This window comes from Bufo gargarizans, chromosome 4, assembly GCF_014858855.1.
Source record: "Bufo gargarizans isolate SCDJY-AF-19 chromosome 4, ASM1485885v1, whole genome shotgun sequence".
Lineage (NCBI taxonomy): Eukaryota > Metazoa > Chordata > Amphibia > Anura > Bufonidae > Bufo > Bufo gargarizans.
The window spans coordinates 225,746,283-225,890,461 of NC_058083.1; the positions used below are offsets into that span (position 1 = coordinate 225,746,283).

Below are 144,179 nucleotides of genomic sequence, written 5' to 3' on the forward strand. Positions count from 1 at the left end.
GTGCGCAGGTCACAGCACATCACCGACATAGGAAGACCAGGGAGCGCTGAGTACAGACAGCATTAGGAGCGCTGTATTCACCACTTCCCAGTCCCATTGCCCTATAAGTCATACTGACATTTTCCCCCCACTTTTGGGGAGGAAAAAGTGGGTCTTATAGGGTGAAAAATACAGTCGTTTTTTTTTTTTTTTTTAAGCCAAAGCCAGGAGTGGAATCAAAAAGAGAAGACTCAGTCTTTCCGTTATATGTGTCCTCAGGTTATGATCTGTTCCTGGCTTCACAAAACAGCATAAAAATACCTGAACTTAGAAACCTTGCCATAGAGTTTGGATTTGAAAATTTAAATAGCAGTTTTGACCATGGAACACCTTACACTTCTATACGACCTTAAAGGTGTTCTCCGGGAATTAAGAAAATGAAAATACAGTCCTGATATAAAGTTTAAGACCAGTTGAAAAATGGCAAAAAATCTTATTTTACATTGTTGGATCTTAACAAGGTTCCAAGTAGAGCTTCAACATGCAACAAGAAGAAATGAGAGTGAGACAAAACATTTTTGGAGCATTCAATTAATTGAAAATAACGATTAAACTGAAACAGGCTGTTTTTCAGCTGATCCAAATTTTAGGACCACATGCCTTTAAAAGGCCAAATCTGTGCAAATATGTGGATTCACTGTCATTTTCTGTCAGGTAGTCACATGTTGTGACGGCAAAGGCAAAAAAACTCTCCCTTTTTGAACGTGGTGGGGATGTTAAACTGCATAAGCAGGGTCTCTCACAGCGTGCCATCGCTGCTGAGGTGGGACGCAGTAAGACAGTCATTTGGAATTTCTTAAATTAACCTGAGGGTTATGGAACAAAAAAGTCAAGTGGAAGACGCCCAAAAATGTAATCAGCACTGATTCGGAGGATTCAATTGGCTGTCCGTCAAGACACTGAACGATCCTCGACCCAAATTAGGCCCTTACTGGTGCTGACTGCAGCCCCATAACCATCAGACGGCATCTGAGACTGAAGGGCTTCAAAAACAAAAAAACGTCTTCAAAGACCTCATCTCCTTGAACGCCACAGAACTGCTCATTTGGACTTTGCAAGAGAGCACCAAATATGGGACATTCAAAAGGTGGAAGAAAGTTTTATTCTCTGATGAGAAAAAATTTAACCTTGATGGTCCTGATGGTTTCCAACGTTACTGGTATGACAAGCAGATCCCACCTGAGATGTTTTCTACGCGCCACAGTGGAGGGGGCGCCATAATGGTCTGGGGTGCTTTTTCCTTCAGTGGAACAATGGAGCTTTAGGAAGTGCAGGGGCGTCAAACGGCCGCTGGCTATGTCCAGATGTTGCAGAGAGCATTCCTCATGACTGAGGGCCCTCGTCTGTGTGGTAACGATTGGGTTTTTCAACAGGACAACGCTACAGTACACAATGCCCGCAGGAGAAGGGACTTCTTCCAGGAGAATAACATCACTCTTTTGGCCCATCCTGCGTGTTCCCCTGATCTAAATCCAATTGAGAACCTTTGGGGATGGATGGCAAGGGAAGTTTACAAAAATGGACAACAGTTCCAGACAGTAGATGGCCTTCGTGCGGCCGTCTTCACCACTTGGAGAAATGTTCCCACTCACCTCATGAAAACGCTTGCATCAAGCATGCCAAAACGAATTTTTGTAGTGATAAACAATAACAGCGGAGCTACTCATTACTGAGTTCATGTTTGGAAGTTGGATTTCTGTTTAGTTTTGTTTTTTTGAGGTGTGGTCCTAAACTTTTGATCAGCTGAAAAACAGCCTGTTTCAGTTTATTCGTTGTTTTCATTAAATTGAATTCTCAAAAAATGTTTTGTCTCACTCCCATTTCTTCTTGTTGCATGTTGAAGCTCTACTTGGAACCTTGTTAAGATCCAGCCATGCTAAATATGATTTTTTGCAATTTTTCAAGTGGTCTTAAACTTTTGATCAGGTCTGTACTTTATTATAAATATATTCCCAAATACCTTTCATTAGTTATAATGGCTCTTTGTGTCTAGGGAGCAATCATTAGGAGAAACAAAATGGCTGCGGTCCTATTACTACACCAAAAACCTGTCCTAATAACACAGCAGCACAAGTTACTTCACAACACTGAGGTAAAGAGCTGCCTTATCCTCCTCTCTGCTCTGATTGTCAAGGATTATGACCCTGAATACAGTTTAACCACTTCATGACCGCCAATAGACTATAAACATCCTATGGGCGGTTGTTTATCTCTGATCGGACGTTTTAGAACATCTTTTCAGAGATGGCAGCTGCACGCTAATCATGCAGCTGCAGAGCAGAGAGAAGGCAGGGACAGTTCCCAGCGCTATGCGCTTCCTGTCCCGGCCCAGTGATCATGTGACAGCCGGGGCCGGGAGAGTGCAGGAGCTGTCAGGTCTTCCACAGACCTCGATCAGCTCTGCACTGAGGCTGTACAGCGTTGTATTCTGCTGTACAGCCTTTCTGGGGGCTGTATTTCCCCTGTAACTGGGGCTACTATGTCAGCCCCAGTTACAGGAGAAATCAATAGTGGGGAAAAAAAAGTGAAGTTAAATGTCCCCCAGAGGTCTTGTATGACCTTATGGGGGACACAAAGTATAAAATAAAAAATAAAAAAATAAAGTGTTTTATAAAAAAAAAAATATAAAAAGGTTTCACATGTAAAAAACAAATCCCCAATTAAGTAATAAAAAAATGATAAAAATAAATAAATAAAATAGACATATTTGGTATTGCCGCATCCGTAACAGCCAGCTCTATAAATATATCACAGGATCCACCCCGTCCAATAAACACCATAAAAAATAAAATAAAATAAAGCTGTGTCAAAAAAGCCATTCTTGTCACCTTACGTCACAAAAAAAGTGCAACACCAAGTAATCAAAAAGGCATATTTCCCACAAAATGGTACCAATAAAACCGGCACATCACCCCGCAAAAAATGAGACCCTACATAAGAAAATCGCTCTCAGAACATGGAGACATTAAAACATCCTTTTTTAGTTTCAAAAATGCTATTATTGTGTTAAAGTAAAATAAAAAAATAGTAGACATATTAGGTATTTCCGCGTCCGTAACAACCTGCTCTATAAAAATATCACATGACCTAACCTCTCAGGTGAACACCGTAAAAAATAAAAACAGTGCCAAAAAAGCTATTTTTTGTCACCTAACATAACATAAAGTGCAACACCAAGCGATCAAAAAGGTGTATTCCCCCCAAAATAGTACTAAACTGTCACCTCATCCCGCAAAAAATGAGATATATAATAAAATCACCCACTTCCACCATATTAAAAATAAAAAAGCAATAACAAAATCATAGGATTTTTAAGATCATAGGCATTGCTATAGCCTAGAAATTCCTGTACCAAAAGGAAAAAAATCTAAATGGCCGATTTGCAATTTTTTTTGTTGCTTCTAAAAAAACATTAATAAAAAGTGATCGAAAAATCCTACCACAAAATAGTGACAATAAAAACTAAAGATTGCCCCGCAAAAAAAGGGCCTTAACACAGCTTCGTAGACGCAACTATAAAAAATTTTATGAGGGTCAGAATATGGTGATGCAAAGAAAAAAATTATTTTCTTCTATAGTTTTTTTTTTCAGTATTAAAACACAAGAAAAATGTATTTAAAACTAATCTAAATGTAGTATCTCTGTAATTGTACTGACCTGGAGAATAAGGTTGGCATGTCAGTTTTACCGCATAGGGAACGCCATAAAAACATAACTCATAAAACTGGCGTAATTGCATTTTTTTTACTAGTCCACTCAATTTGGAAATTTTTTCCAGCTTCCCACTACATCCTTCGGCAGCGCACTGGGAAAACAAAGACCATTGTAAAAAACTGGTCTTTAAGTGACAATTGGGGGCTCACAGCTAGTTCTCATCAAAGTTGATCCATTCCAGTTATTACTTTAGTCACCCTCCTCTGAACCCTCTCCAGCTCTGCTATGTCTGCTTTGTTCACAGGAGCCCAGAACTGTACACAGTACTCCATGTGTGGTCTGACTAGTCATTTGTAAAGTGGCAGGACTATGTTCTCATCACGGGCATCTATGCACCTTTTGATGCAACCCATTACCTTATTGGGAATTGGCAGCAGCTGCCTGTCACTGATTTCTACAGCTTAGTTTGCTGTTCACCAAAATTCCTAGGTCCTTTTCCATGTCAGTCTTACCCAGTGCTTTACCATTTAGTATGTACTGGGGACTTGCATTATTCCTTCCCATGTGCATAACCTTACATTTGTCAGTGTTAAACCTCATCTGCCTAAGCCTCCAATCTATCCAGATCCCTCTGTAGCAGTATACTGTCCTCCTCCGTGTTAATTACTTTACACAGTTTAGTGTAATCTGCAAAAAAATATATTTTACTGTGCAAGCCTTCTACAAGATCATTAATAAATGAAGTAAAGGATTGCCTCATGAAATGAAGGCCTATGAAGGCCAAGAGTTACCTTAGCTGCAGAGGTTAAGTTCATTAGAGTAACCAACCTCAGAAGCTGCTAATTAACAGCACCTCAAATTAGAGCCTACATAATTGCTTTACAGAGATCAAGTACCAGACACATCATAACATCAACTGTTCAGAGAAGAGTGTCAGGCGTTTATGGTCAAATTGCTGCAAAGAAGCCACTACTGAGGAACAAAAAGAATAAGAGAATTATTTGGCCCAAGAAACACAAGGAATTGACATTAGACCAGTGGAAGTCTGTAATTTGTTCTGATGAGTCAAAATTTTAGATTTTTGCTTCCAACTGCCATGTCTTTGTGAGATCAACACCTATAACAACCTCATAATTCACTACCAACACCCAAAGATCATAGATGATAAACTCCACCACTAAGAATGGATCAATGGGACTAATATTATAGAAAATATAGAAATCTTTATTAATCAAAAAACATATAATTAATCGAGCCTACAAGAGAAGAAAACGACACGATGGTGATTGATGTACGTGTGTGCCTAATTTATACTCGTATCTGTTTATACATCTTTGAGATACTGAGGTGTTATTATCCTATTTATTGTGTATACATTTTGTCTTCGGGCGCACATATACATCATCTTGGGAATATCTTGATAGCCTCTTTGATTTGTGGCACTGCCCATTGATACCACTATTTGATGACATATCTTTATAGGAGTGTACCCTCTCATAGTTATATGTGATATTGCAGCAACTGTCATTATGGACACTGCCTGGTAATGGACCCCATGTCAATTTTCTGTATCAAATCACCATTGTGTAATTTTTTCTCTTGTATGCTCGATTAATTATATGTATTTTGATTAATAAAAATTTCTATATTTTTTTTATAACATTAGTCCCATTGATCCATTTTTAGTGGTGATGTCTTTGTGAGATGCAGAAAAGGTGAGTAGATGGTTTCTACATGAATGGTTCCCATTGTGAAGCATAAAGGAGAAGGTGTTATGGTGTTGAGGTATTTTGCAGATGACGTTGTTGGTGATTTATTCAAAACTTAAGGCACACTTAACCAAGATGGCTACCACTGCATTCTGCGGCGACATGCCATCTCCTCTGGTTTGCGCTTAGTGGGACCATTATTTCCTTTTCAACAGGATAATGAACCCAAACACACCTCCATGTAATGCAAGGGTTATATGAGAAAGGAGAGTGTGGAAATCCTGTGTTAGATCACATGGTCTCCACAATCACCCAACCTTAAGCCAATTAAGGTGGTTAAGCATGAGTTGGACTGCAGAGTGAAGAAAAAGCAGCCAGCAAGTGCTCAGAGCCTCTGGGAACTTCATCAAGACTGAAGGAAAACCTACTTCATGAAGGTGACTGAGAGAATGTCAAGAGTGTGCAAAGCTGTCATCAAAGCAAAGGGACCATTTTGAAGAATCTAAAATATAAAAGATATTCTGACTTAACACTTTTCTGTTCACTACTTAAATCCATGTGCATCCCTTCCTTATTTTCATGTCTTCAATATGAACCTACAATTTGAAGAATAAAAAAAGACAAGAAAAACATATAATGAAAAGGTTTGTCCAATTTTTTGACTGGTACCTGTATATCTATTATTTCTTTATTTTTTGCAATACAGGTTAAAAAGTGTATTTAAACTAAGTAATAATGGGTCCAATGAAATTACCAATTACACACAGTCAAACACAGAAGTAATTTGGCCTTGTCTCTAATAGTAATCAATGGTAATGACATAGAAGCACAGTACACACTTCAATAATGTTTCCAAGTAATTGTGTTTTGGAAAAACAAACAACAAAAATTGTTTTCTGCAAAAGTACGTAATTCACTGTTAATCGAGTAACCTTTAAATGAACAGAAGAAGAATAGATAAAACAGCTATTCACTTCAAACATTACTCTGAGACACAGGCAATGGCAGTATATTCACTCTACTCTGCAGGAACCTAGAGGGAAATGCTATTAGTTCCTTAAAGGACAACTGTCAACAGAATTGTACCTCTGAAACTGGCTGACCTGTTTCATGTGTGCTTGGCAGCTGATAGCATCTGTGTGGATCCCACATATTAACAGGGACCAACACAGATGCCTTCAGCTGCCAGGCGCAATGGAACAGGTCAGCCAGTTTCATAGTATCAAATCTGCTAACTTAGGGCAATATGTGAAGATTGCCATAAATTAACAAGATAGGTAGTTAATATGATTGAAGGTAGCTGTCACTCGACATTGGTGCCAGGAATTAACCTTGTTTTCTTTCGTTTAAAAGGTGGATCAGGTATAAGCAAGTCAAAGTACGAGTGTCCCCATTCCACTGTCCCGATCCGACATACAAGGATTAGCTGAAAAATGCCTGCTCAGCAAATCACTTGCTAAGGTGGGTCACCACTGTGGTCTATAATTTGTTAAGTAGGCAATTCCACTAATTTCCTTTGTATCAAGCCTGCTACAAGAAGTGGGAAGCAGCTGGGACCGAAGCAGTGTTGGAACAGCATTGGCCAGGGATAATTGAGGGTGAGTAATGATTCTTTTTTATTTTTTATTTCTCATGGACAATTTAGAAAAACTAGCAGGACCAACTAACTCTCCCCCAATGGCAGATATCTTTGAAGATAAGCATTTGGCACGATTTGAACATGCATGTATATAAAGGGGGGGGGGGGGTCAGGGGGGTAGTTGGGAGAGAGGTATTCAGCAAACGAGCATTCAACCGTCAGGTATCTTAATTGTATGCCCAGCCTTACTCTCTAAAACTTTGGGGACAAAAAAAAAAAAAGAAATAAATATAAAAAAAATGGTGGGTTGAAATCTACTTAGCATAATCCAAAACTTTCCATAACCATCATCCAGTGCTCTCACCATTATTACTGTGCTAGGACCATTATTACCTATTTGTAAGTTCCTTCTTTCTTTACCACTGCATGACTATGGATTGAATAAAAGCAGAGTATTCCTAGGAAACACTAAACAAATGGAGAAGCTCATAAGTATTCTTTTCTAAGGATTCTTAGATGACAATACAGAATGTGTCAAGATAGAAGGATACTTACTGTGTTTGTTCTTTTTTTTCTATAATTCTCAAAACTACTTCAAATAGGTTTTTATGACAAAGAAAATATATGCTTCCTGCACTGTTACTAAAGAGACAGAATATGATGGACATCTAGTTTATGCAGAAAGACTACGTCAGTACAAGGACAAAGGACGTGACTCTGAAAGGATTTTATCGTTCTCATATACCCTTGTGTTTACTTATAGGCCTACTGGGATATGAAGAAATGTAAGTTCCTGAGAACATAGCACTGCCTGCGAGAAAGCCCAGACGTCTGTCGGAATGAAAGGGTTAGTGAGGTGTCAGGCAATTCGATTACTTAAATTATACACTGTATGTAGCATGGGAAAATTACTCAAACACTCCTGAAGCATTTACATTTCCACATACACTATGTTAATTCTGAATCTACACTGCCACCTGGATTTAACTAAGCAAATAGGTATGACCTCCTATTGGATAATTACTGCATGGGCGATTATCTTTCAGCTGGCAACAAGTTATTTAACCCCAACTGGTGCAATGAGTTGCTTCTCATTTCTTAAACAACCATGTCGAAACATCTACGGAGATTGCAGAAACTACTAAAATTGGGTTAAGAACTGTCCAACTCATTATTAAAGGGCTTCTGTCACCCCACTAAACCTTTTTTTTTTTTTTTTTGCTTGCTTATAATCCCTACACTGCGATTTATGGCTACATGATCTAATTAATCATTTTGGTCCTGTAGATTTTGTTAAAAAACATGCTTTTAAAATATGCAAATTACCTTGCTACCAGCAAGTAGGGCGGCTACTTGCTGGTAGCAGCCGCATCCTCTGATCCTAAAGACGCCCCCTCCTCATTGTGATTGACAGGGCCAGGGAACGGAACCATTCTCTGCTGGCCCTGCCTGTTTGCATTCAAAATCTGGTGCCTGCGCCGCGGCCGTACCTGTCTTCAATCGGCGCAGGTGGACTGAGAGGCGGCCGCTCTATCCTCAATGCGCCTGCGCTGATGACGTCGCATGTACACCCGGCGCAGGCGCATTGAGGATGGAGCGGCCGAGCGAGCGGCCGCCTCTCAGAAGCCCTTTAAAAACTAGAAGGATAGTGGGGACCCATCGTATTCAAGGAAAAAATGTGGCGGGAAAAAAATCCTGATTGATCGTGATCGGTGATCTCTTAAATGTTTGGTGAAATCAAATCGAAGAAAAACAACAGTAGAACTCAGGGCTATGTTTATTAGTGAAAGTAAGAGCATTTCCACACGCACAATGTGAAGGGAACTCAAGGGATTGGGACTGAACAGCTGTGTAGCCGTAAGAAAACCACTAATCAGTGAGGTACAGCAGAAAAAAAAGGCTTTAATTTGCTAGGGAGCATAAAGATTAAACTTTTGAGCAATGGAAGAAGGTCATGTGGTCTGAGTCAAGATTTACCCTGTTCCAGAGTGATGGGCGCATCAGGGTAAGAAGAGAGGCAGAGGAAGTGATGCACCCATCATGCCTAGTGCCTACTGTACAAGCCTGTGGGGGCAGTGCTATGTTCTGGGGTTGCTGCAGTTGGTCAGGTCTAGGTTCAGCAACAGTATGTGCTCCAAGAATGAGGTCAGCTGACTACCTGAACATACTGAATGGTTATTCCATCAATTGATTTTTTCTTCCCTGATCAGTACAGTGCACATGCCCTAAGGACAGAGGAGGGAGAGACCTTGACAGCAGAAGAAGGCCACGGCCTGCAGAAAGACAGAGCAACTGGGGACTGGTGGGTCCAGAGCCTGGAGACCCCAACAGCAGCAGCATCTCCAGAAGGGTGAGAGATTTGGACAGCAGGATGGCGGTGGACATCTCTTTATCTGTCTCATACCTATCTCTCTATCTATCGATCTATACACTACTGGTTTTACCCTTTCCTTGCAGATTTTGCTGTGGATCCATGGCAAAGTCCATGGTTGAAATTATCCTGTATAAAATCTGCCTTGTGTGGCCATATCCTAAAGGCTGTAAGTAAATGCAAAAAGGGGTTTTCTGTACTGAAAAATTGGAGCAGTGGAACATTTTAAATATATCAGGAAACTCCCCTGATCAAAATAAACAATTGGCTTAAAAGTCTGACTATATTATTACTTAAAGGGGTTGTGCACGTTTGGAGGGCTTGGTAAACCCCTTGCCTCTCCTGAGCCGACCTGCTTCTCAGTGCTGGTTTCCGGGCCCTTCGCTCCAAGGCCTCGGCTGTTTTGCTGGTGTAGGGAACTGCTAATACTGCTGAGATATAGTGTATCTAGCCTCTTTTCCCCTGCTGCTTTTCTTCAGAAACCCCAGAGATTCAGTGCAAGGTTTGTTTTGTAAACACAGTAAGTCAGAGCCATGAGGGACAGAGCTGCAGGAAGGAGACATCTTATGTCTCCAGAAGTCTAAGGCAAGTGGCATGTGTGATCTTATAACTAGGAGGAATAGATAAGCAGGGCTATATCCTTAAGATCAGCTAGTGAGGCTGGAGTATATAGGAATAGATTGCCACCTGCTCCTCTTTATCTCTCTCACACATAGCTAGTTCTGCTCTGTGTTACTTATATATTCACAGAATCTAGCTAGTTATTGTAGTTAGGGATCAGCATATAGTTCAGGGTAGTGATAGGTTAGGCTTCCGACAGCCAACTAGATAGTTAGAGACCCGGTTGCACTGGCAGATTAGTTGGCAGATTAAGGACTCAGTGTTAGGGTAGTCAGGCCTGCATCTACTACTCTTGCTGCCTGGAAGAAATCCTTTCATCATCGGTCGTCTTCTTCTGATGGGCTGTCTGTCATCTGAAAGAGTCCTGGATCTACAGTCATCCACAGGGGCCCCCTGCACCTGGAACATCTCTTCTGTTGTCTGGATGTATCATGCACAGGACTCTTTCTTTATATATATACCCGGGTATATAACTTAAAGAGGACCTTTCATTACAATAAAAAATCTAAACTAAGTATGCTGACATGAAGAGCGGCTGGATTTCCCTGCACTTACTATTATCCCTGGGCGCCGCTACGTTCTACCGGTATAGGCTCCGGTATCTTCAGATTTTCGGCTCAACTGGGAGGAGCCTGCTCTTGTTCTCCTAGGAGAAAAAAACCTCTGAGGCTATGAGCTGAGCGCTGCAATTGGCCAGCGCTACAGCCTGGGAGAAGGAGACGCCGGCAGGCTCCTCCCGGTTGAGCTGAAAATTTGAAGATACCGGAGCCTATACCAGGAGTACCAAGCGGCGCCCAGGGATAATAGTAGGTGCAGGGAGATGCCTGGGAGCCGCTCTCCAGGTCTGTATACTTAGTTTAGATTTTTTATCGTAATGAAAGGTCCTTTTTAAGATTGTTGCAGGATCTCTGGTTACTGCAATACTGCTGCGTTCTCAGTACACTGCATGTATGTACTATTATCATTCTTACCCTTCTAAAGTTACTGTTATAACCTTATGTGGTATCTATATGTATTATTCACACTGTGAGATTAGTACAGTAATCCTTGTTTAGGCTGCTAACTATACTTCATATGTAAGTCCCAGGAAGAGATCCTCCCTGTACCAGAGGCTCTAACCTGGGTAGAGGGACTGATATACTTTACTTATGTTCCCACTCTTCCATTCAGCGAAGGCTCTAGGTCCCATTTAACACACAGGTCAGCGCCAGAGTCTGTGGTGGGAGGGATATTACTTATACCCCCCCCCCCCCCCCAAATAGGGCTACGCTGGGTTGCTTGGATGTAAACTACCTGTTTGACGCCAATTCTGCAGCCAATCGCTGGACGCAGCAGTGATCTGCATCACATGACCATTTGTCAGGACACAAGGGAAGCAGGTCACCTTCGCGCTCAGTATCAAAGAGGAAGCTTATGTCCAGGAAGCCCAGCGGAGCAGCCAGGGCCATGGAGCGGAGGAACTTTAAAGCTGGTAACTATGCTTCCCTTTGCAGGTCTGATGAGGAGGGTAGGGGAGGTTGCCAAAAACCCTTCCAAAGGTACACATCCCCTTTAAATAAAAGTCTCACAATATCTGAGACTCAGAATCACACATCTTCTGAGGGGTGATACATATCCATATGGCATGTTCTTTCTATAGTATACATCTCTGACCTTCCCTCCCTAATATTTTCTCCTTTTCACGTAACACGTCGCGACCTCCGAGTGACATAAGCACATCTTCAGCTATGTTTGGCTTATCTGGAACGGTGCCTGTCTTCTTTCCCTTACAGAACTTACCAACAGTTAATAAGTGCACATCACGGCTCCTCTATAGTCTGTGCTAATAATGGATAGATAATATTTAGATGTTCAGCTTTGTAATAATCTGTCCAGCCTTCCTCCAGTTAATAAATCATTATCAGTTAGGCAAACAAATCAAAGATGGAAAATATCACGCGGTACCAGGAAATGTATTTAGTCTGGCAACTATTGGTACAGATTCCTTTAAATACAAAACATTTATTTAGGTTTTTTTTATGACAGGAGCAAGATGCAGCAAAAGGGGAAAATCTGTATATGAAACACCAGTCTTAATAAATTCCCCTATCAGCAGGATCAGCCCTATTAAGCCAGGTATACTGGTATCCTGGTGGCTAAAATGCTTCCCTTTCGTCCTAACCAGCAGCACAAGTGGGGTATTCGCCCCTGTGAAGCTGGTCAGGACAGGCGGAATTTTTGCTGAATAAAATTCTGCATCCCTAGTAATTAATTAATTAATTAACTCCCCCCTCCTTATATAGGCCACCCTCCACAGGGCTAGTTGCTTTTATTTTGTCCTGTGTGTTGGTCTGACAGGCAATACAGTTCAGAATACCTGGAAGCCTCAGGAGAGACTCCTGTCGTCCAATCTGAGGGAGCTAAGGGCGGTGAGGTTAGCTCTCAATCACTTCTCACCTCTCATTCAGGGTCAAGCCGTGAGAGTACGGACCGACAACACGACTGTGGTGGCTTATTTAAACAGACAGGGAGGTACGAGATCCCGGACCCTCCTGAGGGAGGTGGGATTGATTTTATCTTGGTCAGAGAGCAATCTATCTCATCTAGTGGCAGTTCACATCAGAGGGGATCTCAATATAGTAGCAGATGGTCTAAGTCGGGGCCTTCCGGTACCAGGAGAATGGTCCCTGAACGACAACATCTTCTCCAGGATAGTCCAACGCTGGGGGACTCCAGAGATCGATTTGATGGCAACCCGTCTGAACGCCAAAGTAAGCAAATTCTGCTCCTTGTACAAGGAGGACAATCCGGTAGCGATAGATGCTCTGTCCATAACATGGAGGTTCAGGCTGGCCTATATATTCCCTCCAATTTCCATGATACCAAGGGTATTGATGAAGATCAAGCAAGACCAGCAGTGGCGTACACACATTCCATGGGGCCCCGGTGCGAAATTGATCAATGGGCCCCCCCCCAACCCGCCGCCGCACCTACCCCCCACTACCGCCCCTACCATTCACCCAACATGCCCCAGGACCCCACTGCTGCAGGTCATTGTTCTCAGCAGCAGGCCAGCTGCTTTACAGAGTCTGACTACTTAAGTAGGGGGCCCTGGCCTGCTGCTGAGAACAATGACCTGCAGCAGTGGGGCCCTGGGGCAGCCTGAATTTATTGATGGGATTGCCAGATTAGGGCCTGGGCTGATCTGATCATCTGAGGGGGTCTTTGAAAGCAAAGACCGTCTTTGCTTTCAAAGACCCCCTCAGATGATCAGATCAGCCCAGGCCCCAATCTGGCAATCCCATCAAATCAAGGGCGCAGATGGCCCCTGGCAGATGACTGGTGGGGAGTAGGGTTTACAGTCACTGGCACTCGTCTCTGGCAGGAAAAGCCTGCAGCAACAGGGCACACTGAGGCCCCCAGCCTCCCAGGCATCCCCCCTGGCAGATAACCGGGGGGGGGGGTTTACAGACTACAGTCACTGGCACTCGTTTCTGGCAGGAAAAGCCCGCAACAGGGCACACTGAGGCCCCCAGGCAGATGACAGGGGGAGGGTTTACAGTCAGACTCAGTGTGCCCTGTTGCGGGCTTTTCCTGCCAGAGACGAGTGCCAGTGACTGTATACCCCCCCCCCCCCCCGTCATCTGCCAGGGGGGATGCCTGGGGGCCTAGTGTGCCCTGTTGCTGCGGGCTTTTCCTGCCAGAAATTGCTGCTACACCCCCCCCCGGGTCATCTGCCAGGGGGGATGCCTGGCGGCCTAGTGTGCCCTGTTGCTGCAGCCCTGCAGGCTTTTCCTGCCTTTGGGCCAGCTGCCCGCAACCAATCCCCCCTGGTCATCTGCCAGGCCCAGGGTGGTGCCTGGGGCCGTAGTGTGCGCCCTGCCATTGCCCACACCCTGGTGGTCATCTGCCAGGGGGGGGCTGCGGGCCTAGTGTCCCCTGCTGCTGCGGCCCTGCTGGCTTTTCCTGCCTTTGGGCCCGCAACCATTCCCCCTCTGGTCATCTGCCAGGCCCAGGGGGGGGCAGGGGTGCCTGGGGGCCTAGTGTGCCCTGTGCGGGCTTTTCCTGCCACTGCCAGAGTGAGAGACGACGGGTAGTGCCAGCACTGCCAGCTGAGCCCAGGGTCCGGTCCGGTCCGCTCCCCACCCCCCAGCTTTTATGTACTTACCGGCTAGCAGGGCAGGGGAACTTGTCTTCAGTTCTTCTGTTCTTCCGGTCGGCGCCTCGGTTCACTTCAGGCGCATGTTCCCGCGAGACCTGCACTGCACAGGAGTTCAGCCAGGTCTCGCGGGAGTTCACGGGCCCGGCGCCGGAGGAGGAGGGAGGAGGCAGGAGGCAGGAGGCAGGAGGGAGGAGCCAGAGGGAGGAGCCGGAGACTGTCATCATGATTCATGTGTCATGAATCGGACAGTCATTGCCACTGCCAGAGTGTCCGCAGCTGCAGCAGGGGGCGGGGCCAGGGGTCCGCAGGCGGCCGGGCCCCCTGGGGTGCCGGGCCCGGTCGCAACTGCGACCCCTGCGACCCCTATATGTACGCCACTGAAGACCAGACCTCAGTGATAGCCATCATCCCATTCTGGCCGAAGAGGTCTTGGTTCACCCAGCTCATGCAGATGAGTCAGGGCAATTATTGGAGACTTCCCCTAATACAGAACCTAGTGTACCAGAACACAGGTCCCTGTCTAGATCTGAGGAGGCTCAGTCTGACAGCCTGGAGACTGACCGGTCCCTTCTAGAAGCTAGAGGGCTTTCGGTGGAGGTCCTGAGAACAATCTCTCACTCCAGAATCAGAAATATTCCCGCATATTCAGAATATTTATGCGATGGTGCACGGATAGAGAGGTAGTTTCCTCAGATCCTCCTCTCTCGGAGAGTCTTCAATTCCTGCAAGATGGTCTAGACAAGGGTCTAAGCCCATCTACATTGAAAGCTCACGTTGCTGCCTTGTCAGCATGCCTTGGTAAGCCAATTTCTCAGGACCCCCTAATTAAGAGGTTCCTTAAGGGTGCTCAGAGGCTTAGGCCCAGCATCCAGAGACCAATCCCTGAGTGGGAGCTGCCAGTGGTCCTAAGGGGGTTGTGCTCCCCCCCCTTCGAGCCTTTGGAACAGGTAGACTTAAAGTACCTTTCCCTCAAGGTTACCTTTCTCTTGGCCATAACCTCAGCCAAGAGGGTTGGGGAGCTCCAGGCTCTGGGGGCAGCGGAACCATACTTAAGTTTTCTGCAGGACAAGGTCCTGTTAAGATTTCTGCCTACCTTTCTACCAAAGGTTCCTTCATTTGCGAACACCAACCAGTCAATAACACTGCCGGTGTTGTCTCCTACCTCTAACTCTCCTGAGGAGGAGAGATTACTTTCCTTGGACATCCCAAGAGTCCTTAGAATTTATTTGAATAGAACGGAAGAGTTCAGGAGATCAGAAAATCTGCTGATCTCTTATTCGGGGAACAATAAAGGGCTCAAGGTCTCCAAGCCCACCTTGAGCAGATGGATTAAGGACGCTATTAAGCTGGCATTTACATCCCAAGACTTACCACCGCCATCCTTCTTATCTGCCCATTCTACAAGGGCAGTTTCTACGTCATAAGCGGAAAGGAAACTAATCCCCTTAGAGCAAATTTGTGCGGCTGCCTCGTGGAGCACGCAAAACACCTTTATTGCCCATTACCGCCTGGAGAATAGGCGTTCTGAGGGAACAGCCTTTGGACGGTCCGTGTTAGATGCTGCTCATCCATAGGTCAGCTCTCTAACTCCTGTGGGATAGTTCAGCTACTTAGTAGTAGTCCTTTAGCCCTCCCAAGATTTGTGCGAGGTTCCTTGCTACTTCCCCACTTGTGCTGCTGGTTAGGACGAAAGGGAAGCGTCAATTTTGACGTAAATTTGTTTTCCCTTAGTCCTAACAGCAGCACACAAATATCCCTCCCTCTATGCTGTTATGATTACTTGTTAAAAAAAGCAACTAGCCCTGTGGAGGGCAGCCTATATAAGGAGGGGGGAGTTAATTAATTAATTAATTACTAGGGATGCAGAATTTTATTCAGCAAAAATTCCGCCTGTCCTGACCAGCTTCACAGGGGCGAATACCCCACTTGTGCTGCTGTTAGGACTAAGGGAAAACAAATTTACGTCAAAATTGACGCTTCCTGTCTTGTGAAAAATGGCTGTGATGTTCCCAATGGAAAAAAAACTGTTCTGCATGTAAATGAAGGCTTCAGTGCATCGAGGGGTGTGACCAGAAGTGCAAAGCTGAGGAGCTGCAGTGCACCAGGGGGCTAGGCCTTGCCATTGAAGCAGTCACTTACATAAAGGCCTGGAATCCTGCTGAGAGTAGGAGCGCACGGCATCATTGGTTGCTATGGCGCCTTGCAGTTCGTGCTGCCGCCGCAGTACGGTAATTCACTGGTATGGATCATACCACTGTATTACTGTACTGCGGCAGCAGCAGGAAGCGCACAGCGTCATAGCAATCAATGACGCCGTGTTCTCCTGCTCTCAGCAGGAATCCAGCCCGTGTTACCACGGACCGCTCTCGGCCGCGGAACACGGCCGTGTGCATTCGGCCAAAGAATGAAAAGTCTTTTTTCTCAGGAACACCACAACCGATTTTCACAAGACAGATATTTTAATCAGCAGGATTAGTCCTACCAGATAGTATGTTTGGTTTAATAGGGTTGATACTGCTCTGTATTGCTTTTCATGTGGGCAGACGCACAGGCAGGCAATGAACCGAATGCTCCCAAAAATGTACTGACTGAGCGGAGGTGAGAGGTGCAATCACTTCTGCTTTTTGGGGGGTAGCATTAGCGCTTGCTTGTCCCCATGCAGATTCACTGTTTCTCAGCAGCAGATCTGCTGCCCAGAAACTATGATTTTGGGTGCTGCATCAAGGATTTCACCCGATCCGGTGATTGGTAATACATGTACAAGGGACAAGTATCAGGAACGAGCGTTCGTACGAATGTTTCTTCCTGATTACTGCCCATAATCTGTGTGTAAAAGGGCCTTTAGGGTACTTTCACACTAGCGTTTATGTTTTCCGGTATTGAGTTCCATTCTAGGAGCTCAATACTGGAAAAGAACTGATCAGTTTTATCCTAATGCATTCTGAATGGAGAGCTTTCCGTTCAGGATGCATCAGTTCAGTCCCTCTTACGTTTTTTGGATGAAGAAAATACCGCAGCATGCAGTTCTCTCCGGCCAAAAATACTAAACACTTGCCAGAATGCCGGATCCGGCATTAATTTACATTGAAGTGTATAAGTGCCAGATCCGGCATTAGGTGTTACGGCAAAACGGATCCGGTCTGTGCATGTGCAGACCTTTAAAAATGCAATAAAAAATGTATACCTGATCTGTTCTTCCGGATGACACCGGAGAGACGGATCAGGTATTGCAATGCCATCAGTATGTGTCCGGATTGCCTAATCCGGCAGGCAGTTTCGGCGACGGAACTGCCTGCTGGAATCCTCTGCCACAAGTGTGAAAGTACCTGTGCATAAAAAGACTCTTATAACTCCCGGTACAGAGGAGCTATGTCCCGATCTCTGGCAGCTGTCCCTGCTTCAATAGGACGCAGAGACAGCTGCCTGTAATGATGAAGCAGAGAGCCATCCATCGGCTCCCTGCTCCATCATTCCTCCCTCTGTCGGCGCTCCGCACTGCTGGTCTGGGCCGGCCGGGAGTCATTTGTGCTCCTTCTACACAGACCAGCAGCTTCGAGTGTAGGGAACGAGGCGAGTATGTGGAGTTTATTTTTATTATTTTTTTACTGCCTGTAAAGGGGGTCACAATCCTGGGCATATTACTGTGAGGGGCACAGCTGGGCACATTACTGTGAGGGGGCACAGCTGGGCACATTACTGTGAGTGGGCACCACTGGGCACATTACTGTGAGGAGGCACCACTGGGCACATTACTGTGAGAGGGCACAGCTGGGCATATTACTGTGAGGGAGCACAGCTGGGCACATTACTGTGAGGGGGCACCACTGGGCACATTACTGTGAGGGGGCACCACTGGGCACATTACTGTGAGGGGGCACCACTGGGCACACAACTGTGAGGGGGCACAGCTGGGCATATTACTGTGAGAGGGCACAGCTGGGCATATTACTGTGAGGGGGTAACAGCTGGGCATACTTATGTGAGGGGGGACATATCGGGGCATAACTACTGTGAGGGGGCACATATCAAGGCATTGCTACTGTGAGGGAGCACATATCTGGGCATCGCGACTGTGAGGGGCGCACAATGCTGGAAAAACTACTGTGTGGTCTCCCTCTTCCTTCTTTTTTAAAGTTGGGAGGTATGCACAGGACACAATTGTAATGATATGGCTGTTGCCCTTTACCTCCTGGTGTTTTTAGAAGGATGATAAATGGACACCTAAGGATCTGCATATTATAAAACATCTAAGCATGAACTGTTAGCAGACCTTAGGGATCAATATTCCCTACTTATTAATGTCTGAATTTACCTTTGCAACTACTTGGCTTTGTGTTATCTGGTATATACAGATATCTCTGCCTTTGAGACCATTAGTGAATGCATCTTCACACACTTTAGGCAATTGTCACCCTGTGCCACTTAAAGACTAAAGCAGATTATTCCTGGCATCTCTTTTATTATCTCCTAATTCAGTAGGCCTGACATTCCATTTAGATTGGTTATTCTGGGGATAAAATATTACTTCTAACCTTAAAAGCTGCAAAATGAATTTAGTGTTCTTGGCACTTTATTACTAAAGCAACAGGCTCATGCATTTTGAAGGTAATTATCAGCTGAGTGTAATGTTCAATCTGTGAAAATGCAAAGTATCGCTGTAATTCTTACTGAGAGCTGGATGATCACTAGATACCGAGGTATGCTAATATATGAGAGTTCTTCGAAGTAATGCAGGAAGTAATGTTACATAATAATATATGCATTGGACCTCACCCATTAAACCTATGCTTACTCTGGATTCACAAAAGAGTGTCTCAGACATACTATCCATCCGTATTACTCACATTGGTCATGACCCAAATGAGGATTTAACTGGATTAGGTGCAATCTGGAGGCAGATCGTTAACACTTGGGGTCATTTATCAAGATTAGTATAGATATCCCACTGCGGCACTGGAGGATGCGCTTAATTTATGACGAGGCACACACCTCACCATAAGTTACCAGTAAGTCCAACTTCTTGCAGTCTGTCCACCTAGAATGATATCTAGAAAAATAACTGAAATAAAGTGGCCTAAATGAGTGATTTCACTATGGAGGTATGTGGGAGCTTGGCTGTGAGTTGTATCTTAGCACCTCTCAGACCGTGTTCACACACCATAGGTAGTCTAGTGGTAGGAACCCATGCCACGCTGAGATACCTTGACGGTGGTGCAAAAGGGCTCCGATGTGTTCCTGACAGGAATAGATTGACTAAAGTCTCAGTTCTTAACATCAGCTTGAGGGCTTAACCAGTGTTGTCAGTTGCATATCAATGTGGTGCACCTTTCACAGTGATTTATAGAATGATATCTATGCCAGCTTGTACCTAGAGTAGATTACAGTCTTCGTTTATGCCAAAAGACTAGCATAAATTATGAAAAATTGACCACTGTCCATGTACCCGCCAACATCACGCCTCTTTTTGTAAAGTGCCAAAAGCTGCAAAAAGCGGCAATTTGCACAAAAGCGTTTACACTAATGGAATTGAAAAAGTTGCAAACACAAGAAAAACTAGCATGAGGGATTGATAAATTATGCCCCAGTCTATAGAGTTTACAGAGAATGGTGGGTAAAACAAGAGTAATGGCTAGAATAAAAATGTCAGAATAAAAAAAAAACTAATGCAAAAGTAGAATGCAAGAGGTGTGCTGTCCCAAGCTATGGCTTCAGAACTAGAATTCATTATTGTATTTAATTATGTATTTTAACCACTTACATAGTGTACTTTGCTGCCGTCTGGTGGCCACTGTTATATTTGTTTTATGTAAGTTATCTATACTCTAATTTCCATGTCATTTATACTGTAACTCCCCCTCACATGCTGTGTCTTTTCCTGTTTGACAGACATGCATCACAGAGCTGGACAGAGGATTTTCCTTTTACCTTTATCCTCATTTCTCAAGGTACATTCAATAAATTACCTAAAGGCATATATATTGCATCTCCCTCACTGGAATTCCACATACAACTGGTGTAACTAGGGGAATGATTATAGCAAGTTCACTATCTTCCATTGCTTGTACAAGAGGTTGCCACTCACACTCATCCGAGACTTCTCTCATGTACATCGGTGGCAGAATAGTAGGAATGGCATCACTAGCAATGGGCTTCAGGGGAACATGTCTTGAGCCTTTTGCCCACTGCCTCCAGTATCCTACTTTCTATTGTATCCTCGTTCATAGTATTGTGGCTGGTATATGGGGCACTGATGGCAATGTGGCTGTTATGGGAGCATTGTGGCTGTCACTGAGGGACAATCTGCGACTGTCACTGAGGGACAATCTGCGACTGTCACTGAAGATATATGGTATAAAATTGTGAGGTATTTCCAGTAAGCCATGGTTATAAAAAGCCTGTGTGCCAGGCTGTGCATGATGGAAAAGGCAGGGAAACTGAATGACTAAAATAAGAGATTGTGCATGGTCATTACTGTATTCACCTGTCCAGTGTATAGTGATAGTAACTGACCATGTTGCAGTGGTGCTGTTTATGTTTAGAGGTATGCTATATGTACTTAGTTATTTAAAGTTGTAACTAAACCAGGAAGCATGCTTATAGAGAAAAATGTTGCTGAGCGCAGGTACTTCAGGAGGTGTAGTGCTCATTACTGGCTCACCAGAGTACCAGATGATACTCCTGTGGGCCTAGACTCTGAAACCATCTTAGCCCCAAAGGTCCAGGACAAAAAATACTTGGAGCGGTCTTTTGGGCCATAAATTTGCCACTAAGGTCTATTTCTTTGAATCAAAATCTATTAGAATGTATTGATAATATAGGGGTTGGGGCCCAATAATAATTTCAGCCCATGAACCCCAGTCTGATCCTGGCAAAAAGTATATCTATGATTTCTTTGTATTTAATTTTTACTAGCTTTAATTTAAGCAGAATTCTTTATGGTGGCTAGAACTGTTTTTTCTGCTATATATTGTCTGTAATACACCTATTTTCTTGCACATCTGAATAAATTACAAAATGATGCCTGTCTGCAGATGTCACTAAAGGGAGCTCAATGTATAGGAAGTAAAATAACTCCCAACCACCTCAATAATAAATTGGTATTCAGTGTGCTCCCCCTAGTGGCAGAAGAAAACATTTGACAATTTAGCTAGATGTTTTCTCTAGCACTCTAGAACCTGTCCTCTGCAACCTGGAAGCACCATGATATAAAGCAGAAGAAGCTGAGAGGATTGGTATATATTTTTGTGGAAAAAGGTTCAGTAAAACCTGTAATTTATACATTTATATCTTTGCTTTTTCCCACTTCCTGTGAATACCTATCGGTACAGGAGTGAGGTGTTATCAGTGACTGACAGCTATCTCTTACGCACACCTAGAGTTGTTTCACACGAGCATCTGCAGTCCGGAAATCACGCTTCATGTGTGAGCGTGATCCTTTGTGCTGGACACTGCTTGTCTTGCAGGAGCGCATGGCAGTATAGTGATTTATAATGCTATGTGCCCCTGCATTGCTGCGGGATCATAGTGACACCTTTATGTTAGTATATTTCTGTAGGTCAGTTGTGGCCAATAGATTACATACTTGTATGCTACTGTAAAGCTATATAGTGGCATATGTAAAAGCTTTCCATCAGAGGTATATGCTGGGGAATACTTCTTCTTTGTAAGGCTCTGATGAGCTGTGAACAGAGCCTCAACGGTATGGCAGACATGCTGCTCACCTAGCCTAACATATGTACAACTTTGATCTTTTTACCCATTGCATGTTTATAGATTTTTATTATTTCACAACTATATATTTTGATTATAGGGAGAATTCATTCCAATAACATCCATCCAAATAGCTACATTATCAGTTCCATCTGACCGTCTTTGATCGTCCGCACAAAGCTTCATTTATGAGTGTTCTGCTTAGACACCTTTTGCTGCACGGCCACTTAAGAATATACAATTTAAGTAATCTATGCCTCTTAACTGACGTAATGTTTGAACGGAAAATCTTTGCCTATATGTGGGAAGCTAAAACAGTCACTATGGTAATCAGAATAACCTAAGTACATTTGATTGCTTTTATGTAGTTATGCTGGATGGAACTGTATGCTGAATCATTTCTGATTTATAGATATCAAACTTATAATAAAACTTGGCACTTGGTCTTTTTTTTTTCCCAGCGCATCCAGCCTGCACTATCCCATTGAAATGAATTGAAGGCAGCAAAAACATACCCTAAATTCAAACTTTAAAGAACTATATAGGCATCTGAAACATTGCTGCAGGGAAGTCCAGGTCACAGCCCCAGGAGTAGTCTTCATTAGCAACCGCTGCTGTTAATCTGGGCAAGCAGCATCAGGACACAGTACCATGTCAGTGGTCAAGTATACAGAGATCAGAGCTGGTAGAGTACAATCGAACGACAGGTAGAGGTGAGGGCTGACAGAGTTCTGGCACTACAGTAGACAGGCAGAAGTTCAGGGTAGACTTCAGATGGTAAAAATGATTAAACACAAGCCGGTTCAATTTTAGGATAACAGGATGGAAGAACACCTTAGCACAGTTCTGGAACCTAACAGGTCCCATTGCTTATGCATAGAAAATGGGGAAGTCAAATTATAAAGCCTATGATAACTGGGTGTTGGCCAGAGGGAAAGTGCATAGCCCTTGCTGGCCATTTAAGAAACTGAGGGTCAGCATTTGTGCATGGAAGGCAGTAGCACAGGATCAAGAGGAAGAAGGGGAGGCGGGATGGAGGTTGGCAGGCACAAGAGAATGAGACTGCGGGTACCAAGACAGATGACTGCACCATAGAGTGGGACATTGGCCACAGCTGCCCAAAGATGTGACTATTACAATGAAAGGTGAAATAAAGGTTAAAGCAATCTGTCACTAGTGACCTCCATATCCAATGAAGGGCATAGACACATAGCTGTCAAAAAGTATCATAATTCTGGGCGTTGCTTGACGTGCTGGCTGCCGGACGCACCTAGAGAGAGCTCTGCCTGAGGCGCTCGTACCAGAGGGAAGGAATACTTTAAATATGGACAAATCAAGGCAAAAGAAAGCCCCAGAGTCCACCAACCACCCAGCCATCTTCTCAGACGATTTCAATGTTTTTTTCACCCGATGCTGTCATGAGGTGAAATGCTGCCATTTTGCAGTCTTCCTCCGATGCCCATGCCGCCTGAGACAGGCGTGCTGCCCCTGCCAATCTGACCCCCAGACTCTCCGGTCCCAGACCCGCTGAGTAAAGTGCAGAAAAACCCTGGCCCCTGATCGCCTGGTTCCGATGGGAGACAGCCACAATCCTTGGTTGCAGCCATGTGTCTGGGACCTACATCTATGACATCCAGCCCTGGCTCACACCAGAGATGCCCTGGGACGCTACGGGGGATTATGCCTCAGGTACTTCCTAGCCATGTGGAGCCTCCAGCCTTTGAGACAGAGGGCCCAGATCCGCCTCCTAAAAGGGCCCATTTGACTCAGCCTGTAGACAGAGATGGCAGCTACTTTCCCTCCCGCTCGGGTCTCGGACCCCGCCAGAGCCCACATTGGAGCTGATCGCTCCCTGTTTCCTCACGCTGTCTATGGTGACCCTCTCACCTCGAGTCCTTTCACGGGACCGATTCCTAGTCCGGTTCTCCCACCTCCTAAGGAAGCAGTGAGACTACTAGATGGTAGTACAAATCTTGTGTTTACAGGAGACCCACTTTCAATTGCACAAAATGCCACCATTGAAAAACAGATACTACACTGTCTGGTACTATAGCAGCAACACCTTGAACAAAACAAAGGGTGTCTCTATTTTGTTCCATAAATCCATAGTACCCAATATAATAGACACCTACGTAGACCCTGATGCCCGGTTTCTTTTTTATCAATTGTGAGATTCACCACCAACTCTAAACTATAGCCTGTGTGTATTCCCCCAATCATGACCAGACGACCTTTCTTGTCAACACACTGCATAAACTCTCACAGTTTGGGAAGGATTCCCTGATCCTGTGTGGCGATTTTAACCCTTTCATGACCGGGCCCAAAAAGGCCTGAATGTCCAGGCAACTTTTAGTGATTTTGTGCACGTGGTGGTTTAGTGACCGTAGCTTTTTTATTTGTTTGACTACCAAAATAATTTTAGCCATTTTTTTTTTTACTTGACTTTTTATTAGAAGGTTTTGTTGTTTTTTTTTTTTTAGGTATAATTTGGAGGAAAACCGTGAATAATTATTAAACAGTAATTTTTTTTAAATTATAGCTTTTTAATTCTTAAATATTAAAACTGACACAAAAATTAATTAAGGGTTCCCAATTTTGTGATGATTGTTTTCATATATAACAGGGCAACCATTTTATTAAATTTTTTTACTTGGCACATAATATGTCCCCCAGGAAGTCATTAAAAGAACCCTGGAGGACACAGATTTTTTTTTTGATTTTTTTTTTGATTTTTTTTCCCACCATTTCCACTGTAACTGGGGCACCCACATGAGCCCCAGTTACAGGAAAAACAGCTCCCTGTGGGGGCATGACACACAGTCAGAGCTGATCAGGTCTCCTGCCCGTGCTCCAGACACCCCCGGCTCTGCCGCTTCCTGCTCCCCCCACCATGCACTCGTACAGCGCTCTCCTGCCGGCACACAAGAAGGCAGAAGCGGTAATAAACCACTCCTGTCTTCTCTTCAGGGTCCCTGTGTCTGTCAGCCGGGAACCGACCTGCTCCTGCTACATTGCAGGAGCTTTAATCCCAGCGCTGATCAGCACATGTATATACGTGCTATCTGCACAGGGCATGTGCAGATAGCACGTATATATACAGTGGGCAGTCAGGAAGGGGTTAATATTGCTATCCTCCCTTCTCTTAACTCGTCCGGGAGGTAAGAGCCCAGGCACAGATGGCTATACGGCCAAATTTTATAAAATAATGCAACCTGAACCGGCCCCCATTATGAAAGACACATTTAATAGTGTTTCAAAGACTCAGAATTTCCCCCCTTCCTTTCTACATGCACACGTGGTAGTGATTCCCAAGGAGAGAAAAGACCCCCAGCTATGCTCTAGTTAAAGACCGATATCTCTTATCCATGTTGATGCTAAGATATACGCCAATGTCCTGGCATGCCATTTGGGGTACCTCCTGGGTTCCTTGGTCCACCCGGATCAGGTGGGCTTTGTTCTGGGCAGGGAGGCTCGTGACAATACATTGAAAACATTCTCGGTTATCCACCATGCCCAAAAATGGCGTATACCTCTTATGTTACTGTCTCTTGATGCCGAAAAGGCTTTTGACCGGGTGGACTGGGGATTCCTATGGGCTACCCTGAAACAACTTAGGATTGGGCCAGTGTCGGACTGGGATACCTAAGGCCCACCAGTAAAATGTTTTTAGGGGGCCCACCTTATGGATACATTCAAATATAATAAATAATCTAACACATTTTTTATATATGAACATAGGCTGGTTGAGGTGCTATATATTGAATATATGTATGTAGTGCAGTCTAATCTGTCATGTGCCACATGTTCAGGGGGTGGAAGACTAAGGGACCACCTTGCTCAGGGGCCCACTGGGGAATTACCCTGTACCCCCGTGGGCTAGTCTGAACCTGGATGGAGCAGAATATGCTCAGTAGAATACAGGCACTGTATCACTCTTCCCGAGCTCAGATATGGGTTAATGGATCATTATTGGACCCCTTTACTATTTGCAATGGTACCAGACAGGGCTGTCATTTGCCCCCTCTGCTGTATGTCCTCACGATGGAGCATCTCCTTGTGGCTGTATGCTTACATGAAGTTATGTAGGGCTTCCGTCATGCAGGTCTTCATTTTAAATGCTCAGCCTTCGCTGATGATCTTTTGGTTTACATCTCCCAGCCACGACAATGCCTTGCAGTGCTCATTTTGATATTCCGAGAGCTCAGTTCCTATTCCAGCTACAAAATTAACTTAACTAAGAGCATGGTGTTGAATGTTATGCTAAATGATTTTACAGTCCGAGCCTTACGCTCTCAGTTTGCTTTCTCATGGAAACAGCAAGCATTCAAGTATCTAGAGATATTTATCCCGAAAGTCCCCTCATGACATCTTTAAATTGAATTATGAACCCCTACTCCATCGCCTTAAAGATGACCTCACTAAATGGTATAGACTGTATTTTTCGTAGCTGGGTAGGATCAACATTTTAAAAATGAATATCCTTCCACGCTTACTGTACCTCTTCCAGACCATCTCTATTTGTTTACCTAAAACCTTCTTTCTCCGATTGTCCAGATTGTTCTCTTCTTATATCTGGGTGTCTTGCTCTCCCAGAGTGGCTAGATCCACTCTCATAAGAATGAAACAACAAGGAGGCTTAGGTCTTCCAGACTGTCGTTCTTATTTTATAGCCTCCGCAATGGCTAGGGTGTTGGATTGGTTTCACCATGCGGGGAATAAGCTCTGGGTAAAAATGATTACTCTCCCTTTCTCCTACCCCGCTGATGGCTGTTCCATTGATATGCACCTCTACTTGGACGCCATCTTGCACAGGCTCTTTTGTCATTTGTCACCAAACACTTGACACAAATATGCATGCTTTACCTGCCTGCCTCCCCACTGTTTATGAGAGATGGACCACTGACTCCCCTCCTAGGTCATTTTGATTTCATTCCGGCCCTGTCCTCCCCCTCCTTCCTTACATTTAATAGAAGCAAAACAGCTCCCATTGGGACAGTGCTGGGTGGCGCCTCTTTGCTGATGTACAAAAGCCTACTTCCAGAACCTCAGAAATCTCCCAGAATGTCTTTTGAATACCATCAACTATATTAAACAAGTCTTGCCTTGCTCTCCACAGACCTTTGACTCCCTTCAAGGAACTTTGTGTCGCTAAGAACCCTCCTCTGCGGGTGATCTCCCCTCTTTTACAGTGGGCTGTGAGAAAGAACTTCATCAAGCTTTCCCAACAACAGCATGGCACAAGGCCTTCATTCTCTGTCATACAGTATCCATATCCATTTGCATCGCCTCTTCCCAGCCGTCTCAGACCGCTTCTGGCACTGTGGACTGGAGGAGGGGACTATGTCCCATATCTGGTGGAAGTGTCCTGTTCTCCAACCTTTTTGATGTAAACTGATATCCCTCATTCAGAAAATCACTGTGATAGTGATTGAAAATGACCCTTCCCCCTTATTGTTATGTATGCTCCCTGGAACTATAGATCATCGAACTAGGGATCTAATCAGATTCCTGGTTCTGGCAGGCAAAACCGTAATCCTTCGCATATGGAAGAATGTCCGACCTCCATCCATTTTGGAGTGGTTTCAGGATATTTTCCATCTGCAGAGGATGGAAGAGCTGACAGCGGACTCTCATTCCTCCTTTGAAACCTATAATACTACCTGGAAACCGTGGATGGATTTCCTGGCTTCCCCGGACTATCTTTCCTACACATAAATCTGGGACCCTAATTTTACGCATGGTGATAGACCTCCCCTTCAGAGGCTTGGCTGAGGAGCTGTGGGAGTCTGACCTTTTCTCGGGAACAAAACTTTATGATTACAGGGGTGGAGGCACACCACATCTTGCCATGTTCTCTGTAGAGCTAAAGCCGTACTTATCTAGCCTCTCTAGACTAATCCTCTCTTTGTCTTACCTCTAGACCCAGAATTGGAGAGATTAGGAGCTATTTATTGTTAATTTTTCGTATTTTATTTCTTTGTTTTTCCTTTAATTGTCCTCTTGCTTTGAGGTTCTCCTTGTTATGGAAAATTATTGTTCGCCGTGTGGTCGCCATCTATCCTATGGAGATGCGCAGATTTGTTCGCGTTCGCATCGCGCAGAAACATTTGCACGATGGTCTGGTCGTTCCGACCTGTAGCTGATTTGTGCCCGGCCTGGTATTACTGCAGGATACCAGTGTCATGGTGCTGGCTGAGGCGGGAGGAATGGGGACCGTCGAACAAAGGTTTCATCATCCGCGAAGGTAAGCGCGGCAACGAAAAAGGCGCGAATAAGTGTGTGAACGAGTAAAACATAAGTTTGCTTATTGCTTAATGCTTATTATTTGATCCTACTTGAGAACGTTTCTGTGATGTTATTTTGGAGGAATTGCGCACATATCGACGCACACTACACCAAGGATTTCCCGATTGTACTTCTGGCGGTTGTTTTCAGTTGTGAGAACGCGACAATGGAGCAAACGGCGATAGCAGTTGGCAAGCACAGTTAGGGAGTAGGGTTGAGCGAACCCGAACTGTAAAGTTCGGGTTCACACCGAACTTTACGGTGTTCGGCACCTGGAACCGAACCCGAACATTTCAGTAAAAGTTCGGGTTCGGGTTCGGTGTTCGGGTAATATTAATATACCATCGGATCGGAGTTTTCTCCAATCCTATGGTATATTTTAACTTGAAGCATCCCCATCACCATGGGAACGCCTCTATGTTAGACTATAACATCGGATTTGAGTTAGATCGTGAAAACTCAGATCCAACAGTATATTCTAACACAGAGGCGTTCCCATAGTGATGGGGATGCTTCAAGTTATAATATATTGAGAACCTTGATCTCACCTGATCTCTTACAGGGGGCTGTGATCCGCACAATTAACCCCGCACCTGAGGGGTTAATTGTGCGGATCACAGCCCCCTGTAAGAGATCAGGTGCTGCCAAGCAGCAGGGGGCCAGTCATGCTATAGGCATACCATCTCGTTGCTTAACCATCTGGCATCCACTGGGAATAAGGCTGGCAAAGAGAAATTTCAGTTTTGTATGGAGGTTTCTTTTCTAGGTCATTGTATCTCAAAAGGAACCAGACATTTGACAATGCAACGGATACAGACTCTCAAAGACTTTACTCGACCTCGTAATGCCCGACAGTTGAGAGCCCTTCTAGGTCTAATCAATTATAGCAGAGATTGGATCCCTAACATCTCATCCAAACTGGGTCCTCTCTGTACTCTTCCGTCACAAACACCATTTCAATTAACTGATGAAAACTGGTCAACTCTCCAGGATCTTATCCAGGAACTTTCTAGAGCCCCAGCACCAGGTATTCCCAACTACAACCTACCCCTTTCCCTTTTCTGTCAGGAAAGTAAAGGGCATGCCTCTGGGGTACTGACCCAATTACACACATCCAGGTATAGACCCATCATGTACATTTCAACTGAACTGGATCCGGTCATCAAAGGCTCACCTGGGTGCGCCCGAGCTGTAGCCGTCTGAGCTGTACTATTGCACAAAGTAGGTGATATAGGTTTAGATTCCCCTTTGACTCTTTTCACCCCACACTCTGTCCAAGAGATCCTTAACCAGGTCCAAACCAAACATCTTTCGGCCACCCAATTGACCAAATATGAAGTGGCTCTCCTCACCCCTACCAACCTTACACTAAGACGATGTACCATCCTCAATCCTGCATCTCTTCTCCCGACCCAATCAGACTCGGAAGAAGAGAGGTGGGACGAAAGGATTGCAACCGATGCTAATGAATCTATTCCTGATCCAGAATCTATAACTTTGCATTCCATACAACCAGGCAATTGGGTGGTCGTTAAAAAACATCAGCGCCAGGGACTGGAGGCGAGATATACCGGGCCGTACTAGGTTCTACTTACAACACCAACCTCCCTCAAGGTTAAGGAACGTGACGGGTGGATCCACGGCAGCCATTGCAAGAAGCTACTGGACCACAAAGCGCAATGATCAGGTACCTTGTATTCTTTTATTCTTTCTGTCTAATGCACTTTGGAAAATGATATGAGGAGCCACATCCGAATTTGTTATTCAGAATGCATTTGCAGTTAGCAAAGACGGCAAATGGATCCAACTGCTGGGTGTGATCCAAACCACCTCCAGGTCAGAGCCTCCCGGCCATGGCGGCAGTTCATGCCCTTTATGAAATCAGGCTGGGCATGAGGAAAATCAACCATTTAGGTAAATCTGTGGAGCGTCACCTATCCATAGCGTTCAACCATACATTCTTAGATGGTAACGTCACTTATAGTCTTGATTTCAGCCCTGAGACTTGTAGTAGGCTTAGTAGACCCGTGTGGGTATCCGGTCAATTAAGGCAACCCAGATTTGTTTTAATATCAGCTTTGGATTTGGAGCTAAGTCCATGGGTCGGACCGAATGCCCATCTGGGATCACTGTCCAGATTGACTATAGAATCCCTGACCTGCTGGGGGGGAGGGTGTGACATTCAGGACGGTGCGGCAATCCCTTTATCCATCCAGCTGTTGCTCAACTCCCGTAACCGGAACCCTAATGACCTTTGTGTCTCTTTAACTGGGCCCTATTGCTTCTTCTTTTTTTATCTTTTTTTTTATTAAACATTTTATTTATTTTGGTACAAAACAAAATGTGTATCACAGTACATTCTTATCAGGAATGAACACTATTAAAAGTATTACAGTGTTAACATGGCATCCATATAGCCAATTGGCAACACAGAATATTGTATAGTAACAATTTACCATTCTAGCCCCATTAAGTTATTTCCTAACCTTATTTCAACTCCTTAGTAGGTTAGTCCCAGCCTCCTACATTGCTGATGGTCACGAGGATCTGATGGTGCAGAGGAGGGTGAGTATGGGAAGAAGGACTAGGAGGGAGCTGTTCTCTGCAGGGAACCGTGCTTGGACATGGTTTCCGGCATGGACCAGATGGGGTATAGAACTTATGAAGCGGCTGAACAAATTTTCTACCATAGTGGATGAGATGTTCAACGAGACAGTCGAAGCCATGAGAGAAGTTTTCTTCCGAACAGCGACAGTTAAAAACTCTTCTCCTCCAGGAGAAGATGTCTCTCGACTATCTTTTAGCTGAAAAGGGGGGTTTCTGTGAATTCATAGGGGAGGATTGTTGCACCTGGGTGGAAGATACTGGTGACAAGGTTCAGGCCCATCTAGATAGAGTTAAGGCGTTACAGGGGAAAGCACGTGTGATTCCAGATGAAGGTTGGAACCCCTTTAAAGGTCTGGGGGGCTTTGGTGATATGTTGTTTTCTATAGGATCGTGGCTTAAGGAATTAGGAGTGTATGTCCTGTTACTGCTGTGCTTTCTATTTCTTTTCTATGTGAGGGTGAGAATGATCTGCTGCTTGATCAATCGAGTCGCGAGGAGCCGTTCAGAGGACCACGTTATGATCGCAGGGAACCATCGCCCGGACCAGATTCTTACACCAGGAGGACCAACCCAAGAAGAACCACCACATTTTAAGGAACCGTCATGGAGATTCACCCTTCCTTTTGAAGGCATTTCTTTATTAGAGACACTTTAGAGACTTTTCATTGTCACCACCCTTGCTGGACGTCACGGTCAAATTATTGTTTGCCGTATGGTCGGCATCTATCCTATGGAGATGTGCAGATTCGTTCGCGTTCGCATCATGCAGAAACTTTCGCACAATGGTCTGGTCGTCCCAACCTGTAGCTGATTTGTGCCCGGCCTGGTATTACTGCAGGATACCAGTGTCATGGCGCCGGCTGAGGCAGGAGGGATGGGGACCGTCGAACAAAGGTTTCTTCATCCGCGAGGATAAGCTCGGCAACGAAAAGGGCGCGAATAAGTGTGTAAACAAGCGAAACATAAGTTTGCGTGATCAATCACATCTTTGCCAGCCACTCACTTCATACCATAACCTGTCTCCCCATTGGTCATGATTGTAAGACCGCCTTCCAGCCAATCACCTGTCTCTCCATTGGTCATGATTGTAAGACCGCCTTCCATCTTCTGGTATAAATAAACCTCGCCTAGCTGTTGGGAGCCGGCACATTAATGGATCCTACTTGAGAACGTTTCTGTGACGTTATTTTGGAGGAATTGCGCACATATCAACGCACACTACACCAAGGATTTCCCGATTGTACTTATGGCGGTTGTTTTCGGTTGAACGAGACAAAGGAGTAAACGGCGATATCATCCTCATCCCTATTTATGATACCTGGCCAACAGGTCATTGACATAACACTGTATCCAAGGATTACCAGTATTTTGATATTGCAAGTATGTACAGTATACATTGGACATTGTTTCTGTTTTGATACCTTACATTGTATACCCCTGTACCTGCTGTACTGTTCTTAATACATTTTTAAAGAGAAAAAGGAAAAAAATAAAATAAAAGTTGTCTCATAATTCATGAATGCAGCCTCAGATCAAGAAAAAACTGGCTTAGGGTGGGTTCACATCTGCGTTCTGGATTTCGTTATGGCTTTCTGTTATAAAATGGTTATAACAGAAAATAACGGAATCCATAAGACGGAAGGACGGATCCATTATGCTGCCCATAGTCTTGTATTATGACGGAATGCAAAATGGAAGCCTTTAAAAAGGCATTCCGTTTTGCTTTCCGTCTTAATAGAAGTCTATGGGAAAGTATAACTGATCCGTCTGGTTTCCGTTATGCAGTACGGAGAAAAAAGTCCTGTCGACGGATCTGTTATGATTTCCCATAGACTTCTATTAAGACGGATCAAAATGGAATGCCCCTAAAGGATTCCGTTTTGACTTCCATATTATGGATTCCGTTATTTTTCGTTATAACCATTTATAACAGAAAGCCATAACGGAATCCAGAACGCAGATGTGAACCCACCCTAAGGCTACTTTCACACTAGCGGCACGGACCTCCGGCAGGCTGTTCCGTCGGGTGAACAGCCTGTCGGATCCATCCTGCCACTAGTAAACGTGTGCCCCCGGACTGCTGCTCTGTCCTCATTAACTATAATTGGGGCGGGGAGGAGTTCCGGCGGAGGCACGGCAAGAGGCTTCCGGAATAAATGTTGGACATGTCGTAGTTTTATTCTGGCAGCCTCTCGCCATTCGCTGCCGTGCCTCCGCCACCATTATAGTTAATAATAAATAAGTAAATAATAATAAAACTACGACATGTCCGACATTTATTCCGGCAGCCTCTTGCCGTGCCTCCGCTGGAACTCCCCCCCGCCCCAATTATAGTTAATGAGGACGGAGCGGCAGTCCTGGGGCACACATTCACTAGTGGCAGGACGGATCCGACAGTCTGTTCCCCCGACGGAACAGCCTGCCGGAGGTCCATGCCGCTAGTGTGAAAGTAGCCTTAGTTGTCCATAGCAACTAATCAGATTCCACCTTTTATTTTTTAGCGCTCCTTTGGAAAATGCAAGGTAGAATCTGATTTGTTGCTATGGGCAACAAAGCCAGTTTTTCTTTACACCAGTTTTGATAACTCTTCCCCATATGTGTCTATGCCCTTAGTTGGATAGGGAGGTTGCTAGTGCCAGACCGCTTTTAAAGGGGTAGTCGGTTTTCAAAGTACCCGCCCCCCGGCAGCGCTATAGACCTCTCATTGGTGCCGATGACGTTACTGGACTTACTGCTAGGCAGAAGTCTCTGCCTAGCATAGTGATTTGAAGCCCTCTCTGTGTCCCCATAACAGTAGTTATGCCCTCTCTGTGCCCCTTCACAGTAGTTATGCCCCTTCTTTGCCCCTTCACAGTAGTTTAGCCTTCATTGTGCCCCCCTCACAATCGTTATGCCCTTTGTGTTAATTAAAAAAACAAAAAACAAAAGAAAAACAGTAACTACTCACCTTGTCCCATAATCACCAAAAAATGAAACTCACTTTCGTATATATGAAAATCCAAAATACTTTATTATAAATATATATAAACAATACATACATGCATGATAAAAGAAGGCAGCACAAGGCAGGACACACAGATGAGGAGCAGGACCCAAGGAGAGGCCGGGAGATCAGTGCACGTAAATAACAACAGGGAAAAAAGAATGCTAGCTAAAAAAGCATACCTCAAAACCTCATGACAGCAACGCCCCAAACAAAGTGCAAAGGAGGCAATTGTAGAGATTGAGGTTAAAGTACAAGGACAAGATTACACATACCCTGAGTGGTGCAAAGATCTCTCGGCCGACTCCTAACCCAACGCCGTTTCGTCAGTAAACCTGGCTTCTTCCGGGGATTGTCCCATTCCTGATGATCAGATCCAGCTCTCCCTTGCAGGCAGCCAGGCACAGATCACGCTGCTGCACTGTGTGGGAGAAGCACAGACAGATTCCCACGCTCCTCCCACACAGCTCGGCAGCATGATCTGTGCCTGCAGGGTTGAGTGTGAAGCAGTCGGCCTGGAGGTGGGGAGGAGCGCAGGAAGGTGAGCGGTCAGTAACTGAAAGGACTACAGCTCAGGACTCCAGAAATGAGCGCTTCCAACTGTATTGATGGAAGCACTCATTGCATCCGGCACCCCCCTGAGAGCTGGAACCTGGGGCAGACACCCCCCACCTTGGCTTACCACTGACACTGCTGCATGCACAAAGACACATGTAAACATTGAAAACATGAAAAAAAAATGTAAATTGCATTACTATCACGATCGGCGTTACTGTCACATACGTGACACGGAGGGAGGAAAAGAGGGAGGCCCTGCCCTAGTGAGAGGGAAGGTGGTGACCCCTGACTCACCTTGCGACTGGCGCCTGGCTGCCCTGTCGTCCCTAGACGGGTTCCTCACCCGTACGTCGATCACGTGCCTAAAACCCTGGCTTTCCCTAGGATGAGCCCTAGATAGTGAACAGGGCGGTGGGAACACTAGTCCGCACCACTAGCTCTAAAGGAAAACACCAAGGGGAGGACAGACAATACAAACTAAACATATAATCCCAGGAGGGCAACAACAGGAGACAACAAAAGCCCAACAGGGATCCGGAGGGTAGCACTCTGGAACAACAACCAGATTCTCAGCTCCAGTGGGTCAGCATAGATGTCCAGGCAGGAAGCTCTATAACTGGCAACAAGAGAAGTGTGAGAGGAGAATATAAGGAGTTTGGGAGTGGCAGACAAGAAACAGCTGAGGAGGAGAAGCTACGGATCCCTGAGTGAGACAAAAAGGATAGCAAGGCAAACACAGAAAACAAACACTAAGAAACACCGTGATCTTTAGACATAGAGCGCGCAGCCATCCGCTGCGACTTCCTGACCCCGGGTATAACGGAGTCAGACGTGGCTCTTGACACCCTCGTGACAATTACTGTTATACCTACTGTATGAAAATTGGAAGCTCTTTGCGTACCTTTTTGATCAACAACATGTCGGACCCATCTACTAGCGACAAGGTGGCTTCTATCAGATGGGACCTACTGTAACAGTCTTGTCCTATTTATATTTAGTGCACTTCCGCCCCTTCTGCCTGGTGTATTTAATTAGAGTATAACATAGCTGGATTCTACATTGCCCCGAAATTTGGGGGCCAAAAGCCCAATAGAGGCAAGTCTGATGGTGTACAGTAGGTCCTGTCTGATAGAAGCCACCTTGTCGCTAGTGGATGGGCCCAACATATTCTTGATCAAAAATATGCGCAAAAAGCTTCTAATTTTCATACAGTAAGTATAGCAGTGATGCAGTTTACACTTATTCATGTTTTCAATTTTTGCATGTATCTGTGCATTAAGCAGTGTGCTGCTACTTGTAGTCCTTGTTTGCTTTTGCATTGCAGCCATGGTAGTGTGCACCTGAACTCCCCTTATACATAGTTTGGAGGTGCTGGTCTAACTCTCTTTTGCATTGTACATTTGAGGGACTGGCTTCCCTATTTAGATTGTGCACTCTAGCCCACCTGCCTAGTGCTTTTAATCAGAGTATCACTCTATATTCCCCTGAATTTTGTAGGCCAAAATCCCAAGAGAGGCAAGTCTTTTAGTGCAAGTCCTGGCTGATAGAAGCCACCTTGCCGCTGGTAGATGGGCCCGACACAATTGTGATAAAAAACGTGCACAAAGAGTTTCTAATATTCATATAGTAAGTACAGCAGTGATACAGTTTACATTTAGGGGCGTAACTACCATAGCAGCAGACCATGCGACTGCTATAGGGCCAAAGGCAAGAGAGTGCCCAGTCTTGTTTGGGATTATCTACTCTTCTACTGGAGGTGAAAACTTGATCAGGACTCTACCCACTAAAGAAACAACTTTTAGCAAATGAAGCAGTGGAAAAATGGCCCAAGGGTCATTGAAAAGGGTTCAGGCAGAAACCCTTCTGTATTGTCTAGGGGGCCTGGTTTGATCCTTGCTATGGGGCCCTTACTTCTCTGTTTACATTTATTCATGTTTTTAATATTTGCATGTGCCTTTGTGCATAAAGCAGTGTGCTGTTACTTGTAGTACTTGTTTGCTTTTCCCTTGCGTTCAGGGGTCCTGCTGCTATCTACGCTGAGCACTTCCCCAGCTCATCCTCTCTGCTCTGAGTAATCGCTCTATCAGTCTGATTGGATGCTACAGCTGTCACTCAGAACAGAGAGGAGGGGTTGGGGAAGTGTTCAGTGCAGAGGGCTCTTAACATAAAGGGACTGCTTCCCCTGCATTTTGGCACGGCTGGGAAGGTATTATGGTGCCCTAGGAAAAGTAAACAAATTGCGCCCACCACCACTCCCTCCCAAATCAATCTGAAGTGACTATAATTTCTAACTAGATGGTTTCGTTTCTGAAGAAACCACTGGATGTTGGCTTGAAAACGCTAGAGATATAAGCAAAGTCTGTTTAACCTAGTTTATAAAAATTTTAACCCAAGTCACCCAATGACTGACTGACTGACAATTTTGAGGACCCTGCCATTAACAGAGTGGCTGCAATTTACATTTTCCCATATAAAACGAATGGCTGAAATGTGATTGGCCTCCGGCTTTAAACCTGTGAGAATGGCAGTATATAAGGTTTGGGAATTATGGCATTTACCGTGTAAAAATGGCAGCAGTTTTATTTTTTTCTATTGAAAATCAATGAATGAAATTTGATTGGTTGTTGGTGGCTCCGCCCACTTTTTTTTACCTTGAAGTGGAAACACCCAATGACCACATTTGTGATATTTGAGGTCCATGACATCAATAATGTGACAATGGCAGCATTTTTACTTTTTCCCATTTAAATCAATCAAAGAAATCTGATGGGTTGTTTTTGGTCCCGCCAAATTTTCTGAATTTTAATCCCAGTCCTCCAGTGACCAACTGAGCCAAGTTTGAGGACCCTGCCATTAACAGTCTGAGAACAGCGGCAGTTTTAAATTTTCCCATTTAAACAAATGGCTGAAATTTGATTGGCCATTGTAGACCCCGCTAACTTTTTATAAATTTTAACCCCAGTCACCCAGTGACCCACGGTGCCAAGTTTGGGTACTCTGGCTTAAGTACTGTGAGAATGTCAGCTTTTTAAATTTTCTCATTGAAGTCAATAGGGAAAATCTAATTGTTTTTTTGTGGCTCCGCTCACTTTTTAGAGTCCCCGCAACCTATTCGGGTATGTGCCGAACAAGTGTGCAAAGTTTTGTAATTGTACTCCTAAAACTGTGGGAGGAGTAGCGTATAGAAAATAGCTACATTTTCATTGGCCGTTGCTAGCTCTGCCCACTTTTTCGTGTCCTCCCAAAATTCGCATTTTTATTTGGGTTGACACTAACAATATGTGGTCCAAGTTTGGGGAGAGTAGATTCAAAACTGTGCGAGTGGGAGCAATTTGAAAATTCAAAGTCAATGGCAAAAAAGGGGTCAAAAGGGTAGGATTGCTTATTAACCGCTTTAAGTCCGCCCATAGGATATAAACGTCCTATGGGTGGACCTCTATTTCTGAAAGCACGTTTTAAAACGTCCTTTCAGAAATAGCAGCTGCACGCTAATCGTGCAGCTGCTGATCGGGTTGCCCGCTGTCAGTGACAGCAGGGCAACCCGGAGATAAGGCAGGGACAGTGCCCAGGTGTCCCTGCCTTCTAGATCGCTGCAGACACAGCGCTCACCGAGCGCTGTGTCTGCAGAGCAGGAAGCGCTGTGCGCTTCCTGTTCCGGCCCGGCGGTCATGTGACCGCCGGGACCGGAGCGTGCAGGAGCTGTGTGAGGTCTCTCAGAGACCTCGATCAGCCCTGCTATGAGGCTGTACAGCGCCGAATCATGCTGTACAGCCTCTCTGGGGGGTGCATTTCCACTGTAACTGGGGCTACTATGTCAGCCCCAGTTACAGGAGAAATCAACAGTGAAAAAAAAAGAAAAAGTGAAGCAAATGTCCCCCAGAGGTCTTGTATGACCTTATGGGGGACGGAAAGTGTAAAAAAAAAATAAAGGGTTGAAAAAAATAAAATAAAAAAAGTTTCACATGTAAAAAAAAAAGGTCCCCAAGTAAGGAATAAAAAAAAAATTAAAAATAGAAAAAATAAAATAGACATATTTGGTATTGCCACGTCCGTAAAAACCAGCTCTATAAAAATATCACATGAGCTAACCCCTCGGGTGAACACGGTAAAAAAAAAAAAAAAAACTGTGTCAAAACAAGCAATTTTTGTCACCTTGCATCACAAAAGGTGCAACACCAAGTGATCAAAAATGCGTATGTCCCACATAATGGTACCAATAAAACCGTCACCTCATCCCGCAAAAAATGAGCCCCTAATATAAGAAAATCTCTCAAAAAATAAAAAAAACTATAGCTCTTAGAACATGGAGACACTAAAACATCATTTTTTGGTTTCAAAAATGCTATTATTGTGTTAAAGTGAAACAAATAAAAAAAGTATACATATTAGGTATTGCCGCGTCCGTAAAAACCAGCTCTATAAAAATATCACATGAGTTAACCCCTCAGATGAACACCGTAAAAAATAAAAAATAAAAACTGTGTCAAAACAAGCAATTTTTTTCACCTTGCATCACAAAAGGTGCAACACCAAGTGATCAAAAACGCGTATGTCCCACAAAATGGTACCAATAAAACCGTCACCTCATCCCGCAAAAAATGAGCCCCTACATAAGAAAATCTCTCAAAAAATAAAAAAAAACTATAGCTATCAGAACATGGACACATTAAAACATAATTTTTTTGTTTCAAAAATGCTATTATTGTGTAAAACTTTAATAAATTAGAAAAAGTATACATATTAGGTATCGCCACGTCCGTAACAATCTGCTCTATAAAAATGTCACTTGACTGAACCCCTCAGGTGAACGCTGTAAAAATAAATAAATAGAAACTGTGCTAAAACAACCAATTTTTTGGTCACCTTGCCCCATAAAGTGTTATAATGAATGATCAAAAAATCATATGTACCCAAAAATAGTACTAATAAAACTGGCACCTTATCCCCTAATTTCCAAAATGGGGTCACTTCTTGGGAGTTTCTACTGTAAGGGTGCATCAGGGGGCTTCAAATGGGACATGGCATCTAAAAACCATGTGGAGTTCCTTTTCTTCTGCGCCCTGCCGTGTGCCCATACAGCAGTTTACGACCACATGTGGGGTGTTTCTGTAAACCGCAGAATCTGGGTAATAAATATTGAGTTTTGTTTGGCTGTTAACCATCGATGTGTTAAAGAAAAAATTGGATTAAAATGGAAAATCTGCCCAAAAAGTGAAATTTAAAAATTTGATCTCCATTTTCCTTTAATTCTTGTGGAACGCATAAAGGGTTAACAAAGTTTGTAAAATCAGTTTTGAGTAACTTGAGGGGTGTAGTTTCTACAATGGGGTCATTTATGGGGGTATCCACTATGTAGGCCCCACAAAGTGACTTCAGACCTAAACTGGTCCTTATAAAGTGGGTTTTGGCAATTTTCTTAAAAATTTGAAGAATTTCTTCTAAACTTCTAAGCCTTCTAACGTCCTAAAAAAATAAAATGACATTTCCAAAATGATGCCAACATAAAGTAGACATATGGGAAATGTTAAATAATAAATATTTTATGAGGTATCACTTTCTGTTTTAAAAGCAGAGAAATTGAAATTTAGAAAATTGCGAATTTGTCACATTTTTGGGTAAATTTGGGATGTTTTCATAAATAAAGGTGAAATATTTTGACTCAAATTTATGACGATCATGAAGTACAATGTGTCACGAGAAAACAATCTCTGAATGACTTGGATAAATAAAGGCGTTCCAAAGTTATTACCACATAAAGTGAGATATGTCAGTTTTGCAAAATTAGGCCTGGTCAGGAAGGGGGCAAATGGCCCAGATGGGAAGTGGTTAAAGCACAAGCAACTTACTTCGCTATAGGTCGAAGAAGTGTGGAAAGTGTGGCGTATGCACCCCCAAAACTGTAGGAGGAGTAGCGTATAGAAAAAGGGGGTCGGGCGGAGAAGAATAATAAAACGGAATAATAAGCTGAAACAATCGAATGACAGTATGTTGGCTTTTTCAAGCCAACATAACTAGATGGTGTCGTTTCTGAAGAAACCACAGGATGTTGTTTGTGGCCCCACCCACTTTTTAAAATTTTAACCCAAGTCACCCAATGATGGACTGTGCCAAATTTGAGGACCCTGCAATTAACAGTCAAAGAGCGACAATAATTAAGTGACCCATGGTGCCAGTTTGAGGACTCTGGCTTTCATATTGTAAGAATAACAGCTTTTAACATTTTCTCATTGAAGTCATAAGGGTAAATCTGATTAGTTGTTTGTAGCTCCGCCCACTTTTTTCAATTTCCTGTCACCCAGTAACCGAATGTACCAAGTTTAAAGACCCTGCCGTTAACAGTGTAAGAATGGCAGCAATTTAAATATTCCCATTGTATAGCACTAGGTTATATTTGATTGGCTGTTTTAAGCTCTGCCCAGTTTTCTGAATTTTAAGCCCAGTCGCCCAGTCATGTTTTTTTGCCAAGATTGGGGCCTCTGGCTTTAAAACTGTGAGAATGGCAGTATTTTAAAGTTTTACATTGAAGTCAATAGGTGAAATCTGATTGGCTGTTTTAGGCTCCACCCACTTTTCCTAAATTTTGACCGCAGTCACCCAGTGAGTAATTGTGCTAAGTTTGGGAAACTTGGCATTTAAACTGTGATAATAGCAGCAGTTTATCTGCTTTTCATTAAGGTCAAAGGCTGAAATCTGATTGGCTGTTGTTGCCCCGCCCCTTTTTTTTTCCTAATTGTGAACCACAGTCATCCAGTGACTAACCCTTTAAGGTTTGGGAATTATGGCATTTAGCGTGTAAAAATGGCAGCAGTTTTATTGTTTTCTATTGAAAATCAATTAGTGAAATTTGATTGGTTGTTGGTGGCTTTTTCTATCTTTGAAGTGGAAACAACCAATGACCACATTTGTGATATTTGAGGCCCATGACATCAATAATGTGAGAATGGCAGCATTTTTTGTTTTTCCCACTTTTCTGGATTTTAATCTCAGTCCTTCAGTGACCAAATTGTTCCACGTTTGAGGACCCTGCCTTTAACAGTCTAAGAACAGCGGCAGTTTTACATTTTCCCATTTAAACAAATGGCTGAAATTTGATTGGCTGTTGTAGACTCCGCCTACTTTTTTATATAAATTTTAACCCCAGTCACCCAGTGACCAACGGTGCCAAGTTTGGGTATTTTGGCTTACATACTGTGAGAATGAGAGCAATTCAAATTTTCTCATTGAAGTCAATAGGGAAAATTTGGTTGTTTGTGGATCCGCCCACTTTTTAGAGTCCCCGAAATGTGACAGAAATTTTCAGGTTGACCCCATGACTAAGTGATTCAAGTTTGGTGAGTTTAACTTCAAAGCGAGTGGCAAAAGTTTACAATTTTCCAATGAAAGTCTATGACAAAAAGTGGGGTCTTTGGGGGGGGCGGCTCCAGGGGCCCGAAGCGTGGGATTGGTTAACAAAGCACAAGCAACCTATTCGGGTATGTGCTGAACAAGTGTTCAAAGTTTGGTAATTGTACTCCTAAAACTGTGGGAGGAGTAGCGTATGGAAAAAAGCTAAATTTTCATTGCCCGTTGCTAGCTCCGCCCACTTTGGTGTGTCCCCTCAAAATGTATCATTTCATTCGGGTTGACGCCAACAATGTGTGCTCCGAGTTTGGGGAGTGTAGCTACAAAACTGTGCGAGTGGGAGCAATTTGAAAAATTTCCCCCAAAAAGGGGTCTTCGGTGGTCAGCCGCAGAGGCAGGGAGGGTGGGATCGCTTATTAAGGCCTCGTTCACATCACCGTTTCTCCTTTCCGTTACCAGGCTCCGTTGAGGAGCAGGAGAACGGAAAGGACGGATTCTGCAGATAACTGAGACCTAACTAAGTGTAACAGAGCCTAAAGGCCCCATAGACTATAATGGGGTCTGGTCGGTGTCCGCTGAGAACATGATTTTTGAGCGGAGACGAAAGTCCTGCTTTTTAGTTTTAGTGCACTTTTGCACCTGCATTTTTGTTTTTGTGTGGAAACCATGCTCCATGTATGAGCGTGATTGCCCATTATGGACATAGGCTGGTTTAGCAGGAGCGCAAGGCATTATGCGTATTTATAATGCTGCGTGTCTCTGCGTGACCTTTATTTATGGAATTGTACTGACAGCATTATGTTTTTTTTCTGGCATTTTTGTTGTCGTTCCGGCTTTATTTTATGTACACATGCTGGAGCTCTTGGCGTCTTTTCATGGCATTTTCACATCACCTTCTCTATAGGGGAAAAATGCCATGAAGAAAACACTATTGTCAAGGCTGTTGCAGCCTGTGATTGTGGAAGGGGCGTAGGCTTTATAAGCCCCCCTCCCACGGTCATCTGGCGTCATTTCGTCCATCCCACTGCGTTTCGCCAGTCCCGCATGAACAAGGCTCCGGCCAGGTAAGTATGTACGGCCTCCTCCACGCCGCTTCCTCGCCATCGCGCCTGATCCTGTAGGCCGTCCAGCCTCAAGTGAATCACGTTCCCATGTTCTCCACAACATTGCCGGCAGCTTCGGCTACCTCCAGCCACGGCACCCGCTGGCCAGGCTCGGCGTCTCAACCCCAATACCTCGTTCACAGCCCCGTCCCGGTTGCCACGGTCGCTCCACTGTTGCCAAGGGGAGGGTGGTCCGGCACCAGCCTCCGCGTCCCGCCTACCACCCGCCCACCACGACCGTCATTTACGTCTCACACCTGTTTTCATTATTCAGGCTACGTCTGTCTACGCTCCACGCCGGTTCACGTAAAAAAATAAAAAAAATTAAACATTTTTCCCATGCCTGTCCACATCATTCAGCCCTCATCTGTCTTCCATGTCTCACGTCCGTCCGTCATGTATCACGCTTGTTTCGTCATTTAACCACAACCGTCATTCACGTCTTTTGCCTGTTTTCATTATTCAGGCCTCGTCTGTCATTACGTTTCACGCCTGTTTTCGTTATTCAGGCCACGTCTGTCATTTACGTCTCACGCCTGTTTTCGTTATTCAGGCCACGTCTGTCATTTACGTCTAGCGCCTGTTTTCGTCATTCTGGCCATGTCTGTCATTTACGTCTCACGCCTGTTTGCGTTATTCAGGCCATGTCTCGTCTTCTCACGTCCCCCTCTGTTTTTGTCTCTAGCCACATCTCAGCTCATTCCATCCATGCATTTCATCCTCATTTTCCATCAGGCCATTCCGTTCCACGCACGCCCTGGTTTCAATATTCTGGTCACACCCCAGTCACCAGTGATTTCTCACCTGCCACGTCAGGCAGGTCATTTCGGTCCCTCATCCATGTTCGTCCGGCAGCCTACCCAGGCATCAGGTTATTTCATTCAAAATCTTGTTCACTGGCCATTGGCCCTCCGCTAAAACTTTTAGTTTTATCTCAGTCAAAGACCCGATTTCGTCTACACCGCCACGAATCACCAGGACCTGAGGCCTCGGTAGACCAGGTGGAATTTCAAGGTAACGTAATTATTTATATTTATCCGGGTACAAACATCGTCACGTTTTCTTCAGGTAGCTCCAAACGTCCAGCCGGGGGCAGCAAACGCAACGCACCTCCGGGCCCTAACGTTTCAGAGACTACTTCTCGGCCCAAAAAATAAAAAAATTTTTTTTTAAACCTTGTCCTCTCTTTTAGCTTCAAAACATGTCACATCGTTCCGAATTAGACAACTCCGCATCCCTTCCGGATTCCCTGGCTTCCAGCCATGCCAGCGTGGGGTCACTCCGGAGCTGGACGATCCCCAAAATTATAGCCGAATTAACCAAACGAGGGATTCGTTACCCAGCTTCGGCCAGGAAGGCGGAGCTTTATCGACTCCTAGTGTCCGATTCGTCCCACTCCGAAGACCAGGTGTCAATGTCAACTATCCAGTTGTCATTGACCCAGCTGCACGCCACCATCAACACCCTAGCCACCTTCGTATTGGACATTCAGACCAGGCTGTCGGCAGTAGAGTCCAGAGACCCGTCTCCCAGCATCCCCGTCCCTCCTCTCCCGGTCGCTTCCACTTCCCAATCCACATGCTCAGGTAGGGTCCCCGCCTTGTCTGAGGTAGCCCCGTCCCATTTCGTGACTGACACCCTCAAACGAGACTGTCACAACCAGACAGCTGAGAAGCTCTGACAGAGGCCTTTCAGAACCTCCTCCTGGATGCACACGCGATGGCGGATCTAGCCATGTGGAATTCCTTCCTGACCCGCTGGAATGGGATCTCCCTATTCATCCCTCAATGGTGTCCCTCTTCTCCCACGATTTTTTCTGACGCCGCTGCCTCCAGGGGTTTCGTGGCCATCTACAACACCCAGTGGTTCGCGGGCCACTGGCCCCCCCGAGACCTCTTCGCTCAGCGAGTACCTCAGATCCTCCCACCTCCTAGAGATCTGCCCAATTGTAGCGGCTGCAAAGGTTTGGGGCAGGCAGCGGGCAAACTCCCCGGTGACATTCATTACGGACAATCAGTCGGTAGTGGATATCATTACCGAAGGTAGGTCCAAATCCGCCACATCATGTCTTTCGTCCGCAAATTTGTTTGGTTCTCCCAACAGCACAACTTTCAAATTTCATGCAGACACATCCACGGTGTCCAGAACTCCGCAGCTGACGCACTGTCACGCTTTCATTTCAACCGTTTCTTCCAGGTCATGCCAGAGGCGGATCCAGCAGGATTGTCCCCTCCGGAGTTCAACACACTACGCATGAACTAGCGCAAATCATTTCATCCGCCAAATCCCTCATACAAAAATCACTATCAGCCAACACAACTAGAAACTATAAAACCGGTTGGAACAGCTTCCAAAAATTTTCACGTCTCCATCCTAGGAGCGGCAAAGACAGGACCACCTATTTGATGGCCTTTTTAGCTTATTGCCACCATCACCTCAAACTTGGCTACAATTCCATCAGATTGTACATGGCAGGGGTGCAATACTATTCCACCCTCAAACATCCCGGTAGTAAGGCAATATTCGCATCCTCCTCCATCAGGGCTGTCCTTAGGGGAATTTAAAAAAAACTGTCTGCCATGCACTCCCACCAGGCAACCAGTCTCAGGGGATCTGTTCAGGAAGCTTTCCAATTCCCTAGACAGCAACCCTTCAGGCTCAATCCCAGCACCATCATTAAAGCAGCCATGTATTTACGTTTCTATGGGTTTTTGCGCCTAGGGGAATTCACAGGTTTCTCCCCAAAATCCAAGGGTCTGACCAAGAGCCAGTTAACTTGGAGTCACAACCATTTCGACCTGCTATTACCTTCCACCAAAACGTCACAAGCAGGGCCCCCAGTCCCAGTCAAGTACTTCAGGTCCTTCAACAAATGGTGCCCAGTCCAGGTGTTCAACCAATTAATCAGCTCCTTTAGTCATTCCTCCCCAGACAGTCCGCTGCTACCCTTCAAATCCAAGCCCCTCACGACCGCTCAATTCATTTCCCACATTCGCCTTCTAGTCGCCGGCCTAGGTGTCGATCCCAAAACCATTTCAGGTCACTCGTTTCAGATCGGGACGGCTTCCGCAGCCTCCAAGCATAACGTTCCCAGTCATATCATTCGGAAGATGGGACGTTGGGAGTCATCTTGCTTTACCAGGTACATTCCCAATCCGCATCAGGAAATATCAGACGTTTTCCGCAAACTGGCATTGTAATTCATGTACCCTTCAATAAATACAAAAAAAATCTACCTTTTGCCTTGCTTTTTGGCCCCTTATAGGCTACCCACGTTTCATGGCTATGGGCGCAATCCAGGCCTACTTAGTATATGATACGTTCAGGTTTCCTGAGTTCACTACGATAGCTCCAGTATCCGTAACCACGACCATAATTGTCAAGGCTGTTGCAGCCTGTGATTGTGGGAGGGGTGTAGGCTTTATAAGCCCCCCTCCCACGGTCATCCGACGCTGGCGTCATTTCGTGCCCCACTCTCCCTCCCCTTTTCAAGGGCTTCCTCAGGGTATGCCCCCTTATAGGCTACCCACGTTTCACGGCTATGGGCACAATCAAGGCCTACTTAGTATATGATACGTTCAGGTTTCCTGGGTTCACTACGATAGCTCCAGTATCCGTAGCCATGACCATAATTGGGCAAATGCAAGGGGGTCATTTATCAAACGCCAGCGTTTTTACACCGATTGCTCTGAATTTATGCCAGTGCACGCACTTAGATTGAAATATACTCCAGGCCCTAGGTGGAGTAGATTTCAACCGTCATATTAGTGAGGCCTCCTGCACATGACCGTATGTATTTAGCGGTCCGCAAAAAATACGGATGGCATCCGTGTGCATTCCGGATTTTGCTAAACGGAACAGTGGGCCCTTCAGAGAACACTACTATCCTTGTCCGTAATGGGGACAATAATAGGACATGTTCGAATTTTTTGCGGAACGGAAATACGGAAACGGAATGCACACAGAGTACCTTCTATTTTTTGGGCAGATCCATTAAAATGAATGGTTCCATATATGCTCCGCAAAAAAACCTGAACGGATACAGAATGAAAATATGTTTGTGTGCAAGAGGCCTGACTTGATTGTTAGTGAACATGCCTTGCCTCTGGCACTCCCCAGTGGGTTGTGCAACTTTTTTGACTCCTGTTTCTGATGTAGTAGATCGTAATAAATGACCCGCACTGTTTATTAAACAAAAAAAAGCCTGAAAATGTCACAAAAAACTTATAGTATATACTTATGGTATAAAAACACCAATAAACCGATGGCCGCATGAGAACAATGGGAGGTGGATTCCGATGTCAAAAGCTGCTGAGTTAATGGGCCTCAAGTGAGCACTTTTGCAGAATCCAAAGTCTCTAAGGGCTCGTTCACACAACCGTGTGAAGTCCGTGCTCATGCTGTGGATTGCAAATTGCGGTCCCCAATGCACGGGCACCTTCCGTGGGGCAGGCGCATGGGGATCGCAGACCCATTCACTTGAGCATGTTCTATCTTTTTGCGGTGCGGAGGCACGGAACAGAACCCCAGAAAGCTCTCGGTAGTGTTCCGTTCTGCATCTCCCGATTTGCTGACCCATTTAAATGAATGGGTCCGCATCCGTGATGATGAATGACAACGGAACAGTGCCCGTGTATTGCGGATCCGCAAATGTGGTCTGCAATGCGGGAACGGGACTCCCAACGGACGTGTGAACGAGCCCTAATCCTGTGATCAGCAATCTCCTGCACTCCAACTGTTGGTAAACTACTCCCAGCATCCTCCATGCATTTATATGGGAGATGTAAGAACAGATGAGCGAGTGTGCATGGTGCTCGGTCCTCTGAACACTTTGCAAAATGCAAACTTCACTACTGCAATACTACATGACGCCACAAGATGGCGCTGTACACTAACAAAATGGGCCCAAAAAATATACGATCTGACAATTTCTAAAAGTTTTATATTTTTGTTAAAATGGAGACTAATTGTATCAGTAATGGCATAAAGTGTGGCAGTATTCGGGCTGTATCCACATACTGTTACTACGAGCAGCTGCGGGCAGACAACCAACACCTCCTTGAGTCACAGGTGAAAGGTTACTAGCAGCTGGAGGCGGCACCGGGCTGAGGTAGGTCTGGCTCCTGGCCGCATTGATACATTGCGTTATATTATAACTTGTTGGAGGCAGGCAGGGCTGCGTGCGGTTCTTATATATAGACTAGTGCAATGACTTTGTATGTCCCTCATTTTTCCAGACATAGCTACTTCCTCCCTGGGGGTTACATGAGGGAGTGCCGTGGCTGACAGTCGGTAACAGAGAAGCACGGTCCGGAGTTCATGAGGAACACAGCAGCCCCTCATTAGAATCGCCGGGGACTTTACGTTACATGGGTTTTCTGGAGGAATGGCGGTACAAGGACAAGTGAACTAGCTCTAGAACTATTAGCTGCTTACGGGATCCAATAAGGGAGCTGCTTTTATCTGCAAAGGGCCTGCACAAAATGAGAGCTGGAAGCTGATTGGTCTCAGCAGCTGCTCCACTTCAACTTGTGTTGATCACTCTCCCCCATGGTTTTTGGCCCCAGCTCCATATTTCTGAAGCCTCTGGGCCATTAAAAAAAGGAAGTAGCTTCACAGTTGCAATCCATGCGCCGTGTTTAGGCTGTATTCCAAATGTGCCCCTGGCGTATAATATTACGCTGCCCTTTTGGTGTATGTTTTGTCAGCAAACCTGTATTGAAAAGCTACTGTTTTTAATACAAAGTCTCAGAAAACTAGAACTCTCCACAAGGGTAATCCTCATACCAATGCTCCCTAGCGCCAGGGCAGTGATAGGAGGGCATACCCTGATGTGTGGCTGCTGCCTGGTGATAGTTGGGGTGCCCTTGGTATTGTGGGTTTGGTGTGGGTGGCATATGGTGCTGGAGTCAGTAACCAGGCCAGTTGTAGAAGATACATGTCTCTCATTACTAAGGTGTAGAATGGGAGTTGTAGTACATCCAACAGTATCAAAACACAATTACCAAACAATTGACAGTGCAATTGTTCCCATATAGTAATGTATCGCTATAGGCCATGATGGGGGTTGTAGTACTCCTTCCCTCTATCTCTCTCTGCATTATCTAGGGCTGACAAAATTACTCTTACAATGGTGGTAGTAATTCCCAGCTGAGGAGTAACTGGTTAAAGGGATTCTGTCATCAGATTTAACCCCTCTTACCTAAACATATGCTCATGTCCAGACTAAGGCCGAATGCACACGGCCGTGAGCGGTCCGTGGAACCGCGGCCTGGATTCCTGCTGAGTGCAGGAGCGCACGGCGTCATGGGTTGCTATGACGCCGTGCGCTCCCTGCTGCCGCCGCAGTACAGTAATACACTGGTATAGATCATACCAGTGTATTACTGTACTGTGGTGGCAGCAGGGAGCGCACGGCATTATAGCAACCCATGACGCCGTGCGCTCCTGCACTCAGCAGGAATCCAGGCCGCGGTTCCACGGCCGTTTGCATTCGGCCTAATAAGAAGAATCCTAAGCTGGCCTTATTAAACCTCACTGTGGCTCTATTTGCCCCAAAAAAATGGTTTTTATAACCTGTCAATCACTTACTTAAGGTGCCCAAGGGGAGGTCCGTTAATACAGGGTGCCCGGCCGCACCCCTCGCCGTCCGGTGCCCAGCGCCGCCTTCTACAGCTCAGCGCCGCCTGCGCAATCCTCTCCTGCCAGATCCCGCGCCTGAGCACTAGGCCGGCACATGCGCACTTCGCTCAACGAAGCCACTGCCAGGAGTCCGCACGGGCGCATCAGGCTGAGCCTAGTGCGCAGGCACGGGATCTGGCAGAGGGACGGGGAGGATTGTGGATCCGCAAAACATGGATGCCGGTTGTGTGCGTTCTGAATTTTGCAGAATGGCCAGCCCCTAATAGAACAGTCCTATTCTTGTCTGTGATGCGGACAATAATTAGACATGTTCCTTTTTTTTTTTCTTTTGCGGAAACGCCATGCAGACGTATGGACACTGAATGCTCATTTCCATTTTTTTGCAGCCCCGTTGAAGTAAATGGTTCTGCATACGGGCCACAAAAAAAAAATGTTCATGTGATTGAGCCCTAAGGGTGTAGTCACATGACCGTATGTATTTTGTGGTCTGCAAAATGCGAATCCACAAATAATACAGATGACACCCGTGTTGCATCCATTTTTATTGAGGACAATTGTAATAATGCCTATCCTTGTCTGCAACACGTGCCCCATAGAAATGAATTAGCCTGCGTGCAATCCACAAAAAATGTGGATCGGATGCGGACCAAAAATACGGTCATGTGAAAGGGGCCTTAGGCCTATTGCACACGGCCGTTTTTTTTTCCCGTTTACTGGCCGTTTTTTTGTGTTCCGTATACGGTCCGTATACGGAACCATTCATTTCAATGGTTCCGCAAAAAAAACGGAATGTACTCCGTATGCATTCCGTTTCCGTATTTCCGTTTTTCCGTTCCGTTTTAACATAGAACATGTCCTATTATTGTCCGCAAATCACAGTCCGTGGCTCCATTCAAGTCAATGGATCCGCAAAAAAAACGGAACACATACGGAAATGCATCCGTATGTCTTCCGTTTCCGTTCCGTTTTTTCTGAACCATCTATTGAAAATGTTATGCCCAGCCCAATTTTTTCTATGTAATTACTGTATACTGTATATGCCATACGGAAAAACGGAACGGAAAAACGGAACAGAAACGGAAACACAACGGAAACAAAAAACGGAACAACGGATCCATGAAAAACGGACCGCAAAACACTGAAAAAGCCATACGGTCGTGTGCAATAGGCCTTAAACAGCAAATGCCTTACTGACTTCATTGCTCAACCTTGCAGATTGTGGACCTTCTAGTTCTTTCTGAAGTACTGTGTAGTTGAGCTGGTTTTGGGTCCATTCACACGTCCGTAAGTGTTTTGCGGATCTGCAAAATGCGGATCCGCAAAACACGCACACTGGTAATGTGCATTCTGCAATTTGCGGACCGCACATCGCCGGAACTATAATAGAAAATGGCTAATCTTGTCCGTAATTGCGGACAAGAATAGGACATGTTCAATTTTTTTGCGGAAACGGAAGCACAGATGCAAATGTGGATGCGGATCCGCAAATGCAGATGCGGACAGCACATTCCGGCCCCATTGAAAATGAATGGGTCTGCACCCGTTCCACAAAATTGCGGAACGGATGCTGACCCATTTTGCAAACGTGTGAATGGACCCTTTCTCTGAGGAGTGAGCACATGTAGCTTCCTCCCAATTCTAGCACTAGGTTGAGCTAGGGGCGGATCTAAATCCAACATCTACAGGGGCAGAGTCAGGGCTGTTAAAGGGGATTGTCCGCTATTTCCTATATCTTCAGCATAGGCCATCAATATCAGATTGGCGGGAGCCCGACTGCTGGCACCCCACCGATCAGCTGTATAAAAGAAGCGTGGCACCCCTCTTCACTATTTGCCTGCACGCCATCAACATTGCAACGGAAAGCCGCCTAATTACAGCATGGCTGTCACATTCACTTGAACAGGAAGGAGCTGTCCCATTGAAGTGAATGGGATGGCTGGGCTGTAATTACACCTGGTAACTGCTGTGGTTGCAACAGTAGTGCCCGCAAGAGCGCTGCGTTCTCTTCAGCCGATTAGCGGGGTGTCGGCAGTCGGGCTCCCGCCGATCTGATATCGATGACCTATCCTGAGGATAGGTTATCAGTATAGGAAAAGTGCACAATCTCTTTAACCCGACTGATCCATATAGAGATATGCTGGTACATCACAAGGCACGACAAGAACAATTTGCAAGTGCCCTATTCAGGGAAACTCCAGACACTTAACACATTAAAGGGGTTATCCAGTATCTAAAACAGCCCCCCCCCCCCCCCCCCCCCCCCCCCCCATGGGAATATACTTACCCCGCACCGCCGCTGCTGCTTCTCCCTGTACCCGGATGAAAACATCCCTTGTCAGGTGGGGAGGAGCGAATGGCAGACGGGGACGATGCTCTCCGCGGTGCTAGGGAGCATCGTCCCCGTCTCCCATCACAGGATGTCCTCCATAATGCTGTGAGCACAGTTCAGTACAGCCGCAGTCAGATTGCAATTCCCAGCATTATAAATGATTAAAATACCGGGACTCAATGGGTCCATGGACCGGATTTTGCGGACATATCTTTTTGTGGAACACACATACGGTTGTAGAAAGCACATAGATGATCCATGTTCATTCTGCAAAAGAGATAGAACATGTCATATACTTGTCCACAAAATGCGGATCACGGACTGGTTGAATTCAATAGGTTTGCATAAAATACAGATGCAATATGACTGGTGTCCGTATTTTGCAGATCCACAATACCTTAGTCAGACTTGTGTGCCGCCATTATCAGTACTGTACCGTACCCTGATCAGACATGCTGTACTTGTGGCCGACTCTCTAACATTCATGTCTTCTTATCTTACCAGAATCATGGCTATAGATTGGATCGGTTTTGCATATGCAGCCCTGTTGGTTTTTGGGGGTTTTATGGGATTTTCCCGTAGAGGTAAGACCAATATCAGTGGAAATGTATGATGTTGAATAATCTGCAGTGGGACTGGCCATAATTAATATCCATAGCAACTTGTGCAGATTTTGATGCAGAAATGCCGCAGATTCTGTGCAAATTTCACCCTGTGCATTGCAAAGGTTGAACTTTGTGTCAGATGTCCGCATATGGAAATTGCGTGCTGCAGATTTATAATCCGCATGTGAAATTATCCGCGGAGTTCGGTACGGATGAGATTTTTTCGAAATGTCATCCTCTTCACTGCTACTGTAAATGAGGAATTATATGTAGGGACAGATTGGCCATAAACACTACAGGAAAATTTCCCGGTGGGCCGATGCCTAGGGGGGCGGCCATGCCCTCCTCATGGGTGCCAGCTGCAGCATCAGGCTGGTGGCCACAGGTGCCCTCATGCATTTAGCCATAAGTCCTCAGGACAGTGAATATTGCAGCAGGGGTGGCAGTATTTTGTGCCGCTCTGTGGTATTTGGTTCTGCTGGGCCTTCACATTGTGCTGCACTATGGTATTGCTGGCCCCAACTACTTCTGTTGCCCCTGCCTATTTGTGTTGCCCCATCTTCTATCACTTTAGACCTTCCTACAACGTGGGGCCTCTTTTATTTTTTTCCAGGGCCACTTTAAGTTCCCAGTCCGCCCCAGATTATACTTCTTCTTCCTGCTGGATCCACTTCTGGCTATAGCTCAGATAAAATGCACGTGTGATTCCAGCCCTAGGCCCCTTTCACACGAGCGAGTTTTCCTCACGGGTGCAATGCGTGACGTGAACGCATAGAACCCCCACTGAATCCGTACCCATTAATTTCAATGAGTCTGTGTACAGTTCTGCGTTGTGTGAAAAACGCAGCATGTTCTATATTCTCACGCAGCCCTGGCCCCATAGAAGTGAATGGGGCTTCAGTGATGGTTGATAAGAGATGTTTGTAAACCTTCAGTATTTTATCGCGCGCATGAAAAACGCATCAAAACGCATTACACCCGCGCGGAAAAAGCTGAACGCAATCGCAGACAAAACTGACTGAACTTGCTTGCAAAATGGTGCGAGTTTCCCAGAACGCACCCTGAATGCATCCAGAGCCAATCCGGACCTAATCCGTCACTCTCGTGTGAAAGAGGCCTTATACACATTAGACTCCTGTTGTCAGATCCCAATGATATTCTAATGTGTCTTAAAGTTATTGTATCATCTCAGACATTGGGGGCATACCGTTAGGATATGGTCCCAATGTCACTCCTCTGGCTGAGCTGCTTGTTCCCTTATTGCAGGCATCTCAAACTGCGGCCCTCCAGCTGTTGTAAAACTACAACTCCCATAATGCCCTGCTGTAGGCTGATACCTGTAGGCTGTCCGGGCATGCTGGGAGTTGTATTTTTGCAACAGCTGGAGGGCCGCAGTTTGAGATGCCTGCATTGTCAAGGAAAGTCACGTGAGGCAGATTTTCTGCAGCAGATCCGGCTGCGTTTCGTCAGTGGAGTGGTTTCCATAGCTTATTTCTTGCTCGGCATCTGGATGTGATCTGTTTAAATCTCATCCACTTTCCTGCTACTGTAAATCGCTGGGAAGATACTAGCGGAAAATCCACAACATTTATTCCACATGTGGCCATACCGTTAAAGGGGTATTCCGTTTCTGACCAGTTATCCCCTATCCGCAGGTAAGAGATAACTATTAGATTGTGGGGTGTGCTACCACTAGGACCCCTACCATTGACTAGCATGTGGACCCTATACCCCTCAGGGCCCCTTAAAATGAAATGAGCCTCAGATCAGTCTTGTATAATGTCGCTGTATTCACCCCTATGGGCGTTCTGGAGACAGCTGAGTGCAGCGCTCAGCTATTTATGAAACTCCCATAGAGATGAATGGAGCAGTAATGTGCATGCTTGACCTGCTGCTGCATTCATTTTGGGGGTCCCAAAGGATACTGGGTCCCTGCTCACATGATCAGTGGGAGTCCCAGTGGTAGGACCCCCACTCATCCAATAGTTACCCCATAGGGGATAACTTGTCATAACTGGCTTTGAATACTAAGGGGATCTTGTCACCTATAATATGCTGTCCTAGCCTTGGTCCAACGATAGCAGCCAGGGATTCCATCTTTCATATTCCAAAGGACCTCTGGAAAATGAAAGGTGGAATCTTTGAGCAACTAACCCAGTTTTCCTTTACATCTTTTTGATAAATCTCCCCCCATTGTGTCTGGTTTAACAGTGAGCCCCTTTAACATGTTGACTGTTGCTTTACCTTGCAGGCAGTATTGTATCCCTTGCTGCCGGTCTCCTCTTTGGATTGCTCGCAGCTTATGGGGCCCTTCGTGTTTCATACAATCCATTGGATATCAAGATATCACTAAGTAAGTAAAATTATACTATTAGGCCCCTTTAAAGGGGTTGTCCAGGTTCAGAGCTGAACCTGGACATCCCTCCATTTTCACCCAGGCAGCCCCCCTGACACGAGCATCGGAGCAGTTCATGCTCCGATGCTCTCCTTTGCCCTGCGCTAAATCGCGCAGGGCAAAGGCATTTTTCTGAGTTCCGGTGACGTACCGGGGCTCTCTATGGGGCTGACAGGAACCCCGGTGACGTCACCGGCACTGATGGGCGGGATTTGGCTCTGCCCTAGCCAGTAAAACGGCTAGGGCAGAGCTAAAGCCCGCCCCTCAGAGCCGGTGACGTCACCGAACACACTGCTGGGCGGAAGTTACCGCCCGGCAGTGTGTTATTGTAAACACAAGAGCCTGTGCCCTGCGCGATGTAGCGCAGGGCACGGGAGCGCATCGGAGCATGAGATGCTCCGATGCCAGGCTCAGGAGGGCTGCCGGGGTGAAAATAAGGGTATGTCCGGGTTCAGCTCTGAACCCGGACAACCCCTTTAAGACAAGCGGGTATCAGGCTGCCGACTCGCAGCGCAGCACCCTGCCTGGACTTCCAGCACTGCCGGGGTCGCATAGCATTATATTGATTTATCATGCTATGTAACCCTTAGGGCTGTTTCACACGAGCGGATGCCATGCGTGACATCCGCTCCGTGAATGACAGCCAAGACCCGATGCGGACTGCAGAAGCACGGAGCATTAACATGACTGATAATGCTCCGTGCCTCTCTGTGATCTCTTTACTACGAAATCACAGTGAGATAAAGTTGTCACCGTGATTTCGTAGTAAAGAGGTCACAGAGAGGCACAGAGCATTATCAATCATGTTAATGCTCCGTGCTTCTGCTGTCCGCATCAGGTCTTGGCTATCATTCACGGAGCGGATGTCACGCACGGCATCCGCTCGTGTGAAACAGCCCTTACAGTTCTGGAATGTATTGGAAAACACTGTGATAATGCTGGGTTATATAGCATCATAAATCAGTATAATGTTATGTGACCCCAGCAGTGCTGGAAGTTCAGGCCGGGTGCTGCGCTGTGAGTCTGCAGCGTGACACCCGCTCATCTGAAAGGGGCCTTACAGCTGACCCCAGCTTACAATATTAGGCTACTTTCACACTTGCGTTAGGTGCGGATCCGTCTGGTATCTGCACAGACGGATCCACACCTATAATGCAAACGATGGTATCCGTTCAGAACGGATCTGTCTGCATTATATTTCTGAAAAAAAAATCTAAGTCTAATTGTTAGTCAGACTGATCCGTCCTGACTTTGCATTGAAAGTCAATGGGGGACGGATCCGTTTGAAATTGCACCATATTGTGTCAACGTCAAACTAATCCATCCCCATTGACTTACATTGTAAGTCTGGACGGATCCGTTTGGCTCCGCACGGCCAGGCGGACACCAAAACGCTGCAAGCAGCGTTTGGGTGTCCGCCTCCTGAGCGGAATGGAGGCGGAACAGAGCCATACTGATGCATTCTGAGCGGATTCTTATCCACTCAGAATGCATTAGTGCTGGACGGATCCGTTCGGGGCCGCTTGTGAGAGCCTTCAAACGGAACTCACAAGCGGAACCCCGAACGCAAGTGTGAAAGTAGCCTTACATAATGATACCATACATTTGGAATATGCTGTAAAGACGCACACTCCTGGGTGTCATCTATAGTGATTTCACAGGACTCCACTGTCCACTCGCTCTACCCATGTGAAAACATGGTCACCTCACCTCTGGAAGTGACAGCTCTATGAACAATAAGTCATTAGGACTATAAGATTTACATACTTTTGGTTACTACATAGCAATGGCATAGGACATTTTCATAATTGGTCCTTTTTAATCTGATCCTTAGTTAAATGCCTCATGCACACGACTGTGCTATGTTTTGCGGTCCACAAATTGCTGTCCGCATCTTTTGCGGCCCCATTGAAGTGAATGGGTCCGCATCCGAGCCTAAAAAAATGCAGCTTAAATGCGGACCAAAACCACATTCATGTGCATGAGGCCTAAAGGAAACCTGTCCTCAGTCTTATACTGCCCTCTCTGAGTGGTGACAGACAAGCTGATTTTGGTGGTCTGCCACTCATGAGCCACAAGTCATGGCTATTCATGAGCTCCTGCTCTGCCCACCTGCTGCTGACAGCTTTGTCACTGCTGATAGAAATGAGGGCAGCATAAAATTGATGACAGGTTCCCTTTAAAGGCATGGAGTGGTCAGTAAACTTTAAAAAAGGGACAGAATAGCTTAAAAAAAGTCATACTCCCATCACCAAAATCCCTGCTACTCCAACACTTCCTAGGTCTCCTGCCGATCTCCATTTCCTGGTCCCTCTGGCTGAGCGGTCTCATTCCCATTTCCAATCACTGACTGAGGCAGGTAACCACTGTGTTTAATGATAAGCGGTCACAGAGCAGGTCACTAATAAAGGCGCGGCCGCTGTAGAGGTCACTGTTCAGGGGACAGGATGCTGTGGAGGTCACTGTTAAAGGGGCGGGCGCTGTAGAGGTCTCTGTTAAGGGGGCAGGGAATGGTGGAGGTGACAGTTAAGGGGACTGTCCACTATGGAGGTCAGTGTTAAAGGGGCGGGGTGCTGTAGACATCACTGTTCTGGGGGTGGGTTGTTATGGAAGTCACATTTTAAGGGAACGGAGTTCTGTGGAGGTCACTGTTAAGGGGGTGGGTTATTGTGTAAATCACTGTTAAGGGGACATTGTACTGTGGAAGTCACTAATACAGGGGTGGCCGCTGTGGAGTTCACAGTTAAAGGGGAGGGTGCTGTGGATGTTACTGTTAAGGGGGCAGGCCACTGTGGAGGTCAATGTTAAAGGGGCGGACACTGTGGAGGTCACTGTTAAGGGAGGAGGGGACTGTGGAGGCCACTATTAAGGGGGCAGCGGGGTACTGTGAGGTCACTGTTAAGGGAGCAGGATACTGTGGCACTGTTAAGGGGGCTGGGAATGGTGGCGATCTCAGTTAAGGGGACTGTAACCTATGGTCAGTGTTAAGGGGTGGGTGCTGTAGAGGTTACTGTTAAGGGGGCGGGCCCCTGTGGAGGTCACTGTCAAGGGGGTGGGGTGCTGTGGAACTCACTATTAAAGGGGCAGGCTGCTGCTGAGGTCACTGTTAAGGGGCAGGCTACTGTAGATGTCACTGTTATAGTGGATACTGTCAATATCCTTTAATGACATACACAAACATTAAATCAAATAGATAAATATACCTGTGCAAAGCCGGTTCCTTCAGCTAGTTGTAAGATAAAGATAAAAAACATTGCCGCTGCAGTGCATTTGGGAGCCACAAATACATTATGTTCATGCTTGGGCACAGAGACGTGTATTGCGCAAATCCCTAGGGTCCGATTATCAAAATCTCAATGGGAAGATATACTCCCTACCTAACATACAGAGCAGAGAGCCTAACACGGTGCAAGCCATCAGTAAAGTGCCATGCCGAACAGCACCGCAGCCACAACATAGGTTTCACTAACTAGCGTCTTCGGGGGGGAAAAAATGTGCCATGTGTGACCCTAGTCGTGGCATCCCTTAAAACCATGTTATTTTGAATCAGTGATTTCATTATTACTATTAGCAATGTGTTTTTTTCCACAGTTGCTGCAGGCTGTCTCTCTGTAGTAATGGGGATGAGGTACCTTCGCAGTAAGAAAATCATGCCTGCTGGAATTGTAGCAGTAATCAGGTGAGTTTATGCCCTTTTCTGGCTGCCAGGTAAGGCTTACCCACTGAAAGTGTGCCCACGTGTAATGAATATGTGTATAGTGTACACTGAGTCATGCATCACCGCGGAGCAAAAAGGAGAGTTGCTTGGCAGCCTAAAGAAACCTTCATATACACTGAACAAAAATATAAACGCAACACTGTCGGTTTTGCTCCCATTAGGCATGAGCTGAACTCAAAGAGCTGAAACATTTTCTACATACACAAAAGACCCATTACTCTAAAATATTCTTCATAAATCTGTGTTAGTGAGCACTTCTCCTTTGCCGAGATAATCCATCCCACCTCACAGTTGTGGAATATCAAGGTGCTGATTAGACAGCATGAATATTGCACAGGTGTGCCTTAGACTGCCCACAAAAAAAGGGCCACTCTGAAATGTGCACAGTTTTGCCTTAATAAAGGGGGGGAAGGGGGGGGGGGGGGACAGAAAACCAGTCAGTATCTGGTGTGGCCACTATTTGCCTCATGCAGTGCAACACATCTCCGTCGCATAGAGTTGATCAGGTTGTTGATTGTGGAATGTTGGTCCACTCCTCTTCAATAGCTGTGCGAAGTTGCAGAATATTGGCAGGAACTGGAACACGCTGTCGTATACGCCGGTGAGTGTCCGGTGAGTATGCTGGCCGTGCAAGAACTGGGATGTTTTCAGCTTCCAGGAATTGTGTACAGATCCTCACAATATGGGGCCATGCATTATCCTGCTGCAACATGAGGTGATGGTCGTGAATGAATGGCACAACAATGGGCCTCAGGATCTCCTCACGGTATCTCTGTGCATTCAAAAGGCCATCAATAAAATGCACCTGTGTTCGTGTCCATAACATATGCCTGCCCATACCATAACCCCACCGCCGCCATGGGCCACTCGATCCACAACATTGACATCAGCATACCGCTCACCCACATAATGCCACACACGCTGTCTGCCATCTGCTCTGAACAGTGAGAACCGGGACTCATCCATGACCAGAACACTTCTCCAACGTGCCAGACGCCATGGAATGTGAGCATTTGCCCATTCAAGTCGGTTACGACGACAAACTGCAGTCAGGTCCAGACCCCGAAGAGGACGACGAGCATGCAGATGAGGTTCCCTGAGCCTGTTTCCGACAGTTTGTGCAGAAATTCTTTGGTTATGCAAACCAATTGTTGCTGCAGCTGTCCGGGTGACTGGTCTCAGACTATCATGGAGGTGAACATGCTGGATGTGGAGGTCCTGGGCTGGTGTGGTTACATGTGGTCTGCGGTTGTGAGGCCGGTTGGATGTACTGGCAAATTCTCTGAAACGCCTTTGGGAGACTGCTTATGGTAGAGAAATGAACATTCATTGTACAGGCAACAGCTCTAGTAGATATTTCTGCAGTCATCATGCCAATTGCACGCTCACTCAAACGTTGTGGCATTGTGCTGTGTGATCAAACTGCACATTTGAGAGTGGCCTTTTATTGTGGGCAGTCTAAGGCACACCTGTGCAATATTCATGCTGTCTAATCAGCACCTTGATATGCCACACCTGTGGGGTGGGATGGATTATCTCGGCAAAGGAGATAATTGTCAATTGTATATTCTAATACAGGCCTGCAGGTGGCAGTACTGCTTTGGAATATACTGAATGCTATATTCTGTCATGGATAAAATACCATTACAGCTTACAATAAGGAATCTAATGATTGCTTGTTAATAATCACATAGAGTGATTTAAAAAATGTAGAAAAAGAAAGTTCAAATCAACCCTATTTCCAAAAATAATAATTAAACAATAAAAAAAAACATCATATGTATCATGGCATCCAAAAACACTATTAAAATATAAAAATATGTATCCTATACGGCAAACGTAACGGAAAAAAAAATACAAAATGTCCAATTCGCCATTTTTTTCTGTCACTTCACCTCCCCCAATTTTTTTTATAAAAAGTGATAAAGTCATACACATCCTAAAATGGTATAACTAAAAAGGACAGATCTGAGCCCTCACACAGCTCCATAGACAAAAATAAATGGAATGGAAAAAGAAAAATAGTTATGGCTCTGGGAAGGCAGTAGTTAAAAAATTAAAATCGCCCCATCCCAAACAGGTTAAAGTCTGGAAAATCCCTTTAACCCTTATGCATACCGTACAGTTACATCGCAGAACCTTCTGCATATGTAGCAGATGCTGGCTGTATAATACATCCGGCCCCAATGACCGAGATCAACGATGATGCTGACCGCCCTTATTTACTTCCACAGATGCCGCAGTCAATTATGACCATGGCCTCTGGCGCGGCTTTTCCTCGGAGTGCTGTGATCCCAGGGTCTGAACAGTTCTCTTGCATGTGTTCAGTTGCTGTGGTAGCCTCGTGCGTGCTAGAGACTCCAAGGCTCACTACAGCAATGCATGGAATATAGCGAATCTCACATAGACTGCAATGGTAAATCATTGCAGTCTATGGGAGAAGGGATCGGGTTATCTAGAGCAGTGTTTCCCAACCAGTGTGCCTCCAGCTGTTGCAAAACTACAACTCCCAGCATGCCTGGACAGCCTTTGGCTGTGCGCTGATCTAGAGGCACTTAAAGTAAAAAAAAAAAACGTTTTAAAAAGTATAGAAATTAAAATCATCTGCTTTCTCTAGTTTTCATATAAAAAAACAATAAAAATAGAAACATAATGGGTATCGCCACCTCCAAAAATAATCAAACCATTAAAATCTAAAAATATTTTTCCTACTGAAATTTTTTTGGCACCATTTTTGTAGTACCTACAACTTTTTGACCACTTTTATTCAATAATTTTATTTTTTTGGAGGGCGATAATGCGGCTAAAAATGGCGACTCATAGATTTTATTTCCCATTATGGTGATCATCACGATCACCATAATGGGAAATAAAATATACGATTCGCCATTTTCAGCCGCATTTGAATAAAAGTGGTCAAAAAGTTGTAGGTACTTACATTTCGGCCCGCAAAAAACAAGCCCCATACAGCTACAGAAGGAAATATAAAAAGTTATGTTTTTATTATTATTTTTAAACAGGAAGACAAAATAAAAATTAGGTATTGCCGTAATTTTAGAGACCTGCAGAATGAGGTTATCATGTCATTTTTAGCATGGTAATAACAAACTGTGACATTAAAAATACAACTAGCCATTATGCGGCTATGTGAACATAAAACAAAAAAAATTACGGCTCTTGGAAGGCGGGGAAAGAAAAACAAAATTGAATTTAAAAGAAAGTGTCCCAAAAGGGTTAATCCTGTTTTAAACTTGCATTCACTTGAAGATCAAAAGGTCTACTGACTGAAGTAGATAGAAGTGAGGTCTGCACACTTCTCTGGGTTGGTGCTCGTCAAGGACTTGTCAGTCATCCAAGATTTATCCCAAATTTCACAGCACTTAAACCACGGGTGTCAAACATCCAGACCTTGTCATGTGGCCCGCGTAGCCGCCGCCGGCCGCCAGCCTTCACCTTTTTATTATCATTATCACTTACACCCGATACAGGAGCCGGGAGGATCAGCTGTGAGGGAGGCGGTACTTACATCTACAAGCGCTCGCCGAGAGGAGGGATGAATGAAGCAGGTGGCGTGGGCGCATGTTGTATGACTCACGCTGCCAGCGCCTGTCCTCCCGGCCTGCCTCCTCTCGGCGAGCGCTTGTAGATGTAAGTACCGCCTCCCTCACAGCTCCTGTATCGGGTGTAAGTGATAATGATAATAAAAAGGTGAAGGCTGGTGATTGTGAAACTTGAAAGGGGGGAAAGACCGTATGTGAATGGCTACTGGGCTGGCGCTGCTGAAAGGGGTTAATTATAACTACTGTGGGAGCAAAGGGGGGAATAATTAGCTACACTGAAGAGGGGACTGAAAGGGGTTAATAAATACTGTGAATGGGGGACTGCTGAAAAAGAGGTTAATAACTACTGTGAAGCCCCTTCACAGTAGTTATTAATCTCTTTCAGCAGTCCCTCCTTAACAGTATTTATTAACCCCTTTCAGTCCCCTCTTCAGTGTAGTTATTTATTCCCTCTTTTGCTCCCACAGTAGTTATAATTAACCCCTTTCAGCAGTCTTCACAGTATTTATTAAACTCAGCAGTCCCCCTTCAGTGAAGGGGGGACTGCTGGGGTTAATAACTACTGTGAAGGGGGACTGCTGAAAGGGGTTAATAACTACTGTGAAGGGTAACCTCTTTCAGCAGTCCCTCCTTAACAGTATTTATTAACCCCTTTCAGTCCCTTCTTCAGTGTAGTTATTTATTCCCTCTTTTGCTCCCACAGTAGTTATAATTAACCCCTTTCAGCAGTCCCAGCAGGGGACTGCTAAAAGGGGTTAATAACTACTAGGGGGGGTGACACCATTTTCTACTGCACCGGGTGACACCAGCCCTAGCAACGCCACTGTCAGCGCTCCTTATGCGATTATATACATACGGTAACCATTAACTATTAGAGATACGATTATACAGTGAGTGGACGCATAGTCCTACAGATACAACCGGCCCTTTGAGGGTGACCAAACTGCTGATGCGGCCCCCGATGCATTTGAGTTTGACACCCCTGACTTAAACAAATTTGTTGCAATGGAATCATTTGGGTGCTGTGAAATTTTGGATAAATACTACATATTTGAAAACCCATCATGGCATGCATTGGTTTCTATTATAAAACTCATCCGTGCTTCTCCATTCCTACAGCATTTCCATGGTCCTGAAGCTGCTAATTAACCTGTTCTAGACTTCTGCACTTTCTGGAAGGACCCTCCTTGGAAGAAAACTCTTTTGGAAAAGGATCAATTTTATACATTTTGCGAAGCATGAATTGTGCACTGAATTTTTATAATCTGTTCATTTCTATTACATTGATTTTATATGAGAATAATTTTTTTGCTATTTTTCTAACTAACTCAGCTGGAATAAATCAATAAAACTAACGTTCTTAACTTTCTCATCATGTGTCTGTATTATTATGAAGACAAACCTTGGTAATACAAATAGAAGTAACACACCATTCTGGTGCCTTCAAGATTCTGTCTGGTTGTGCAGGCCATACATATTGATGACCGATCATAAAGAGGAGGTGGTGTTCCATGTGACTTCTGCTTCCTGTTCATTACACTGTCTGTCATGTCAGAAGTTTCGGCGATGCAGTGTAATGACAAGTGCTTGCTCCATTCACTTGAATGATTACACTTTATCACTGCTACAGAGGAGACGACGTGTACTGAACATGAAGCAGCACTCGCACGGACCGCTGGGTGCGGAACCCCTGCCGATCAGATATTGATGACCTATCCTGACGATAGATCACCTATACGGCCTGCACAACCCCTTTAAATCCTGACAGAATTGCGACAGATTCCACACAGAAAAAAAAAAATAGATGAGCGCCATTTTTTTAGAATGGCACTAATTTGTGTGCAAATCTGCAGTCCAATCCTAAATTCAGCTGTGGATTTCTACCGTAAATTTTCAGAAAAACATGCCAGTGGCCACTTTTACACAGTCAGTATTTTGGGCAACATTTTGCAGTTCATTCACAACCAGAAATGGACATGGTTCTAGCATAACAGACAAAAAGTATAATGAGGATTTGAACCTTTTCTGTATTTTGGACCCCACTTCAGGCTTTGGCTTACAAAGGTTGATGCAAAATACTGGCATGCTAAAGTTGGCCTTTGTCAATGCTGCACAAGAGAAATTGTTTATAGTTCTGTGTGACATCTGTGACAGTGACTTGTAGACTGTGGGACCCTATTTGTGGTTGGACTTGATTCACTCAAGAGGCCCTTAATTTTCTGTAATAATGTTCGCTAGGATAAAGCAATCTGAGTAAAACAACGTGCAATGTGCTCCTCAGTATATGGAGCTTCCAAGCCAGGATGCCCCTGCATCGGAGCAATGAGGTAGGCGCCGGACAGCAATTTGATGTTTAACCGCCACTTGTAACTTCCGGATGCATATCACCTACGTCTTTACTCAGTCACTTGACTTCTCATCAGAATGGTGGTGTACAGTATTGAGCGGCACGTCTTGATGGTGTGATGTATTCCTTAACGTTTCTGAGCAGTTTGTGAATCGACTGGATGATCATGAGTTAACAAATGGTTACCTCTAGCTAGATGGAGCAATGTCTCAAACATCGGAAAAGGAGCATAGCAGAAATTGTCCTTTTTCGGCAACAGGGTAATTTCAAAGGGGCTTTGGCCACCATGGTTGGCGGCTCTGACACTACCAGACTTCTTCCGTTGTGGTATGCTCAAATAAAGTGCATTGGATGTGGGGGATATGGTTTGAAGATGGATCAGATTCAGAAGAATGAAGTTGAATGGAGGTGTGTTTTTAGGGAGTACCTAAAACTGCGTATGTCCGGAATTAACCTATTTGCTTGGGGTTAGGGCATTCCAGAGAACTGATGCAGCTCAAGAGAAGTCGTAGAGATGAGAGTGAGAGGTTCGAATTATAGTGGATGTTAGTCTAATGGTAGAGCATGGGTAGGTAGATAGAGATGAGTCCAGACATATAGGGGGTGCAGCACTGTGGAGAGCTTTGTGGGTGAGAGTGAGTTCAAATTGAATCCTTTACTGTATGGGCAATCAGTATAATGACTGGTGCAGTGTGGAGGCATTGGAGCAGCAGTTAGACAGATGAGCCTGGCTGTGGCATTTAGGATGGATTGGAGAGGGGAGAGTTTAGTGAGGGGGAGACCAATAAGTAGTGTTACAGGAATGGATCAGGGCAGCAATCAATTTTATTGGTGTTTCCGCAGCAAGTAAAGTGTTAATTCTACAGATATTTTTGAGGCGTAGGCGTCATGAGAAGGCGAGAAATTGAAAACAGACCATGAACAAAAGTGTTGAACATGACACCGAGACAGTGGGCGTGCAGCTTAGGCATTATGGCACAGAGAGAAATATCTGGTTAGGCAAGTTAGTAAATGGAGAAAACAAGTAGTTTAGTAGGTCAGTTTTAGAAAAATTCAGATAGTGGACATGATGGAAATATCAGACAGGCAATCACTGGTGTTTTGTGGTACAGCAGGGATGATGTCACTGAATGTACAGTTCGGTGTCATCAGCATAGAGATGGTACTGAAAACCAAATCTGCTGAGAAACAAGGAAAAGACCTGAACCCTGAGGCACCCCAACAGGAAGAGAAAAAGAAGTAGAGCCAGTAAATTACATACTGAAAGAGCAGCCAGAGACATAAGAAGAGAACCAGGGGAGAGCAGTGTCATAAGCTGCAAAGAGATCCAGAGGAATGAGTAGAGAGTAGTAACCGTTGCATTTGGCTATCAGTAGGTCATTTGTCACTTTGATAAGAGTCGTTTCTGCAGAGTGTAGAGGGCAGAAACCAGATTGTAAGGGTTCAATGAGAGAGAAGGTGGATGATGCGAGAGTAGAGCAGGCGTTCCAGCAGAAGTTTAGCAATGAAGGCAAGATTAGAGACAGGTCGGTAGTTAATTGTGCAGGATGGGCCAAGAGATGTTTTTTTTTTTTTTTTATTCCAGTAACTGGATTATGACAAAATGTTTTAAAGAAGAGGGGAAGATGCCAGAAGTGAGGTAGAAAAAATTGGTTAGGTAGGTAGTGACAGCCTGGGAGAGAGACGGGAGGAGGTGTAAGAAAATAGGTTCAGTAGAGTAGGTTGAGAAGAAGAGAGGAGCCTGGAGACATCATCTGTGACTAAGTCAAATGTAGAAAGTGAACCGGTGTGGTAGGGAAGGTGATCGATGGTGCTTGGAGAATAGGAGCTAATTTCATGCCTGATGTTTTCAATTTTCCCTTTGAAGTAGGTGGCCAGATATTCAGCATACAGGCCTGAGCTTTAGGACTGAAGAGGGAGTGAAAAGTGTCAGATTTTTTTGGGATTACTGGACAGTGAAGCGATGAGAGAGGTGAATTAGGTTTATTTGGCATGGTGGAGGGCAGAGTTATAGGTCCTAATGCTTGTGGTGGTAAAGTGATTTGTAAGTGTGCTTATTGGTCTCCTTCATAAAGAAACTTGGCTTTCACTGATTTCATATTCACACCGTCTAAGGCTACTTTCACACTTGCGGCCTGACGGATCCGACAGGCTGTTCCCCATGTCGGATCCGTCCTGTGGCTATTTCGCCGTGCCGCCGCTCCGTCCCCATTGACTATAATGGGGACGGGGGCAGAGCTCCGGCGCAGCACGGCAAAAGCCGCCGGACTAAAAAGTACTGCATGTCCGACTTAGTCAATGGGGACGGAGCGGCGGTCCGGCAAAATAGCCACAGGACGGATCCGACATGGTGAACAGCCTGTCGGATCCGTCCTGCCGCAAGTGTGAAAGTACCCTTAGACTAGTTCAGGAGAACCGGCATGCTGTTCCGGTAGGAAACAGCTTGTCAGGTCTCTCTGGATCCAGCATTGCCAGAAGCTACATGGACGTTATCTGGACCCATTGACCATTAACTGCCGGATCTTCTGAACGCTAGTGTAAAACTAGCCTTATTCTGTGTGTTAAACCTTCTTTTTAGTAAATAACAGCAGAGTTGTAATATGGCCATCTGAATAAAGTGTTAGCGGTGTGGTATGAGGCCTTAAAAAGGAAAGTGTTTTTAAAGCTATTGATGTCGAAAGGGAACTAGAACTTTATAATTTACTGTCATCTCTGGTGTCACTTTAGCAAAACCCGGCATGACTTGGCATATACCAGCTCTGGGCAGGGCAACTAAATGGTATAGAAATAAAAAAAAACTTATGATACAACAGATATAATTGCTATTCAACAGTAATTAGAATCTGAGCAATAGGAATGTAATGCTGCAATCCGTCCTACAGCCAGCAGCAGCCTGTAGTTAGCGTGCAGACTCTGATTACTGACTGTTTTCAGGTCTTTTACATCAGTGGGGAATGAGGCATTAAAGGGGTTGTCTGAGATATTTAAACTAATTGGTGGTGGTACAACACCAGAGGCCCTCTCTGATCAGCTGTTTGAAAAGGCACCAGCGCTTGCAGTAGCGCAGCGGCCTTATATCTGCTCACCAAGCACATCGCCATCCATTTGATTGTGGTTGTGCTTGGTACAGTATCTCAGTACAGCCCCATTCACTTCAATATGGCTGGGCTGCGTCTAGGCCACGTGATCGATGAACAGGACATCACATGTCCTAAGCTGCAAAAAAGACGCAGTGCTACTGCAAGCGCCAGTGTCTTCTCACACAGCTGATCTGCAGGGGTCCCTGGTGTCAGCCCCCTCATCCAGAGGATAGGTCATCAGTATAAAAATCTCAGAAAACCCCACTCTCTTAGTTATGTTATTGTTTTGACTTATTTATCTGTTTTTAGCGCCACATTTACATCTTCTCAGGTATACTTCGCCTCTCCTATGATGACTCTTGTGCATATACGATGTGGGATTATCTCGCATAAAAGACTACGGCTAAACACATCCTTGACAGTTTCTCACCATGGTATTTAAGATTGTCTCACTTAATGCTAAAGGGTTAAATTCTCCCTTCAAGCGGTCTTTACTATGGAAAGAAACTAAGCACCTTCAAGCTGACATACTCTGCGTACAGGAAACACACTTACTACCTGTTGATGTTCCTAGATTAAGGCACAAAAATTTTCCCCATATATTCTCAGCTCCAGCAGTTGGGAGGAAAAAAAGGGGGGTATCCATTGCGTTCAAAGATTCGATTGCACTTCAAGTAGAAAAGGTTGAGGCGGATAAAAGTGGGAGATTTGTCATTGTGATAGGCCTTATTAACAATGTTCAATATACAATTGTCTCTTTATATGCGCCTAATCAACGCCCTTCTGCCTTTTGTACCTCTCTTCTGCGCAAAGTGTCCAAAATTCAGAAGGGACGTCTCATTGTGTTAGGGGACTTTAATACAGTGATGTGGCCTTCTATGGACTCTACTTCCTCAACTGGAGCTAGGGAACCATCAGCAATGGCTAAACTTACACAATCACATGATCTGTATGATGCCTGGCGGATCCAACACCCAACTGAGCGTGATTTCACCTTTTTTTCTGCTGCCCATAAGGTGTACACTAGGATCGACTACTTTTTGGTCAACAGGCAGTTACTGCCCTGCGTAGCCTCCTCTAATGTCTATACCATTACTTGGTCAGATCATGCGCCCATTGCAATTGAAATAACAGAACAGTACACTTCTGTACATCACTCCATATGGAGGCTTAATAATTTTATCCTGCAGAGTCCGCGTTACTCACCTCAAACCATTGAGTGTTTGCACAATTATTTTAGGGAAAACGATACTGGTGAAATCTCTGAAGGTATTCTGTGGTGTGCTATGAAAGCGACTCTTAGAGGTCATTTTATTAAGCAATCTTCCTATGATAAAAAATGCAGAACTCAGTTGTCACTCCAATTACAATCTAAGCTAGCTGAACTACACCGCTTAAATAAGTCTTCCTACTCGCCTCATAGAGCAGCAGAAATTACGTTAGTTCAATCCCGTCTGCATGAACTAAATTCTTATCAGTACGACTTGATGCTAAGGAAACTTAAGCTTCAACATTACTGGCAGGGTAATAAAGGGGGGGCATTACTTGCTAAACAATTAAAATCACGCAGTGCCAAAAACAGAATTTCTTACTTATCCTGCTCTGATGGGTCTAGGGTGTTTGATCCGCAGGGCATTGCTAATGAGTTTGCTAAGTATTATGCATCTTTGTACAACCTTTCAACTGACATGTCCACACCTCAACCTTCTTTGCCCTTTATACAAACATTTCTAGACCATCTAAATTTACCCTCATTGACAGACAGTCAAAAACTAGAGACATCCTCTGTTTTCTCTCCGGAGGAAATCTCTGTAGCAATTAAAACCCTGAAAATTGGCAAGTCACCTGGGCCGGATGGTCTCACCAATGAATTTTATAAGGCTCATAAAGACCTACTAGTTCCTTACCTAACAAGGCTATTTAATGATGCTGCATCCTCAGGCTCTCTACCTGAAGAAATGCTAAATGCATTGATAGTCACTCTGCCGAAGCCTGGGAAATCCCCAGATGTTCCCTCTAACTTTAGGCCAATATCACTTCTTAACGTGGACCTAAAAATCTACGCTAAGGTGATCGCGAACCGCTTGACAAATATTCTCCCAACGTTAATTGACGCTGATCAAGTCGGGTTTGTCAAGGACCGACAGACAGTGGATGGCACCCGCAGGTATTTGAATATTATGTCGGTGGTGGCTGAACGTCGGACGCCTTCTCTGCTTCTATCATTGGATGCCGAGAAGGCGTTCGACCGGATCCACTGGGGCTACCTTGAAGCGGTACTGGGCAAATTTGGTTTTCCACCGAGGCTACTATCCTCCATCTTAGTGTTATATTCCAAGCCCTCGGCCAGAGTATACTCCTCGGGAGCACTCTCCTCGCCCTTTGGGATCACTAATGGCACAAGACAGGGGTGCCCCCTTTCTCCCCTCCTATTTGCCCTAATGATGGAACCTCTAGCTCACCAAATCAGGTTGTCCCCGAACATTAAAGGTATTACTATTGGTGAAACAGACCACAAAATAGGCCTTTTCGCGGATGATGTCATTATTTCAGTTAGAGACCCCTTAACCTCTTTAACAGCTGTCTCAGATATCATTGATCAGTTTAGTCGGGTGAGTTACTATAAAATAAATTCTCATAAATCGCTTATACTAGGAATGTGGATCTCGCTAGATACCAAAAGTGCCATCTCAGCCAAATTCCCCTTCAAATGGGCCGAAGGAAGTATTCCTTACTTAGGTATATCCCTCACATTCCCCCTAGGTAACCTCCAGTCTGTTAACTACAACGCTATCATTGCACAAATTAAACATGACATAGTGGCCTATTCGCAATACCCTCTCTCATGGTTGGGCCGCATTGCTGCGTCCAAAATGTTTCTTTTGCCAAAGATTTTGTACTTATTTAGGAACTTGCCTGTCATTGTGCCCCGCAGATATATTGCTTCGCTCCAAGCCCTTATATCACAATTTATATGGAAAAAACAGAGGGCGAGAGTAGCGGCTGATATCCTATACAAGCCTGTTAAATTGGGGGGATTGGGATGTCCATGCCTTCTTACCTATTACCAAGCTACTGTGCTCGACCAACTCAAAAGCTGGTGGATTAATGACACAGCGAAGAAATGGGTACAAATGGAAACTAGCTTAACTCGTGCACCCTCATTGCAGCACTTACTTTGGCAGGGATTACTTTCCAAAACGCCCCCTCGATCTCCATCTATCACTAGTCAAGCTGGAATGTCCTTGTGGACCAAGTGTCCCCTTATCCCGAAAATCCTTCCACTCAGGATTTTGGATGCTCCGTTGTCAGCTTTCAGTGCCTGCTTGCCGGATACTGATTTCTCACAATGGGAATCTAAAGGAATCCGTTCAGTGTCCCGAATTTTAACCAATGAGGCCCTTATATCATTCACTGACTTAAGAGAGCGGTATCAAGTCCAGTGGTCAGATTTTTATAAGTACCTTCAATTACGCCACCTCCTAGCATCCAAGAACATTACACACTCTACACACTCCTCTATGTATGCTGCATATTTCCAGAACCCCAAAATACGGAAGGGAGGTATTTCTGAGGCCTATAGGGGGTTGCAGCTCTCAGTTGCTATATCAAAATTCCCGTTCCAGATTAAATGGGAGACAGATTTAAATAAATCTTTTGTGCCAGCGCGTTGGGCCTTTGTTTTCTCCCTGAGCTCTAGAACCTCAAAGTGTGTCGACCACCTGGAGGCCTCAAGAAAACTCCTTTATAGGTGGTATTATACCCCTTATCGCCTATCCATTATATATCCAACCACCTCAAATGTTTGCTGGCGATGCCTATCAGCAGTTGGCAACTTAATGCATATCTGGTGGACCTGCCCTGCTGTCCACCGTTTCTGGTCCACAATATTGTTACTTATAAGTGCTGTAATAGGGAAGGCGCTCCCCATGTCCCCGGAACTAGCATTGCTCTCCTTTGAGCTGGAATGTTTAGAGTTAGCGGACCTCACTATTGCTTTTCATATACTAACAGCAACGAGAGTTGCAATAGCTAAAAGGTGGAAGAGTAGGGACATCCCAACCATACCAGAAATCATTGCTAAAGTCCACTATAATTATGGCATGGAGCTACTGATTGCAAAACAGCTTTGCCGATTATCATGTGTCAGCGCCAGGTGGCGAAAATGGGCGTCTTATATATCCAAACACTATCCATCTTTGCCAGATCTACAAGTATAGAAGATACATACCTCAATTTTACTGCTTGATTTTAAATGTGGCGCAGTGTTTATTATTGTTTGTTTGTTGGTCGTTCTCTTACGGCCTTGTTTTTTTTTTTTTTTTGTTTTTTTCTTTAATATAAATGAAAACTTTACATCCAGTGTCTTTTATCCTGCAATGTGATGAGCAAATTATACTGTACTGTACGGTAATTTGACATTGTGGAAGATGATGTATGCTATGATTTTCTAATAAAAAATTTGTGAAATAAAAATCTCAGAAAACCCTTTTAAGTACTTCTGGAAGATATCTCTTCTTCTTATACTCTGGGACATGCTAAAAACAGATGAAGGGTAAATAAGGGTATATGAAATAAAATGGGTGGGTCCAGGCAAAAATGCACTGCTGCGTGGAGATAGAAAACATACCGTTCCATTCTGAGATTAGCAGATTAACATTCTTTTTATGCAGCTTCGGTCCTTGAGCACATTAGTGTCAAGCAAGGTCAGTTCTTACTATACCAGCAACTGAAATGGGTGGATGCGCAATGATGAATGCAATTTCATCACATACATTTTAAATGGATGGACTCCAAATACAACACACCTTTCAGAGCAGCTATTATGCTTTGCATTCAAACCTATGGGCTGGGTTCACATAGTGTAGTTGTAAAATCAAATAAACTGTAGCATAAAAAACCAAATTACATACCGGTAATTCCCTTTTCATGAATCCTCCATGACGGCATACCATGAGAGATGACCCGCCTCCAACCAGGTAGGGACAGGAAGTATAAGTTTGACTCTCCTCCGGCTCCTCCTCAGTGTCTTTCTGGATCGACAGCCTAGAGAGTGTTCTTTCGAATCTTTTTTTTTTTTGCACACCATCACACACACCATCACCTATGTGTAGGCCTATCATAATCTTATGAACGTATATATTTACATATATCCCTTTTTTTTTTTTTTTTAGGATGGGAAACCCCTATGCCGTCATGGAGGATTCATGAAAAGGGAATTACCGGTACGTAATTTGGTTTTTCCCTTTCATCCTCCATGACGGCATACCATGAGATATAACATATTAACAATTTTAGGGGGGGATTATAGCTTGAAGGACTTTCCTCCCAAAGGCTAGATCCTGACCTGCCTTAACATGGATTCTATAATGTTTAATAAAAGTATTAGGGCTAGACCAGGTGGCTGCCCTACAAATTTGCTCTAATGAGGCGTTTGCCCTCTCTGCCCAAGAGGCCGAAACCGATCTCGTAGAATGAGCTGTAAAGGCTTCAGGAGGTGATTTCCCTAGCGCTTTATATGAATCTGAGATCGCCGTCTTAATCCATCTTGAAATGGTATTTTTTGTCGCTCTCTGCCCTTTGTTTAAGCCAAGAAACTGAACAAACAAGGAATCCGTCTTTCTGAAAACCTTCGTGGCCTCTAAATATATAAGCACTGCTCTCCGCACGTCCAATTTATGAAACCTCTCCTCCCCTTCTGTTTTCGGGTCGTCGCAAAACGAGGGAACCAATATCTCTTCTTGCCTGTGAAAATTAGACACAACTTTGGGAAGGAAGGAGTTGTCTAACTTAAACGTAATTCTATCTGCAGAGATAACACAGAAAGGTTCATTAATTTTCAGGGCCTGGATTTCACTAACCCTGCGGGCTGATGTAATTGCTACTAAGAACAGGGTTTTAAGTGTTATATATTTTATAGAGACAGATGATAAAGGTTCAAAGGGGCTTTCTGTTAAACCTGATAGAACTAAATTAAGATCCCATGGTGGAGTCATAGCTTTCAATGAAGGTCTCAGTCTATCTGCCCCTTTAAGGAATCTGACAACCCAAGAATGATTTGCAATTTTTTCATCAAAAACTGCACTAAGGGCTGATACGTGAACCCTCAAAGTATTGGGACGAAGACCTTTCTCCAGCCCAGACTGTAAGAAACCTAGAATTGAAAGGACCGAAAATTTTTCAGGGGATACTTTTTCTTTTACACACCAGGTATTAAAGGTTCTCCAAACCTTATTATAGATCTTAGAGGTTGTCTCCTTTCTACTGGCCGACATAGTATTGATGACGGGATCTGTCAGGCCTTTAGCTTTTAAGATCAACCTTTCAGGTTCCAAGCTGCCAAATGTAGCTTTTCCACCTCGGGATGGAGAAGGGGACCCTGCGACAACAAATCCTGATCCCAAGGAAGGATCCATGGACTTTGGATTGACATGATCTTCAAAAGAGGAAACCATGATTTTTTGGGCCATAAGGGAGCTATCAAAATAACATGGGCTTTGTCTTGCCTTATCTTCTTTATCACCCGAGACATTAGTTGTAGGGGGGGGGAAGGCATAAGCTAGATGGAACCTCCATTTTATTGAAAAGGCATCTATGCCTTCGCTTTTGTCTCTTGGATTGAGGGAGAAGAAACGGTCTACTTTTGCGTTTGTGGCTGAAGCAAAGAGGTCTATTTGGGGAACTCCCCACTTTTGGGTTATTTGGAGAAAAACTTCTTCCTTCAGACTCCACTCTGTTTGATATATCTTGACCCTGCTTAGGAAGTCTGCTTTCACATTTAAGCTTCCTTTTAAATGGACCGCTGAAAGGGATCTTATATTTCCTTCTGCCCAGGAAAAAATCTTTTCTGTTATTTGACTCAGACATAGGCTTCTTGTTCCGCCTTGATGGTTTAAGTACGCTACCACTGTGGTGTTGTCTGATCTTATTTGGACATCCTTTCCCTCTATGTCTTGACTCGCCACTTTTATGGCCTCCCAAACTGCCATCAATTCTTTTTGGTTTGAGGACCAAGTTTTCTGGTGGTTTACCCAGGCCCCCTGGAAATAGTGATGAGAGTAATGCGCTCCCCACCCCCAAGGACTTGCATCTGTAGTGATGAAAACCTGCTCCTCCGTATTCCACGGAATTCCCTGGCGTAGGTGGCTTACTTGCTTCCACCACTGAAGACTCTGATTCACCGAAACAGGAACCAGAACTGTCTGTTCCAGAGAGCTCTGGCTTCTGTCCCAGCAGGCCAGCGTCCACTGCTGTAGAATTCGAGAGTGGAACTGAGCCCACTTTACTGCAGGGATGCAAGAAGTCAGGGTCCCTTGTAGTCTCATGGCTTCTCGTATCGAACAGGATGGATGACTCTGAAACCGTGAGACCTTTTCTACCACTCCAGAGACTTTTTGTTCTGTAAGAGACGTTTTTTGACGAGTGGTGTCCAGGGAGAGACCCAGGAAAACTATTTCCTGGGACGGGATTGGCTTTGATTTTTCCCAATTTATTAGCCATCCCGCCAGATACAGCGTCTGGCAGGTCACAAAGAGATTGTTCTCTAGTGACTGTTTTGACTCGCCTACTATCAGTAGGTCGTCTAAATACGGAATAATCAAGATATTCCTCCTTCTCAGGTGGGCCACTAGTTCCAGCATCACCTTTGTGAAGACCCTGGGGGCCGATGTTATCCCAAAAGGTAATACCTGGAATTGAAAATGGAACAGAACTTTCCCCAAATAAACCGCTATCCGCAGGAACTTTTGGGACTGTTTGCATACCGGAATGTGGTAGTATGCGTCTCTTAAGTCTAGGGAGGCTAAAAAGTCCCCCTTTTTCAGCAGATTCACGGTTGATCTTATTGTCTCCATTTTGAATTTGTTGTACTGTATGAATTTGTTTAAGTTTTTTAGGTTTATTATTAACCGAAATTTCCCGTCTGGTTTTTTTACTAGAAAAACGGTTGAATAATATCCCTGACCTTTTTGAGAATAGGGAACTGGAATTATGGCCCTTTGAGCCAGAAGCTTCCGAATCCCTTCCTCCAGATTTGTTTGGAGAACAGTTGTCTTTTGAATAGGAGTTACCCTGAAAATATTTGAGGGAGGAGGAAGACGGAAAACTATTTTGTAGCCTTCCGAGATCGTATTTAAGACCCAAGGGTTTGTTGTAATTTTTTCCCAGTAGTCTAAAAAACAACTTAGTCTCCCTCCTACCTGAGCACTGGCGTCATTGCTTTGACGGTTCCGTATTCTTTGAAGAAAACAGGTACCCTCTACTCTTCTGGTTTCTTCTCCTTGACCAGCCTGAGTCCCTGTTAGTTTTCTTTGCTTGAAAGGGGGTCCCTTTTTTAACTCTCCGAAAGGGAAATTTCCTCTTCCCGGAATCTCTGGGAAAAGTCTTCTTAGAATCGGAAGCCTTTTCTAGGATGGACTCTAAATCCTCCCCAAACAATAGATTACCATGAAAAGGTAAGGTACATAATTTTAATTTTGAACTGACCTCACCTGACCAGGATTTTAACCAGAGGGACCTTCTTGCCACGACCGCTAACCCAGATGCCTTAGCAGCTATCCTGACAGATTCCGCAGAGGCATCAGATAGGAAATCCACCGCTTTGATTAGGAGCGGAAAGGAATCTTTAAGATCACCGTATGTACTACCGCCTTTCAATAGGGATTCTAACTGTGTGAGCCATTTTTTTAATGATCTGGATACTGAGGTTGCCACTAGGTTTGGTTTGAACAGGGCAGCACAAGCTTCCCATGTTTTTTTAAGAGTCTGATCTGTCTTTTTATCCATGGGGTCCCTTAATGACCCCATGTCTTCAAATGGTAAGGCGTTAGGACCCTTCACTAATTTAGACAGAGAAACATCTATCTTAGGGCAGGTGGTTAACAAGGCTTCGTCTTCGCTAGAAAAGGGGAGACGTCGCCTTATTGTCCTAGGAATGAATAGTTTCCTATCCGGGGACCTCCATTCTCTTTTAATCAGATCGTGCATGTTTTTATGCACCGGAAAACCTCGGTTAGATCTCTGTTCAAAACCACTGAACATCTCGTCATGGACTGATCTACAGATTTTTTCATCAGAAAGATCCATAGTGGCTCTAACTGCCTTAATTAATTCTCTGGTATCTTCCGATGAAAAAAGATAGTTTTTAAATTCGGAATCTGAACCAGAATCTTCAGACCCGAGTTCACCTGACTCTGAGTCCTCCTCAAATTCTGAATCAGATGCTTTTGTCGCTGGTCCCTGCGCCTGTTTGGAGCAGGAAGGAATTAATGAGGTGTCTGACATAGCAGCCCTGATTTCTTCCCTAATTGTGTTTTTAAGTTCTTCTTTTAGGGACGGAACTAAATCCTTAGAAATGTTGTCAGTGCATTTTTTACACACTTTCCTAGCAGAAGAATCAGAAAGTTTAATAGAACAGAGACTGCACTTTTTTGCCCTCTGACTAGATTTTGCTTTCTGAGCACTCTCTTTCTCGCTCTGCACACATACAGAAAGAAAGAAAATACATAAGGGTTAATCTAACAGAATATACTGCCTTTTACCCTTGTCCTGGTAAATTACTCACTAGTACGGATCCCTGAGTGTTCTCCATAATTTCACCTGGGTCCAGCATCTTTTTTAGGGAATCAAAAGTCACTGTTCCCCCTCTTAAATAGTTTTTACCTCCAGACCTCAGATCAGAGGACGACTTCCGCCATAATCCTGTGCGTTTTTTGAATTTTCCCGCCGCCGCCGGCATGCGATCCACCGCCCGGAAGTGCTCTCAGGCCCCAATCCGGAAGTGAGCTGTGGAACGCTTCGTGGAACGCATGACGCGCGTCCACTTCCGGTGACGACACTGTGAGCGCCGGCCATGCCGGATCGCAGTGTGGAGTATCGCACCGACCGGAGGGACTCCCTGAGTGTCCGGCCCCACATGGACCTGTCTGCCCGCACCAGCAGCAGGTAAGAGACAGGTCTTCCAGAGCCCGGCTTCCCCAATGGGGACCGGACCCTGCTGCCTCCTCACATGGCATCTTTCCTTCTTCTACTTCTTTCTTCATGGTCAGCGACCATAAGAGAAAACCCATCTCCTACCTGGAGGGACAGGAAGACACTGAGGAGGAGCCGGAGGAGAGTCAAACTTATACTTCCTGTCCCTACCTGGTTGGAGGCGGGTCATCTCTCATGGTATGCCGTCATGGAGGATGAAAGGGAAAAAAGGCACTAAAACTCATCAAATAATGTACATTTGCACCGCAATGCATTCATTATACATGCCCTATTATGATACAAGGATGTGAAAGAAGAAAGTCCAATCTAATAAACAGAGAAGGTACTTTGGCTAATAGCGCTGGTCTTGTGGTTTATACATACCACGGACTTCTAAAATGGTTAATAAACTAGAACTGTAAGGCCTGATAGCTGAATGCTCATGCTATAGAGAGCCCTCTCTCCTAACCCCCTATAAAAATGCACACCAGGGAAGTAACCCTTTTCTAGATACCTCTCCCCCACAACGGTCGTGTGCATGATGCCTAAAAGGGTATTCTAGTTATATGAAGTTATCCCCTAGCCACAGTATAGGGGACATCTATTAAATTAGTCCTACCATTGGGACCCCTCCAATCAAGAGAGTGGGGAGCCTGTTCCCCACTAAAATGATCGCTGGTCAGGCGTGCACGCGGCCACTCCGTTAATATTTATGGTCGTTCCAGAGATCACTGAGCACTCGGCTCGGCTATCTCCAGAACTCCCATAGAAATGAATGGAGGGACCGGGTGCATGCCTGATCGACCTCTGTTCAGTTTGGGGGCCTCAACAGGGCAAGGGTCCCTGTTTGTGTGTTAGGGGTCTAACCAGTAGAACCCCCTCCAATCTAATATTTATCCCCTATTCTGTGGATAAGGGAAAACGTCACAGGTTCTTAACCTGTACTCACACTGTCCTCATGCTAAGCAGTGCAGTAAAGGATCATAACCTGTTATACACATAGGTACAAGTTCCATAGGTAGGACCCACACCTCATATCCTACAGAGCTGTCAAAGCTGGCAATATCTGTAATTACTATTGTATGCTGTATGGACAGTTTGCTTCTTTATTATTAGATGGTTCTGTAAATTAATGTCTTATGTTTACAGATTGATAAGTAACATAGTAGTACATAAGACATTTGTCCATCCAGTTCGGCCTGTCATCCTGCAAGTTGATCCAGAGGAAGCTATCTATATATATATCTATATATCTCTATATCTCTATATATATATATATATAAAAAATTCCTTCCCGACTCCAATCAGGCAATCAGAATAACTCCCTGGATCAACGACCCCTCTCTAGTAGCTATAGCCTGTAATATTATTACGCTCCAGAAATACGTCCAGGCCTCTCTTGAATTCCTTTATTGTACTCACCATCACCACCTCCTCAGGCAGAGAGTTCCATAGTCTCACTGCTCTTACCGTAAAGAATCCTCTTCTATGTTTGTGTACAAACCTTCTTTCCTCCAGGCGCAGAGGATGTCCCCTCATCACAATCATAGTCCTGGGGATAAATAGATGATGGGATAGATCTCTGTACTGACCCCTGATATATTTATACATATTAATTAGATCTCCCCTCAGTCGTCTTTTTTCTAAAGTGAATAACCCTAATTTTGACAATCTTTCAGGTACTGAAGTTGCCCCATTCCAGTTATTACTTTAGTTGCCCTCCTCTGGACCTTCTCCAGCTCTGCTATGTCTGCCTTGTTTACAGGAGCCCAGAACTGTACACAGTACTCCATGTGTGGTCTGACTAGCAATTTGTAAAGTGGTAGGACTATGTTCTCATCACGGGCATCTATGCCCCTTTTGATGCAACCCATTATCCTATTGGCCTTGGCAGCAGCTGCCTGACACTGGTTTTTGCAGCTTAGTTTGCAGTTTATTAAAATTCCTAGATCCTTTTCCATGTCAGTGTTACCGAGTGTTTTACCATTTAGTATGTACGGGTGACTTGCATTATTCCTTCCCATGTGCATAACTTTACATTTGTCAGTGTTAAACCTCATCTGCCACTTATCTGCCCAAGCCTCCAATCTATCCAGATCCCTCTGTAGCAGTATACTGTCCTCTTCAGTGTTAGTTACTTTACACAGTTTAGTGTCATCTGCGAAAATTGATATTTTACTATGCAAGCCTTCTACAAGATCATTAATAAATATATTGAAGAGAATAGGGCCCAATACTGACCCCTGAGGTACCCCACTAGTGACAGTGACCCAATCTGAGTGTGTACGATAAATAACCGCCCTCTGTTTTCTATCACTGAGCCAGTTACTTACCCACTTACAGACGTTTTCTCCCAGTCCGAGCATTCTCATTTTATATACTAAAATTGTATGTGGTACCGTGTCAAATGCTTTGGAGAAGTCCAGATATACGACATCCATTGATTCACCGCCATCAAGTCTAGAACTTACCTCCTCATAGAAACTGATTAAATTTGTTTGACATGACCGATCCCTCACGAAGCCATGCTGATATGGCGTTATTTGCTTATTTCCGTTAAGATGCTCTAACATAGCATGTCTCAGAAAACCTTCAAACAGTTTAGGCTAGTTTCACACTAGCGTTCGGCTGTCCGCTCGTGAGCTCCGTTTGAAGGAGCTCACGAGCGGACCCGAACGCTTCCGTCCAGACCTGATGCAGTCTGAATGGATGCGGATCCGCTCAGACTGCATCAGTCTGACGGCGTTCATCCTCCGCTCCGCTCAGCAGGTGGACACCTGAACGCTGCTTGCAGCGTTCAGGTGTCCGCCTGGCCGTGCGGATCCGTCCAGACTTACAATGTAAGTCAATGGGGACGGATCCGTTTGAAGATGCCACAATATGGCTCAATCTTCAAACGGATCCGTCCCCCATTGACTTTCAATGTAAAAGTCTGGACGGATCCGCTCAGGCTAATTTCACACTAGCTTTTTTTTTTTGCCAATATAATGCAGACGGATCCGTTCTGAACGGAGCCTCCGTCTGCATTAATATGATCGGATCCGATCGAACGCTAGTGTGAAAGTAGCCTTACCCACAACAGATGTTAAACTTACCGGCCTATAGTTTCCAGGCTCTGTTTTTGGACCCTTTTTGAATATTGGCACCACATTTGCCATGCGCCAATCCTGTGGGACATTCCCTGTCAGTATAAGTGTTGCCTAATATGTTGGAATAATATCTACCAGCATATATTTTTAATACAGATTTTGAAATCCATGTAATCAAGTATGAACCTGTATTGCAGCTTGTACTTCAACCGCAACATTTATTTCTGTTTGACTTCTGGATGAAACGGATAAAAAAATTAATTGTAAATTAAAGAAAAAATGACAACAGTTGTAATAGAATTTTAATGTAAAGCTTGAAACTGCAGTTGTTCATACGGTAGAAGTTTGTAAAGGGAATGAATCTAGAAATATACCATCAATGTCACCACTACGAGACTTCAGATCTCCCATAGCAGTGAACAGAGGGCCGGTTGTAGAGGTGGTGGGACCATCTGACATTGATGGTATGTCCTAGCGATATGCCATGGAGGTCTCATGCGTGGCTTCACATTAGTGGAACACGAGCTTGGTCACGGTCTCTACATAGGTCGCATCAGCCATTGGCTTTCTCCGACTTCCCGGCTGCAAATGCTTCTTTATTGCAGGGATTTCACACATTCTCTTTTTAAAAGCCTAAATATTAAAATGCAAAAAATAAGATAGAGTAAATATTTGGTTTTATGTCTTCTATATAAACAAGAAATGGTACATCAACTTTTACACCGTAGTCAATAAAGGCTGCACCACTGGAGCTGCCTGAAAACTATGAGGGTACTGTGTGTACTGCACCTCCCCAATATATCCTCACATTACTAGAATAGCTCTCCTGGCAAGTAGGAGTAAGGGCTCGTGCACATGAACGCATTTTTTATCCACATCCATTATTGTTTTTGTGGAAAAACTAAGTTTGACAAATCTTTGTATACTTTTACAGGTAAAATAGGATAAGGCAAACCTCCATGAAGTATTCTTATAATAAGAATAGTGGTGCATATTTTTTTTTAAACTGTGTTCCTCTGCTATTCCTACTAGAAATGTATGAATACATTGACTAACTGTTACTACTTGGAGTTTATGTCCCTGCAATCAGTGCTCCCAGTGTCAGGCCCATTTCACACTCCAGACTCACAGCGCCAGTATGTGGCAGCACCCGGCCTGACCTCCCAGCACTGACGGGGTCCCATAGCATTATATTGATTTATGATGATGTGTAACCCTTACAGTTCTGGAATGTATTGGATAACAGTGACAGCATTATGTCAGGGTTATCCAATATATTCCAGAACTGTAAGGGTCACATAGCATTATATTGATTTATGGTGCTATGTGAGCCTGTCTGTGTGCTGGGAGGTCAGGACGGGAGCTGCTGCATACTCACGTGGTGCGTGGAATTCGCTCGTCTGAAAAGGGCCTCAGACTGTAGGAAACACCCTCATTTTGACAAGAAAATATTAAACACTCAATTCCTAAATTACTGGAGTAATTTCAGAGGAATGGCAAAACACAGAGTTACAAGAAAATATGTTCCAGATTTGTCATTAGAAGTGCAAGTATTTACTTAAACGGGTTCTCCACATTTGCTATATTGATGAATCATCAAGATTCATTAATATCAGATCGGCAGTGGGCACGACTGTTTGAAGAGAACGCAGTGCTCATACTGTTCACTGCCAACATTGCAGTGTCAAGCAGTGTTAATTACAGTGACGCCGTCCTATTCACCTCAATGGGATAGCTCCCTCCTATTCAAGTAAATAGCCTGAGGAAAGGTCACCAATATAGCAAAAGTGAAGAACCCCTTTAAGCAGACATATCAGGAGAAGTGAAAGGCCCTACAATTCTCCTTGGAGTTCCAGGAACTGTATGAAGTGCTTCTCAATGACTTAGCATACTAATCATTTACAGATTACTACATCAAGAAATCATTCCCATCGACCTTGTACAGTCCTTACCTGCAACTGAGCAAAGTTCTGCAGGATATCACAGTGAAATTCTTCCACTTGTAAAATGGTGTCCAGCACATGGACGTCTGCCATGCTTAACTTGTTACCAACTAAGAATTCCTTATCCTTTAGGGCCTAAAACACAAAATGCCTCGTAAGACGATACATCTGCTTCAGCTTACAGAAAAGCCCCTGTTAGACCGTTGCGACAATTGGCTTGTATAATTGATCAGCCAATCAGGCGATGATCATTGGTCGGCTTCAAGGATAAGAGATGTACGATGATGGGCAGCACATCTTCCTGTGTAATCAGAGGTGAGGGAGGAAATGGTAGCAATCGTTCCTCCCACATTTAGGCTACATGCACACGACCGTATGCGTTTTGCGGTCCGCAAAAAAAACGGATGACGTTCCGTATGACCTCCTTTTTTTGCGGATCCATTGTAATAATGCCTATTCTTGTCCGCAAACTAGAACATGCACATTTTTTTTGCAGAGGAACGGACATTCTGATGCGGACAGCACATGGTGTGCTGTCTGCGTTTTTTTGCGGACCCATTGAAATGAATGGGGCCGCATCCTATCTGCAAAAAAAAAATATCGGACATGGAAACAAAATACGGTCGTGTGCATGAGGCCTCAGTTTGATCGACCTGTGTTATCAGGCCAGTGCAAACGAGTGCCAATGTATGTGTTATCATCCATAGGCCCTCACGCTGCCTGAAGATTGGGCAGTATAATAGCACCCTTAAGTCTCGTTCACATTTCCGTGTCAGTGTCACATTTGTGGAAAAAAAAAGCGTACGCGTTTAATCCGTGACGCTGTCCGTGGTTGGTCCGTGTGTCTGTTTTTACCTTCCGTGTGTCATCCTTAATTCAGTGATGTTGCTAAGCTGAAAACTAATCTGCAGAAACTGTCTGCAGAAAATGCACATTTGGACAGCACACGTCAGTGAAAAACGGAAATGTGAACGAGGCCTTAGTTTGCACTGACAACTCATAGCAATTAACTGTAGGATTTATTTAAGGTCTAGTCAGACATTTCCCCCATAGTAAAAAAAATATATAATTAAAAAAGTGGAAAACCATTTCTTGTCCGCTTCCACCAGTCCCTGAAATCCATGTATATTCACCTCAGTACCGTTGCATCCATAGCGGTGAAAGTGGCCACATGGCAGGTTTACAGGGTTTGTCAAAATCAAGAAAAAAAATAAACTTGATATTCCAGACGTTTGACAAACTCCATTTTCAGCGAAGAAATCTAATGTATACGACTATACTCTGCCAATCTGTGATTGCTAATGGCATTATCTGGATGGCACACATCACCGAAAGGGGATCGAGTCCATTCGTTTTATATTACATTAAAGGGGAATTCCAGGCTCATGAAATGGATTACCTATCTTCAAAAAAGTCATCAGTTTCAGACCGTCATCATTTTCATGAAACCAGAATACCCTTTTAACTCATCCATGATAAATCGAGCATTAGAACAAAACTGCGCCACATAAATCGGGTAGAAAGGTAACAGGTTTCTTACTTTGTCGAACACAGGAAGGTATCTGTCCACTGCTTTGTCTCTCATGAGTTTTAGTTGTTTTTCTTTGCCAGGTTGGTCCAAGAAGAAATAGGATAAGACCAATGTTAAGAGGTCAGCGCTTCCATCAACATACATGTCAATGCTGAAAGGAAATGAAGAGAAAACACTGATTATATATATAAAATGCTACATGAGTTTACAGTGTGTACTTTTAAAAATATTTTAAATGAAAGATGTGCGTCTCACGCACAACTTTGCACTTTAAACCACAAAAACATTGGGGGTTATTTACAAAGCCAGGCATTTTATGCCGGCCTTTATTTCCCCTTTTGTGCTTGTTTTGCGGGCGGAAGATGCGCCTAATTTATAATAAGGCGCTCTCCTGGTCATAAATTTGGCGCACTTTCAGCAGTTCGGGCACCTGGCCGGAGTGGTTTTTCACCAGCATTTACGCCCGTTTCCAATTATAAATGTTGGTAAATATGTTGGGGTTTTGGCACGCTCCCACCACACCCTGAACACTTCTATATGTAGAATGCGACGCAAAAACGCCCAGGCGACAAAGGAAGCCATTAAAACAAAAGTCATAAAAAGGGGGTTGTGTGAGATTTATATTGCAAAAACTGGCGTGAAAAAGTTTGTAAATGACCTCATTAACTTTAGAAATGACGTATCTGGTATAAAGATATGTTTAATGAATTTGGGTTCTGAATATCAAATATGTGAAAACATTTTCCAATACGCGAGATACGATCACATGTCCAAGACCTGCAGAGAAGAACCAATGACGCGTCTTCGCATTTCCTGCCCACCTTTAACAATCACTCTACGCCAGGAAACTGCAATCAGAAGGTTGCAAATTTTGGCGCATGTGAAGCTTGTGCAACAATTTGCAAATTTTGAGGAGATTTTACGGCTCTGTTGACAGTTTTCCAAAAAGTGGGTAGGTGGGTGTTAGTGGGTAGTTCAGGGCTGGGCATAGCCAGAAAACAAACACGTTTCTACTTAAATAGGGAGAGATTTATCAAAATTGCTGTAAAAGAAAACTGGCTTAGTTGCATATAGAAACCAATCACATTCCACAGGAGCTCTGAAAAATTAAAGGTGGAATCTGATTGGTAGCTGTGGGCAAATAAGTCCGTTTTCCTTTACACCAGTTTTGATAAAATTCATACCCGAAATCTACAAAAACTCCTAGCTGGCATTACAGTACTGGCACAAGGGTGGCTCCAGGTATGCCACAATTATTAAGACGTGCACAATGCACACCGCAGAGATTAAGGAAACGTGCACACGCCTGTATGTATTTTGCGGCCTGCAAACCACGGATTCCCAATATGGATACCGGCAGTGTGCATGCTGCGACTTCATTTTAGAAATGACTATTTTCGTCCACAAAACAGACAAGAATAGAACATGTTCTATAATCTATAGAATGGGCGCACGGATGACATCTGTATTGCGGTCTGCATTTTCTGCAGCCCTATAGAAATGAATGGGTCAATGTATGATTGGCAAAAAAATTGCAAATCACATGCGACCTGAAAATATGATCATGTGCACGAGGCCAAGAGCAGTCTATGAAACACCACTGTTGAACTAGCACTCCCACAAAAAAAATGTATTCTCTGACCTGAAAGGTGCAGGATGTAATCTGTAGTGAAGGTAGTCTTCTTAATAGTGTCTGTATTTGTGAGTTATCCCCTCCCTTCTGATTCTCAGCTGTGTCATGTGACCAGCACTCTGATCTCCAACTGACACAGGACAGGAAGTCAGTTACTTCTCCATTCATTTCTATGAGACTGACATTGAGGCTCCCATAGAAATACATAGAGAAACTGTTTTTCTGTCCACACATAAGATGCTGTGTTGAAAGTCTGATTGCTGGTCACATGACACAGCTGAGGATCAGAAGGGAGGTTATAACTCACAAATTCAGTCACTGGTAACAAGATTACATTCAGTACAGTTTACATCTGGTACCTTTCAAACAGGTCAGAGAATAAAGAATTTAGCGGGAGTGTTACTTTAATAAATCTCTTCCTTTGTGTAGATCCAAGCCAGCAGACAGAATAATATAGTGTGTTGTGCCAAATATATTCAGAATGACTCCCACTGATCCACCATATGCATAGTTTTTTCCCACTACACTATTCCATGCAAAGACATACAGTGAACAAAAAAATAAAATAAAATTACTGAATGGGTAAAAGTTTTATTACAGTGGGGGTTCTATAAGTGACCTATGCCTATACAGTAATATATGTCAGTCTTCCATTGGAAGTGTACGTCAGGAAAGGCCTTAAAGTATAACTGTCATATTTATTTATTTTTTCATATTTTGATAAAGGTGATTAGTATTCGTAAACCCTTAAAATCATTCAATTTGTCCCCCATAGCACCTATTCTCACCTTACCCTAAAACTGCGTTGCTAGGAGAGGTCCGTCTATCTGTTGGCTGCGCTGGAAGACAGGAGACGCACGAGCAGGCTGCCCTGCTACGTGCGCGCACGCTCACCTCCATTCCTGGAAGTGAGTGCGCTGTACAGCCGAGTCTCGCAGAGTCCCGCCCGAGATCCAATGGTATATTATAACCCCCAGGCATTCCCATGGTGACGGGGACGCTTGCCTGGGGGTTAGAATATACCATCAGATCGGAGTTTATGTGATGGAAGGGGGAGGGGGCGTGTTTAAGTGGGGAGAGCTCCGATTGGTTGAGGTGCAGAAGCTTGTTCATGAGAGGAGCTGAATGCATTGTGGGTAGTGAGGGCAGGCTGTTTTAGTATCAGGGTGAGGGCATCGGCAGCCATCTTAACAAGAGAGTGAGATTGTAGTTTTGTGCAGACTGGTTGCCAAGGGCTGAATCTTATTAAATATGGGGTAAGTCGGTCTAATAGTAACTGATTCTGGAATATCATGTTATTAGTAACTACATAGATGAAAATTGAAATTAGGGTCTAAATGAGTGAGTAATCCTTTAAATTGTGTACTTACGGGGATCCACCCCACGCGGGAGGAATTTGAAAGGAAAATGGCATTACTGACTTTGTCCTGTAACCTCAAGCAATCTCAGCATAGAACTATGCAATTGTGGGACTGCTCCTTCCAAAGGGCTGTCCCTTAATTAATAGCATAGGCGTCTGATGTCTAGGGGAACAACTGCTGGGACTCCCACCGATCACAAGAAAGAAATGGAATGGCGGTCACACATTCAAAGTCTATGGGGCAGATGAACATAGAATGCTGTAATACGTTATAATCAGTTATGCCGTCAGTCATATACACTGAATGTAGGAGCAGGGGCACTTTGCGCGACCAACGTTCTATGCATATAGGTCAGGGAATCCCGGCAATGGGACCCCCAACAATCACACACTCATCACCGAACCTGTTCACAGGTTATAAGTGCTGATTATGGGACAACGCCTTTATAGAAAAACTATAAGAATAGACAAGACCTGCTTACAGAGACTGCAGGCTAACTGACCTGTTACCAACTTCACAAGAAGCGAGCAGGGCAAAACAACATGAAAGCAGCAATTAATATTTAACTTCAGTTTTACATGCTGGATTACAATTGTGACAATCCTACAAAATCCACATCAGAAAATAGCATGCACAAAAATTACAATTGTTTTATTAATAAATATTATATGCCAGAGCTGGTCTAAGCACCAGAGAGTCCTAGCTAGGCCCAAGTTCAGACATGACAATGTGATGCACCCACAACAAGGCTAGCAGCAAGAGGGAACTGCTAATGGAGATCGCTGGTGCTGTACAGTCAGGGGTGCACCACCAATGAGACAGGCAGCACCAGGTAGGGTCAAGAGAGGGGAAGCCGAAGGGCCATGGGTTGAAGGGAAGGAGTCAGGTTAAGAAATTGGCATAGAGAGAAGGGGGACCATTTCAGTTGTCGCTTCCTGCAGCAGAAAGGCTAGGTGCACCCCTGTGTACAGTAGCATACCACTCGTGGAGACTGCTATGAGGCTCACTAGTCCCACCCATCTCCTGTACAGTGCCAAAGTCCTAAAATCTATATTGCCTCCAGCCGTTCACGAGTCCTGATGTGTCTGGCGCACTGAAAATAGAGAGACCTCCAGGTATTCTGTTCATCAAGGATGTGACCACAAATGTCACAGTACTCATCTAGCCAATATGCACCAGGCATGGGTGGACTAGCCATAGACCCTAAAGGGAAATTTCCAGGTTGGCCGATGCCCAGAGGACCGGCCAAGCCAACCTCTTGGCCGCCAGTCAGGTACATAAAGATCTGATGCTCTCAGCATTAATTAATTTAGGCAGCAGTGCTGCACTGTGGTATCTGGTTCTGCTGAGGTAGTATTTTGTGCTGCCCTGTGGTATTGCTAGCCCTGCCTACTTTTGTTTCCCCGCCTTCTGTCAATTTGGACCCACCTACAACATGGGGACCACTTTTAAGTTTTTTTTCTTCTAGGGCCACCAAGTTGCCAGTCCACCAAGGAAAACTGATGGAGACCAAGAGTCTGTCCCATTAACCCCCTATTGACCATCAATATACCTTTTTACAGCGATCAATACGGGGCCTTAGCCTGGGCTGCCACCTTTTCATGCCGGACCGGTCTAAGCGCTGCATGGGTCCCCAGTGTAGTGGAGAGCGGGGGGCTCAGCTTTCGCATGAGAGCCACGCTACGGCTCTAACAACCAGGACCTGCAGGAATGCCAATCTGGGCTGTTCAACCCCTTATATGCCACTGGCAATGGCGCCCGCCGCATATAAGCAGTGACAGAGGAAGCAGACTCCCTATATCTCCCTTCGGCACCCCCCAATTGCGATCGCGAGGTGCTAATGTGTGTATAGGCTGGCTGAGACCTGGTATAGGCCTCAAGCCTGCCTTGAGTGTTCTCCAGCGCTAACATTAAAATGCAATGCACTATAGGGATAGTGCATTGTATTTTAGAAGTAATCAAAAGATTGCCTGTTCTAGTCCCCTTGTGAGACTATTAAGTGGTAAAAAAAAAAACAAAAAAAAAAAAAACATTAAATGAAAAAATAAAAATTCCAATAAAATAAAAAAAATATGCTTTTTTTTCCCCATTCAAAATGCGCTTTTAATAAAAAATTGCAAGAATAAAATCTCCCCCACGTTTGGTATCGCCACGTCTGTAACAACCCGCAGTACACAATTTTAGTAAATTATCTCCTATGGTGAACGGCATTAAATAAATAAATCCAGAATTGCTAATTTATTCTTAGTTGCCACCGAAAAAACGGAACAAGCGATCAAAAAGTGGTATTTACCCCAAAATGATACCAATGAAAACTACAAGTCGTCCCGCAAAAATCAAGCTCACACAAAATAAAAAAAAGTTATGGGTCTTGGGATGTGGTGATGCAAAAAGATTTTCTTCTTTTTGAAAAAGGGGATTTTATTACGCAAAAGTAGTAAAACGTAAAAAAACTATATGTATTTGTTATCGCGGTAATCAAACTGACCCAGAGAATATAGACGTTATGTTATGTTATTTATGCCGAAAAAACGAACGCCACAAAATTTATAACGTAAAAACTCAGTATTGCTGTTTTTTTCCATCTCCGTCCTAGAAAGAGGTAATACAAGTTTTTCAGAAAGATGTGTACCCCAAAATGCCACCAATAAATACAACTTGTCCCATCAAAAATAAGCCCTCACAGCTACATAGAAGGAAAAATAAAAAAAGTTCTAGGTCTTGCAATGAGAAAAACCGTTCCATTCAGCAAATTGCGGAAGGCACCAGGCGCCATCCGTGTTTTGCAAATCCGCAAAAACAGGCTGGTCACCAAGTGGTTAATGTCCGTTAGGTTAATATTCAGTATGCCTTTATTTTGCTGTGACTATACAGAAGCATCCAGTTAATGTTTTTTTTTACATTTGAGCCTGTGGTTGAAGTATGCCGCTAACATTCAGGCCCCCCTCGGGCCTACCAGTGGAATCCGTTCGGTGGGCCCCCTGTACAGCTACATGCAAATACTACCTGCCCAAACAGCAGCAGGCAGCGATAAGACCCTCAGGATGATTGATTATAGGGGGACAACAACTTGGAAAGGAAGATACTGGCTGGCCTGCCCTCTGTACCCAGAAGTCATCCTAGTCACTGAGGCGTTTAGAATAGGCACCCATCAGTAAACAGTGGTAAGATCATGTACTTACTAAGCCCTTTCTTTCAGGTCACTTCCATACAGGTCATACTTTCCTGCAATGTAACTCAGGATCGCTTTCGTTTGTACCAGGTTGATCCCATCGATTTCCAGCATTGGTACTTGTTGATACATCAGTTTTCCAGCTAAAAGGAAATAAAAAAAGTCACCTATTAATTTTTTATACAATAAATCTGCATGTCTTACATATGCATAGAATTGCACCCTTTAAATTGCAACGGATGGACTCAGACATAAAAATACACATACCCCGGATAATCCCATCCACAAGTAACTCTGCATGGTGGCTCAGTGGTAGCACTGGTGCCTTGCAGTACTGGGGTCCTAGGTTTGAATCCAACCAAGGAAATTTGCATGGAGTTTGTATGTTCTCCCCGTGATTACGTGGGTTTCCTCCGGGTACTCTGGTTTTTCACCACACTTGGACATACTGATAGGGACCTTAGATTGTGAGCTCCACTGGGGAAAGCAGGTGATGGGGATGTCTGTAACGCGTTGCAGAATAGGTCAGCGCTATTTAAGTACATAAAACAATAATACTGTAAATAGTCACAGATCTGCTGCAAATTCACCATATCTGTGCAGGTAACATCTGCGTCGTCACTTGAGGGGTTGTCCCACGAAAAAACAAAAAAATCCTACAGTTTTCAAACCAGCACCTGGAACTGAATTCTTTTGTAATTGCATGTAATACATTTTATTGAATAGCTCAGTGGCTGTGCTAAATTTTGTATCTGTATAGCGCCACCTGCTGTATTTTGATTTTCTTCTTTCTTTGTCCTGCTCACTGATAAGGCCGCACATGCTCAGTTTCATCCTTCAGCTGCCTCCTGAGCTGTGATAGGGAGAGCTGAGACACGCCCCTGAGCTGCAGCAGAAGAGACACTCCCCTTGATCTGGCAGCTTCATATAAATCTAGCAGAGCAATGAATGGGGAGATCTCTGGACCTATGTGAGGTACAGGGCTGGTTCTAGCTTTCTTAAAAAGAGATTGTTATGTACTATATGATGTCATTTTTTACATTTGTCATGGGATAATCCCTTTAAGTTGAAAACCCAGTATTTCCTGTGATTATAACCAGGAATAGTTCTGAAGATGTGATCAAGGTGACGAAAATGCATAGATGCTACAGATTATAATAATTTACCCCCTCAGAAGATAAGTGGGGGGGGGGGGGGGGGGAGGAGGAACAGCAGTGTTGAATTTCAATGCCCAAGACTTTTGTTCTCCTAGAAAAAAGTTTTCTCCTCTCTCCTCATTGAATACACACCTAGCCCAGTAAGTATGGGGGAATTGAGAGAGATAGCGGTCATCTGAACACGTTTGTGCAGCCACCGTGAGGCCCCCTGCATGCGCATACGGGCCGTCTTGCAGAAATTTCGCACAAATTTCTCAACTCAATTATGGTCCATGTGTCTGTTTACCCTCCGTGTGTCATTCATTCCACAGATGCTTCTCAGCTGAAAATAAATTTTCCAGGGCATCTCCTAGTGTTCAGTGCAAGTGCTCGTTCACACAACCGTGCCTTTTTTTTGCAGTCCGCAAATTGCAGATTCGCAAAACACGGATGGCCCGTGTGCCTTCCGCAATTTGCTGAACGGAACAGGAGGCCCATTATAGAAATGCCTATTCTTGTCCACAAAACGGACAAGAATAGGACAGGACTCATAATTTTTGCGGGGCCACAGAATGGAGCAATGGATGCAGACAGCACACAGAGTGCTGTCCGCATCTTTTGCAGACCCATTTAAATGAATGTTTCCGTATACGGACTGTATGTGGAACGTAGAAAATAGCTCGTATAAGAAACACAAAATACATTTGTGTGAACGAGCCCTAAAACAGATGCCATCCGTATTGTGTCAGTGATTTTCACGGACCCATAAACTTCAATGGGCGTGTTTGGACCGCATCACAGACCAAAGTGATGCATGTCTCTGATGTTTTTTCAGTGACCCACGGTCAGTAGGGAAAATAGTGATGTGTGAACAAACAATCAAATCTGATCAGTTGTTCCCTGCTGCCGCAGGAAAAAGCATTTTGAATAGAAGAAGAAGTACAACTACATTCAAAGGGGGTTATTTATTAAGATAATCATTTTTTGACGGTCTTTTAACTACCATTTACGCCTAGATGATGCGCCTAATTTATGAGAGGACGTGCATCTTGTCATAAATTATACACATCTTTGTAGTCTGTGCGCCTGCCGAAAAAACTACACCAGCGCTTGACACTCCTTTGTGTTGAACGCAGCGTAAAAATACCAGGATGTACAATTTTATGCCAAAAAAGACCTACAGTTTAGTGGCCGTGTCACACTACTGAAGCTCGGCCCATATTCACAAGGAAAAGCTGATCAGTTGGAGCGCCGGGTGCTGGATCCCCACTGATCGGACACTGACGACCTAACCGGAGGATAGATCAATGCTAGGAGCCTGAAAAATCCCTTGAAAAGTTTATTTTTGGCCACATTGCATGTACAATGCTGTGAATTCCACCCATCATGACCCCACTGTTGGGAACCGGTCTACACCCAATTGCCTGCAGCCATCAAGCTGACTAGTGAGACACAGCGAACACATCAGCACATGAACACCTGGAATAACAGGAAACGCCCGTCTGACGATTCGCGCTGAAGACGATAAAGGCGCACACATGCCCCTTCTGCACAATGTTGGCTCCATGTAACTAGAGAAGAAATGCGGGGTCAGAAGGGGGCGATACATGACTTCTATCTGGAATATTCTTTATGCGTGCCCCCTGAAGCCCTGTTCTCAGGATCACAGTCTATGGGGCACACTTACATGTGAAATAGTCACAAGTCCCCATTTTTAACCAGACGAACGACAATGTTCAGTCACACGGCCGGTTTTACTCCGCTTCTGGCAGTTGGGGGTGACAGGGGCATGTCGTCGGGGGCTGTGCCAGGGCAGGGACTCCAGCCCCAGCAAATTTACCAACAGGCGTAAATGTTGGCGAAAAACTACATCAGCCAGGAGCGGCCATAGTTTTTATGTCAGGAGCAAGGATGCCACAGATGCACCTAATTTATGAGGAGATGCACTTCTCATAAGCTGGGCATATCTAGAGGCAGAACAGGTGGGAAACAGACCGGCGTAGAAAGCCAGTCTTAGTAAGTGTGCCCCCATCAGGTACCTGGAGTCTTCGCATAATAAGAAAGTGTGTAAGGCCAAGTTCACACTTCAGTTATTTCCATCAGTTAGGGCTCATGCACACGACCACAAATTGGGGTCCGCAATGCACAGGCACCGACCATGGGGCAGCCACATGCGGATCACGGACCCATTCACTTGAATGGGGTCCGTGATCCACACCACAAAAAAGTAGTGCATGCACTACTCTTTTGCGGTGCAGAGGCACAGCCAGAAACACCAGGGGAGTACACTGTAGTGCTTTAGTGGGGTTCCGATCCGTGCTTCTGCACCTCATCTCCGGGTTTGCGGACCCATTCAAGTAAATGCGAATGCGCGGTGCACACGAACGGTGCCCAGTGTATTGCAGACCCACAGTGTGTGCGGCCCGCAATACTGCCAAGGTGGGGTAATGGCCGTGTGCATGAGCCCTTATTACGAGTCAAAACTAGGTGAGGGTTAAAAACACAGAACAGGTGCAGATCTTTCTATTATACCGCATCTCTATTCACTACTGGTTTTTGCTCACAATAAGGCCTCATGCACACGACCGTTGTGTGCATCCGTGGCCGTTGTGCCGTTTTCAGTTTTTTTTCGCTGACCCATTGACTTTCAATGGGTCCGTGGAAAAATCGGAGAATGCACCATTTTGCAGCCGAGACCGTGATCCGTGTATCCTGTCCGTCAAAAAAATATGACCGGTCCTATTTTTTTGACGGACAGCGGTTCACGGACCCATTCAAGTCAATGGGTCTGTGAAAGAACACGGATGCACACAAGATTGGCATCCGTGTCCGTGATCCGTGGCCGTAGGTTACTTTCAAACAGACGGATCTGAAGATCCGTCTGCATAAAAGCTTTTTCAGAGCTGAGTTTTCACTTCGTGAAAACTCAGATCCGACAGTATATTCTAACACAGAGGCGTTCCCATAGTGATGGGGACGCTTCTAGTTAGAATATACAACGAACTGTGTACATGACTGCCCCCTGCTGCCTGGCAGCCCCGGATCTCTTACAGGGGGCCGTGATCCGTACAATTAACCCCTCAGGTGCTGCACCTGAAGGGGTTAATTGTGCGTATCATAGCCCCCCTGTAAGAGATCCGGGGCTGCCAGGCAGCAGGGGGCAGACCCCCCTCCCTCCCCAGTTTAAATTTCATTGGTGGCCCAGTGCGCCCCCCCCGGCCATCCCTCTATTGTAATAGCATTGGTGGCACAGTGTGCGGCCCCCCCTCCCTTTATTGCATTAACATTGGTGGCAGTGTGCGCCCCCCCGCCCCTCCCCTTCCTCCCTCTATTGTTTTAATACATTGGTGGCAGTGTGCGGCCTCCCCCCCCCCCCGATCATTGGTGGCAGCGGAGTTCCGATCGGAGTTCCAGTTTAATTGCTGGGGCGCCGATCGGTAACCATGGCAACGAGGACGCTACTGCAGTCCTGGTTGCCATGGTTACTTAGCCTTAGCAATAGTAGAAGCATCATACTTACCTGCTGGCTGCTGCGATGTCTGTGTCCGGCCGGGAGCTCCTCCTACTGGTAAGTGACAGGTCTGTGCGGCGCATTGCTGTCACTTACCAGTAGGAGGAGCTCCCGGCCGGACACAGACATCGCAGCAGCCAGGTAAGTATGATGCTTCTACTCCGCTGCCTCCAATGATGGGGGGGGGGGGGGGGGGGGCCCACACTGCCACCAATGTTAATCCAATAGAGAGGGGGGGGGGGGGCCGCACACTGTGCCACCAATGCTATTATTACAATAGAGAGAGGGAGGGGGGGGGGCGCACACTGGCCACCAATGCTATTACAATAGAGAGCGGGAGGGAGGGGGGGCGCACACTGTGCCACCAATGATATTATTACAATAGAGGGAGGGAGGGAGGGGCGCACACTGGCCACCTATGCTATTATTACAATAGAGAGCGGGAGGGAGGGGGGGCGCACACTGGCCACCAATGCTATTATTACAATAGAGGGAGGGAGGGGGGGCGGGGGGAGGCCACACTGGCCACCAATGATATTCAAACTAGGGAGGGGGGGTCAGCCCCTGATCTCTTACAGGGGGCTATGATACGCACAATTAACCCCTTCAGGAGCGGCACCTGAGGGGTTAATTGTGCTGATCACGGCCCCCTGTAAGAGATCGGGTGCTGCCAGGCAGCAGGGGACTACAAAAAAGTGCACGGGTCAAGCTAGGAGTCTTGACCAAATATCCCAAATTAATGAGTTATATAGCCTGATCCATTGAGGGGATCAAAGGGATTAAAACTTAGCATTTAATGATAATCAATTAGAAAAAAATGGCACAAAAAAAGAGAAACATATAAATATTAAGTAGACAGGCCCGGAAGGGCCAAACACAATTGCACGAATTGAACACCAATGTCAAGAAATGGAACGTTCTCACCCGGATGGTTGATGAGTGGGCCGATCTCTGTAGGTGGAACCTGGGTAATGCGGTCACAGGTACGGAGTCCGGTTCACGGCGGGTGCTGGTGCTGGTTAAAGAACTGCGTGCAGTGAGGATAATACCGAAGGTATTGGACGGTAGGCAGGGTCGGGAAGCTTATTCCCTAATGTGTCCCTAGTGAAGGGGGAGGGGCTATTAGACCCTACCTACCTATACGGAGTGCTTGCTCCGCAAGGAGCGACCCCGTCCGGATACCTAACCCTGGTAGGGCCGGTGTCCCTAATAAGCCCTAGCAATGTCCCGACGTGTCACGTTTCAGTTTAAATAACTCATCAGGGGACGTGAAAAAAAGGGGCTAGCAGGCACTTTGTGCCTGAGAGGCGAAAAGATGCTGTTAGCTAGGCCTGTGGCAGGGACCAGCCACAGCAGTGGGAGCTTATAGCAGTGAAACAGAAAAAAATACCTGTTTAGAACTGCAGAAAAGGTCCAGTGGGGCCTGTTTATACTCCGGGTACAATGGCCAGGCCAGTGGGACTGGACCATCAAAAAAATCCTACAGGTGGGACCGCAGATGCTGGATGGCCAGTGGGCTGTCCAGACACATATGCCAGAACGGCAGAATGCGGTCACTGTGGGGCCCAAATCGAGGGTATGCAATAAGGGGCTGTCAGCACTGTTAGACTTGAGAAGTGCCGTTTAAATGGGGAGCCAGAACGCGCCCTTTCACAGGCACGCCCCCTCCGGATGTCACATGGGGACCGGGAGGGCTGGAACATGTGACCGCAAGTCTGCGTGCGCTGGAGCGCAGCGTCGAGGGGGGCGTGTGCGCTCCACATGCCGCCACGTCGGACGCACCCCAGAAGGAGAGGCGGAGTCCGGTGGAACGCACGTGGAACGCAGACGCCAGCCGTAGGCGCCGCGAGCACACGCAGAAGAGGAGGAGGGGAAAGGTAAAACAACTGGGGGCGGGTCTGGCTTCCTAGTGTGAGACCTGCGTGTCAGCGGTCTCAAAGACAAAGGGGAGAGAGAGATGCTCTCAGCCTCAGAGCTTGATTGGGAGGAAAAACAAAGCAGGGAGGCCCATATGCTATGCCAGAGAGATCAGGAGGCCCACAGGACAAGGAGTAATTGTGACTAGATGAATAAAATTACATCATATTGAGAAAAGAGTCAAAAAATCAATGAAAACAGAGGGGCTGCACAATAAGACCGATATGATGTCATAAATTGTTCACAGAAAGCAGCTAAAATTAAGCTGTTCATTGAGCCCCAGTGGTGTCATGGATTTCAGGTAAAAAATCCAGCGGAGTTCACGCTGAAGAATTAGCCGGTCCCAATCGCCTCCGCGACGTGGCGGGAGGACCCGGTCAATGCCCATGAAAGTCACATGGGCAGTGCCGTTGTGATGGGTACGGATGTGATTGGCTATAGGCGTGTCCTTACTCTTTGAGATGTCGTTGAGGTGTTCACCCACCCGCCTGCGAAACTCTCGGATGGCAGCAGGGGGCAGTCATGTACACAGTTTGTAGTATATTCTAACTAGAAGCGTCCCCATCACCATGGGAACGCCTCTGTGTTAGAATATACTGTCGGATATGAGTTTTCACGATGTAACTCATATCTGACAGTATATTCTAACATAGAGTGATGGGGACGCTTCAAGTTAAAATATACCATCGGATTGGAGAAAACTCCGATCAGATGGTATAAAGGGACTCCAGACTTTACATTGAAAGTCAATGGGGACGGATCAGTTTACAATTGCACCATATTGTGTCAACGTCAAACGGATCCGTCCCCATTGACTTGCATTGTAATTCAGGACGGATCCGTTTGACTCCGCACGGCCAGGCGGACACCAAAATGGCTTTTTTTTCATGTCCGTGGATCCTCCAAAAATCAAGGAAGACCCACGGACGAAAAAACGGTCACGGATCACGGACCAACGGAACCCCGTTTTGCGGACAGTGAAAAAATACTGTCGTGTGCATGAGGCCTAAGGCTACATTCACACGACCGTAAGTGCTTTGCGGTCCGCAAATTGCAGCAAATTTTTTATTTATTTTTTAAAGCCCAAGCTGCAGATAAAAATGGAACGGACACAGAAACGAAATACGTTCCTGTGAATGTAGCCTAACTGATGGAAATAACTGACCAAATAACTGAGGTGTGAACTCAGTCTAACTTGCCATATTTATCTCCGCTTGCAGTCAGAACATGCTAGGTTATATCTAGAACTGGAAAACAGGTCTTCTCAGAGCTGAGATTTTGCTACAGTTGTATCCGCCAGCCGGCCCTATAGAAAAATGAATGGTGGGCAGCTGCGCATGCGCAGTGCATCCTCCTTCACTTGCGGGGCTCCGTTCTCGATATAGGTGCGGGTCCCAGCGATGCGGGCTTATCCTTGGTGATATACCCCCATTGTCCATGATGAGACAACCCCTTTAATGGTACATGTGCGTTTGGCCAGACTGTTCAGCTGTGTTTTGCCAGGTTCAGGATATGTGTGTTTTTCCCTGGGCTATTCATATCCTCATATTGCCTGTATGGTTATCACATGTAGGACTGCATGGGCCCTAGGCAAGCGGTGACTGCCACCTTCTGCTGATGCATTATTCATTTTAATGTCAATATTACAAATGTGACCAGCTGATTAGTTGTACTGAGCACAAGTTTTCCAGGCGTGTATTATATAGTTGCTTTGGCACCCAGCACTTTTGTGTAACGTGTCTGCCAAGGACTTGTATGAGTGTCTACAACTGTATCTGGCATAGACACACTGGGGTTTTTAGATGATTGTATAGTATATGTATTAGTGAAAACGGATCTTAGTGCATCCTATTCATTTCTATAGGACATGCACAGTCACATGACCACCAGCTAGAGTAACGGGGTGTGCAGCAAGGATGAGCGTGACGGATTAGGTCCAGATGCGTTCAGGTAAACTCGCACCATTTTGCAGGCAAGTTCAATCCGTTTTGGCTGCGATGGAGTTCAGTTGTTTTTTCTGCGCGGGTGCAATGCGTTTTGATGCGTTTTTCACTCACGTGATCAAAAACGGAAGGTTTACAAACAACTCTTAGCAACCATCAGTGAAAAACACACTGTATCCGCACTTGCTTCGGGATGCAATGCGTTTTTTGAAGCTCTATTCACTTCTATGGGGCCAGGGCTGGGTGAAAAAAAAAAAAAAAAAAAAAAAAAAAAAAAACGCTGAATATAGAACATGCTGCATTTTTCGCAGAACTGATGCGTTAAAAAAATAAAATTAAAAATGCTTATGTACACAGACACATTGAAATGAATGGGTCAGGATTCAATGCGATCACATCATGCATCGCACCTGCGCGGAAAACTCGCTTGTGTGACAGAGGCCTAAAGGTCCTGGTAGGTTGTCATAGGTATCTGGAGCCATGCCGACTGCAGTGCATCCCACAGCTGCTGGAAGGTGCATGGGGAAGGATCCATAGAGTGAACACGGTGATCAAGGTGGTTCACAGATGCTCAACTGGGGTTCGAGTCTGGGGAATTAGGGGTCTAGGGTGGTACTTTGTAGTCTTGGTCATGTTCTTCTAACCAATGTCAGATGCTTCATGTCACATTGTCTTGTTGGAAGACAATCAACATGTAAGGGTGTACGTGATCCCCTCTGCAAGCATAGCCTCATAACCAAATAGCTTTAGAGTGCCTTCCACATGGATGAGTGGGCCCAGAGAATGCCACGATTGCTGCCACCACCAGCTTGTGTTTGTTCTCTGATGTTTCTCGCCTGACACGCCAATGTACATCCATTCCATGAAGCGGAAAACATGACTCGGAGAAGGCAACCCTTCAGCAGACGTCCAATTCTGCTACTGCCACAAAAATTGAATCCTTTTCTGCCAACTTTGTTATCAGAGGTGCAGTGACCATCCCCCTGCTTTGGAGCCCCATACACAGTAGGGTTCACTGAACTGTTTTAGACAAGTCTGGTAGCCCCTGATTCATTTTGGAGGTCAGCTGCTCTACTGTAGCACGTTGGTCCCCCTCGTGCATCTCGTAGCGGACGTTCACCTCTTCCATCAATGGCACATGGTTCTCGGCAAATTCTCCTTTACAAATCGCCTTTTACCCATGACAGCAACAAGGGATCTGTGCAGCCTATCGCACATCTTCTATACCCACTAATCTAATGTACACTTTGCGGTTTTTTATGTGTGGAAATTGACCTGCTGTGTGGATTTCCAAATTGCAACATGTCAATTATGTTTGCGGTTTTGGCTGCGGATTTCACTCTTTCCAATGGAAGGGTGAGATCTGCGGCAAAACCACATCTAATCCGCAAAATTGCAGATTTTGGTGTGAATATGCTGCAGAAATCTGCACAGAAATTTGTGCGGATCTTATGTGCATTCACCCGCACCCGTGTTCAGGTAGCCATAGGGTGCCTCAAGTGGCTGATTTTGTGACTGAAAATCTGCTCCATTCATTTGAATGCTGTGGAGGGAATCACATGGATTTCTACAAGCGCCATTTAAGGCCTCTTTCACACTACCGTATGGCTATTTCAGTATTTTGCGGTCTGTTTTTCACAGATCTGTTATTCCGTTTTTCTGTTTCCCTTGCGTTATCCGTATGGCATATGCAGTATACAGTAATTGCATAGAAAAAATTGGGCTGGGCATAACATTTTCAAATAGATGGTTCCACAAAAACAGAAAGGATATGGTTCAGTTTTTTTTTTGTGGACCCATTGACTTGAATGGAGCCACGGAACGCGATTTGCAGGCAATAATAGGACATGTTCTATCTTTTAACGGAACGGAAAAAAGGAAACGGAATGCATACGGAGTACATTACGTTTTTTTTTTTTTTGCGGAACCATTGAAATGAATGGTTCCATATACGGAATGTGAAAAACGGACCACATAACGAAGAAAAAAAAAAAAAAAAACAACCGGTAGTGTGAAAGAGGCCTAAGTCAGTGGAAATGACTTTCAGAAAAATGTATTGCAAAAAAAAAAAAAAAAAAAAAGCGGCATGTGTAGGCATCCCTACCTGGCTGTTTAACATAGGGCGATCTGACATATTACAAGTGCAGTAGTCATAGTTCTGTGTATTGCAGAACTTTCCACATAACTAGCCTGCTGGTCCTTAAAAATTTACATGTATGTACACGTCAGTGTGGTAACTATGCACACAACACAAAAACACAAAAAACATGTTACAACAACTATATTAAAAAAATATAAATGAAATGCTTACATTTAAGCAGTTTGTCAAATTCCTCCTTTGTTCTATAAAATGTCTCTTCAAACTGACAAGACAAAGACAGAATGTATAATGATTAGTGTCTCTGGACCTGCTTCTTTAGGCTGCTTTCACATATAGTTTTTAGCTGTGTTTTTCTGCACCTTTGCGTTTTTTTACAATAAAGTTGTTGCTGTTAGCTGAAGGTCTATGGGAAATGTAAGGCCAGGGTCACCCGCGAGCGATTAGCTGCAGATTTGCCACAGAGTATTTTCGTGCGGCAAATCCACAGCGCGGTACAGAACCAGAATTCTCATCCACATGCTGCATAAAGAAAACGCTGCGTAAAAGCTGCGGTATTGCAGATTTGAAATCCTTTCCAATGGAGAGGGTGAAATCTGCAGCTTTTTCTGTGTCAAAAACAGCCTGTAATACATGCGGTTTTGTTGCAGTTTTTTTGTACATTTTTTGCTGTGGAAACAGTGGATTTTCAGTCACTTGTGCGTCCCACATTTCAGGCTGCGTTCACAAGTGCATGCAGGACTTTTGTCTCCACTCCAAAATCATCTTCTGAGCGTAAACCTAACGGACCCCATTATAGTCTACGGGGTCCGTAGGCTCCGCTCGCCTCAGTTATGTGCTTAATCCGTCCTTTCCGTTCTCCTGCTCCTATAACGGAGCAGGAGAACGGAAAGGCTGAACGCTGGTGTGAACGAAGCCTTATTAGTGGTGAAAAAAATCATGTGCATTCACCCTATGTATTTTTCAGGTTTGCAAAACACAAATCTGCAAAAAATACGGATGATGTCAGTGTGCCTTCTGTGTTGTATCCATTTTTTGTGGACCTAGTGTAAAACCTATTCCAGACAAGAATAGGACATGTTCTGCAGAACGGACAGCACGCGGTGTCCGCAGGTCTTCGCCGCGGCATTCACCCTTTTCAATAGGTAGGTCCTTCCAGCAGGAAGGAGAAGTAGTGATATTATAAAAAAAAATGCCAGGGGTCAGATTCGTGTGTGAAAGGGCCCTAAGGGTACAGCCACACGGTCAGTTTTCCTGGTGCAGTTCTGAAAGCCAAAGTCAGCAGTGGATCATAAAAGGAGAAAACGGATAAAGGACAGATATGACTTCTCTTGTTTGAATTCACTCCTGGTTTTTGGCTTCCAAACCTGCGTCAGGAAACCCGACCATGTAGCTGTACCCCAAGGATCTTGTCCACAAGACTGTGGCTAACCTACAGAAAATGCAAAAACAAGGACAGGAAAAAATGTTTTGTAACATACACATCTAGTCATAGATGGCCCGCAGCCTGCCTGTTGAAACATAGATGCATACTTACCTGCTCCACGCCGCTCCGGTCCTCTGCAGTCTCCATTTTCTTGTTCCAGCACTGTTTACATGTGGCAGTACATGGACATGATCACATGCACCACTCCAGCCAATGGCTGGCTTCAGTGGCCTCAAGCAGCAGTCAGGCATTGGCTGGAGCGCGGCATGTGACCATGTCCATGAACCACCTGATGTAAGCGGTGTAGACAGCGCGGAGGACCGGAGCAGCATGGAGCAGGTCAGTTTGAATCTTCTTTTAGCAGGCAGGCTACAGGCACCTTCCTAAAAATCATTATAACCAGAAAAACCCTTTAAGGCTTTGTTCACGCATAGCATATAATTTTTATTGTTTTTTACTCATTTTCTATACGTGGGGGACATTTTTAAAGATTCCATCTGTCTGCTTACAGAGTTCCCAATGTTCACCGATGCTGCAGTTTTCGTTCCACTGAAGCCTTCTGCTCCGTAATTTCTTCATTCAGCTGCTTCTGGAAGAGTTGGTTCACAAACAAATGTGGCTCCCATTAAAACTACCAGTGGGATGATCGTGCAGACTCCCAAGTAGAACCATATGTAACATTCACAGTGCATGTGTGCGAGTTACGACCACGAGTTCCGGTCTGAACTGACAGCATCATAAGGAGCCATCATGCGGTTAGTTCGGATCCTTAGAATTTCTCCTGTATTGCACTTGTGTGAAACCCGCCTATAGCAAGGTTGTGAAAACCTCTCGGGAGACAATAAAAGCCTTTCTGAAGTATACTTGCACAGACCATACAGGTAATACTATTAAGGAATACAGAGTAGCAGAGATCACTTGGGTTACTGACCTCCACATTGGCTACCGCTAACATGAACCTGATGGCCTCCGCTCTACCGCGTCCACAGAAGTAATGAAGTACTGGTTTCCCGGACATGATTACTTGTTCTAAAATGATAAGAAAAGGAACAATTAGAGGCAAGGATGAGATGATGTGGCGGATAAATGGTCAGAGCACTGCTGCAAAACACTACCATTATCTTAATGGAGCCCTCAGGGGAGGACTGGGAACTTAAAGTGGCCCCATGTTGTAGGGGCGTCTAAAAACTGACAGAAGGGACGACAACACAAGTAGACGGGCCAGCAATACCATAGTAGTGCAGAACAAAATACGGCCTCAGCAGAACCAAATATTACAGTGCAGAGTATACTGCTCCAGCAGAACCAAATATTACAGTGCAGAACAAAATACTGCCTCAGCAGAACCAAATATTACAGTGCAGAGTATACTGCTCCAGCAGAACCAAATATTACAGTGCAGAACAAAATACTGCCTCAGCAGAACCAAATATTACAGTGCAGAGTATACTGCTCCAGAACCAAATATTACAGTGCAGAACAAAATACTGCTCCAGAACCAAATATTACAGTGCAGAGTATACTGCTCCAGAACCAAATATTACAGTGCAGAACAAAATACTGCCTCAGCAGAACCAAATATTACAGTGCAGAACAAAATACTGCCTCAGCAGAACCAAATATTACAGTGCAGAGTATACTGCTCCAGTAGAACCAAATATTACAGTGCAGAACAAAATACTGCCTCAGCAGAACCAAATATTACAGTGCAGAGTATACTGCTCCAGTAGAACCAAATATTACAGTGCAGAACAAAATACTGCCTCAGCAGAACCAAATATTACAGTGCAGAGTATACTGCTCCAGCAGAACCAAATATTACAGTGCAGAACAAATTCCTGCCTCGGCAGAACCAAATATTACAGTGCAGAACAAAATACAGACCAGGCAGAACCAAATATTACAGTGCAGAACAAATTCCTGCCTCAGCAGAACCAAATATTACAGTGCAGAACAAAATACAGACCAGGCAGAACCAAATATTACAGTGCAGAACAAAATCCTGCCTCAGCAGAACCAAATCTTACTAACCGTCTCCCTCCTTATCCGACAGACGACTACACACCAGACAGGTGTGGAAGCTGTCTCCATTGGTTGCTTTAACAACCCAACCACCCAGGGTGCAGTTGTGTCCCTCCATGCCCAATGTCAAATCAAGAGTAAGTCTGGACAATCTCCTTTAACTTAGAAAATACTTCTAAACTGCATCTGCACGTCTGCATGGAAAATATGTCGGGGACTTCTCAGCACTGGGGGCGTGTGAAATAAGTGATCACTACTGGGTCAGACATTTCTATTCTTCTTGACATTCATCATATTTAAGATTCCATTCACACGTCCGCAATGCGTTTTGAAGATCCACAGAGCCACAAAACACGGACAGCGGCAATATGCGTACCCGCATTTTGCGGACCACACATTGCCGGCACTATAGAATATGCCTATAGGACATGTTCTATTTTTTTCGGGAACGGAATTGAGGCCCTGGAAGTGCGGGTCCGCAAATCCGTGTCTGAATGGGTCCGCAATTCCGTTCTGCAAAATGTGGAAACAAAATTGCGGACGTGTGAATGGACCAACTTCTCCCAGTCTAACATCACTCCATACACCAGCCGCACACATGTAATATCTGTCATCCGAATGATGAGCCAACAGCTATGTCTCCTGACTCCCTCCCTAGTCTCCCGTAGGCATTCACCTTCAGTGTGGCCAAACATGTATGTATATTCAATGGGGGAATAATGGATCAGGGAAGATAATTCCTTTTGCCTGATCCTTCTCCCCCACCATCTGTCGAAGGAGGGTCAAGAGCTCCCCATACACATTAGGGGTCTTTTTTTAAGGGACTTGCGACTATTTTAGTCATAAAAATTGTTGCAAGTCCCTTTTTTGAATGGCGGTGCGACAATACCTAGTCTCATGGCCAGTTTTACACAGTGTTCAGCAGTTGGGCTTAAAGGGGGCGTTTTGTGGCCGTGGCTGGATCGGAACTCTGGCCCCAGCAAATTTACTAACATTTACTCCTGGCCTAGTTTTTCCGCCAGGTGCATTGACCACCATAGATTCGCCTGATTTATGATGAGATGCATCTGATGGAATCTAAGATCAGCGTAAAAATCTGGTCTCAGTAAATGACCCCCATTATGTTGCTGAGAATGGCAGGTTCGGCCGAGAATACACTAATGTGTTTGGGAGGGTACAGTAGAGTGCAATCAATTGCAGAGGTGGATAAGATAACATTTAGGTTTAATACCCCCTTAGAATCACCAATAATAAAAAAAATTAAGGAATCGGAGTATCAAATTATTTAAAAAAATATCTATTCTAAGAAACAGAGAATTCCTGTTTCTATAATAAATCTATATTATAATTCTATATAAATCTATATTATAATTATATTAAAAAAAACTATAATAAATATGATTGACGTAAAAAGGGGGCTACATGGGCGTGCGGGTAGGGGTAAATTCACATGTTTCACAACAAGGCGTTGTTTTGGCAGCTATCACGTGGATTTCTGCAATAAATGTGAATATACCCCAAAATAGGATAATAACCATAGGCGTGCGCACAGGGTGTGCCTGGGCAAACCCTAATCAAGCCTGCTGACCGGCATATACTAATAATGCACTACCATTTTGAAAGCGCCCATTAGTACCGGAGGACCAGGAAGCTGTGAACGCTATGTACTTACCACGTCCTGGTCCTCAGCTGACGGCTGTGCACAGCGTGAGGCGTTTTGTGACATCACGCTGTGAGCGCCAGTTCAGACCACAGCCAACAGCAGGAGGAAGAGGATCACGGGTGGCGAGGGGGGAAGAAGAAAGAAGAAAGAAGGAGGAAGAGGATCACGGGTGGCGAGGGGGAAAGAAGAAAGAAGGAGGAAGAGGATCACGGGTGGCGAGGGGGAAAGAAGAAAGACCGGAGGAGAGGATCACTGGTGGCGAGCGGGGAATAGAAGAAAGAAGAAGAAAGAAGAACAAGAAGAAGAAGAAAGAAGAAGAAGAAGAAGAAGAAGAAAGAAGAAGAAGAAAGAAGAAAGAAGAAAAGAAGAAAGAAGAAAGAAGAAGAAAAAGAAGAAAGAAGAAGAAAAAGAAGAAAGAAGAAGAAAAAGAAGAAAAGAAGAGAGAAGAAGAAGAAGAAGAAGAAGAAGAAGAAAGAAGAAGAAGAAAGAAGAAGAAGAAGAAGAAGAAGGAAAGAAGAAGAAAGAAGAAGAAGAAAGAAGAAGAAGAAAGAAGAAGAAGAAAGAAGAAGAAGAAAGAAGAAGAAGAAGAAGAAGAAGAAAGAAGAAGAAGAAAGAAGAAGAAGAAGAAGAAGAAGAAGAAGAAAGAAGAAGAAGAAAGAAGAAGAAGAGAAGAAGAAGAAGAAGAAGAAGAAAGAAGAAGAAGAAGAAGAAGAAAGAAGAAGAAGAAAAGAAGAAGAAAGAAGAAGAGAAAGAAGAAGAAGAAGAAGAAGAAGAAGAGAAGAAAGAAGAAGAAAGAAGAAGACAGGGATCACGGGGGGAAAGAAAAGTAAGAAAGAAATAGAAGAAGAAAGAAGAAGAAAGAAGACGAAAGAAGAAGAGAAGAAGAAAGAAGAAGAAAGAAGAAAAGAAGAAGAAAGAAGAAGAAAAGAAGAAGAAAGAAGAAAGAAGAAGCTGCTGCGGGCATAATGGAGGCTAATGAGGCATAAGGGCTGATAATGGGGGCTAATATATTTATAAAAAAAATGGGCAACACTCCAGAAGGTAAAAATGCAAAAAAAATACTTTATTTACCCAGAAAGGACATGCGACGTTTTGGCTCCTGTATAGAGCTGAAACGACGCATGTCCTTTCTGGGTAAATAAAGTATTTTTTTGCATTTTTACCTTCTGGAGTGCTGCCCATTTTAATTTTTTTTTTTATCTATTTGGATTGGCTTATATCCATATTGGGCCAGTTGCACCCTTCTGTCTACATCAGGGACAGTGCTGCCACTTTGTTTTCTTTTGTATAAATAACACACACACATACATACATACATACATACATACATACATACATACATATATATATATACATATACACACACGCGGTGTGTGGGTTTGTGCTTAAGGGTGCACACCCTAATGCAATAGGCTGCGCACACCTATGATAATAACCCGAAGCCAATATAACTTATAAAAGCTAATTCTGCTTGCCATTGCAGATGTAGGGTTCAGTAAAAAACTAAATTACTATTCCTCCATTTGGACAGTACAAAAAGAAAACTAGTCATTCTGGGACATATACGCTAGAAAAACTGCAAGTCACCATCCACTATGTCAGTTATCTACAGGTCTAGTTATCAGCATGCAGCTGAAAGGACACACCCACGTATCACACGCATCATATGGGACGCCACCTGACTAATGTGAGGCTTTTACATGCAGCTCATTGATAAATTTTACGATTTTGAAACCCCTAAATACTGTTTTATTAGCCTGTGAAATAGCACTTTTTGTGCATTTCCTCATACATGCTCCCCACTGACAGCAGGAGGAAGAGGTCATTTTTCCCCCCAATTCCAATGGTACACAATGGTGATCGCACAAGTTCAGCAAAGCTGAGTGACTTACCCCTGCCACATTCATCAAGACCACGACTAAAAAATAAATAAAGGGAGGGTGGGTGGGGGACATTCTTCTTGCTTGAAATCTTCTGGGCTGACAGAGCTCTCAGGGCGAGTGACCTCCATAAATAGTTGAAATTCCTGCCGAAAATGCCCTTTGACCAATCCACAATAGGGATTAAATTTAGATTATATTGGTGGGGGTTGTACCACTGAGACCCCCACCATTCATGAAAATATGGACCAGTGAGCGTCCGTTTTGCGAAGAATAGGCATTTCTACAATGGGCCGCCCATTCCGGTGCGGAAGGCACACGGCGGCTTCCATTTTTTGCGGACTTACCGGAAATTCGGTTTCCATGAAATCACCAGGAGATTGATCCTTGACCTCTGAAGGGGCAGGAGCAGAGAAAGGTTAAAATGCTTCTTCTCCTCTCCCCCCCCATCAGAGTGAAGGTCAGATCAGCAGTATTTGAAAAATGTAAGCGGTAATGTTTTATAAAACTTGACCAGGTTGCCGCCCTGCAAATGTCTTCCAATGAGGCACCTGCTCTTTCAGCCTGCGAAGAGGACAAAGCTCTGGTTGAGTGTGCTTTTAGGTTAGTTGGACAAGAAAATCCCTGAGCGGTATAACAATGGTAAATTGTGCACGACGTGATTGCAATCAGAAATGCTGTTTTAATTTAAATTATAGAAATTTGAGCGGACAGTCTTCCAGAGGTTCGAACGGACTCATGGTTAGGCCATTTAAAACAGTATTAAGGCTCCAGTAAGGAACTTGTTATTTTAGTGTGGGCCTCAGGCTTGCTGCAGCTTTCATGAATCTTCTGATCCACCTGTGACTTGCTAAGGCCGCATCAAAGCAGCAGCTAAGAGCTGACACTTGAACTTTTACCCTGGGTTCACACCTGAGCGTTCTGTATGCGCGATTGTACCGGCGTTTACAATCGCGCATACAGAGACAGGCGAACACACATTGTTGCGCGTTCCCGAATATCTATGTACGGGAACGCGCGACAAAACGCCCCAAAAAAGCTCAAGAACTTGTTTGAGTGTCGGGCGTTTTACAGCGCGATCGTACGCGCTGTAAAACGCCCAGGTGAGAACCATTCCCATAGGGAAGCATTGGTTTCTCCTTGTTGAGCGTTTTACAGCGTGTAGGAACGCGCTGTAAAACGCTCAGGTGTGAACTTAGGGTTAGAGTAGATGGCCTAAGACCTAACTCTAGGCCCTGTTGGAGGAAATTAAGATTTGTAGAATCTTTGGACTAACCAAGTTAGGCCCCATGCACACGACCGTTGTGTGCATCCGTGGCCGTTGTGCCGTTTTCCTTTTTTTCGCGGACCCATTGACTTTCAATGGGTCCGTGGAAAAATCGGAAAATGCACCGTTTTGCAGCCGCATCAGTTATCCGTGTATCCTGTCCGTCAATAAAACATGACCTGTCCGTCAATAAAACATGACCTGTCCGTCAATAAAACATGACCTGTCCGTCAATAAAACATGACCTGTCCTATTTTTTTTGACGGATCCATGTCCGTGATCCGTAGGTTACTTTCATACACACGGATCCGAAGATCCGTCTGCATAAAAGCTTTTTCAGAGCCTTTTTCGTAACGATGTGCGACTTTTGTAAAGCTGCTTACTGACGGATAAACTGCTACCGTCAAACCACATTTATTAGTCTTTAAGGGCCGTTCATAAATCTGACTTTAGCCATATGTGAAAGTGGAGTGAGCTGTCAGAGTCATGAAAAATCTGGCCCAAAGTGCGTAAATTAATTTTTTTGCACCATAGTTTGTAAACGCTATAACTTTTAACCAAACCAATAAATATACACTTATTGCATTTTTTTTTATGAAAGACATGTAGAACAATAAATTTAGAGAAAAATGTATATAGAAATGTAGTTTTATTTGAAACATTTTACAACAGAAAGTGAAAAATGTCATTTTCTTGCAAAAATTTAGGTCAATTTTGAATAATATAAAAAAAAAAAGTAAAAATGTCAGCAGCAATGAAATACCACCAAATGAAAACTCTATTAGTGAGCAGAAAAGGAGGTAAAATTCATTTGGGTGGTAAGTTGTATGACCGAGCAATAAACTGTGAAAGTAGTGTAGTGCAGAATTGTAAAAAGTGGCCTGGTCATTAAGGGGGTTTAAGCTAGGGGGGCTGAGGTGGTTAAATTACTTTCACACATGCATTTAGGTGCGGATCCGTCTGGTATCCGCACCTATAATGCAAACGCTGGTATCCGTTCAGAACGGATCCGTCTGCATTACTCTGTAAAAAAAAAAATCTAAGTCTAAGTGTAAGTCAAATGGATCTGTCCTGACTTACATTGAAAGTCAATGGGGGACGGATCCATTTACAATTGCACTATATTGAGTCAATGAAAATGGATCCGTCCCCATTGACTTACATTGTAAGTCAGGACGGATCAGTTTGGCTCTGCATCGTCAGGCGGACACCAAAATGCTGCAAGCAGCGTTTTGGTGTCCGCCTCCAGAGCTGAATGGAGGCGGAGCAGAGCCAAACTGATGCATTCTGAACGGATCCTTATCCATTCAGAATGCATTGGGGCTAAACTGATCAGTTTTGGGCCGCTTGTGAGAGCCTTGAAACTGATCTCACAGGCGGACCCAGAAACGGTAGTGTGAAAGTAGCCTTAGAAATGTGCATGATGTAAACTGTAGTGAAGGTAATCTTTTTACCAGTGACTGTATCTGAGTTATCCCCTCCCCTCTGATTCTCAGCTGTGTCATGTGACCAGCACTCTGACTCTCCAACTGACTCAGGACAGGAAGCCAGTTACTTCTCTATTCATTCCTATGAGATTGAGTCTCCCATAGGAATACATAGAGAAAGTGACTTCCTGTCCACACATAAGATGCTGTGTCAGTTGGAGAGTCTGATTGCTGGTCACAAGACACAGATGAGAAGCATAAGGGAGGTATAACTTACAAATATAGCCACTGGTAAGAAGATTACATCATGTACCTTTCTAGCAGGTCAGAGAATAACATTTTTTGCGTGAGTTATTTAATTATCAGTGAGGATGGCTGGGGGCCGAATGGGGCCCAATACTTGGCATCATAAAGAAGGAATATTAGATTACCGTGGGGGCTTAAGTGGTATATTTGAACTAGGTAGGACCCAATGAGGAAGATTTATCAAAACTGGTGTAAAGGAAAACCATATTACTTACCGGTAATTTCCTTTTCATGAATCCACCATGACGGCATACCAGGAGATGACCCGCCCCCAACCAGCTAGGGACAGGAAGATAAATTTGACCCTCTGGCTCCTTCTCAGTGTCTTTCTGAACCGACAGCCTGAAGAGTCTTTCCATTTTTTTTTTTTTCCTTCACACCAACACATACCTCCACCTATATGCTATCCTATACTTATATCTATACATTTTATTATTCTATAAATATACAGTATATGCCGTCATGGAAGATTCATGAAAAGGAAGTTACCGGTAAGTAATATGGTTCTTCCCTTTCATCCTCCATGACGGCATACTACGAGATGTAACAGATTAATTTGTTTAGGGAGGGACTATGGCCTGCAATACCTTCCTACCTGATTAGCCCTAAGCCCCAAGTATTCCGTTTTCCTAAAGGACTTTGTGGTCTCTAAGTAGTACAAGATAGCTCTACGTACGTCCAATTTGTGAAATTTCTCCTCTCAATCCAATTTTGGATTCAAAGAGAAAGAGGGAACAATAATCTCCTCCTGTCTGTCAAAATTAGATACAACTCTTGGAAGGAAAGAATTGTCCAATCTAAAAACAATCCTGTCTGGAAAGACCACGCAAAATGGTTCCACTATTTTTAGAGCCTGGATCTCACAAATTATAGAAAAAAAAAAGTCCCAATCCGTATGACAAAAATTGTGAAGTGGGTAAAGATCACAGTTCAGACCATGTGTTTTTGAGGGACCCGCGCGTTCCCTATTCAGGAGGTCAAACCTCTTCAATCTTGAGGCATCCAAGATTTCTGACACAGGCAAGTAAATCAGGTCCCCACTATCAGTACACTAGTCACCTGTGGGATAACAGAAAAGTCGCATATAGTGAAGCACTGCAGGTCACCAGGAAATTCCTTGTGTATATACTCACAAGTGCAGCTTGACATCTAGGCACATAGTATAGCTCCACGGCTCTCCTTTATCCACGTCTCTTCACCACTAGTGTTGAGCGAACTTGTGTTTTAAGTTCGGCGTCTAAAGTTCGAGTTCAGATTATCGAAGTATCCCGTTATGGATTCTAAATTCCGTTATGGTCTGTGGTAGTAGAATCCATAACGGGATACTTCGATAACCCAAACTTTAGACGCCGAACTTAAAACACAAGTTCGCTCAACACTATTCACCACCACTAAAACAAGGATTCCTCTAACGCTGGGTTCAGACCTGAGCGTTCTAAAAGGAGCGCTCTGTATGCGCAATTGTACCGGCGTTTGCAATCGCGCATACAGAGACAAGCGAACGTCCATTGTCGTGCGTTCCCGAAAATCTATGTACGGGAACGCGCGACAAAGAAGCTCATGTACTTCTTGGGGCGTCGGGCGTTTTACAGCACGATCGTACGCGCTGTAAAACGCCCAGGTGAGAACCATTCCCATAGGGAATCATTGGTTTCTCCTTGTTGAGCGTTTTACAGCGCTGTAAAACGCTCAGGTCTGAACCCAGCCTAATAGTGAAGCACCGCTAGCAAGTGGTTATATAAAAAGCATTTATTATACTCAAACATATGGTAAAACAAAGCAGTCAAGGCCGTCTTTTTCAAATCTGTTTAGAGGAATCCTTGTTTTAGTGGTGGTGAAGAGACGTGGATAAAAGGAGAGCCGTGGAGCTATACTATGTGCCTATATATATCAAGCTGCGCTTGTGAGTATATACACACACACAAGGAATTTCCTGTTGACCTGCAGTGCTTCACTATATGCGACTTTTCTGTTATCCCACAGGTGCCTTAGTGACTGATAGTGGGGACCTGATTTACTTGCCTGTGTCAGAAATCTTAGATGCCTCAAGATTGAAGAGGTTTGACCTCCAGAATAGGGAACGCGCTGGTCCCTCAAAAACGCATAGATCTCACGTAGGGCTCATGCACACGACCATATGCCCTCCGAGACATACTATCCGTGAGCGGGCCATATGTTCCGGAATGGCATACATTGTGCGCACAGCATCATAGGTTACTATGATACTGTGTGCATTGGGGCTGCCCGCGGGACTATTGTGCCGCATTCATATCCCGCACTTATAATATCATATTAGTGCAGGACAGAAGTCCCGCAGGCGGCCCGATGTATGCCGCTCCGGGACATATGACCCGCTCACGGACCATATGTCTCGGAGGGCATACGGTTGTGTGCACGAGTCCTTACTCTATGTGCTGTAGGTAATTGCTACTAAAATAGGGCTTTTAGGGAAATATTTTAGTGCGCCCTCCAAAAGGGGAATTCGTCAGACCTGACAGAACTAAATTAAAGATCCCAGGGAGGAACAAAAGGTCTTAAGAAGGGTCTTAATCTATCGGCCCCTTTCAAAAATCGGATATGGTCCGCAATTTTTTCATCAAACACTGAACTCAATGCTGATACATGTACCCTGTAGGGTATTTGGACACAACCCTTTCTCAAATCCTGTTTGCAAAAATCCCCAAATTGCCTGGATGGAAAATCTCTGAGAAGAGTTCCCCGACTGACTACACCAACCACAGGATCTTTTCCAGATTGTAGAGTAAATCTTAGAAGTAACTTCCTTCCTGCTGGCTGCCATAGTGTCAATTATGGCGATCGATAAACCCTTGGACTTTAAGGTTACCCTCTAAGGTTCCAAGCTGCCAGATGTAGTCTTTTCACTTTGGGATGATGGACTGGCCCCTGTGACAATAGATCTTGACTCTAGGGAAGAACCCACGGGCTCTGGATTGACAAGAGCTTCAGCAGAGGGAACCATCGCTTTTTCGGCCACAGGGGGGCTATTAAAATCACATGGGCCTTGTCTATGAGGATCTTTTTTAGCACCCTGGAAATTAACTGAAAGGGGGGGGGGAGGCATACGCCAGCTGAAAGTCCCATTTTTGTGACAGTGAGTCTACTCCTATATTCCCATCAAAGGGGTTTAGGGAGAAGGATTTTTTTAGCGTTTTCTGCTGAGGCAAAACAGATCCACTAGGTGAGTACCCCATAAATTCTGTAATCTAAAAAAACACTTCCTTTTTTAGGTTCCATGAATTTCTGCTTAAGAAGTCCACCTTTGTATTTAGTGACTATTAGGTGTACTGCCGATAGGGATCTTAAGTGAACATCTGCCCATGAAAATATTTTTTCTGTCACTAGACTCAGACCTACACTTGTACCCCCTTATGGTTTCTGTAGGCAACTACCGTCGTGTTGTCCGTCCTTACTTGAATATCCTTTCCTTCTATGTAATAAGACCATGCCTTTATAGCTTCCCAGACTGCAGACAATTCTCTCTGATTTGAAGAGAGATCTCTGATCCTCAGACCAATGTTCTTGGAAAGATAGATGAGAGCAATGCGTTCCCCACCCCCAAAGGCTCGCGTCTGTGGTAATAACTTGCAGATGTTGGGGATTTTAAGAAACTCCCCTCATCAGATGGTCTGGATCTTTCCACCACTGTAAGGACTGATTCAGGTTTAAGGGAATCTGGAATGTCTCCTCTAATGTGTCCCGATTTCTGTCCCAACTCTCGAATATCCATTGTTGGAGTGTCTGAGTGTGGAACTGGGCCCATTTTACTGCTGGGATGCTTCATAGCCTCTCAGATTGTGCATACTGACTTTTTTGCTTATCCCTATCACTTTTGGGGTTAAAAGAAAAGTCTTCTGAAGGATTGAGTCTAGACGGACTCCTAAAAATATTAAACTCTGGGATGGACAGGGGTTTGATTATTTTCCAGTTTATTACCCAGCCTGTCTGATATAGTGTCTGACAGGTTATGAACAGATTGTTTTTCAGGACTGCTTGAGCCTTTTCACATACCAGAATATGGTAATACGCATCTTTTAGATCTATTGATGCCAAGAAATCTCCTTCCTTTAATAGATTTATGGTGGATTTTATGGTGTCCATTTTGAACTTGTCGTATTTTATTAATTTGTTTGGGCTCTTTAAAGGGGTTGTCCAGGCTCAGAGCTGAACCCGAACATACCCTTATTTTCACCCAAGCAGCCCCCTGAGGCTAGCATCGGAGCATCTCATGCTCCGATGCGCTCCCTTGTCCTGTGCTAAATCGTGCAGGGCACAGGCTCTTTTGTTTATTATAACACACTGTTGGAGAGAAAAATTTAATCTCCCTCATACCTGAAGCCTGGCGTCATTGTTTGGAAGATTCTGTATTTTTGGGATTAAACAAGAAACCTCCGTTTTTTTTTCTTTCTTCCTCTGCACCACTGTCCTATTCTATTGGATCTTTTGGCCTGGAAGGAACTACCTTTTTTGACCCTCCGAAAGGGAAATTTTCTTTTATTTGTATCTTTAGGAAATGATTTTTTATACTCCTAAGCCTTCTCCAAAATATTTTCTCAAGTTTCCGTGAAAGGGCAAACTACACAGTTTTATCTTGGAACTGATGTCACCCGTCCAAGATTTCAACCAAAGCGCCCTTCTGGCCACTACTGCTAGACCCAAGGTTCTTGCTGCTATTCTGACTGATTCTGCAGTGGAATCAGACAGAAAGTCCACCGCTTTTACTAAGAGGGGAAAGGAATCTTTTAGGGAGTCATAAGTGGCCTCTTCTTTCAGAAGCGATTCCAACTGTGATAATCATTTAATATTATTTTTTTTAGGGTTCTAGAAACGGACGTGGCAGCTAGATTTGGTTTGAATAAAGCTGCTGTGGCCTCCCAGGTTTTCTTTAGACTTGAATCGGCTTTCTTGTCCATGGCATCTTTTAGAGACCCCATGTCCTCAAAAGGAAGGGCATTTGCCCCTTTGACTAATTTTGATAAGGAAACATCTACCTTTGAACAAGAAGAAAACAACGCCTCATCTTCATCACTAAATGGAAGGTGACTTTTTTATCGTTTTTTGGAACAAATAACTTCCTATCTAGAGGACTCCACTCTCTTTTAATTAGTTCCTGCATATTTTTGTGAACTGGAAAAAAAAAAAAACTGTCTTTTGTTCTAGACCACTAAACATTTGATCTTGAACGGATCTCTGGACCTTTTCGTCTAAGAGATCCATGGTCGCCCTGACAGCCTTAATTCCTTTGTATCCTCAGAGGAGAACAAAAACCTTTTAAATTCTGAATCAGACCCAGACGAATCAAAGGAGACAAGATCCTCTTAATCAGACTCTTGATCTGACTGAAGACTATGAACTAGAGTAATTTATTTTTGGTTCCCTATGTTTTGACGTAGATGCACCAAGGGGATGTATAGGATTTTCAGACAGGGCTGCCCGCATTTCTTTCCGGAGTACATCTCTTAATTCCTCTCTAATAGACGGAACCAAATCTTTTGGCATATTTGAAGTACATTTCCTGCAGTTTTTTAGTATATGAATCAGGTAATTTTACTGAACATAACACATTTCTTAGTTTTTTTACTAGGCTTCGCTCTCTGAGCCCCATCCTTATCACTGCATACAGGAAGAGAAGGAGACAGAGGTACAAGAAAATATGGGTAGATTTATCAAAACTGGTATAAAGTAGAACTGGCTTAGATGCTCATAGCAACCAATCAGATGCCACCTTTCTTTTTTCATACCACCTTTGGAGGACGAAAGGTAGAATCTGATTGGTTGCTTTGGGCAACCAAGCCAGGGGTTAGCATAAGTAAAATTATACAGCATTCTCCCCAAGAGACTTTCAGTAACTTACAATAGTTGGCCTCTAGGAGGTCTCCATTTAGACACCCTTAGAGTGCAGTACCTCTTGGTACACACATGGACCGCACCTGACTTCCGGAGAAGTCATTGCAAGCGCCGAAATTATCGGGCTGCGATGCGGAGCTTGAACATGACCGGAGGGACTCCTTAAGTGTACAGTCCGCACATGGACCTCCACGCCCGATGTGCAGAGCGGAAGGTAAGGAGCAGGAATATTAATGGTTATCAGCGCCTCAAATACCCAACTAGGGCACAGGTGCTGCCTGATTCCCTCATGTGGAAGGCATTTTTCTTCTTCTTATCCACCTCTGCCTGCCTCAAACAGAACGCGGCCTCACCACAAATGCCATGAGGATAATCCGTCTCCACCTGCAGGGAGAGGAAGACACTGAGGAGGAGGATCAAATTTATCTTCCTGTCCCTACCTGGTTGGAGGCGGGTCATCTCTCATAGTATGCCGTCATGGAGGATGTAAGGGAAAAACTGGCTTAGTTGCCCAAAGCAACCAATCAGACTACCTTTCGTCCTCCAAAGGTGGTCTGAAAAAAGAAAGGTGGCATCTGATTGGTTGCTATGAGCATCTAAGCCAGTTCTACTTTATATCAGTTTTGATAAATCTACCCATGTTTTTTTTAACTAAACCCATGGACTGAGTCTAACTAAAGACATGTATAGCAAGTCTTATTTTCCAGTGTGCAATGGCCGATACAACTGACAGATGAGAACTGTGAACGGGGATCATTTAGGCTGGCAGACACTAGGAGCATTCAGTTTCATGGATGTTACGCCTATCAGTCGGGTGCGGCTGGCTTGGCAGTGGAAGTCATGTCCTAGGACAGGCTTGTGTATACACAAACAACCCAGGGTTTCCCTGATTCTGTGAAGGCCCCTTTACACTGCTCCCTTAAGCAAACTATTGTCCTTCCCAACCATCACCTGCTCGTCAGTGAAGACCACTTTATTTACATGCAGCAATCCCCTCCACAGTATGAGCAAGGAGCGATCACTAATGCAGTTGCTCAACCCCAGTGGATTACTGTTAAAGATTTAAATGTTGATTTGTTGTCTAATCACTCTTTCGATAATGTGTTCTCGTTATACTTGCGCACTATGTATCCCTAATTATCATCATCATCTATGGGCAGCAGTTTGTTAAAACTAGCAGTTTTAGTTGCCTGGGTGATGGGCTGGTCCCACCCCCTGGTCAATGAGTCTTTGCTGAGCAGGCCTAGAGGAAAGACGTGTACCTGACAGCTCCTGAATAGAGTTCGGGGTTTAAGTGAATTACTCACAGAATCCATCACGTAATTCAATGCCGGCATGCCGCATAATACAAGTGTATGGCCAGCCCCGAAGATTCGTTTCTGCTGGCCATACACTTGTATAATGACGGCATGCAAAACGGACTGCCTCTAAAGGCATTCTGTTTGGCACGCCGGCATTGAATTACGTGATGGATTTCATGAGAACAGAATCCATTACATGATTCACTTAAACCCCGAACCCAAATTCAAACCTGCCAAAAGGCAAGTTCGCTCAACTCTACTCCTGGAAATTAGCCCTAAGCAAAGGCCTGGTCCAGGGAACCTTCACCTCTGGGAGTGATAACTGTGCTCCTTTACTGCTGTGTTAAGGGTATATTGCTTTGGCGCCTTCCACACTTTGAGATGGACTGGCCATCCAGATCTGAGTTCTGAAACCCCCGACTGGGAATTGCAGAAAGTGTTAGTGGACACAACCGTTGTGGTGATCCGTTGTGCAAAATGAGGTTCCGTTGTTGTTTCCGTGTGTCTTCCTTATTTTTTGAGGACCACCAGACAAAGGAATGTTAAAAAAAAAGTCTAAGACAGGTTTGCCATACAAATGATAGGAATAAAACGGACGCGGATGACAATCTTGTGTGGTTTTTTTTGCAGTCCCATTGACTTGAATGGGTCCGTGAAAATAATAGGACAGGTTATATTTTTTGGACGGACTGGCACCACAGATCACGGAGATTGCAAAGTGTACTTAGAGACTCAAGGAGGACTACTACCATCATTGTTACTGCCCATACACAACTACTGGGAGGAGCTTACTCTGTAAAATACCAAGAAGTGTGCCTATTGCAGTTATAGGTGCTACAACTCCCATCATTTTCTCAGTAAAGTTAGAGGGCCAGATTTATCACGACTCTGACAGCTCACTCCACTTTCACATATGGCTAAAGTCAGTTTTAGCCAAGTCAGATTTATGATCGGCCCTTTAAGACTGTAATAAATGTGGTTTGACGGTAGCAGTTTATCCGTCAGTAAGCAGCTTTACAAAAGTCGCACATCTTTACGAAAAAGTCGCACGTTCTATTAAAAAGTCTCATAAGATAAGCATGGTCCTCACTGGAGTGAAATTGCGACTTTTTAAATAGTCCCAATAGTAAATCTGTCTAGAGATTCATTTACATAAGAAAACACGCCCACTTTCAGAAAACTGGAGTGCATAGGCAGTTTTAGCGTTTGGGACTTTTTCACTCCATTATTCTGACCTGAGCTAATGATAAATCTGGCCCAGAGACTTTATATATTACAACCAGGTGGTCCTGGTCATTTACTCCACAATCCATTTTCCAACCCCTCTGTCTACCCTCCTGCCTTGCACCCATCTACCCAACATCAAGGGCACCCCAGGCACCACCATACAGGGGCCCCTAAACATCCAGGGTGTGACCCAAGAGAAGAAAGGGTGCAGCCTCCACTCACTGCATGCGTGGTGCCCCAGTGAGTGCAGGTGCCACTGTGGGGACTACAGCCATCCTCATTGCCACCGCCACCACACGTCCCCTCTGCAGCCCAGAGCGCTGCATAGACATGTGTTTACTTATGGCCAAGGAGGATGAGGAGCACTGGTTGGATTGTGATGTCATAATAGCCATATGATGTCACAAATGCGAGGTTGTTTACTCACTCATTACTAGTGTTTTACATCCTTAGGGCTCGTTCACATGACCGTGTGAAGCCCATGCCAGTGTTGCGGTCCACAATGCACGGGCACCGACTGTGGCCCAGCCACATGGGGATCATGGACCCATTCACTTGAATGGGTCTGCGATCCCTCCGTTCCGCAAAAATATATACCATGTTCTATCTTTTAGCAGTGCAGAGGCACAAAACTGACCCCCAGGAAGCACTCTGTAGTGCTTCCGTTGTGTTCCGTTCCGCATCTCCGGACCCATCCGTGATGCAGAATGCACACAGAACGGTGCCCGTGTATTGCGGATCCGCAAAACACCAATGGGCAGCACACGTTCTTCTGAACAAGCCCTTAGGCTGGAAAATAGTCTAGAAACAGCGGAGTTGATAAGCGGAGCTGTAAATTGCTTTACAGTTACGGTACTACATGCTGGCATACTTGGAGGAGAATCTGCACCATTTTCACCAACATGTAAACTGAGCCATATTACATCACTATGGATGACTCTCAGTCGTACATGCCCGATCACATGTAAATGAGCAATCTAGGAGTGATATCTAGGTAAGGATGTGCTTCATTCATACCCCATCTAACCCTGGGCAACTGTTACATAGTCTGCCACTCCACTGGAACTGGGTCCCCACCGCACAGAAGAATATGTATGCCAGTGGATGGGACCTCCTCTTTCTGATCTCTACAACAGTAGATAGTGGTCACCACTGGCCAGTCACAAGGACATCAGAAGGATAGGACACACAATCTTTGGGATACCGTACCTGACATGTAAGGAAACTGCATATATAGCAACTCACAAATACCCCGCTATTGTGCCTGAGCAATGTATATATCTATATATAGAGCACTTCCCCTATACATCTGACACTAGTACACCACACCGACTCATCACATATACCGTACATCTCTGCACTAGATGAGCATGGGACTAGTTACCGTAAAGCAGGACACAGTACACTACACCGTATGCACTATATGGACAGTACAGGTATAGGACACATACACAGCACACTATCACTATATGGACAGTACCTATAGCACAGGTATAAGACACATACACAGCACACTATATGGACAGTACCTATCGTACAGGTATAGGACACAATCACTATATGGACAGTACCTATCGTACAGGATTAGGACACAGCCACGTGCTCTCTGCCTCTGTCGCCCACCACAGCTGGAGACTGAAAAGCCGCGCTGCGGGGCGCGTTACATAAACATACAGGGGCGGGGCTGCACGTGGGGCGTGGTCCTGTACACCAATCAGATAAGTAGGCTGCCTATAGATTTGCATAGCTTTGGGTACTTACATTCCTAGTAATGACGGCGTGTACAGCGCAGTGTGAATACTGGAGGCTGCAGTAGTGTAGCGCTGTGGTCTGTGACGTCTCCGCCTCACTGACCGGCCGCTTTCGCTCTAATGTGATGCGCCACCGGTACAGCGCCCTTATAAACGGCCGCAGACGGCTGTGAGGGTGATGAGCGCCAGTCTTCTATGGGCTGATCTGATTGGTTGAGCGGGCGTCCCTTTCTTCCCTCTTCCACGTGTGTATCCTGAAGCCTATGTTCCCCGAGTCTCATAGGCTTCTATGCACACACGTCTGATTTCGGCCCTGCGCCTTTCTTTTAGGGGGCATTCACATGCAGCATGTGTTAAAAAAAAAAAATGCACATCTGGGCATAACTATTCTGAGGGGGCACATGTGGACATAACTAGTGTGAAGGGGGCACAATGCTGGCGTAACTACTGTGTAGTGGCATAAAGGGGAAATAATTACTATGTGGAGGGGTGTGTAGTTCTGTTTTGGGCAGAGACGTGGTCTAGTATGGGAACATGAGCCGCAGCGTATTACTCGCCCGCACATATTGGGAGGTTTGCTAATAGCCTGGCAATTTAGTTATGGATTTGGGTGCGGATTTCACCCTTTGCTTTGCGACCATATTCACACACGGCAGATTTGTTACATACATTTCTGCCACTGAAAAGCAGCTCCATTCATGTGAATGAAGCCGTGTTGGTGGCAAGCTCCATTCATGTGAAGGAGGCCGTGTTGGTGGCAAGCTCCATTCATGTGAAGGAGGCCGTGTTGGTGGCAAGCTCCATTCATGTGAAGGAGGCCGTGTTGGTGGCAAGCTCCATTCATGTGAACGAGGCCGTGTTGGTGGCAAGCTCCATTCATGTGAAGGAGGCCGTGTTGGTGGCAAGCTCCATTCATGTGAACGAGGCCGTGTTGGTGGCAAGCTCCATTCATGTGAAGGAGGCCGTGTTGGTGGCAAGCTCCATTCACGTGAACGAGGCCGTGTTGGTGGCAAGCTCCATTCACGTGAAGGAGGCCGTGTTGGTGGCAAGCTCCATTCACGTGAAGGAGGCCGTGTTGGTGGCAAGCTCCATTCACGTGAACGAGGCTGTGTTGGTGGCAAGCTCCATTCACGTGAAGGAGGCCGTGTTGGTGGCAAGCTCCATTCGCGTGAACGAGGCCGTGTTGGTGGCAAGCTCCATTCATGTGAACGAGGCCGTGTTGGTGGCAAGCTCCATTCACGTGAAGGAGGCCGTGTTGGTGGCAAGCTCCATTCACGTGAACGAGGCCGTGTTGGTGGCAAGCTCCATTCACGTGAAGGAGGCCATGTTGGTGGCAAGCTCCATTCACGTGAACGAGGCCGTGTTGGTGGCAAGCTCCATTCACGTGAACGAGGCCGTGTTGGTGGCAAGCTCCATTCACGTGAACGAGGCCGTGTTGGTGGCAAGCTCCATTCATGTGAACGAGGCAGTGTTGGTGGCAAGCTCCATTCATGTGAACGAGGCCGTGTTGGTGGCAAGCTCCATTCATGTGAACGAGGCCGTGTTGGTGGCAAGCTCCATTCATGTGAACGAGGCCGTGTTGGTGGCAAGCTCCATTCATGTGAACGAGGCCGTGTTGGTGGCAAGCTCCATTCATGTGAACGAGGCCGTGTTGGTGGCAAGCTTCGTTCATGAGCCTACAGCAGGGCATTGTGGGAGTTGTAGTTTTACAACAGCTGGAGGGCCGCAGGTTGAGCATGCCTGATATAGAGCATCGCCTATTCTGTAATCAAGATGCAAATGGGGGGGGGGGGGCACTAGAATAATCCAGAGTGCTGGTCAATAGCCTATACAAACCATATAGTTCCACAAATACCAGAAAGACTATACAAACAGACTGCACATCCAAAAATTATTAAAATATAAATGAATCTTTATTCGGCACCACAACATTAAATACTGTATACAATAGAAGAAACGTTATGTGGGACTTTCACACTAGTCCACAATAAGGACAGCCATAGTAGTATAAATCCATACAGAGATTATAACATGACATCCAGTGAGAAACATGAAATAACAATACCCATGATGAAGCAATGGGAGCACAGGGTGGTGAGCACACAGTACCAGACCCAACTGTATCGCTAGTAAAAACAGCTTCCTCAGGGGAGTCAAGGGTGGTGAGCAAACAGTACTAGACCCAACTGTATCGCTGGTAGAAACAGCTTCCTCAGGGGAGTCCAGGGTGGTCAGCACACAGTACTAGACCCAACTGTATCGCTGGTAGAAACAGCTTCCTCAGGGGAGTCCAGGGTGGTGAGCACACAGTACTAGACCCAACCGTATCGCTGGTAAAAACAGCTTCCTCAGGGGTCTCTAAATACAGACTGTGGTATAAAAGAAATATAGCAATAAATATAGGACATGGAACCCATAATGTATCCAGGTGAAATTGATAGAACATACATCATGAAGTTCCCAGATACCAGCTGCAGATATGCACGGGACCACATGACCGGATGTGCGTTCCAACATGCATTCCAAGCACCAGAAATGATGTAATAAGTGTTCCACAGTGCACTCCATCTCAAGGACCTAATGAAATTATCTATTGTTCTGTGGAACACCAATTCTAAAGGTGCATTTAGACACACCAATAATCATCCAGATTATCAGTTGTTCCTGATGATCTGGCCCTCTAAAGCACCTTGCAGACGAGCGCGAGTGGAATTGGTCCGAATGCGTTGCAAATGCGTTCAGTGAATAATGCGCGATTTCGCAAACAAGGGCATTCAGTTTTGTATGCGATCGCGTTCAGTTTTTATCACGTGGGTGCAATGCGATTTAATGTGTCTTGCACGCGCGTGATAAAAAACTGAAGGTATACAAATAACATCTCTTAGCAACCATCCGTGAAAAACGCATCGTATCTGCACTTGCTTGCGGATGCAATGCGATTTTCACACAGCCCCATTTACTTCTATGGGGCCAGCGTTGCGGGAAAATCGCAGAATATAGAACATGCTGCGATTTTCACGCAACGCACAAGTGATGTGTGGAAACCAATGCTCATGTACACAGGCCCATTGAAATGAATGGGTCCGGATTCCATTCTCATGACGCATTGCACCCGCGCTGAATACTCGCTCGTGTGAAAGGGGCCTAAATGTGCTGAAACGCTCATTTATCGGGTGACGCTGTCGCCTGTGCGGATCGTGGCCTCTGGGAAGCAGATTGTGTGCCCTAAACAGCGACCTGCTGCTCAGAAGCCATGAATCTGTATAAGGACGAGGGATTGCTATAGCGACCCCCCTGTCCTCATACTGTGGAGGTGATCGCTGCATGTGAACGAGCAGCAGACTGTCAGAAAGGAACGCTTCCTTCCCGACAATCGGCCGCTCAGTCCGCCCGTCTAAATCCACCTTAAGGGCTTATGCACACGAACGTATTTTCTTTTCGTGTCCGTTCCGGGTTTTTTTTTGCGGACCGTATGCGGAACCATTCATTTCAATGGTTCCAAAAAAAAATAATTGGTTATTCCGTGTGCATTCCTTTTCCGTATTTCCGCTTCGCAAATAAATAAAACATGTCCTATTATTGTCCGTATTACGGACAAGGATAGTACCATTCTATTAGGGGCCGGCCTATTCCATTCCGCAAAATACAGAATGCACACGGATGTCATCCGTATTTTTTGCGGACCACAAAATACATACGGTCGTGTGCATGAGGCCTAAGAAAGGAAATGGTATGTCCTGCTTCCCAATATGCGTTCCAGAAAGGGAACTTATAGAAAAACTCACTTGTTCACCACAAAGCAAAAAAGTTATAGATATAAATATTACGCAACATCCCAGAAAAGTGCAATAGTGATATATAAGATATAAACTGTAAAGTGCATATTATATCAAATTCATAATTCATTAGACAAATCCTGTGACATAATTAATTATGAAATGAATAACATAAGAAAAAATTACGTGAATAAAAAAATATTCAAAATATAATTCCCGTCACTTTGTATGTGAGACCTTATATAAGACGATGCAATAAACAGGCGCTAGCGCTCATGATTAAGAGTAGATGAGCTAAGCATGATATTGTAATCAGACATATGTAGGCGCCCACAAGGGTGCATATAGATCCTAAAAATAAGCAAAAAGAAAAACATGTATGTAGGCGAATATACCCAGAAATTCCTTGCCATGTGTGATCACGGATATGCGCAGGTGCCCGTTGCCACATGATGAAGAAATTATGCATTAATAACAACCCACAAATAACGTCCTATTCTACTCCACAAAATGAGGACTGCAAACCTATTGAAGTCAATGGGTCTGCTAAAAAAAATAATAAAAAAAAATGCCGACTGCATATTGAGCACATCCATATTTTGTGGATCGTCAATTTGCAGATCACAAAACAAACGGAAATAATGTTATGCATGAGGCCTTAAAGGGGTTATCCAATATCTATAATGCCCCACCATATGCCCTGGCCCCTCACAGAGATTGTACTTACCTTGCTCCCTGGCACCCGCATCTCTTCTCATACCGGCACGGCCGCCGCTGCTGCTGCATCTATCCGTCGCGCGGATAAAAACACCCGGAGGGGGGAGGGATTTGCACAGCCAATGGCAGGCCGCGACGGAGACGAGCCTCCCTAGCATCGGAGAGATGCAGCTGTGCTGACGTGGGTGCTGTTGAGCAAGGTAAGTACAACCTCTGTGAGGGGCCCAGGCATATGGGGGCGCATTATAGATCTTGGATAACCCCTTTAAAGGGAACCTGTCACCGGGATTTTGGGTATAAAGCTGAGGACATGGGTTGCTAGATGGCCGCTAGCACATCTGCAATACCCAGTCCCCATAGCTCTGTGTGCTTTTATTGTGTAAAAAAAACGATTTGATACATATGCAAATTAACCTGAGATGAGTCCTGTCCCTGACTCATCTCACGCACAGGACTCATCTCAGGTTAATTTGCATATGTATAAAATCGTTTTTTTTACACAATAAAAGCACACAGAGCTATGGGGACTGGGTATTGAGGATGCGCTAACGGCCATCTAGCAGCCCATGTCCTCAGCTCTATACCCAAAATCCAGGTGACAGGTTCCCTTTAAGCTGCAGTTTTTGAAGCCAGGTGTAGATAATATAAAGGAGAGATACTACCTCACCTCTTTTTGGAATGCAGTCCTGGTTTTGCTTCAAAAACTGCATTACAGAATCTGATCAAAACCCGACGATCAGGTTTAGAGGCGGATTTTGTATACTGTCTCTGAACCATGTGCATGGGTTTGTAGCACTACAGTTGTGTTTAAAAAAAGTGAATAAAGGTCAAAATTCTTCTAATAGCTTTTATTTCCATACACACAAATGCATTGTGAACACTACACATTCTATTCCAAATCAAAACATGAAGAAAAATATATCACATTTGGGTTGTTCCTCTAAAAAAAAAAAAAAATGAAGAAAAAGTGATTATTAGACTGTTCAAAAAAAAATTGCAGTGTTTGTATTCTTCTTTACAAACTCAAACATTCACTGGCACGCTGTCTCCTATGTTTAAAATATCAAATGGCACAGGACAGGGTTGCCCTCTCTCTCCATTGTTGTTTGTACTAGTTATCGAAACCCTTTTGCAATCCTTTCGACAGCATGAGGAGATAGCGGGACTATCAGTAGGATCCTCAGTACATCAGCATTCGCTGATGACGTCTTGTTGTTGATCTCTAACCCTATAATTGCCTTTCCAGCCATCATGTCGACGCTAGAAATGTTTGCCGACTTGTCCAACTTTTCGGTGAATTTGACCAAATCTGTGGTGTTATATATGTCTGTGGAGTCCAGTGATTTAGAAATTCAGAAAAAAAACGACACCGTTTCTATGGACTACAAGCCATGTTACCTTTTTAGGGATAAAACTCACCCCGGATTTCTCCCGCTTATATCAAGAAAACTTTGTACCCCTCCCGAAACGCCTAGAAGATACTATTAGCTCATGGGACGTCCCGTATGTCTCATGGTTCGGGCGCAGGACTTTAATTAAAACCATTCTCCTGCCTACTATCCTGTACTATATCCAGACTCTCCCGATACCCATCCCCAAATCATTCTTTAAAAGAATACAAGATATTGTGTTGAGATTCCTTTGGGGGGGGGGGGGGGGGGGGGGGGGAGAGCGCGTATACCTTTTAAACAAATTACTCAGCATCCCACCAATGGTGGATTAGGCATCCCAGACGTACATCACTACCACAAGGCGGTGTTGAGTCTCAGGTGTCTAGAGTGGCTAAGACCACATTCCGATCGATTAGATCTAATAGTAGAACAAGACATGTCGACCATCCCATTACGCGTATTCCTATTTATGGACAACTCCCAAGCTTCCAAAAGTATCCGAACCCATAGTTCAATTACCAAATATACACTAAGTATGTGGGCAAAGTCTAATTGGAGATCTACTCTGATACCTAATTACCCTATTTTAATGCAAATTAGGGATGTCTTTTTTCAAGCATCCACTGATTTCCTGCAGACTTTTCCGGAAAGGGTGAAACAGTGTGTCTCTCCGTTATTAGCCATTTGCCCGGATAATGATATTCCTTCAGCAATAGACCTTTATAAACATCCATTGATGAAGAACTGCCCTCCGTTCTATATTAACTATTGCATCCAGCATCTAAGGAAGTATCAGACGCGTTTACCCACCTTGGTAATCCATTCCTCATTTGAAAAACTAGCCTTACAAATTAAAGACCCAAGAGGGAAACTCTCCAAATTGTATGAGATTTTAATGTCTCTATCTAAGGTAAGCAACCCAACCTTTCTACAACAATGGGAATCCGATCTACATATCGAGTTTTCCCCAATGGAGAGGAGGCGTGCTTTTCTTTCCCCAACTAAGGTGTCCAGGTGCGTCAAGGTACAAGAAAACCGTTATAAAGTCCTAGCTAGGTGGTATTTTACCCCTCAAAGGCTCCACCGTATGTTCCCTACTACTACTAGCCCCTTGTGTTGGAGATGCAACAAAGAACTGGGCACTCATGCACACATTTGGTGGTACTGTGACAAAATAACACTCTTTTGGCAAGCAGTATGTGGAGTTTTATCAAAAGTGAGTGGAGTACACATCCCTGTCACTCCGAAACTTTGGCTTACACAATTATATAAGGGGTCCCAAGAACATAAAAATCTTGTGTGCGGCTTTGCTGGCCCCTCAGCTAGACTCCTCATTGCGACCCATTGGAAACAAGTAATACCTACAATCCAGAAATGGACTGTCACCAGGTATGTAGGCTTGCGCAGATAGTGCATTGGGACTCTGGGTCCCCACTTAAATTTGAAGCCATATGGAACCCCTGGAAATCCTATCGACGATTCATTCTGATTTAATTGTATTATACTAAGCATATACTTAGTATGCTTGAATAGCGGCCTCCTAGGTGGTAATGAGCGGGTCTGAGTGTATATAGATGAGACTTACAGACAGCAATTCCACTGCATCTGACTGTCCCTAAAACGTTGATGTTATATGAATAAAGGGTGGGAACTTTATATACCACTTATCTGCCCCCCCCCCTTTTTTTTTCCTTATTCACCCTCCTCCCCCTTTTTTACTTTTGTCTAATTTCAGTTTTTCTGTGTTTAGTTGTAAGTTCTGTAAGGGCTCTTTCACACTTGCGTTGTCCGGATCCGGCGTGTACTCCACTTGCCGGAATTACACACCGGATCCGGAAAAACGCAAGTGTACTGAAAGCATTTGAAGACGGATCCGTCTTCAAAATGCGTTCAGTGTTACTATGGCACCCAGGACGCTATTAAAGTCCTGGTTGCCATAGTAGGAGCGGGCAGCGGTATACTTACAGTCCGTGCGGCTCCCGGGGCACTGCAGAGTGACGTCAGAGCGCCCCATGCGCATGGATGACGTGCCATGCGATCACGTCATCCATGTGCGTGGGGCGCCTTGACGTCACTCTGGAGCGCCCCGGGTGCCGCACGGACGGTAAGTATGCTGCTCCCCCGCTCCCCGCTACACTTTACCATGGCTGCCAGGATTTTAGCGTCTTGGCAGCCATGGTAACCATTCAGAAAAAGCTAAACGTCGGATCCGGCAATGCTCCGAAATGACGTTTAGCTTAAGGCCGGATCCGGATCAATGCCTTTCAATGGGCATTAATTCCGGATCCGGCCTTGCGGCAAGTCTTCAGGATTTTTGGCCGGAGCAAAAAGCGCAGCATGCTGCAGTATTTTCTCCGGCCAAAAAACGTTCCGTTCCGGAACTGAAGACATCCTGATGCATCCTGAACGGATTTCTCCCCATTCAGAATGCATTAGGATAATCCTGATCAGGATTCTTCCGGCATAGAGCCCCGACGACGGAACTCTATGCCAGAAGAAAAGAACGCAAGTGTGAAAGAGCCCTTACACGTGGAGATTGGTGCCACGTGACTGAATGTTTTCCGTAAAGATTTACTCTATCCGGAATGTTTGATTACAAGATTAGAGATGTTCCTTAAAGGGAAGCTGTCATGTGGATATTTGATTATAATCTAACTCATTATATACAATCATTAACTACTAAAAAGTGCCTTAGATGTATTCACTTACTGGTGTGACAGATGGTTACCTCATAATATACACACAAAGATGCCACATGCCGCATGCTAATGAGCCGATTCGAGTCCGGCGTGATGTCATTGAGTCCAGCGTATATTTAATTCAGAGCTATAGCCACTCCCCCGCCCACCTGCTGCTGATTCATATGGAAAATAACTGTCATTCAGCAGCAGGTGGGCGGGGAGAGTCAGGAGCTCATGAATATTCATGACTCATCATTATCAGCTGGAGCTTCAATACAAGATGTTGGCAGATTGACTGGGTCAATTAAAGAAAGTGACCCAGCATTTTGCTAAAAGAATCAGTCACTCATTTATGTTGCCCTTAGTTAGGACACCATAAAACTGGAGACAGGTTCCCTTTAGGCCCCATGCCCACGGCCGTGTGCGGGCCATGGAACCGCGGCCTGGATCCCTCCTGAGAGCAGGAGCGCACGGCGTCACTGGTTGATATGACGCCGTGCGCTCCCTGCTGCCGCCGCAATACAGTAATACACTGGTATGATCTATACCAGTGTATTACTGTTCTGTGCCGGCAGCAGGGAGCGCACGGCCTCATAGCAACCAGTGACGCCGTGCGCTCCTGCTCTCAGGAGGGATCCAGGCCGCGGTTCCATGGCCCGCACACGGCTGTGGGCATGGGGCCTTAAGCACATTATATCATCTTGTGTCTGTATCTTATCTGAACGGATATGTATCTCTTGTATCAAACAGTCATTATATTTGTTTTATTGGCTGAGAAAACAGTGAATCTATATAAACTGAAAATGTTTGAAGATTTTGCTTTTCATTTTAATCACCGTAACTAATATTTAGTTGTATAACCACTGTTTCTGAGAACTGCTTTACATCTGTGTTGCATGGAGTCAACCACCTTCTGGCCCCTGTGAACAGGTATTCCAGCCCAGGATGATTGGACTACATTCCACAGTTCTTCTCTATTTCTTGGTTTTGCCTCAGAAACTGCATTTTTGATGTCGCCCCACAAGCTTTCTATTGGACTAAGATCCGGGGATTGGGCTGGCCACTCCATAACGTCAATCTTGTTGGTCTGGAACCAAGATGTTGCACGTTTACTGGTGTGTTTGGGGTCGTTGTCTTGTTGGAACACCCATTTCAAGGGCATTTCCTCTTCAGCATAAGGTTACATGCACAAGACTGTGCCAATTTTTGCAGCCCACAAACCGCGGATCTGCAAAAAACGGAAGCCGCCCATGTGCCTTCTGCAATTTGCAGAACGGAACGGGCGGCCCATTTCAGAAATGCCTATTCTTGTCCGCAAAACGGACAAGAATAGGACATGTTCTATTTATTTTTTTTGCTGAGCCACGGAACGGAGCAACGGATGCGGACAGCACACGGAGTGCTGTCCGCATCTTTTGCGGCCACATTGAAGTGAATGGGTCCGCATCCGAGCCGCAAAATCGGTGGCTCAGATGCAGACCCAAACAACGGCCGTCTGCATGAGGCCTTAGGCAGCATGACCTCTTCAAGTATTCTGATGTATTCAAACATCCCAATATCATGATGCTTGCGCCACCATGCTTCACCGTCTTCACAGTGTACCGTGGCTTGAATTCAGTGTTTGGGGGTCGTCTGACAAACTGTCTCCGGCCACTAGACCTAAAAAAGAACAATCTTACTTTCATCAGTCCACAAAATGTCTCTTTAGGCCAGTCAATGTGCTCTTTGGCTAATTGTAACCTCTTCAGCACATCTCTTTTTTTCAACAGTGGGACTTTGCGGGGGCTTCTTGCAGATAGCTTGGCTTCACATAGGTGTCGTCTAATTGTAACAGGTCTCACAGGTAACTTTAGACCTTCTTTGATCTTCCTGGAGCTGATTGTTGGCTGAGTCCTTGCTATTTTGGCTATTCTTCTATCCATTTGAATGGTAGTTTTTCGCTTTCTTCCACGTCTTTCAGGTTTTGGTTGCCATTTTAAAGCATTTGCGATCAGTTTAGCTGAGCTCACTTTCCCCTGCTCCCAGCATGAGGGCAGGCTTGGGCTCCTACCTGCAAGAGTGACGCCCCTCTGGGCACCTTACTGGCTCATTTGCATACCAAATAAACTGGATTTTCAAAAGACTGAAAACCATCTATTGATTCAATTATTTGCTGCCTTTATTTAAAGGGGTTGTCCGGATTCAGAGCTGAACCCAGACATACCCTTATTTTCACCCAGGCAGCCCCCCTGAGGCTAGATCGCGCAGGGCAAGGTCTCTTTTGTTTTCAATAACACACGGCCGGGCGGAAACTTCCGCCCGGCAGTGTGTTCGGTGGCGTCACCGGCTCTGATGGGCGGGTTTTAGCGCTGCCCAAGCTGTTTTACTGGCTAGGGCAGCGCTAAATCCCGCCAATCAGTGCCGGTGACGTCACCGGATCTCCAAAAAAATGTCTTTGCCCTGCGCGGTTCAGCACAGGGCAAAGGAGAGCATCGGAGCATGAACTGCTCTGATGCTCCTTTCAGGGGGGGATGCCGGGGTGAAAATGGAGGGATGTCCAGGTTCAGCTCTGAACCCGGACAACCCCTTTAAGGAGGTTGTTTAGGGGGAACCTCTTCTAACAGAGCACCCTGTTCCGTATCATCTGGTTAGGTGAGCCACTACACACTGAATCATTGTTTTTTACAAGTGCGAAACCTGCCTAATCCTGTACACATGTAACACACCCCAAGTAACCATTACACCGGCAGAATAATTACTAGAAGCAGCATAAACTATACTGTTTGTGCTATGTCATGCTGACAGTGCATATCCTGTGACCGCGCTGTAAAACCCGTAGTCTAGCATTGTGTCTTCTAAAGCCATGTTCCACAATCAGGACATGACATTGATTCTGAGGGCGAAATATACCGTACAGTACATAACATGCAGAGATGTGTATTCTCACCGCTACACCACGCACACGGACGTAAGGGCTCGGTGCCCGTATTGTAGACTCTAAACGGACTGTATGCACTCCATTGACTTGAATGGGCCCGCGATCCGCAAGATATGACCGAAGATAGGTCTTCACCTATCTTTTGCAGAGCGGAGGCATGAATCGGAAGCACTACGGAGCACTTCTGTGGGCCTTCGGGTCCGTGCCTCCGCACCGCGAAAAGACTGAACATGTTCTATCTTTGGCCGTATCTTGCGGATTGCAAACCCATTCAAGTCAATGGGCCTGCAACGCAATACAGAGTGCACATGTCCGATACCCGTGCATTGCAGACCACTATTTGCAGTGTTTGGCACAGGCACTACACTGACATAACCGCTCATATATATTTTTTACTGTTTTGAACATGGTGGCCCAGATTTACTAATTCTATAGATGGCGTAAAGATGGACTGGCTGTCTACACCTCAGATTTAGGGCTTGTTCACACGACCGCTGCCCCTCCGTGCCCGTGCTGTGGACCGCAAACTGCAATGCACAGGCACCGACCGTGGGATGCGGATCGCGGACCCGTTCACTTGAGGGGGTATGCAATCCGTCCGTTCCACAAAAAGATAGTTTTATCTTTTTGCGGTGTGGCGGCACAGAACGGAACCCCAGGAAGCACTCCATAGTGCTTCCATTCCGTGCTTCCGTTCCGTAGCGCATCTCCGGATTTGCGGACCCAATCAAGTGCGGGACGCAATAGGGCAACGGTCGTGTGAACAAGCCCTTATCAGGCTGGATGATAAATCTGGTGCAGGGACAGACACTTGTCTCTGACTCTCTACCAACTATTGGTTGGCTTACTTACTTTGAGACAGATTTGTATACCAAAATTGTGGCCCAATTTTTGTGTGAAATGGCACGTTCTAGGTATGCTGCTTTCCTGCAAAGCTTCGCTTTCTGCTGTCCCACCCCCTTGTCGAGCATGTTGAAAATCAGTGTAGAAACCTTAGATGCAACAATTTGCGCCACTTTTTAGGCAGATTTTTGGTGCAGACACAAAACTGGGGAGGTGTGTCTTACCACTAACATTTTCTTCATGGCCCCATTAGACAGCACACATACACAGCAGATACCCTATATATGTGCTGCACCATACACACTTTACACTAGACAGCACACATACCAGCCCCTGTGGTGTAAACTCCCGGGGCCCCATTACACAGCACAGACCCCTCACATCAGAACGTGCCCTGTACGCAGGCAGCTGCCTGTGACGTCACCACGGTCCTTCTACAACGTAGGAATGAGTCGCTTCTACCCACACGTCAGGATGGCGCTATAAGGGACTTCAGCGGGTCTCCAATCCCCTTCTATAAAATAGTCACATAAGGCAGTGGAACACAAGCGCGTACGCTACCGTTGCCTGGCAACTTCTGACTGCGGAAAGTAAGAGATTTGTAACAGGAGCGAGCAATACAAGCAGCATAATCCTGATACACCCCCTGCGCCCTCTATCGGGTGAACATCGAACAGCGCTCTCCTCTGAAGATGAGAGGGAATCGTGTCTGTAGTATGACGTATGAGGGGTGTGGCGGCACTGACAAATAGGAAGCGCCGGTTTCAGCATTGGCCAATGACGTCGGCGTAAATTTACATGTATCCCACAATTCCCCTAGAATCCACTCTGCAGAATATGATTAAAGGATATTAAATGTGAGCAGAATACTAGTGATCAGTGGCAGTCACCGTACAGAACAAAGTAAGAAGAATCCCGCATAACACGGAGACCGAAGAGTAAAAGTCGCCTTAAGCTTAATGTCTCAGCCTGGCCGGGCATATAAATAGCGAACTTGTCCACAATGTTTCTGGATGTGAGGGCGATCTGGCTGCGACATCTGTCACCCCATTGATCGCTAGGGTTGATTCGGCTGATCTGGCTGGCTAGGCGGGTGTCCCCTTCCTCCCTCACCGCTCCATGTGCGTCCCTCCCGAAGCTGCGCGCTCGGTCGATGAGGATGGCTGTCCCCGGTAGATGAAGCACCGATCTTCGGTCAAGGGTATACGAGTAGCTGCGCTCCCCTGCTAGAACCTCCAAACAAGCTCAAGGTCCCTTTGTAGGAGAGAAACGTAGGGTAGTCAAGCTCCAAGTCTTCAGGCACATCCAAGTACGGCGCTGCACGTGGCAGTGTGCCCTTCTTTTACCGCACCGTGAAGAGTATAAGACATCATGTTTTATGTGTCCGTTTGACATAGACATCCGAAAAAAACAATACAGTACACCACGTTTTTGTATCCTGCAGCATCAAATAAAAAAACACGTATTTTTTTTTTTACAATGGAACTCTATGGTGACCAGATGCCACTGTATGGCATCAGTTTGAGACATCCGTTTAACATATATACGTTTTTTGTATACGTTAGGCTATTTTCACACTAGCGTTATAAATTTTCCAGTATTAAGATCCATCATAGGGTCTCAATATCGGAAAAAAAACGCTTACGTTTCATTGTCAATGGGGACAAAACGTAACTGAACATAACGGAATGCTCCAAAATGCATTCTGTTCCGTCTGGTTCAGTTCACATACCGGAGAGCAAACGGCAACATGCTGCGGTTTTCTTTCAGTCCTGGGATGTGGAGCAAGACGGATCCATCATGACCCACAATGCAAGTCAATGGGGATGGATCAGTTTTCTCTGACACAATAGAAAACGGATCTGTCCCCCCATTGACTTTCAGTGAAGTTCATGGCGGATCCGTCATTTCTAGGTTACAGATAATACAACCTGATCCATTCATAACAGATGCAAATAGACATTTTTTAAAGAAAAATTAAATTCGCGCCGAAGCCGAATTTCCTCGCGCTTCATGGTAACGAATCGCATTTTTTCCTAAAATGGCTGCTGCATGTGTGAGAACATGGAGAAAGGAACTCTGTGAAGGCGGGATCACCCATAATGCCATGCATGCAGCCAATCAGCAGCCAGCCAGCCCTGTGATGTCACAACCCTGTGTGTCTGTCCCTGTGTGTGTGTCTGTGTGTGTGTGTGTCTGTCTGTCCCTGTGTGTCTGTCTGTCCCTGTGTGTGTCTGTCCCTGTGTGTGTGTCTGTCCCTGTGTGTGTCCCCGTCCCTGTGTGTGTCTGTCCCTGTGTGTGTCTGTCTGTGTCTGCCCCTGTGTCTCTGTGTGTGTGTCTGTGTGTGTGTGTGTGTGTGTGTGTGTCTGTGTGTGTGTGTGTGTGTGTGTGTGTGTCTGTGTGTGTGTGTGTGTGTCTGTCCCTGTGTGTGTGTCTGTCCCTGTGTGTGTGTGTGTCTGTCCCTAGTGTTATCTGTGGTTTTACATAGGACTGTAGGTAACACTACTACATTTTCTGTACTCAGATAGCCATGACTGTGTTATCTATGCTGTTACATAGGACTGCAGGTGATATCTACTGTATTATCTGTACTCAGAGAGTTACCACTGTGTAAGGGGGCCCACTGAGACTTTATCGCCCAAGGGCCCACATGATCCTGGAGCCGGCCCTGATGGCAGTATGCAGTGAAGATGAAAGCAGGGAGTCCCTCCGAGTCACTTGCGTAAATGGCCCGATACATTCTTAGTTGCTTGCATAGTGACAGTCGAATTGTCACCATTCGGCAGAGGGATGCAAGCAACTAAGAATGCATCGGGCCATTTATGCAAGTGACTCCACCCTCGCTACCGGTCCAAAATAGGGGCCTTTTTTACACCCGCTGAGAGGAAGGACAAACTGAACTACTATTGAGACATCCTATGTAGACAGTTGGCCGCTGCCTATCTGTGCCATCGTCCAGCCTCTCGCAGGTCTGACCAGTGGGGCCCTCTGCGCTCACGTTCCACTGCCATGGCTGTTGGGGAGGGGTGGAGTGGCAGGAGCAGTACCAGCTCCTTCAGCAGCAGTCTGAGTCTAGAGTTGCTGATCAGCAGCTTTCTTTCTTCACCCGCCTAGTGAAGAAAATACTCACTAGCAGCTAGACATAGAGCAGACTCTGAACCAGCAGGTGGTGGCATACTTGGAGTGCACCCTGTCAGATCTGCTGGACTACTGGACAACCAAACTGGATTTGTGGCCGCAACTGGCCAAGTTTGCCCTGGAAAATCTTTCCTGTCCCCAGTAGTGTGGCATCAGAGCGGGTCTTTAGTGCGGTGGGGGCCATAGTTACCCCAAGGAGAACTTGCTTGTCCACCCTAAATGTGGAGAGACTGACCTTTGTCAAGATGAATCAGCCATGGATCAGCCAGGATTTCCACCCACCAATGCCTGATGCATCAGACTAGATCATCCATGGTGCCACACCAACACTTTGACTAAAGGGACCAATTTCTTCTGGCTACCTGCCTCAGCTACTATTCTGATGCTGCCACCCGCCTGATGCCACACATCTAATGCCAAGTGCTCCTTCTTTCGCCCACCATCTTCAGCTGGTATTGGCATTTCCACCCACCTCCACACTATGTCACCTTGCCACTCTGTGGTCTCCTGATGCTGCTGCCACCTCCACACTATGTCACCTTGCCATTCTGTGGCCTCCTAATGCTGCTTCCACCTCCACACTATGTCACTTTGCCACTCTGTGGTCTCCTTATGCTGCCACCACCTCCACACTATGTCACCTTGCCACTCTGTGGCCTGCTGATGCTGCCGCCATCTCCAGACTCTGTCATAGGGCCACTCTGTGGACTCCTCATGCTGTTCCCACCCTCCCCACTTCATGACTGGGCCAATATTTAGCCTTTTTGGCTTGGCTGACATAATCATTTATTTTACCCTTCTTCTGATCTATCAGAAAGAAGGAAAAATGAGATGCACAATGGATCCTCTCTGTGTAGCAGCTGTAAGGCCTGTATGTTCCCATCAGAAATGGCTTCTGATTTGGTAATACCTACTCACAGTATAATTTCACTACCACAGCAGACTCCCTATCCCTGTTTGTGCTCGGATCGGCTCATTACGAGAGGGTCCCCTACCTAAGCCTATACTCCCCCCCCCTACCTAGAAGCAGCAGAGTTATGCCGGAACTGCTTATCGAAGGGTAGCCTAAAGGGGCCAAAAGAACCATGCATAGGAGTTTTGAAAGACTTTGATAACAGAAACTACAAAACCAAAACTCGGAAAGCCAGTGACATTTTGTATTAAGGATCCGGGATATAACGCATGGAACACGCGGAACTCCAACGACCCAACCGTTTGATTACATGTACTGGTACCTTATGCATGGACGCCGCAGCTGCTGCGCCCCTGTGGAAGGAATGTCCTGTGATCGAGAGAGGATCGACCCCTGAACCTGTTAACTAAACCCGAATGTGCTGAATACCTGCCAGGTATAGTTAACAGTGCTATAGGACAGGTTTAATTGAGAGTGGCAAAAAACCAGACGAAGCCCAATAGGTGAGTGATAGTCCCCCCGGCCAGCAGCCGGGTAGGTGTTCATATTTATGAAGCAGGCGCCAAGCTGTCTTGTAAGCCCTCAGGGTATTACTGGCCAAGGAATTGGCCATCAGTCTGTTAGCTATGGTGAGATGAGAGACTAGTCCCAGCGCAGCTGGGCCTGGTGAGGAATTAGCATTGGCAACCAATCTGCCCCTGGACAAACCTGAAAGAAAAAGTGGAAAAAAAAAATTATTTTTATTTTTTAAACGGAGAAGCCATGCGTGAGACTCTAATGGCAGAGTCATATGTATAAACCTAAAACTGAGAAGCCATGCGCGAGAGACTCTAATGGCGGAGTCATATGTGTAAACCTAAACAGAGAAGTCGTGCGTGAGAGACTAATGGCAGAGTCATCTGTGTAAACCTAAAGCGGAGAAGCCATGCGCGATAGACTAATGGCGGAGCTATGCGCGAGAGACTCTAATGGCGGAGTCATATGTGTAAAACTAAAACGGAGAAGCCATGCGTGAGACTCAGATGGCGGAGTCATATGTGTAACTAAAACGGAGAAGCCATGCGTGAGAGACTCTAATGGCGGAGTCCTATGTGTAAACCTAAAACGGAGAAGCCATGCGTGAGAGACTCTAACGGCGGAGTCATATGTGTAACCTAGACGGAGAAGCCATGCGTGAGAGCCTCTAATGGTAGAGTCATATGTGTAACCTAGACGGAGAAGCCATGCGTGAGAGCCTCTAATGGTAGAGTCATATGTGTAACCTAAAACGGAGAAGCCATGCATGAGAGACTCTAATGGCGGAGTCATATGTGTAACCTAAACGGAGAAGCCATGCGTGAGAGACTCTAATGGCAGAGTCCTATGTGTAAACCTAAAACGGAGAAGCCATGCGTGAGAGACTCTAATGGAGGAGTCGTATGTGTAAACCTAAAATGGAGAAGCCATGCGTGAGAGACTCTAATGGTGGAGTCATATGTGTAAACCTAAAACGGAGAAGCCATGCATGAGAGACTCTAATGGCGGAATCATATGTGTAATCTAAACGGAGAAGCCATGTGTGAGAGCCTCTAACGGCGGAGTCATATGTGTAAACCTAAAATGGAGAAGCTATGCGTGAAAGACTCTAATGGCGGAGTCATATGTGTAAACCTAAAATGGAGAAGCCATGCGTGAAAGACTCTAATGGCGGAGTCATATGTGTAACCTAAACGGAGAAGCCATGCGTGAGAGCCTCTAACGGCGGAGTCATATGTGTAAACCTAAACGGAGAAGCCATGTGTGAGAGACTCTAATGGTGGAGTCATTTGTGTAAACCTAAAACGGAGAAGCCATGTGTGAGAGACTCTAATGGTGGAGTCATATGTGTAAACCTAAAACGGAGAAGCCATGTGTGAGAGACTCTAATGGTGGAGTCATATGTGTACACCTAAAACGGAGAAGCCATGCGTGAAAGACTCAAATTGTGGTTTGATTTTTTTTTAATTTTTTTTATTTTTTTAAACTATAAACCACTTACGCAGCTTCAGTATGGGCACAGCTCTGAGTACGAGCACGAAGAGCATGGTATAACGCAGGTCACCTGCACGGACTAACTAACATCCTGTGCCTAAATGACCCCCTTGGAACCTTCTGTACGGCCGGCAGCAGGAAGCCAGCCACCGCCTATGATCTGCTCCCCCTGACCGAGCCTAGTACTCCTTCCCCCGATCCCTGCCTACCTAACGGCACGGCAGCCCGTGCCAGACTTTATTGAAGATGAGGAGCGGGGAAATGGTGTCCTGCACCTTTACCCCCAGCTGCGTGGGGAGCTCACGCTGCTCCCTGGCAGAGTGCACCAGTGCGGGGGAGCCCCCCCCCCAGCCAGGGCCGACCCACCGCCGGCTGGACACTCGTACAGCGTGGGGAGCAGCGCCGCTCCCTGTCAATGTGCACCGGATCAGAGGGAGCCCTTCCTTTACCGTGAGCCCCGGCCCCCGCCGGTTTGGATCGTGTGCCGCGTGGGGAGCCGCATAGCTCCCTGGCATTATGCGCCGGCGCGGGAGTGCCCCCACCTGGGGGCTGGTTATTGTGACTGGAACCCGCTGGGAGACTGAGGCCTGACCGGACCTACCTGTGACCGTGAAGGCTGACCCCCCAGGCTGTGGCTGACCCGCGTGGGTAGACGTGACGCAACTACCTGTAGATGCCCACCCAGTGCCTGTAGTCAACGGGAGTGCGACCGAGTCTGTGGATGTGACCGACTGGCCCCTGTAGTCGTGAGGGGACCCTACCTCGGGAGTAGCAGTAACGGACCATCGCCTGTAGACGTGGTAGTCTTACCTCACGAGTCTGTTGACATGAGACTAATGCCTGCAGTCGTGGCAGGGCTTTATCACGAGTCTGTAGTCGTGACAGACTAATGCCTGCAGTTGTGGCAGGGCTTTATAACGAGTCTGTAGTCGTAACGGATTTGTGCCTGCAGTCGTGGCAGGGCTTTAGAGCGGGTCTGTAGTCGTGACAGACTGATGCCTGCAGTCGTGGCAGGGCTTTATAACGGGTCTGTAGTCGTGACAGACTGATGCCTGCAGTCGTGGCAGGGCTTTATAACGGGTCTGTAGTCGTGACAGACTGATGCCTGCAGTCGTGGCAGGGCTTTATAAGGAGTCTGTAGTCGTGACAGACCTGGCAAAGCAACATTCCTATCTATACCATTTTTTTTTTTTTTTTTTTCTTCTTTCCCCCCCACCAAAGGCCACGACTGTGTGATGCGCCAGAGGCCTGGCCATAATAGTCCGCCATCCCCCGTCCCCCAAGTCTATGCAGAGAAAAGGAGGGGGTTGGCCCACGCCTGCACCACCCCTGACTCACCTGGCGGCCATGACAGCCACAAACCCCACAGTATCGTAAGTTAGCCAACCACCTGTGGACCTGAATAAACAAGGACAGACATGTAAGTGAGCGCACGGTGGCTGGGTGACCCTTCACTCCTGCCACCGCTCCTTAGCTGTCCACCGGATTATTGCGACTGCGCCCGAACCAACCCCCTGACTCGCCGTATGGGCTTGCGGGCGGCCCGGCTGCGTGCGCAAAGTGACGTGGCCAGCCCCCCTCTTTGGAGCCCTCTTTATATTTGATCCTTAAAACATATCTCAAATATATATATATTTTTTTTTTTTGTCCTGCCTTAGTACCTAGCCACTGTGCCTGAGCAAGGAGCCCTGTACCTGGACTGCAGTACCAGTATGGGCCTGTAGGTGTCGCCCTCTATCAAGCCAGGCCTGCTGGAGCGCAGCAAGCCAGTGAGCTGCGCTGAGGAGCTGACGGCCGGCGTGACCGCTGCTCTGGGTATGTGAAGGACATGTGACCCGTCGCTGCTGAGCCACAGATGAGGGGTGCCCGCCTGGGGGACGCTGCACGTGGGAGCGGGGGTGCTTTGCCCGGGGCCTGGAGCGGATCGGGGTGCCTGTATCGGGGGGCCTGTATCGGGGTGCCTAGAGCGGGGTGCCGGAGGCGATCGGGAGTGCGGGCAGTCACCAGCGCGGCTGGGGGCCGGCGGCACGCTCGGCAGCCCCCCATGTTATACATAGCGAGACGGGTGTGCAGCCACCCTGCCTACCTAATCACCGAAGCGACGAGCCCGACGCAGCCGACCACCCGATTCTCCAGTGACGCACGCACTTCTCTGGCACCAACCCACGAGCCGATTCGAAAGCATTTGAACCGACAAGTGGGGGCAGGAGAGCCAGGTTTAAATAATTAAAGCCCCGCCTCCCCTCACACAAACACGGCACTCTTTAATTGCCTACCACTCTACACCACTATAAAGGCTCTATGCAACCAGGAAATAGCTGTTTTTTTAACAAAATTTGCCGTGAATATATTCGGATCGAACCGAATTTATCCCAAAAAATTTGGCGAATCAGCTAATCGAATTTTTGAAAAATTCGCTCATCTCTAGATGCAGACAGTTGTATCATCAGTAACGGAAGCATTTTTGCTGAACCCTGACGATCCAGCAAAAACTCTAGTGTGAAAGTAGCCTTAAACAGATGGAAAAAAACGTGATGTGAACCCAGCCTGACAACTTTGCTGTAGATATCCCACCACAGCACGGAATATCTACTGTATATAGCCTTTAAGGTCCCATTTATACAAACGTATATTTTTGGTTTGCATCTGATCCACATTTTTTGCAGATTGGATTTGGACTGCAAAAGATGCAGACAGCATACCGTGTGTCCGTTCTGTAGCACCCACAAAAAAATTTAACGTCTTATTCTTGTCCGTTTTGCGGACAAGGATCGGACAGTTCAATAGAGGGCAGGACGTCTAGCAGAGGACCAGAGGATGCATCAGGATGTCTTCCATTCCGGTAGCATTTCATTCGGTCCGAACACAAAACTGCTGCAAGCTGCAGTTTTGCGTCCAGTCATCGAAATGGAACAAACCAGATGTAGAGGGAGGAGATCTAGCAGAGGACCAGAGGATGCATCAGGATGTCTTCCATTCCGGTAGCATTTCATTCGGTCCGAACACAAAACTGCTGCAAGCTGCAGTTTTGCGTCCAGTCATCGAAATGGAACAAACCAGATCTGGCACTGAAAGCAATGGAAGTCAATGGTGCCGGACAGCGCTCTCCTCTGAAGATGCGAGGGGGGAAATCGTGTCTGTAGTATGACGTATGAGGGGTGTGGCGGCACTGACAAATAGGAATCGCCGGTTTCAGCATTGGCCAATGACGTTGGCGTAAATTTACATGTATCCCACAATTCCCCTAGAATCCACTCTGCAGAATATAATTAAAGAATATTAAATGTGAGCAGAATACTAGTGATCAGTGGCAGTCAAAGTATAGAACAAAGTAAGAAGAATCCCGCACACCGCATAACACGGAGACCGAAGAGTAAAAGTCGCCTTAAGCTTAATGTCTCAGCCTGGCCGGGTATATAAATAGCGAACTTGTCCACAATGTTTCCGGATGAGAGGGCGATCTGGCTGCGACATCTGTCACCCCATTGATCGCTAGGGTTGATTCGGCTGATCTGGCTGGCTAGGCGGGTGTCCCCTTCCTCCCTCACCACTCCATGTGCGTCCCTCCCGAAGCTGCGCGCTCGGTCGATGAGGGTGGCTGTCCCCGGTAGATGAAGCACCGATCTTCGGTCAAGGGTATACAAGTAGCTGCGCTCCCCTGCTAGAACCTCCAAACAAGCTCAAGGTCCCTTTGTAGGAGAGAAACGTAGGGTAGTCAAGCTCCAAGTCTTCAGGCACATCCAAGTACGGCGCTGCACGTGGCAGTGTGCCCTTCTTTTACCGCACCGTGAAGAGTATAAGACATCATGTTTTATGTGTCCGTTTGACATAGACATCCGAAAAAAACTATACAGTACACCACGTTTTTGTATCCTGCAGCATCAAATAAAAAAACACGTATTTTATTTTTTTACAATGGAACTCTATGGTGAACAGAGGCCACTGTATGGCATCAGTTTGAGACATCCGTTTAACATATATACGTTTTTTGTATACGTTAGGCTACTTTCACACTAGAGTTATAAATTTTCCAGTATTGAGATCCATCATAGGGTCTCAATATCGGAAAAAAACGCTTACGTTTCATTGTCAATGGGGACAAAACGTAACTGAACATAACGGAATGCTCCAAAATGCATTCTGTTCCGTCTGGTTCCGTTCACATACCGGAAAACAAACGGCAACATGCTGCGGTTTTCTTTCAGTCCTGGGATGTGGAGCAAGACGGATCCATCATGACCCACAATGCAAGTCAATGGGGATGGATCAGTTTTCTCTGACACAATAGAAAACGGATCTGTCCCCCCATTGACTTTCAGTGAAGTTCATGGCGGATCCGTCATTGCTAGGTTACAGATAATACAACCTGATCCATTCATAACAGATGCAAATAGAATTTTTTTAAAGAAAAATTAAATTCGCGCCAAAGCCGAATTTCCTCGCGCTTCATGGTAACGAATCACATTTTTTCCTAAAATGGCTGCTGCATGTGTGAGAACATGGAGAAAGGAACTCTGTGAAGGCAGAATCACCCATAATGCCATGCATGCAGCCAATCAGCAGCCAGCCCTGTGATGTTACAACCCTGTGTGTCTGTCCCTGTGTGTGTGTCTGTGTGTCTGTCTGTCCCTGTGTGTGTCTGTCCCTGTGTGTGATTGTGTCTGTCCCTGTCCCTGTGTGTGTCTGTCTGTCCCCTGTGTGTGTCTGTCCCTGTGTGTGTATGTCCCTGTGTGTGTGTCTGTCCCTGTGTGTGTCCCTGTGTGTGTCTGTCCTTGTGTTTCTGTCTGTCCCTGTGTGTCTGTCCCTGTGTGTGTGTCTGTCCCTGTGTGTGTGTCCCTGTGTGTGTGTTTGTCTGTGTCTGCCCCTGTGTCTGTCTGTGTCTGCCCCTGTGTGTGTCTGTCCCTGTGTGTGTATGTCCCTGTGTGTCTGTCCCTGTGTGTGTGTGTCTGTCCCTGTGTGTGTGTCCCTGTGTGTGTGT

General features: G+C 45.3%; 2 protein-coding genes across 4 annotated transcripts; one reads left to right on the top strand and one right to left on the bottom strand.

Annotated features, from left to right (window-relative positions):
* Positions 1 to 47,685: 47,685 nt before the first annotated feature.
* TMEM14A (transmembrane protein 14A) lies at positions 47,686 to 63,320 on the top strand. 2 transcript variants are annotated; one of them, XM_044290325.1, is made up of 5 exons: positions 47,686 to 47,811; positions 52,177 to 52,256; positions 54,529 to 54,630; positions 58,264 to 58,351; positions 63,070 to 63,320. In XM_044290325.1, the coding sequence occupies exons 2-5, from the start codon at positions 52,181 to 52,183 to the stop codon at positions 63,107 to 63,109; spliced, it is 306 nt and encodes a 101-aa protein (XP_044146260.1). In that variant the 5' UTR covers positions 47,686 to 47,811; positions 52,177 to 52,180; the 3' UTR covers positions 63,110 to 63,320. The 2 variants fall into 2 exon arrangements, with proteins under 2 accessions (XP_044146260.1, XP_044146259.1); XM_044290324.1 differs by lacking the exon at positions 47,686 to 47,811 and adding an exon at positions 47,968 to 48,093.
* A 17,399-nt stretch (positions 63,321 to 80,719) lies between these two features.
* LOC122934571 (glutathione S-transferase 3-like) lies at positions 80,720 to 120,959 on the bottom strand. Of its 2 annotated transcripts, none has more exons than XM_044290142.1 (7): positions 120,826 to 120,959; positions 103,038 to 103,135; positions 100,894 to 100,945; positions 90,086 to 90,218; positions 83,919 to 84,060; positions 82,388 to 82,513; positions 80,720 to 81,068 (listed from the first exon to the last, which is right to left on the bottom strand). In XM_044290142.1, the coding sequence occupies exons 2-7, from the start codon at positions 103,122 to 103,124 to the stop codon at positions 80,946 to 80,948; spliced, it is 663 nt and encodes a 220-aa protein (XP_044146077.1). In that variant the 5' UTR covers positions 103,125 to 103,135; positions 120,826 to 120,959; the 3' UTR covers positions 80,720 to 80,945. The 2 variants fall into 2 exon arrangements, with proteins under 2 accessions (XP_044146077.1, XP_044146075.1); XM_044290140.1 differs by lacking the exon at positions 120,826 to 120,959 and adding an exon at positions 120,636 to 120,741.
* Between the last annotated feature and the right edge of the window lie 23,220 nt (positions 120,960 to 144,179).

What these genes read in the sequence shown, in the direction of transcription:
- LOC122934571 (XM_044290142.1), bottom strand. Translation starts at nt 103,124, where the DNA reads ATGTCCGGGAAACCAGTACTTCATTACTTCTGTGGACGCGGTAGAGCG. An exon ending in GACCTGAAAGAAAGGGCTTA is followed by an intron (nt 84,061 to 90,085) that starts GTAAGTACATGA and finishes ATTTCCTTTCAG; the next exon opens with CATTGACATGTATGTTGATG. An exon ending in ACCTTCCTGTGTTCGACAAA is followed by an intron (nt 82,514 to 83,918) that starts GTAAGAAACCTG and finishes TTTGTGTTTTAG; the next exon opens with GCCCTAAAGGATAAGGAATT.
- TMEM14A (XM_044290324.1), top strand. Translation starts at nt 48,071, where the DNA reads ATGGGTTTTCTGGAGGAATGGCG. An exon ending in TATGGGATTTTCCCGTAGAG is followed by an intron (nt 52,257 to 54,528) that starts GTAAGACCAATA and finishes TTTACCTTGCAG; the next exon opens with GCAGTATTGTATCCCTTGCT. An exon ending in GGATATCAAGATATCACTAA is followed by an intron (nt 54,631 to 58,263) that starts GTAAGTAAAATT and finishes TTTTTTCCACAG; the next exon opens with TTGCTGCAGGCTGTCTCTCT.